Below are 137,474 nucleotides of genomic sequence, written 5' to 3'. Positions count from 1 at the left end.
TCTGGTGGGCTGCCGTCTATGGGGTCGCACAGAGTCGGACACGACTGAAGCGACTTAGCAGCAGTAGCAACTGTCAACTACTCTGCAAAGTTGGAATTTACTATTACCATTATATAAATAATAAATCCTTGGCTCAAAGAGATTCATTCATTTATTTAGCAAATATTTATGGACTGTCCTCTATGTACTTGATAGTATGCCGGGTACCAGGCACCTACATGATCAAACTTGTAATCTAATGAAAACTTGTCTCTAATGTCTAGAGACATTAAATAAGTAAACATACAAACCTACAAAAGCAAATTGTAAAAGGCAGCATAAAGGAAAAGAACTGAGACCCCATAGAAAGACTAACTGAAATGGAACCTAGTGACATTGTGATGGGATATGAAGTGTGAGTAGGGGTTAGCGAAGCGGTGGGAGGGAGAGAAGGCTCTGAGGCAGGCGAAGGGCTGGAGGTCAAGGAGAGCCTGTGTGGCTGGTGTACAGTAATTAGTGATAAGAGACGACAGACAGATATGAGGCAAGAGGCAGGAAGAAGCAAGACCACATAGGGCCTCCTGAACCACAGTGAGGTTTCTAAGTGCAATTAGTTCTAATGCTGTGATGACTTTATTCCTTTTCATTCCATGGGTGAATGTATGCTGTGGTTCCTACCTGACCTATCTCCAGTCCCTCCAAAGCCAATCCATGGTGCACGCTGTTAAGTACGTCTTCCTATAAAAGTAACTCTAGCTTCTTTCAAAAAAATTAAGCAGCTCCTCCCTTTCTACAAGATTCAGTCTGAATTACCTGGCCTGGGTTTTCAGATTCCCTGTACTTTGACCTCTATCCCTAGATGACAGAAACGGCTCTCCACTGTCAATAACAATCCCCAATTACCAACCTAATGAGTTTTTCCCCTTTCTTCATGCTCTCACACTCTGTGCAGGATCTTGTCTCCTCGTTCAATCAGAATAGGGGTTCTTGGGAATTCCCTGGCAGACCAGTGGTTAGGCTTGGTGCTTCCCCTACCTGGTTCGATCCCTGGTTAGGGAACTAAGATTCACAAGCTGTACAGCACAATCAAAAAATAAAGAAAGAAAAGAACAGGGCTTCTTAACCTGCAGTCCACATGCCATAACATTCTGGGGTCCATGAACCTGGATGGAATAAAAAGAGCCACCTTTATGCCATAACATTCAGGGGTCCATGGACCTGGATGGAATAAAGAGCCACCTTTATATTTAAGAACATCTAACTAACTGAAACTTAACTTGATCAATGAAAAGAACAAGTCTTTGTAGTGTCAACAGTACGTGTAATGTTGTCATCAAGAGAGATCACCATCAATTAACATTTCATATCACAGTCTCAAAATGGATATCTCTACAATTATGAGTTGTTAGACTTGAAATAAATCATTTAACTTACTGTATTAGCATTCTATTAGTAAGGGAATACATATTACTAAATCATCACGCAGTTCCTTAAATACTTTGATAACTGCATATTTATGCCCTTACAAATATTATCAGACAAGGTCCAAAGGCTCCACCAAATTGCCCAAGTCCATAGCACAGACAAGCTTAAAAAACTCCTGATTAGTCATACATTCAGTAAACGTGAGGTCCTCACTGGAGCCCTCTCTTGTTCTGGGTTGTTCATATTACGTTGTTCTGCTTTTCTTTGTTTGATGTTCTTCCACTGGTTCCACTTCCTATTCTTGCTGCCTGTGTGAGGATGTAACCCAGATCTCGATGCTTAACCTACAACTAAATTGTCCCATACTTCCTCCCTTACAAATCTCACCTACCTGCATGACAGATTCAAACTATACCTCAAAGGTGACTCCCAAATCTACCTCTACCAATCTTTTTTCCTCAAATCTCAACCTTAGACTTTAAAACACCTGCTTCGCCTAACAACCAGAATACCATACCACTCAGTGGCAGACTTCCTGGGTTCAAATCCCAACTCCAGACACTTATTAAACATGTAACCATGTTTATTTAACATCTCTTGCTTTAGTTGCTTCATTTAAAAAATGGGAGTGATAACAATAGAATCTACTTTATAGGGTTACAAGGATTAGAAGAGTTCATACACATAAAGCACTTTTAGTAGGGTCCGAGACATTTCAACTCAATAAATGTTAGCTACCACCAGCCTCATCTCCTTCTAACACCTGACATTTTTATTTGGTGTTTAAAACAGGTACAGTGATAGCCACCGCAGATATGAAGACAGAATTCCTATTCAATGATATAATTCCGATCAAGCTGTTGCTCAATAACTTTCAGTGGTTCCCTATTAGGTCCAAACTTAACAGCACTGGAATTCATCATGTTGCCTCAAGTAAATGTACCTTCCAGTCTCCTCTGGCTCTACTTCTTGTAACTTATTCTATCTGGCCAGACTGAACGGCAATGCTCTGTGAAAATGACCTGCTCTGTTGTCTTTTCTCACACAATCCCAGTGTCTCAAATGTTCATCTGATAACAATAACTTTGTCTCACTACAAGTACTTCTCCCATACTACACATGGAGCCCCCCAACCACAAACATTACAATCTTACCTAAGTCACATACTTACTTAAACATCAACTTGCTTCAATATTTGCATACTCTGTGAGCACCTCTTATTGGCCAGATCCTGAGCCAGAAGCTGGAAGTTTGCTGCTATTGTTGTTTTTAAGACTATAGCATGGACCTGTTCTCAGGATCAAAATCAAGTAAGGGAGGGAAACGTGGCTCACATAAATGCCCTTCACTGTGAAAGGTGCAATTATAAGAAAAAGAGACACCAAAGGATGAGCAGTCATCTCAATTTGGAAGGCAAGGGTAGGCTTTTTGGATGATGGTATTTGGGCTTACATGGAATGAGCAAAAGCCTATTTCATGTAGTGAGAGCAGTGTGTGTGAAATATAGTGCAAAACAAAATGGCATGTTGGGGAACAGTTCAATATGGCTGGAGTATATATACGGGCCCATGAACAAGTGGCTAGACATGATGCTGGAGAGGTAGGCAGACCTTTCTGGCCAGCACAGGAATTTGAACTTTATCCCACAGGCAATGTGTGAAGGAAATGGCAACCCACTCCAGTATTCTTGCCTGGAAAATCCCATGGACGGAGGAGCCTGGCAGGCTATAGTCCACGGGGTCACAAACAGTCAGACACGACTGAGTGACTTCACTTTCAGGGCTTCCCTGGTGGCTCAGAGGTTAAAGCGTCTGCCTGCAATGCGGGAGACCTGGGTTCGATCCCTGGGCTGGGGAGCTCCCCTGGAGAAGGAAATGGCAACCCACTCCAGTATTCTTGCTTGGAGAATCCCTTGGAAAGAGGAGCCTAGTAGGCTACAGTCCACGGGGTCACAAAGAGTTGGACACGACTGAGCGACTTCACTTTTCACTAACAGCAGCATATGGCTCCAGTTGTATTTTGGAAAGCTCATTCCTGGCAGTGTTGTGGCAGAGGAAGAGAGGAAAATCTAGAGCAGCAATGTCCCAGAGAACTTTCTTCAGTGATGGAAATGCTCTGTAATTTGTCCTGTCCAATACAACAGCTGCAAGCCACACCGGGCTAATGAGAACTTAAAACGTGGCTAGGGCACCTGAGGAACTAAATTTAAAACAGTATTTAGTGTCAAACAGCCACATATGGCTAGTGGCTACCATAATGAACAGTGCAGCTTTAGAGACAAGCAAATCAGTTAGGAAGCTGTTGATACAGCTCAGGTGATTCGACTAGGGCAGAGGGTGAGTCAATAGCTGTATCAGAGGAACAATGATAAGTCAAGGGGATACAAAACTGTGAGAAAAATAAATCAAGAACGGCCCCCAGATTCTAGGTTTTTTGGCTGAATTACTGCTATCAGCCAGGATAATACATTAATAGAAGGAGCAGGTCTAGGCTGCATATAGGTTACACTGTTTTGAACGTGTTGAAGTGTCAGGGCTATCTAAGTGGTAAAATTAAGTACTGAGTTTTGCTCAGTTGAGTTGACTGAACTAAAGATACAGATTTGAGAGGCTGTGAGCCACTGAGTGAGATTACTTAGAAAAGATAAACACAATTAGAAGCAAACTGAGGCAAAATCTGGGCAAACATCAACACAGGTTAAAGAAGAGTCCACAAAGGACACCAAAGGAACAGCAGGACAAGCAGGAAAAGAAACAAGTGAGAAGTAGTCACAGAAATTAAGGGTGCGGAGAATTTCAGGAAGGAAGCCTGATCAAATGTCAAATACTTCAGTGAGGTCAAATAAGGTGAGAGCTGAAAAGTGCTTCCTGATTTTGCCAATTAGAAGGTCCTTGGTGACATTTGCCAAGACAGCGTCAGTAGTGGAAGAAATGGGCTAAAGAATGGGAAATGAGGCAGAGAGAGAAAAATTAACACAATTTCAGGTCTTGACTGGGAAGGGGAGCTGACAAGTACATAAGCGAGACCACAAGGGGATATGGTATTGATTAAGGTTATTTTCTTTCTTTCCTTATTTTTAGGAGGGGAAAAACCTAGAAGGGAGCAGTTTAAAACGCCAATTGGTAGAAAATGGAAAGCTTCAGAGTAACAGATCGGGTTGACAGGTCGAAAGGAAAATACGTGTCTTTAATCCGAAAAGAGGACTTCTAGTACTGATAAAATGGTAAAGAGACATACACGGCCGTTGACAGGTGGGAAACGGAAAGCCATAAGAGTTCTCAGGCAAGTTGGCCTTGCTGCTCCGGTCTGTGGGCGGGGAGTGGGGGTAATGAACTACAGACTGAACCACACTCTGAGGGTCATGGGTGGGGTTACTGCCCAGGAACAAAGCTTTAGGTGCCAACCATCCCTATGTTACCAAATTCGGAAGCCCCTGTGCCTCCTGCACAGTGAGGCTCATCAATCTAAACATCAGAGTTTGGAACAGAGCAAGGTTCATTACAAATTCATACCTGGGTGGCTCATACCCTAAGAATCCCAAAGTTGCTCAAAGCAAAAGGAAGTGATCAGAAGGCTATTAAGTTTTGCAGCATGCAGAGTCCAGACTCCCCCGCCTCCCCCTCGCCCCGCAGCATTCAATAAAGTAAGGAAGTCTAGGTAGACTCAGGCGAATTGAGAGGTTACGGGCCTAAGACAAAGAGGCCGAACACAATGCCCACGTCAACCGCCCACACCTCCGCTCCCCGCCGCAGGCACGACGAGGGTGGTGCCAACACTCCCGCTGTGGAACCACACTGCACCGCGGAGGGACCCCACCCTGCAAACCCTCACAACTCCAGGTCCAGGCCCCATCCTCCTCCACTGACAACAGCTCAGCAGCGCGCGCTCCCGCTGGACTCCGGGCCCGGGCGTCCCAAGCCACCCCTCACACCTGCGGAAAAGGAACCGAGTTGGGCCACCTCAGGACGCCACGCGAGGCCGCCTGCGTGGGGGAGGGGCTGCTGAGGCGGGAGGGCGCGCGCCGCGCCCGCTTCCGCCCCACCTACTGCGCGCGCTCCGAGCCCAGCCGCGGGGGCCACGGCTCACGCCTGCGCACTGCCGCCCTCCCCGCGGCCTCCCACTCTCCTTTCCCCTCCCCCAAGCCGGTCGCACCCTTGCGCCTGCGCAGTGCACGTTCCCGGGCTGCGGCAGCCATGCTGAACCCGTACGGCGCTACTAGTGGGGGGGATAGGGTCGAGGACAGCGGGATAGGCAGCCGAGGATGTGGAGAAGCAGCGGCGTTAGGGTGCTTTGGGTGTGTAGAGAAAGGCCTGGGCCATGCGGCCCCCTTGGCCCCTTGCGCGACCCCCGGGAACCTTCGGAAAAATCGGCCCCCGTGGCACGTGACCCAGATCAGCCAATCTGGGTGACGCTGACGTGGCCGCGCGGTCCCGATGCTCTCCCCACCCCCCAGCTCGGCCGGGAAGGGAGGGGCTGGGGGCTACGCCCCCTCCCCCAACGCAACCTCAGTTTCCGGGGGGGGGTGACACCCCGGATTACATCCTCCCCCCGCACCAAGCCAAGGGGAACAGTGGAGCCCCCCTGGAAGGTTCCGGGATCCAGGTGAGAAGGGGCCCTTGCCGGGCGGGCATGTTGTCATTTAAATGTCTAACCAATGGTGGGGAGTCCGAGAAGGAGATTCTTGGGGTGCAGAGAAGAACCCTGAGGTGGGAGCACTTGTCCTTCAAACAGTTTACAGCCAGTGGGAGCGGGGAGGGGGCGACAGGCGAGGGCCCCTCGGGTGGGGGAGGGGAATGGCCAACCTCTGTTTTCTTACCAATTGGAGGGCAAAGGGGCTTGGGGGCGGTATGACCCCCCCCGATTCCATTCGTCCCTTGGGGGTACAGGAGCCTGGAGCCAGGTGAGAAGGGATCCTTTTGGCGGCCTGAGGGTGGGGTGACCTAGTGGGCTGAGGAGTGGGAGTGGTGACTATAGTTCCTACTTCTAGAGGGGAATGCTGAGAGTTGGCAACCCAGGCTGTGAACTGAGATTGTTCCTAGGCGCCCACTCCCTTTCTCCCCAGAGGCTGTAGAAGGAGCATTTCTGTGCTGCTGTTGTGTCAGCGGTAGGAACCTGGCAGTCATCACATGGCATGGTGGAGGTTACGCTTCGAGTGGGTTATCGAATTTGTGTGCATTCACGTGGACCTGGCCTGCGGAGCCTTCTGAATAAACCTTGTTGCCCCGGAGGGGTCTTAGCTGAGCATGTGTCTATCACCAGCTGGGTAGAGTTTGCAGGCTAGAAGCTTGGGGTCTTCTTTGGATCAGGAACCAGGCCCAACGGGGGTCTCGAGAGAGGTTGAAAATCGTGGCTTGAGACACAGGAGAGTGAGTCTCGGAACCTGGAATGATTTCACAGCTCCCAAAGTTTCAGTTTTCTCCTGGGTGGTGTCTTTTGCCTTCTTCATCCCCTCCCCCATTCCTGAACAGTCTCTCCTTGTGTATTGCGGAGGAGGGAGCGGAAAGGAGGGAAGAGTTACTTTTCCAAATTACTGAGTACCAGTAGCCTCCCGTGTGACTCATTTGGGGGAAGGGACGATTGGGAGGCAGAGGAGAACAGTGATTTTCCGGAATGCAGGGAAATACGCCAGAATGTCTGGCTGCCCTTCTACTTTCTAATAAGGCCCTGTGGTCTCTCGACCTCTTAACTTTTTCTTCCCAGACCGGCCCTCAGATAGGCCTCTGTGCAGACTTGCAAGGCCCCTTGTGGAAGAAGGGCAGATTGGGGAGGCTGGGCCACTAGGGGGAGGGGGAGGGGAGAAGGCCTCTGCGAAAGTTGCTGTGTCATTGCTCTTCTTGCTGCAGCCGCCCGGGCGGGCCCGCTTGTACTTTTGAGGCCGAGGCCTGATCGGAGGGGGGGAGGAGAGGAGAGACTGCCGTCCCTGTGCGTGCTTCCCCCCCACCCCCGCAGGGTTTGCCCGAGTCTGGTGGTCGAGAAGACGAAAGGTTGACGGCCATTTTAGACGCAGTAACCGAGGTTAAGGCTCCAGGGCTGCTACGAAGGAAAGAGGGTAACAGTTCGAGGACTTACGCCCTCACGAAGCCCTGCGGTGGGGGGGGGGGGGGGGGGGGTGGCCGGATCTTATATTCGTTGGCTTTCGTGATTAATTTCCTTATTCAGATACGCATAGACTGTTTTCTTACTTGGTAGCCAGAAAAGGGGACAAGGGGGGGAGGGCCCCCAACTAAAGGCTGGGCGGGGGAAATTCTTTCCCTCTCTTTGAAGGGGACCGGGGAAGTCCAAGCGATGGCTTTAGCGATCCTAACCTTGCGCTGCGACTCTATTCACACGTAGTCTGTAATCTTATTCGGGTTACTAGGTGGTGGGAAAGATTGAGTGGGCTGGGGGGAGGGGGCGAAATTGAGCTCCCAAAATGGCTCCTGCCCCTCCTCGGAGGCGGACGGCCCGGGGGGAGGGGGGAGGGGAGAGGAGGAGGGGGAGGGCTAGTCGGAGCCGCAGCCGCCGCCGCCTCCGCTCGCCCTCCTCCCTGGCGCTGACCGATAGACCAGCCGCTCCGTGGGGAGTACTCCGGACCCTCGTGGGGGGGATGGGGGAGCCCTTCCGCCCCCCCGACGCGAGGACCCTAAGAGAGGGTGCGGGCCCGCCTTCGGAGAGGGGGGAAGGGCGGGCAGCGTGGGGAGAGGTCTGAGCTCGCCAGGAGGGGGAGGGTGCGCACCCTGATTCGCCCCTCGAAGGCCTTGTTTTTTCCGCTCTGAGCCAGACACCGGAGGGAAGTTTGGGGAGGAGGTGGGTTTCATTTTACAGGGTATACGGGTGCTTTTGTTGGAGATTTTGCTCCCACTCAAGGGTTGCCGAGGTTTTGTCGACCAGGTAGATATTTGTATTGGTAACTGAAGGTATCAGAGGGAGGGATTGAAGAGGTGCTTGGGATGCAAGTATTTAGAACGTGGTCTGTTTAGTTGCCTTGGAGAGAAGCCTTTGAGTTCACAGGGTAGATTCTGGGGCGCGTTTTTTATTTCGACTGCTTGGCCTGGGGAAGGAAGAGGAGGATTTGAAGGCTCTGGTAATTCTGCACTTTTGATTGCGAAGCACGGGAACGTTAGGTTCCTTCCTCGCTGTGTTTAGGAGCCCTCGGCCGTGTGCCAGAGTGGCAGGCCGCGGCTTCTAAGATGGCGTCTTCTTCCTCATTTCAGGTTCTTCACTGCGGCGGCCGCCTCAATCCCGAGAACAACCACCGCTGGAGTCCTGTAGCCACACCCCGGCGGGCCGAGCCTGGCTACGCCCACGCGGCCCCCTCCAATCCTGCTGGCCTGGCCAATGGAGGAGCTACGAATGGCACGACCTGCCCAAGCTTGGCAGTCGCCAGTCGCACTGGGCTTGGACGGCTGGAAAGACTTTGTTGGAAGGGGAGGCAGGGAGAGGGTGCTGCACCCCTGCCAACCTCCCTCTTTCCCTGGAGCTGCCGAACCACAGCGCAGCCAATTGGCTCAGAGATGTGGCGGGTTGCCGCTTCCCTGGGGGTCTATGCGGCACTCTTCTGCCTGGTGACTGACGCTTTGGAAATGAGGTTTATGACGTCATCGCTCCCGCTGACCAATAGAAAACGCTCCCGCGGAGAGGTGTTCCTCCCCCTTCGACTCGGCTTCTTCAGGCGCGTGAGCGAGCGAGCGCGCGCGAAGGGGGTGGGGGAAATCGCGAGCACGGTGGCGCGCATGAGCGGCGAGGCTCCTCCCCCTTGCCTATATATAAAGGGCTGGCGCGGGGCTCGGAGGCGCCATTTCGCGCTGGAGTGGAGCAGCCTCTAGAACGAGCTGGAGGATTCTGCGTATCTACACAGAGCCTTCGAGTCGTCTGGGGCCGCCATTACAATCCACGTCCATCCGCTTGGAAATGGCCTTCGTCTCGGCCTATGACCGGCCCCGGCGGACAGTACAGACCCCATAGAAGCCCCCGAAGCTCCCCTTTTTCGGGCCCCGCCCAGTTCTCGGAGTCTGTCCACCCCCTCTACTCCGCCCTCAAGAGGATTTCAAAGATGGAGGCGGCGGCTCCCTAAACCATTTTTCGTGTTCATCCGCCTCCATCCGAGATCGAAACGGGACCTCGTCCGCCCCGGACGGTCCTGGCAGGAAGAGGGGATCCTTGCAGACCAACGGCGGGCAGTATTGGCGACGGTGTCTGGGATCGGGGGCCGTCCTGGGGTTTGAAGAGCCCGTCCCCTTTCGCTCGCCCGCCTCTGCTGAGGCAGCCGCCATTTTCTCGCTGTCCGCCTCCTGCGGAGCGCGCCAAGCTGCTGGGAGTTCTCCGAGGGACAGCGCAGGAGATTGCTTTCGTGCCAGCCCGGCGGGGTGGGTTGTCGCCTGGAGGGCCGAGGGCAGCGGCCCCCGCCCTCCCCCCACTTCCCGGGTTATGCTGGACCGGGAGGTAAGGGGAACCGAGGCCACCCGGACTTTCCGCGGCTGAGGGCAGCGCCGGTTCCCCGTGGTCAAGATGCTGCAAAACGTGACTCCCCACAACAAGTACGTCCCGGCGAGCCGCGTGTGGGAAGGGGGCGTTGGGGGGCTGCGGCGCGCGGGTGTGAAGTGCCGGGTTCGGAGGGAGTGCGGAACCGACTCGGGCGCGTTGCTGTTTCGTGGCGCAACTGTTGGCTGTCGAGGCTCGCGGAGAGGGGTGAGCGGCGGTTTGGGGGCCGTGGTAGCGGCCGCAGATCCTACGTATGGAGGGAGCCGAGGTAGTCAATTTACATGTTACTTTTCCGCTGTGGTCAGATCTTAGCTGAGTCGGGCAGAGCGAGGTGGCGGCGGAATATGCAACGGGGGAGGACTTGGATGGGGCTGCAGGTCCTGAGGGTAGTGGGTCTGGTGTCTAAGCGACCGTTTGTCAGGCCTTCTGGGGCGGGGGTTCGTGGCCACATCTTGTGCTTTACAGGGTTGCCATGGTGATAGAGCTTCGGGGACTGGAAACGGGGATTCCCTGAGTAGGGTACAAGGCCCACTCTTACTCCGGGTTCCTAATGTCGGGGATAGGTCTTTAAATTCTTGATTTTCGGTGAGTGGTTTGGTTTTGTGTTGAGAGGAGTGTGTTGTGTTGCAGAAGATTGAATTTCTTGTCGCGTACGTGTGTGTATATGAGGTAGCATTGAGAGTTTCCTTCAGGGTAGAAAGGTGGAGCTAAGCTCTGGGATGTAAACAATGAGATCTTGGGCCTTGGGTAACACCTGGTCTTGAGGAGCCCCAGAGAACGTAAACTTGATGCACTGTTGGCCTTTGATCTCTAAAGGTGATGCTACAGTGGAACCTGTTAATGGCATCGCAGCTTTTGGCAGAGGTTGGGTAGGGGGAGGTCTGTATCACTTTTATGGGGGAATTTGCTGACCTTGACTGTTCGGACAGCTCTATTTTTTGAGTCCCTTCGACGGAGGAGACTGAATTTGCGAATAGTTAATTCCTGGAGGCTGGTAGCTTGAGGTCTTCCAGGCTGTGAAGTCTGATAAATACTCCTTGTCTGGTTCTTTTTTTTTTTTTTTTTTTTTTGGTATGGATCCGTTAGATTGCTTGCCCGTTGTTTGGAGTTAACTATTCCGAGCTTTGTGGAGAATGCTGATCCCTTCTGCACAGGTGGATTCTTAGGTGTCTGTCTCATCAGCGATTTATGATATTTTCTGTTTTGTTTCTTTTCATCCGTTCCCCTCAGGCTCAACCACCATGGCAACCACCAAGCCCCTAGTGAGGAGGAAGCTTGGGGCTTGAGTTCCTTGGCTCCACCCATTTTGCTTAAGTTCTGTCCCCGTAAGGCTGTGATTCTTAAATGGCTGGGCCCTATGAGAAGCTACTTGGGCTTCTTTTTCACTTTAAAACAGGTGAAAGAAGCCTATCAGATTTTAAGAACTCAGAAGATAGGGCTTCTTTGGGTATAGAAAAGGCGATAAGAGGTACAAGAAAAAAGCTCCACGGATTGTTTGGATACTGGATTCGTTTTCATAATCTTTACCACTGTTTTCACTTGATTCCAAGCCTAGATGTGCTGAGTGCAAATCTGTAAATTGTGGAATTCTATTAAATTCCACCAGATTACCACATCTGATTTTGTTTCCTATCTTCACAGGCTCCCTGGGGAGGGGAATGCAGGGTTACTGGGCCTGGGCCCAGAAGCAGCAGCGCCTGGGAAAAGGATTCGAAAGCCGTCTCTATTGTATGAGGGATTCGAGAGCCCCACAATGGCTTCAGTGCCGGCTTTGCAACTAACCCCTGCCAACCCACCACCTCCCGAGGTGTCCAATCCCAAAAAGCCAGGACGGGTTACCAACCAGTTGCAATATCTGCACAAGGTGGTGATGAAGGCTCTATGGAAACATCAGTTTGCATGGCCCTTCCGGCAACCTGTGGATGCCGTCAAACTGGGTCTGCCGGTGAGTAGAGAGGTTGGAGTGGGGAGGTATGGAAATGAAAAAGAATGCGTGTGCATGGAGGTGGGCTGCCTAGTGTAGGTAGGTGCTGCGGCCCCTAGGGAGTTCCCATTTCTACCCTGTAGGGCAGATAGCCACCAGATTTCTAGATTTTTGGTCCTTTGTGATTGATCCAACCGCTTGCTATCTAGGGTCTCTCCTTGTGCCCTCCATTTGTCCTTCCTTAACTTTTGTGCCCTGGCTCCATTTTACAGATTCCCACCCCAGGTTGGGAGAGGACCACGGTGGCCAAAATTCTTAGCTTCTTCCTTTCCCTCATGCAGCCCATGGATAGCCAGCCCCAGAGGTAATGTCACAGGATGGGAAACTTTTCCAGAGTGGGTGGGAGATGGGTGGTTAGAGCAAGGCGATAGGGGTCTCCTTATGGGTGATCAGAGTCCTGTTCCCATTTTTTTATCCCTATCCCATAGTTTTAATTGGGGCCGCAGTTGAGGAGACTATGTACTCTCCTGACAGACTTGGGTGTGTGTGTGTGTGTGTTGGGGTTGGTAGTTTGCCTGAGAACAGGCATATTTCTTTCTGTGGTCTGACCTACCACTTCTTTCTTTAGGATTATCACAAAATTATAAAGCAGCCTATGGATATGGGTACTATCAAGAGGAGACTCGAAAACAACTACTATTGGGCTGCCTCAGAGTGTATGCAGGATTTCAACACCATGTTCACCAACTGCTACATCTACAACAAGGTGAGTTTTTGTGTGTTATTAGTTAGGGAGAGCGGAGAAGGCAATGACACCCCACTCCAGTACTCTTGCTTGGAAAATCCCATGGACGGAGGAGCCTGGAATGCTGCTGTCCATGGGGTCGCTGAGGGTCGGACACGACTGAGCGACTTCACTTTCACCTTTCACTTTCACGCATTGGAGAAGGAAATGGCAACCCACTCCAGTGTTCTTGCCTGGAGAATCCCAGGGACGGGGGAGCCTGGTGGGCTGCCGTCTGTGGGGTCACACAGAGTAGGACACGACTGAGGTGACTTAGCAGCAGAGTTGGGGAGAGAGTGCATTTCTTAACACTACTTTATCATTGTAAAGTTTAAATCTTTTACTGAAGGTGTTCTCAGTAGTTTGGTATCTAGAAAGTCTGTTTGCAAAGATACCACTGCAAACAGTGATGTGGCTCCAGAGATCCAGGATTAAGAGATGTTTAAATACAACACTGCTGATGGTCTTGTGAATAGTGGCCTTACTTCCCAGAAATCTCGGGAGACTTGAATAGAAGAGGAACTGATCAACTCTGAATCTCTCACTTTTTATCTTTGTTGCATATTGAGGGGCAAAGTTGGAAGAGATAAAAGGGAAATGAGTGGCCCAGTATAGGTAATTTTTAGCACTTTGATGGAGTTGTGTAAGGGAGTAGTGATGATGCCTGGGGTTAGGTATTTCCCAGAGAAAATGGTTTTACCTCTCTCCTTAGCATTTGAACTTTTTGTTTGTGTTTCCTGTAGCCCACTGATGATATTGTCCTGATGGCACAAACGCTGGAAAAGATCTTTCTGCAGAAAGTGGCATCAATGCCACAAGAAGAACAAGAACTTGTGGTTACTATCCCTAAGAATAGCCACAAGAAAGGGGCCAAATTGGCAGGTAGGAAGAGAAGGAGTTTTGCTAATAGAGACCAAAAGATGGGAATGATAATCAGACTAAACTCTTTCTGCTCTCCAGCGCTCCAGGGTAGTATCACCAGTGCCCACCAGGTGCCTGCCGTCTCTTCTGTGTCTCACACTGCCCTGTATACGCCACCACCTGAGATACCTACCACTGTCCTCAACATTCCCCACCCGTCAGTCATCTCTTCTCCTCTTCTCAAGTCCTTGCACTCCGCTGGACCCCCACTCCTTGCTGTCTCTGCAGCTCCCCCAGCACAGCCCCTTGCCAAGGTATACATCTGTGGATTTCTTTGGGGTAATGAGGAAGGAAAAGTCTTAAATGGGGTGAATCCAGAGTAAAAGGCACCTGTCTTTTCTCCACAGAAAAAGGGGGTAAAGCGGAAAGCAGATACTACCACCCCTACACCTACAGCTATCTTGGCTCCTGGGTCCCCAGCTAGCCCTCCAGGGGGTCTGGAGCCTAAGGCAGCACGGCTCCCCCCTGTGCGTAGAGAAAGTGGCCGCCCTATCAAGCCCCCACGCAAAGACTTGCCTGACTCTCAGCAACAACACCAGAGCTCCAAGAAAGGAAAGCTGTCGGAACAGTTAAAACATTGCAATGGCATTTTGAAGGAGTTACTGTCTAAGAAGCATGCTGCCTATGCCTGGCCTTTCTATAAACCAGTGGACGCTTCTGCTCTTGGCCTGCATGACTACCATGACATCATTAAGCACCCCATGGACCTCAGCACTGTCAAGGTACCCACTGCATGGGGCAGATGGGATACTCAGGCAGTGATTGGAACCTAAGGATCAATAAAACAGTCACCTTTTATGGGCGTGCAGCTATCTTGGCGTTTTACTTTTACAAAATAGTGAGGCAGAAGGTCACATACTCTTAATGAGTCCATATTTTCTGGAATTGGAAACAGTGTGGTGGGTTTTACGTTCAGAGCATCACTGCTTGTACTCAGGTCCTATCTACTGGAAGTGTTGCGTTAGGGTAGGGGAGTAAAGGGGTAGCCCAATAGTTGGAGGCCACACACACCTCCACTTTTCACTTAGAAATAATGATTTTTTTTTCCCTAGACATAGATATTTATTCAGCCCACCCAAATTCCTTTGACTTCAAACTTGAGCGCCAGTGTATAGGTCCTTCCCGTCATGCACATCCCACCCCCCACTGTGCTGTCTAGAGGGCTGTTCTTGGCAGTGTCTGGGCCTGGCAGGGAAAGGTGAGTCTCCCTGCCTGTGCAGCTTCTGATGCTGCCTCCTTCTGCAGCGGAAGATGGAGAATCGCGATTACCGGGATGCACAGGAGTTTGCTGCTGACGTGCGGCTTATGTTCTCCAACTGCTATAAGTATAATCCTCCAGACCATGATGTTGTGGCCATGGCGCGAAAGTTACAGGTGAGTGTCAAGGTTGGAGTTTGAAGAATAAATGAAGTTGGGGGAAGGAATTTTGCCATCTGTGCTGCATAGCCTGAACATGAGGCTCCCCAATCTATGCAGTTGTATGTTGGCACTGCCAAATGGCTGGGTATGATCAGGGTATATCGACTAGGCTGGTTTTGAGTCTGCTGTCTCTTTCTAGGATGTATTTGAGTTCCGTTATGCCAAAATGCCAGATGAACCACTGGAACCAGGGCCTTTACCAGTGTCTACTGCTTTGCCCCCTGGCTTGGCCAAGTCATCTTCAGAGTCCTCCAGCGAGGAAAGTAGCAGTGAGAGTTCTTCTGAGGAAGAGGAGGAGGAAGATGAGGACGAGGAGGAGGAGGAAGAAGAAAGTGAGAGCTCTGACTCCGAGGAAGAAAGGGCTCATCGCTTGGCTGAACTACAGGAACAGGTACTTTGTCGCTGTTGAGTTTACTGGGTGAGGTTCATGCTGTCTTTGGCTTAATTTTTTTTTTTTCATTGCTTTATCTATGTATTTTTTTCAATTTGTTTCTCTTTTCTCTCAAGCTTAGAGCAGTACATGAACAACTGGCTGCCTTGTCCCAAGGCCCAATATCCAAGCCCAAGCGAAAGAGAGAGAAAAAAGAGAAAAAGAAGAAACGGAAGGCAGAGAAGCATCGAGGCCGAGCTGGGGCTGATGAAGATGACAAAGGCCCTCGGGCACCCCGCCCGTCTCAGCCCAAGAAGTCCAAGAAGGCGGGTGGCGGTGGGAGCAGTGGCGCTGCTACGCTGGGTCCTCCTGGCTTTGGGCCTTCTGGAGGAGGGGCCACCAAGTGAGTTCTAACAGGGAACGAGGCAGAGATTTCTCCCATTGCTTGCAGTTTTCTCTAAACCTGGGGACAGTGGTGGTGTTTTGTTTTGTTTTGTTTTGTTTTGTTTTTTCTTTTTTATGGCAAGTGTCCAGATGAAATAGACCTTGAAGAATATAGGGTCTTTTGCAGCTGCTCCCTACCCCTCTCTAAGCCAGAGTCTGTACTTTTTTGTATATTCTTTTTTTCTGTAGTCGGGGATGGGTTAGTGCTTTAGGTACAAAAAAAAAATAGACCTGTGCTGACGTACTTGTATTTATTTCTCAAAGCCCAACTGAGATTAATATAAAATATTTGTTGTGTAAAGAAGCTCTGCTCCCCTGAGGAACACGCAAGTGTCTGTGCTATAGCCCATCTCTGACTCACTCATTTGCCTTAATGGAAACAGTTCTTCAGGCAAGAAATCCAGATCACTGGATTAAATAGTGAGAATGTGTTGAGGTAATGTGTTCCCCCAAGTGATAATTTTCTTTTGCTCAGACTTCCCAAAAAGGCCACAAAGACAGCCCCACCTGCCCTGCCTGCTGGCTACGACTCAGAGGAAGAGGAAGAAAGCAGGCCCATGAGTTACGATGAGAAGCGGCAATTGAGCCTGGACATCAACAAGCTACCCGGGGAGAAACTGGGTCGCGTTGTGCACATAATCCAAGCCAGGGAGCCCTCTTTACGTGACTCAAACCCAGAAGAAATTGAGATTGATTTTGAAACACTCAAGCCGTCCACACTTAGAGAGCTTGAACGTTACGTTCTTTCCTGCCTGCGAAAGAAACCTCGGAAGCCGTATAGTGAGTATGAAACGAGATTCCCAAGTTGACTTAGCGAATTCTTGTGTGATTCTGAGGACAATTTAGAGAAGGAGGTGGGGGGTATGCTTGATGCACTTGGAATCATCAGTTCCTGGGATGATGGGTTGCATTAGTTGCTTCCTTAAGTTCAAGAAAGGCATTTGGCAACAACAGGGGACAGGGAAACCGGAGTGCTCCTGGCTATGTTAGTCCTGGTTTGTTTCTTTTCTAGCTATTAAAAAGCCTGTGGGAAAGACAAAGGAGGAACTGGCTTTGGAGAAGAAGCGGGAACTAGAAAAGCGGTTACAAGATGTTAGTGGGCAGCTCAATTCTACCAAAAAGCCCCCCAAGAAAGGTGAGTGTCCCATAAGCCACTGTGAGTTCATTATATCCTGCTCTCTTGGGTCTTCAAAAGTGGAATGTAGGCTTACACATTTTTAAACTTCACCTCTGTTCTTCAGCGAGTGAGAAAACAGAGACATCCTCAGCACAGCAGGTAGCGGTGTCCCGCCTCAGCGCTTCCAGCTCCAGCTCGGATTCCAGCTCCTCCTCTTCATCTTCCTCCTCTTCAGACACCAGTGATTCAGACTCAGGCTAAAGGGCCAGGCCAGATGGGGCAGGAGGCTCCGCAGGACGGGACCCCTAGACCGCCCTGCCCCGCCCGCTCCCTCCTGTGGTGTGGCACTTCTCATCTCACCCCCCCCCCCTCCGTGAGAGAGCTGGCTCTGCAGGGGGGATGCAGGGAAAAGACTAAAGGGGGGACGGGAAAACGGACAAAAGAGGACTGAGCTCCCAGCCCCGCGGAGAGTGCCCTGTAGGCATAGAGCCCCATTCAAAAGGGCTGGGGCAGGCAGGGGTATCGGGTGGGAATGGGCAGAGGCCCGGATACAGGCTTACTGAGGCCACAGCTGCCCTGCTCACTTAGAAAGGCCCTGTTTTGAGATTGTTTGTTCTAATTTATTTTAAGCTAGGTAAGGCTGAAGAGGGGTGGGGCCATGGTCCCTCAGTTTCCATGGGGAGGGAGGAAGGGGGAGCTCTTTTTTTACGTTGACTTTTTTTTTCTACTCAGTTTTCCCTTTTCCTTCTGCTCCATTTGGGGCCCCTGGGGGTTTCAGTCATCTCCCCAATTGGTCCCCTGGATTGTATTTTCTTTTGTCTGTTGATTCTAACTTGTAAATAAAGAAATATTATTCATGTTCTGAGTTCATTACCTTAATGATGGTTGTTTTTGTAGTTGCTTCAAAACAAATGGAATACGCTTAATTTTGAGGAATATTGGGGGGTGGGTGGGAAGAAGGATCATCCTGTTTTAAATAAATCTGTAGGCTGTTGCTGTGATAAAAGTGCATCTGCCCTTTGTAAAGTGAATCCTCCAGAATAACTTAAGGTTCACAATCTGCTCTGATTCAGATGAAGCCAACACCTGGCTCATTTGGCCAAGAGTTTCAAACTCAGGACTTTGAACAGGCTCAGATTTTTCGCTGGTTCTGGATGTGTAGAGTGTCCCCTGAACACTGAAGTTACCAACTAGATGTGAAAGGGATGAGAGCAGCCAGCAATGGGTACTTCCCTTGCACTGGGCATCTGCATTAAGGGGCAGGTGTGCCTATTTTTATAATTTGCTGGTTTGGCTTCAAATTGCATGTTTGCAGAGCTTTGCAAAGTTGCCTAATACAAATGCCAATTTACAGGATTCCAGCAGTCTACCAAATGGAAATCAAAAAAACGCGTTTGCACAAGTCTAGCCCTTTCTCTTGCTAAAGACAAAAGGTCTCTATACTTAAGAACAATGAAACATTTGGGTTCCATCCAGAATTTGGGGCCTTAAACCATACAAAAGCAAGAGCTTTCAGTGTAACAGGTATGGTAGAAAATCTTTAATTTTTTAAGTGAAGACTGGCTTATTCTGTATGTTGCCAGAAACACGTATGGTAGAAATGGTAGTGGTGATTTTGGAAATAGCGAAAGGTTGGGTTCTAGCAGATTCTCAACTCTTGAATCTTTGCTCTCCAGAGCTGCTAAAAGCTAGTAACGTGGAATTATATCTGAAAATTGTTTTGGCCACACCCTGTGGTTTGTGTGATCTTAATTCCCGGGCCAGGGATTGAACCCATGCTGGCAGTGAAAGTACTGAGTCCTAACTGCTGGACCCCCAGGGAATTACCTAAAGTCTTAAACTGAGGCCTGGGCAACAGCTCAAAGAGTAACACAGGCAGGGTTGAGATGGCTTGTTTGTTACAATTTTGCAAGGACCTTAGTTTTTAAATGAGACCCATGAGGGGGCTTTGAGCCAACTTGTGAGGCTGACTCAGTGAGGGAACTCCAACTACATTTAAACTCTTGTCCTGAAAGTTCAGAAGTACTTAATTGGAGTGGGATAGAATTTAAGTCTGGAAGGATAAGTGATTTCAATTAGATGTGTGTCTGTTTGCCTAGCACTATGTCACATTTAAAAGGGAATTGAAGGTTTGAGTTTGGCAAGGAGACCAGTTAGAATCTTAACGTCTGTGGCTGTATCCCCTTCAAGTATTTTTAAATTGTGGTTTGGGAATATAAAGATTTCAACTGTCAGGAGGTAAGTGACTTGACGTGTTCAGTTGCTAAGTTGTGTCTGACTCTGTGACCCAATGGACTGCAGCACGCCAAGCTTCCTTGCCCTTCACCGTCTCCTGCAGTTTTCTCCAACTCATGTCCATTGAGGACATCCAATGATCCCATCCTCTGTCACCCCCTTCTGCCCTCATACTTTCCCAGCATCAGGGTCTTTTCCAATGAGTCAGCTCTTTGCATCAGGTGGCCAAGGTATTAGAGCTTTAGCATCAGTCCTTCCAGTGAATATTCAGGATTGATTTCCTTGCAGTCCAAGGGACTCAGTCTTCTCCAACACCAGTTCAAAAGCATCAGTTCTTTGGCACTCAGCCTTCTTTATGGTCCAACTCTCACAGCTGTACATGACTGTTGGAAAAACCGTAGCTTTGACTATACAGATTTGGTAGCAAAGTGCTGTCTCTGCTTTTTAATACACTGTCTAGGTTGGTCATAGCTTTTCTTCCAAGGAGCAAGCATCTTGTTAATTACCTGGCTGCAGTCAACTGCAGTGATTTTGGAGCCCAAGAAAATCTGCCACTGTTTCTTTTTTTTTCCTATTTGCCATGGCTTCCCTGGTGGCACAGATGGTAAAGAATCTGCCTGCAATGCAGGAGACCCAGGTTCGATCCCTAGAGAGGATTCCTAGGAAGATCCCCTAAAGAAGGAGATGGGAACCCACTCCAGAATTTGCCTGGAAAATCTGATGGGCATAGGGGCCTGGTGGGCTACAGTCCATGGGATCACAAAGAGTCAAACACAGCTGAGTGACTAACATTTGCCTTGAAGTGATGGGACTGGATGCCATGCTCTTAAGTTTTTTGAATGTTGAGTTTTAAGCCAGCTTTTTCACTTCCCTCTATTCACCTTCATCAAGAAGCTCTAGTTCCTCTTCACTTTCTGCCATTAGAATGGTAGCATCTGCATATCTGATATTTCTCCTGGCAATCACGATACCAGCTTGTGCTTCAGCCAGCCAGGCATTTCGCGTGATGTACTCTGCATAGAAGTTAAGTGAGCAGGGTGACAATATACAGCCTTGACGTACTCCTTCCCCGATTTTGAACCAGTCAGTTGTTTGATATCTTGCTCTAACTTGCCTCTTGACCTACATACAGGTTTCTCTGGCGGCAGGTAAGGTCGTCTGGTATTCCCATCCCTTTAAGAATTTTCCGCAGTTTCCACGGTTGTGATCCACACAGTCAAAGGCTTTAGTGTAGTCCGTGAAGCAGAGGTAGGTTTTTTCCTGGTCTTCTCTTGCTTTTTCTATGATCCAACAGATGTTGGCAATCTGATACCTGGTAAGAGAAAGCAGCCTGGCTTATCCCCTTGACTGCAAAACAGGCTGAGACTGGGCGAGAGTGCCTCTGGACCTGGTTTGCACCTCCTACCTTGCCACCTTAAGTAGGCAGCTTACCAGTGTTTGTGGATTTCCTGAGCATAAGTCTGTTGGTAGAGTCCTTGTCTTGGTCCCTGACCTTTGAGGTTGCCATATGGCCCTTCGACTTACTTTTTCCCTTAATCGAATTACTGGTCCAAACCTTAGCTCTACCCCACATCCTGTCTGCTTGAGGCACTGTAATGGTTCCAGGAGTCTGATCCCCATCTTGATTGAAATTACTGCCTTCCAAAGTAACAAGCCACTTCCCTGGTGGCTCAGACAGTAAAGTATCTGCCTACAATGTGGGAGACCCGGGTTCAATCCCTGGGTCGAGAAGATCTCCTGGAGAAGGAAATGGCAACCCACTGCAGTATTCTTGCCTGGAGAATCCCATGGACAGAAGAGCCCTAGGCTATATCCATGGGGTCCCAAAGAGTTGGACACGACTGAGCGACTTCACTTTCACTTTAAAGTAACAAGCACAGTCTCCAGCTCACCCAGGGGAAAAACAACTGTGGGGTCCTAGTGTGGGCGGTGTTCCCGCCCATGCTCTTAATTTCCAGCTCCTGCTATAAGCATCAGTTCCACTGCTTCTGCTTTTATTTTTCCCTGTTTCATGCCATTTACTCATCTTTAATGCTTCCATTTATTCAATCAACACATTTTATTGAGTTCCTTTGATTGTCTTTATTTTTCAACAAACAGCATTACAGCATTACGCATAGATGTTGCCTAACTGTTAAGTCAGGAGGCGTGCGAGTGAGGATACAAGGCCCTTACCTTGTCTTTGAAGCTTTATCATACAGTTAACTTTCATGGTGCAGTTATTGGACTGATCTGCTTCAGGAGGAGGTCATGACTTATGCTTGCAGATGATTCCTTCTAATTGAATCCCAGTGTGTACACCAGTCCAAGCCCTGCCTGCCTTACTCTTACATTCTCTCAGGACTATCCTGACTAAAAAGCCTCACTTCCCTGAGGGGCTCCTAGGATAAGCACCAAAGCTGGTTGGAGTTACTCACTGAGACTTGCCAAGAATAAGGCGGGGGAGGACTCCCTGAGCAATGAGAAAGGGACTCAGAGAGCTGGGAAGGCTGAGCACTAAAGAATTGATGCTCTCGAATTGTTCTGGAGAAGACTCTTGGGGCTTCCCTGGTGGCTTAGATGGTAGAGAATCTGCCTGCAGTGCAGGAGGCCCGAGTCCAATCCCTGGGTCAGGAAGATCCCCTGGAGAAGAGAATGGCAACCCACTCCAGTGTTCTTGTCTGGAGAATTCCGTGGGCAGAGGAGCCTGGTGGGCTACAGTCCATGGGGTCGCAAAGAGGCGGACACGGCTGAAGTGCCAGCACAAAAGACTATTTTGAGGAGTCCCTTGGACAGCAAAGAGATCAAACCAGTCAATCCTAAAGGAAATCCACCCTGAATATTCATTGGAAAAACTGAAGTTTGAAGCTCCAATACTTTGACCACCTGATGCTGGGCAAGATTGAGGGCAGAAGGAGAAGGGGGCGATGGAAAATGAGATGGTGGGATGGCGTCACCAACTCAATGGACACGAGTCTGAGAAAACAGTAGGAGATGGTGAAGGATGGGGCAGCCTGGCATGCTGCAGTCCATGGGGTGGCACAGAGAGAGACACGGCTAAGGGACTGAACAACCGCAACAGAGAGTTGGGAAGAGGGCCAGAAAGGGTGGGTGAAGCTGACCTGATGATGCGGTGACCACCGGCCTCGCCTCTTCCCCTTCCGTAGATCATCACCCTAGTGCCATGTCAGCAGAATCCCACTAGCAAGACAGCTGGTCCTTCTGTCCCCATTCTTCACATGCTGTGAATAGGGACAGGGGTGATATTAGACAACCAGTCCCAGTTTTTAATAAAAATTGTAAGTTGTAGCAGCACCATAGGCAAAGATCTGCAAAGAATGTAGAAGAGAGGGTTCTGATCTGAGAGACTTCTGAGAACTGTTCAGACAGATCTGGAAACTGTCAGGGAGGATGGGAGTGAGTGGTGCCAGCGGAGGAAACAGTGAGGATGGGAGTGCGTGGTGCCAGCGGAGGGAACAGTGATGGGAGTTTCCTGGGTTCCAGAGGTTAGGACTCCACGCTTTCACTGCAGTGGCCTGGGTTCAGTCCCTAGCGGGGGAACTGAAGTCCTGCAAGCCAAGCAGCCAAAAGAAAAGCAAGAAAAGAAACCGTGATGAGAAGTGCCTGAGAACAGGCCGTACTGAGGCAGCAGGAAAGGGTGTGGGCTTCCAGATAAGGTCAGAAAGTCGGGCAGAGCTGGATCAAAGGCTGCCATCAAAGTTTGAATGTTTATCCTGAAGGTTTTCGTAACAACTCTCATTTATCAAGCAATTACAGTGTAACAAGCACTGTGTTAGAAGCAAACTGTAAGCTCACTTGGCCCTCATTCTAGTCCTGTGAGGTAAGCCTTACTTACCTCAACACAGCCAGTGAGTTGGAGGGGGGATTTGAAGCCAGCCCGACTGAGTAATGAACATTTTTCACTTTCACAACCTGGCTAGGAACCGCTACACTGGAATCCCAATGCCACGGGTCAGTGAGGAGCTGGGAGATGCACCTCCTCGGAAGAAATTGTGGTGAGGAGAGTCACACGGGGTTAGCAGGGCAGTGAGAATGGAGGCAGGTCGACACTTAGAAAGCCGTGGCAGAGGTGGGCCCCCGCCTGAGGACAGCGGTTTGGAAGAGAAATGAGCACGAAGAGGCGCAGGTGGGTTAGAAAACTACGCAGGAGTTTTATAGCCGGGACTATTTTCCGAAGGTTCTTATTTGATCTCCACATGCCAAAGGAAGAGTGTGTGTACCCGCACCCCTCAGAGCTCTCCAGCAGTGGAAGCCTGATGGCTCCTTACTGAAGGAAGGCCTCCGGCTGACTGTCAGGTTTGAACACAAGTCCGGGAGGCTTGCCTAAGGAGCAGCAAGGCTACTCTGCAGTCGTGTCTGACTCTTTGCAACCCCGTGGACGCCAGACTTACCTGTCCTTCACTGTCTCCCGGAGTTTGCTCAAACCCATGTCCATTGAGTCGGTGATGCCATCCAACCATCTCATCCTCTGTCATCCCCTTCTCCTCCTGCCTTCAATCTTTCCCATCAGGGTCTTTTCCAGTGAGTCAGCTCGTCCCATCAGGTAGCCAAAGTATTAGAGCTTCAGCTTCAGCATCAGTCCTTCCAATGACTATTTAGGCTTCCCTGGTGGCTCAGATGGAAGAGAATCCACCCGCAGTGCAGGAGACGAGTTCAATCCGTGGGTTGGGAAGATCCCATTCCAGTAGTCACGGCTACCCACTCTAAGTCATGGCTATCCACTCCAGTATTCTTGCCTAGAGAATTCCACAGACAGAAGAGGCCGGAGGGCTGCAGTCCATGGGGTCACAAAGAGTTGGACATGGCTGAGCAACTAACACATCTGGAAAGGATGCTTCAGTTCAGTTCAGTCACTCCGCCGTGTCCAACTCTTTGCGACCCCATGAATCGCAACACACCAGGCCTCCCTGTCCATCACCAACTACCGGAGTTCACTCAAATTCATGTCCATCGAGTCGGGGATACCATCCAGCCATTTCATCCTCTGTCGTCCCCTTCTCCTCCTGCCCCCAATCCCTCCCAGCATCAGGGTCTTTTCCAATGAGTCAACTCTTCACATGAGGTAGCCCAAGTACTGGAGTTTCAGCTTTAGCATCATTCCTTCCAAAGAAATCCCAGGGCTGATCTCCTTCAGAATGGACTGGTTGGATCTCCTTGCAGTCCAAGGGACTCTCAAGAGTCTTCTCCAACACCACAGTTCAAAAGCATCAATTCTTCAGTGCTCAGCTTTCTTCATAGTCCAACTCTCACATCCATACATGAACACTGGAAAAACCATAGCCTTGACTAGACGGACCTTTGTTGGCAAAGTAGTGTCTCTGCTTTTGATATGCCATCTAGGTTGGTCATAACTTTCCTTCCAAGGAGTAAGCGTCTTTTAATTTCATGGCTGCAGTCACCATCTGCAGTGATTTTGGAGCCCCCAAAAATAAAGTCTGACGCTGTTTCTTAACACATGTTGATCTCCGCGGAGGGTCTTTGGCGCCACCTGGTGAGTGTTGCCCATGACGTCCTCCTGACCTCCATGCTACGTACTTGTGTGTCCACCCTTCCGGCTTTTGGTCTTTCTTTCCTGCTAACCTCCTCTACTTCAGCTCTTGAAACATGAGCCTTCACTTTTCTGACCCAGAGACCCTTGTCTCCCTTTACAAGCTCTCAGCCTCCCTGGTTCTTTGACACCCCAGGTTCTTAGCGCTCATCCTCTGTAGTCAGCCCTTCTTGGTCATTTTCTCCAGAGTCCCTGCTTCAGCTTCCACATGTTGTTGTCCATCCTGTTACCTCCCTTTCCCTCTTCTCCTTATTGGCGCAGTATTTCTAAGCAATTTCCTCCATTCCTCTGGAGGCAACTCCCACTCATAAAGTCTATGTCTGTCTAGACCTTGTTCCAGAGTTCCAAGTCTGTTTTTCAACAGCCTCATAGCAATGTCCCGTAGACTCCTAACACTCTACACATATCCAGAAAAGATCCTGTCTTTTCCCCAAATGTGTCTCTGTGAGTTACCCATTTATGTAACAAGCACTTGGTACAGAAGCCCCTCGTTAATGTGCCAGACACTTAAAATCCCTTTAAAATGAAGTCCTGGGGGGTGGGGGGAAGGGATAGATTGAGAGTTTGGGATTGACAGGTACACATATGTTATATTTAAAATAGATAACCGGCCTTCCCTGGTGGTCCAGTGGTTAAGAATCTGTTTTGCAACGCGGGGGACACCGGTTCGATCCCTGGTCCGGAAAGATCCCGCACGCTGAGGGGCAACCAGGCCCGTGCCCCACACCGCCGAGCCTGTGCTCCCTAACAAGACAAACCTCCGCAATGAGAAGTCTGCTCACTATCACTAGGGTAGCCCCCAGTCGCGGCAATGAGAGAAAGCCCACGTGCAGCAACGAAGACCCAGCACAGCCAAAAATAAATAAATATTTAAAAACAGATAAAATAGAGAGCCAGAGATAACCAGCAAGGACCTACCATATACCACGGGGAACTGCTCAATATTCTGTAATAACCTAAGTGGGAAAAGAATCTGAAAAAGAGTAGATACATGTATAAGCGAATCCCTTTGCTGTACACCTCCTGAAAGTAACACAACACTGTAAATCAACTATAGAGTTCAATAAAAAAAATAAATTTAAAAATAAAAATGAAGTCCTCAACTTTACTCAATGTAAAGACCTATATGGGGGAACAGTCTAGAAAAGAGTGGATGCATGTATATGTGTAACTGATTCACTCTGCTGTACAGCAGAAACTAACACAACTAACATCAACTATAAAAACATTCAGTCTTTAAAAAATACATAAATAAAATGAAGTCCTCACAATAATCCCACAAATAGATACGCATCACCCTTTTACAAATGAGGAAACTGAGGCTCAGAGCCACTGAGTAGCAATCCTGCAGCAGGTCAATAGCCCAGTCAGTGTTAGTAACCACCGCACCCCCCGGGACGCTCCAGCCAGACCGAGCCTGGTGAGCGGCCTGCCGCCCCCTGCTCTGCTCAGCCAGCGAGGCCTCCCGAGCTTCCCTCTGTCACTTCTCCCGTTTCGGTGCCCCCTCCAGCGGGACTGTCACAACTCTCTCTTTCCTAGTTCTTTTTTTTTTGTGGCCCCGTGGTTTGCAGGATCTCAGTTCCTGGACCAGGGATGGAATCCCGGCCCTGGGCAGTGAGAGCGCAAGTTCTGGCTGCTGGACCACCAGGGAGTCCCTTCTTTCAGGTCTTCAGTCTCAGCCCTGTTGCCACTGAATGCACCCCGCGTGGGCCCCCACCCGCCCGCACTGTTGCTGCCAGGGAGATCGCTGAGGAAAGAAATCCGGTCTGTTGCTTATTACCTCTAAGGTTTAAACTCCTTTGCAAGGCCTCGCTCCAGCCCTTGCTACATGCAGAAACTTATGTCCCTCATCCACCCTCCTCTGAACCCTGTGCTCAACTCAGCCAAAGAGAGACCTTCCCAGATTCTCCCCAGCTTTTTACTGCCACTGGACCTTGGCACATGCTGTTCTCTCTGCCCAGAAGATGCTCTTTCCACTATCAGCAAATCCTACACAATCTTCAAAAACCGCTCATCACCTCCACTGTGCAGGTAACGCTGCCTGCCCGTCCCCCATGACAAGTCCGCATGCACCTTCCAAGGGGCCCCGCTGAGCTTGCAGCCATGCCCAGGCCCCTCCTTCAGGCACTTCGCACTTGGCAAACCCCGGCAGCAGCGTCAAGCTCTGCGACTCCTCACACAGTGTCTACGTGGTTGCTCTCACCAGCCTTCCAGGGCTCTCCCGGTGAGCAGACGGCCACTTCCTCTTTCACTTCACACCTAGCTTCCTTCCTCCTTAATTTTGTCCCCTTGGACATGTTTCCCACAGCTCCTTTGTGAAGTAGGAACTATGTCTTATTCTTTAGATCTTTAACCTGCCCAGTGCCTGGGGAAAGACTTTAAGCATAAACAAACCGTAGGGAACTTCCCTTGTGGTCCAGTAGCTGAGACTCGGAGCTGCCCATGCAGGGGGCCCGGGTTCGACCCTAGGTTAGGGAGCTGGATCCCACATTCAGCAACTAAGAGTTTGCACTTGGCAACTAAAGATCCCGCATGCTGCAATTAAGACCCGGCACAGTCAAATATATAAATGTTAAACAAATAATAACAGTGATGAGACCACCTTGGTATCCCCATCCATCCCCGTGTCCCCTCATAGATCCCCAAACAGTCTTACCGGCCCTGCCTAGGGCTGGCAGGCGGGGAGCTGATGTCGGGACGGGCTCATCATTAAGGTGGGGTAAAGGTAGGGTAGACAACCCTCCTGGGTTTGCCCAGGGTTGAGGAGTTTTGCTGGACATGGGACTTTTAGCAATAAAACTGAGAAAGTCCTCCAGGCGAATTGGGATGGGTGATCACGTCACGAGTGCGAGACGTGATCATCACTCGGAAGTGAAGGAGACAGAACTGGTAGACACCAGGCTGTACCACTGTCCAGGTTCTGTGCTCGTCCCTTACAGATTCCATCTCATGATGCGCCTCGCATTCGACTCCTGATCGTTAGAGTCTATTACACCCACTTCATAGAAGAGAAAACAGGTTCAGAGAGGCCTACTGACGTGGCCTAAACCACTGGATCCATAGACCATGTCTTTCTGCTAGACATGCTGTCTCCGGGGTCCTTCAACCGCCTCCTTCCCTGGTGCCTGCCCCCTCCCCTCCACAACAGTAGCCTCCCCTGGCGGGGTACCAGGCCGGTCACCCCCAGGGGGCCTCACCTCAACCTAAGATGGCCCAGATAAGACCAGCTTCTTGTCAAAGCAAGAGGAACCCACTGTCCTTGCCAAACTTCCATTATTTGTGTGTCTTTGTATAGCAAGTAAATGTTGATACGCAATAAAATATTTCTCATATGCGTCTGCCAGATGAGGACACTGCTATTCTTGTCCAGTAAGCTAATGTTTGATTAGAAGTTAGAGGAGAAAAGGGATTTATATCTCCAGTAATAAGATTTTTCTGCCAGGTGTTCGTTTGAAAAACCAGTATTACTAAAATGCTATCAGCCGTACTCACAGAATCATTGCTTTTATAATTTCTGAGACTCTGAGAACATAACACTGGCTAGCCACTAATACTTTCTTCTCTTCTGCCTCTGCAATGGGCTTCCCCAGAAAGGCAGGATGTAGAGACACTGAGTTTCTCCCAAAATGATGATTTCCTGTCTTCCTGACTAGACTTTGCTTTTCATCTGTAGTTGCTACAGAAAAAAAGGAGACGGTTTCGTATTTTCTCTCATCCTTTTCTTCTCTTTCTTAAAACCAACCACCAAACAAAACAATGGTTTTTAAGCCTGCTTGTATGTTTCTAAGTAACCCCAGGAAAACGAAAGCTGAAAAGTTACTAACAGGATGATAGTTGTAAGTGGTCAGAAAGCCCTGTATCTCCATCGGAGTGAAACTTCCTGCTCTGTGATGGGAAGTAGGGGTGGCTGTTCTCCTGGGTTCCCGGCCACCACAACCTGTCGTTCTACATTCTTGATTTGCGAGAAAACAAGTGCCGTCCAACACGCCCCACCCTGACACACTCACACACACACACACACACACTCACACACACTCTCACAGTCACACTCTCACACTCACACACACACACACGTCTCTCGATTCTTATACTGGATTCCTTCCTGCACCTTCCTGCACCTTCTGTCTTCCATAAGGAATTCCCCTAACTTGGCCCCTAGTTCCCTGAGGTCTGGTCAGTGACTTGGTGCTGATACTGGCCATGAACCTTTGCTTATATCTCCACTTAAAACTCTGCATCCCATTCCGGATCTGACCCCAACCACAGTGACCCGACCCCCAGACATGCTGTCCTCGAGCCCACCTCCCACCCCTCAGGCTGGTCCCAGGATTAGGCTCTTCCATCACTGCCTTTGGTCTCACAAATAGACCCTGCCAAGCCCCACCATGATTTAAGCCAGGATTCGGCCAGGAAGAAAAATCGAATGAAATAAAGAATGCTGAGCAACCGAGGCAGCAGCGTGGGGTCGAGAAGCAGGTTCAGAGAGCAGCACTGTGAGTGGGAATAGCGGTTCGGCCTTATTTCAGAGCAACGTGGAAAACCCAAGCAGAAAGGGCCTTGTTTCTGCTGAGTCGGGCAAGCTGAAAGAGAAGGAGAAAACCAGGGAAAAGGAATTGACGCTTAACTGAGACATTGCTGTCAACCTTATTGTAGTGATCTCTTTAGTCCACAGAACATCCCTATTCCATATGTTTTAGAGGAAATACTGACTTGATGTGTGTAAGATCATGGAATTGGTGAGACAGGGAAATGCTGATTTCAAAGTTTATATCCTTTTTTCTATGCCCATTGTTTCTGGTTATATTATAGATATAAGCAAAAAAGGAATTCAGAAGTGAAACTTTGAAAAAAAATTCAGATATCGTTAACTCCACCAACCAGAATGGAAGAACAAAGCTGGACATACACACACACGTCTGTCTGGCTATCTGTCTATCTGATACATCTACTGATGTATCAACATTTTTTTAAATGTAGCTCCTGCCCAAGATTCCACCATGCAGTAGAAAATTAATTTTTTTCACCAAGCCCAACTATACTGAGCTTAACAGAAGAAGTAGTAGGAAGTGTGAAGACATGAGAGAAGTCAAACAACTTGGTTCCAACCGCGCAGGTGAGGGAATCCCCAGTGCTGACTTTTGCAGTGTGAAGAGGAGCCAGGCTGAGTGAGAATCACTCACTCTGAGTGCTATTCACCCAGTGATGTCACTGACTAATGTCTGAGTGATGACTGTTCATATCCACCATCCCTCCTAACCATTCCTTCAGGCTTGACTGAGAGACTGGGAGCTTCGTGAAGGAAAAGGGCTCCCAGGGAACAGGCGATAGATGTGAAGGGGTGACGCTGTGGCCAAATGGACAGGGTCCATGAGACGAAGGTGGGGAGGGGTATAGCTCTCCTCCTTTTGACCGTGTAAGAAGTAAAGGGATGACAAAAATATAGACCAGAAAAAGCAAAAACAAACCCCCCAAACCCCTCCAAAATTTAAAAAACAAAAATAAGTATAGGCCGAGAATAAAAATTACATGAACTTTGTAAGATTTTGAAAATTTTGCATAATTTTTCTTCCTATCTTTATTAATCTTCTCTCTTTTCTGGTTGGGGTTGAAAATAAAAATCTCAAACGTGGATAAAACTACAAAATTTCAATCCATCTTGATATTTTCACAGTTGAACGTATTCTTGGTGTTCCTGAGATGCAGTGTGATAGTAACTTTTGACCACAGAGCATTTTTCCAAAGGAGAAAACGAGGAAGCAATTGTAGAGCTCTCATGACAAAACGGAGAGTGTGCTTTGAACCTGAAGGTGAAAAAGTTGCTGGAAGAAATGGTCAAACTTGATGTATGTATTTAGTAACCAGGTAATGGAACCCCAACGAGGCATTACATCTTCCTTCTTTATTTCAATTTTAAAGAAAAAACAATAGATTAAAATTATTTATATGTAAATTACAAAATATCAATTATTATTGTTCAGTCACTAAGTCATGTCCAACTCTTTGCGAGAGGAGTAATTATTCAATAAGTGGCAATATAGTAAATCATGCATTGAGGAATCCAACGATCTCTCCTTTAATTTCCTGATATTTTCAAGAACAGCATGCAAACATATACACACTCACAAACACACACACTTTATGATGCAAATCCCAAATAAGAAAATCCAGAAAAAGCGCAAAGAATACTTGACTACCGTGCATTGGTTTAACAACTATTAAGATTTTCCCATATTTATTGCAACTGTGTGTGTGTGTATCTACATCCACTTCAAAATAAAGACATCATGGCATTTTACCTTTAAATACTTAAAGCTGTCTTGCTACATAACCACAGTAAAGTAATCATGCTGAACAAAGTTGAAAATAATTTCCTAATATCATTGATTATCCAGTCTATTTTTTCATTTATCTCAAAAGTATCTTTATATCTGTTTTCCCCCAAAAGTGTTGCCACCCTCTAAATTTGATTGTAATGCTATGCAGTCTCTCTTAATCCCCCCTCCTCCTTTTTTATATGATTTTTCAAGAGGTCAGGCCAATTGCCTTATAGAATATCTCATATTCTGTGTCTTCCTGGCTTCATTTGAGTTATTCCTGTATCCAGTGTATTTTCTATAAACTAGAACTTTGAGCAAAAGGCTTTATTAGGTTCCGATTAAAGATTTTTCACAGTGATTCTCCATGGCGGTGCTGTGCGCTTTTCCTCTCGTCAAGACGCCTGAGATGACTGTGCTGTTGTCTCGTTACTGCTGAGGCCACGCTAGGCTGGCTGCCGGGGCAGTGCTGCCGCATCTCTCCGCTATGAAGATGGTGAGGTCACGCTAGGCTGGCTGGCGGGGCAGTGGGTGCCACATCTCTCCACTATGAAGATGGTGAGGTCACGCTAGGCTGGCTGGCGGGGCAGTGGGTGCCACATCTCTCCACTATGAAGATGGTGAGGCCACGCTAGGCTGGCTGGCGGGGCAGTGGCTGCCGCATCTCTCCGCTATGAAGATACATTTCCATCCACAGCAAACAAGCCGCAGGCTCGACACTTTGGCGAGATGGGACTTGCCCTTTTCAGGCCTCTGTTTCCTAACATTTAGACACCTTCCCTGAGTCAATTCTCCCATTAGGGTTACAAAATGCTTATTTAATTATTCTATTATTTCCTAGCCGGCCGTCATCTGAAAGGAAGACATGTTCTCATCCAGTGAACTATACAGTTCTTTCTGAAAAAATCAGGAAATCAGCTAGTTTCCTTTAAGTATCACTTATCTTTGTTAGGAGTAGAATATCACCCCCAGTGGTCACAGAAAAGTTCTGTTGTTGTTGCTTACTTTATCTTTATTTTGATTATTATTAAGGACTTGTGCATTTTTATCCATTCAGTGTGCTTACGTTGGTTACAGAAAAAAATTTTTAAATCGTCAAATTGCCCCAAATTTGGCCAGTTGGAGCTCCTTCAAGCTGGCTGCTCTTTTCTTTCATTTTTTATAAATATATTTTTATTTTTTTTTACATATTTATTTTTATTTTGGTTGCACTGGGATTTCATGTGGCGTGCAGCTGAGTTGCCCTGTGGCATGTGGGATCTTAGTTCCCCAACCAGGGATCGAACCTACATCCCCTATGTTGGAAGGCAGATTCTTTACCACTCGACCACCAGAGAAGTTCCTACTCTTTTCTTTGGATGTGATTCCAGTAGTCTTTGAGTACTTTCTTGCTTTCTGAAACAAGCTTGCTTTGCATATTCCCTAATCCAGGCCTGAAATAAGTCACTTCTCTAAGACCCTCCAGTTCCTTTTATTGGGTGACGATATTAAGAAATCACAATCTGCGTTCTAGAAACAACCACCACTCCTGAAGGACCATTGCCTCCAGGTCCTATCACTTGCTAGAGCTAGAAAATATATATACTTGTAAATCATTAGTTTAAATTGGCCATTTCCAGTTAAAATTTAATATTAGTGTTTTAATTTAGCTACTTTTTCCCTTCCTTTTATACATTAAAAATCAGGCTTCCCAAATACATTACATCAGTCATTCCTGCATTGCTTTATCCTATAATATATATAAACATAGTTTCAAAATAATAATACAATATTATTACTAACGATAAAACTACTGACTGACCTTCAATGTTTTTAGTAGTTCTTTTTGTCCTTGGAATATAGTCCACAGCGAATATACAGTATTGTTTTCTAATACGAGTTAAAATAATTCTTGTCTCTCTGGTTCAGTCATTTATGTTTGTTTTAAATTTTAGGGGTTTTTGTTTCATGTTTATAAAAATTATAAAGTACTTACATATTTCCCAAGTCAGTATCCAGTTTTATCCCTGTTGCCTCAAATGCATTCCCTCTCTTCTTCCTTCCCCTCCCCATTTTTAACAATTTCTGGTTTATCCTTTCAGTGTGGTTTTTTGCAAACATCTCCCCTCTTTCTTACCCCAAAGGTAGCACATACTGTATGCCTTCTTTTGTATTGATATCTTGCAGTTTTTCCACTACATACTAGGGATCCCTCCATATCAGCTCAAAGAGACCTTCCCTGTTCTTTTTAACAGCTTTGTGTTTCTCCACTGCACGGATGTACCGTAACTCTTTCATCCAGGACATTCTCACTGGACGTGTTTCCAGTCTTTTCTTATTAGCAAACATGACATGTCGTTTTTGAAAGGCAGAGTACTATAAACTAACAGCTACGTATCTATGTTTGGCATTTCCTTACCCATATTAAAATATGCTTTAGAAGAAAAAGATTACTTACATTGATTTACATTATTAACATCCTTCAGAACATTTGAGTTTCATGGAACAGTTTAGGACAACTCCATGGTAGCTGTGTAGACTCATAGCTCTGACAGATGTAAGTGTTTAGACTACTGCTTGGCACACTGCAAGCGCTCAATACGTGAAAATCTTCCCTGGTGGCTCAGACGGTCAAGAGTCTGCCTGCAATGTGGGAGACCTGGGTTTGATCCCTGGGTTGGGAAGATCCTCTGGAAAAGAAAACAAGTACCCACTTCAGTACTCTCGTCTGGAGAATCCCCACGGACAGAGGAATCTGGCGGGCTTCAGTCCACGGGGTCGCAAAGTTGGACATTACAGCGACTAACAATACATAAGACTAATAGTATTCAGAAAAGCAATAGTATTGGTAACAGCAGAAAGTTTTTAAATGTTTTCCTTGTTTGGGCATGTCATCAAGGAATCTGAGAGCTGAGTGGGCTACATCTTACTCTTTGGTCAGTTATTTGATGAACATGTGTTGAGTAACTGCTGCGTTCTGGGCAGCAGAACTCGTACCTGGAGCCAGAGCATACACTGCCAGCCTGAGGGAAGGAATGAAGCACAACAGGGAGTCAAACCAGGTCTCGGGAGTGGCACTGAGGATCCAGGGGCGAGGCAGAAGAAAGTTTCCAGGGGGCAGAAATGCCAGGGGGTCTTCTCTTGTGAAGAGGAAGTTGACTCAAATTCGGAGCCTCCATTGGAGTTGGAATCAAACCACAAGACACAGTCAAATCACAGAATTAGTGGCAATGGCCAGAGACGAGGGGAAGGGAGAAGAGGGGGGAGGAAGTGGCAGCTCGTCTGCAGGCCTGGCCACTCAGAAGAGGAAAGGAAGCCTGAGAGGAGAGGCTGCATGCTAGGAGAAATGTCTGTCCACAGAGAGAAACAAGTCACGTGATCGAGAAGGGGTAAACAGGTGGCTTATTCAGCAAAGCTCATCAGGGAAGACTCTGAATTTTTACCACAGGACTTATGAATGGATGGCAAGTTGGAAGCATTGATGTTAAGGTCACAGGCAGGAGGATTCTAAGGCAAGAGAGTGTGGCTGTAGCGTCATGAAAAAAAAGAGGTGAGGTTGGAGAACCTTAGCCAGGAAGGAATTGAGAGTCTAAGTGAGAAAGAAAGTCTGAACGAGGGGATCTGCATGAATGGTTGGCAGAAGTGACATCTCTGCAGTAATTTCTAAACACGGTCATTCTGCTAGCTGGATGTAAGAAACAGAAAATGCAAGTGTTCGTCGCTCAGTCGTGTCAGACTCTGCGACCTCATAGACTATAGGCTGCCAGGCTCCTCTGTCCATGGAATTCTCCAGTCAAGAATACTGGAGTGTAGCCATTTCTTTCTCCAGGGATCTTCAAACCTGGGTCTCCTGCATTGCAGGCAGATTCTTTACAGTCTGAGCCACCAGGGAAGTCAAGGTCCAACCCAAAAGACAAGGATGGTAAATCCTGACAAGGATGGTAAAGGGTGTTCCCCGGATGACAGCTGTCTCAGTGAAGACATTAGTTAAGACTGAAGCCAACAGAAGATTCTTGGAGGTGTTTTTTGGGGGGATGGATTTTTGTTTTTCTTTGCCGTGCCTTGCAGGATCTTAGTTCTGGGGACAAGGATTGAACCCGGGGCCCTCATTGGCAAAAGCGTGGATCAGGGGCGGTTCTGGAAGTTTTATCTGACAATAAAATGGACAGAAAACCTGAAACAGCTAGTTGTATTAGTGAAACTTGCGGTTCACTAATGCTAGGTACCAAGAAAACCAAGCAAAGAGAAAGTAAGGCAATTATTTATCCTAGGGAAAACAAAAAGCTGTATAAGAAAGGAAGTTTGGCTGTGAACAGCCTTTACAAATTAATAACATAAACACTGAACACCAACCTGGTGAAAAGTTACAATATAACTATATTAAAGGAAGGGGTGCATGTGTGTGGTGTGAAGATGAAAAAAAAAATTTAAAGTCTTCTTCTTCCATAGCGAGGAGTAAAGAGAAAAGGCCTAAAGCTGAAAAATCAAGATGGAGCTGAACAAATGTGCTATTTACAGACAGAAGGTCAGCACCAACAGAATTAGTTAAAAACATTGGAAAGGACTTCCCAGGTGGTCCAGTGGTTGAGAATCTCCCTTCAGTGTGGGGAACGCAAGTTGGATCCCTGGTTGGGGAACTAATATCCCACATTCCACAAGGCAGTCACTGAGCCCACAGGCCACCACTACTGAGCCTGCACACCACATCTGAGATCCGATGCAGCCAAATAAATAAATAAGTAAAGAAAAAAAATTTTTTTAAGTTGAAAGTTTTCAACTCTGGGCTTCCCTCATAGCTCAGTTGGTAAAGAATCAGCCTGCAATGCAGGAGACCCCGGTTTGATTCCTGGGTTGGGAAGATCCGCTGGAGAAGGGATAGGCTACCCACTCCAGTATTCTTGGGCTTCCCTTGTGGCTCAGCTGGTAAAGAATCCACCTGCAATTCGGGAGACCTGGGTTTGATCCCTGGGTTGGGAAGATCCCCTGGAGAAGGGAACGGCTACCCACTCCAGTATTCTGGCCTGGAGAATTCCTTGGACTGTGTAGTCCATGGGGTCGCAAAGAGTTGGACACGACTGAGTGACTCTCACTTTCACTTATCAACTCTGGGGGCAAGGACAGGATCGGAAGGGAGGCAGTGACTAGATCTTTTTTAAGCAAATCTGGCAGAACTATTGGACTCTCTAAACTATGTGGATAAACTTACTTTGTTAAAAATTAAAATTTTAAGAAAGAAAATCCATCTGAAGAGGAGATGTGGAGGCAGCTGGTGTAGAAGTCTCCTTCAGAGAGAGTGGCTGGGAGGAGCTTGCAGGGTGGGCTGGGGGTTACAGGACAGAGAGGAGGCTTCCTGTTCTCAATATATGAAAGCGATGGTATTTTTATTATGTATGGAGGGGAACCCTGGAAAGGGGGTAGAGTTTGAAAATACAGAAAAGAAGTTGACTATCTACTCTAAAAGAGACTGAAAGAAGTCAGATCAAAAATGCATAACAATATTTTTTTTAAGGGACCCGAAGAGAAAGATTTTGAGACTAGAAGAAAATAATGTGAACGTGAGGCCAAATACATAAACCTAAAAGATTTGGAATTGCTCCATATTCCTTCCAAATTGCTTCTGGTGACTTCTGGGTAATATAGGCATAGTGAAGAAAAGCACAGTTATGGTCAAAAAATGAGGACAAAAAATTCAAGTACAGTTGATTTACTATGTTTCTTTAACTACTGCTGTACAGCTAAGTGCTTCAGCTACACACACACACACACACACACACATTTTTACATATTCTTTTCCACTATAGTTTGTCACAGGATAGGGACTCTTGAGAATCCCTAGAACAGCAAGGAGATCAAACCAGTCCATCCTAAAGGCAATCATTGGAAGGACTGATGCTGAAGCTGAAGCTCCAATACTTTGGCCACATGATGCGAAGAGCTGACTCATTTGAAAAGACCCTGATGCTGGGGAAAATTGAGGGCAGGAGGAAAAGGGGACGACAGAGGATGAGCTGGTTGGATGGCATCACCGACTTAATGGACAAGAGTTTGAGCAAACTCTGGGAGATGGTGATGGATGGGAAAGCCTGGCGTGCTGCAGTCCATGGGGTTGCAAAGAGTCGGACACGACTAAGTGACTGAGCAACAACAAAAATTGAGTATCACTTCTTGTGCCATATATAAAAGCTTACATCTGCTGACCCGAGTCTCCCATTCCATCCTCCCCCAACCACCTGCCCCCTTGGCGGCCACCTGTCTGTTCAAAAGAGGACAATTTTAACAACTTTATTAAACATTAGGACAGAGATCAGGGAAACACTTTTCCAAGGGTGCATCAAGTTAACTTTTAAGTAAAAGATCAACAGAGATGAGGGCGCGATGGAGCCAGACATCTCTCATGGTGTCTTCCAAGACCCTCTTCTTTCTCTGAGGACAACCTGACTCCTCACCTCAGAGGTGGGCGCCAGACATCATGTTTGTGCCGTGGGATCTGATCCCCGTGGGCTGGGGTGGACACTTTCCCTAAGTTTGGGCAATCGTTTGTTTTTTCAAAAACTTTAAATTGTGGCTGAGAGACACGGTCTCCGTGGGTGGCTAGAGCTGAGGTGACATACACACACAAGACCCACGAGATCGGCAGGTCGGCTGAACAGGACAGTCAGTCGACACAGAGAGAACACAGCTGACGCGCTCAGGGACCTAGAGAGCAGGGCGTCTGCGGCCCAGAGAGGGCTGGGCGCTGGGCTCTGCTGGCGCTTCAGCTCTGAGTTCTGCTCCCTGTGCGCCTGACTCAAACCCACCCTTGGGTTCTGGGTACCACTCCGGCATCTTTATTGTAAATACCCTCTCTTGTGTCTGTGATTATTCTAATAGCGTTTCCGTGACTGACGGGCAAACAAAAATCAAGCCTAGGACAGCCCTCCCTCACTCCCACCCAAGTCCTCTTCTGGTCTGTGACTCCCCACCTCACTCTCTCCCAGGAAGCCCACGGAGTCCCCATAATCTCTTGGTTTCTTTCTTTTCCAGGACAAAACGCTCACAATTCCAAACCCTATCTTGCCCCTACATACCTGTATTACACTCAGCTTCTTCTTTATTGGGGGCGGGGGCTGTGTCACCTGGCATGCGAGAGCTTAGTTCCCCAACCAGGGATCAAACCCATATCCCCTGTGTTGGAAGGGCAGAGTCTTAACCACGAGACCACCAGGGAAGTCCCTTGCTCAACTTCTATGCCCTAAACGGCCCACGTTTTCCAGAAAGTCTTCCCAAATCACTCAGACCTCAGGGATCCGCTCTTCTGGCGACCTCCGATGGCACCAGCCAGTCTCCATCCCCAGACCCCAACCTGGGGCCAGAACAACTTCATTAGCACCATCTGGAGCGTGTTAAAAATTACAGAGTCCCTGTCACCACTCTCTCCACCCCAGAGATACTCATTCAGTAGATCTGGGAGTAGCCTGTACTCATCAAAAGGCTCCCAAGTGATTCTTCTGTGTATTCAGTTTGAAAACCACCAGTCTGTACCACTCATTTGGTACCTGATATAATAGCTCAGTTGGTAAAGAATCTGCCTGCAATGCAGGAGACCCTGGTTCGATCCCTGGGTTGGGAAGATCCCCTGAAGAAGGGAAAGGCTGCCCACTCCAGTATTCTGGCCTGGAGAATTCCATGGACTGTATAGTCCCTGGGGTGGCAAAGAGACGGACACAATGGAGCAACTTTCACTTCACTTCATAAACTACTTTGTAGAGCTGGTCATTGCTTTGGGTGTACTTTAAATTTTGTTCACAGTAAACTAAAACCTTCTGCATGCGTGGTGTCACTTCAGTCATGTCCGACTCTTTGTGACCCTGTGGACCACAGCCTGCCAAGCCCCTCTGTCCATGGGATTCTCCAGGCAAGAACACTGAAGTGGGTCGCCATGACCTCTTCCAGGGGATCTTCCGGAGCCAGGAACTGAAACTGCGTCTCTTATGTCTCCTGCATTAGGCAGGCACGTTCTTTATCACTAGCACCACCTGGGAAGCCCTAGGCCACAGATTTAAAGAGGATTCAGAGAGATATCTCCTAGACCTCCCTTCTCACAGATACCTTGAGAAGTAGTAGATCACTACTCTCCACCCTCCTACCTGATGTGATGGACCTCAGACGGAGGATGTGGCCATCCTACCCAAGCCTTGGCCTCTCTTTGTCATGCATGGAATGCTAGCAAATGCAGGAAAAGGAGATGGCATCTAGGTCACAGCTGGATACCATTGGCGTCTTCATGACAGTAAATCTGAGTAAGAGTGAAGTTTCCGTGAATGTTCCCTTGCCTGGTGTCCTTCAGAAATGTCATCGGTTGGGGGAGTTGCAATGAACAGAATACTCTGCATCCCTTTGTGGGCAAATCTGAATTCAGGATATAAATTTCATGACGTCCATGTGAAATGGTCCATTCACAAGTGACACACAAGGGGGCCCACGCTGATGAGTCAAATGAAGCAAGACATAGCTAGATTGGCCCATGAATGAATGCCAGTCCCCAGTAGCATGTCACACTCAATGGCCATCACCAGAAATCCCCTCTTCCAGACCCTAGAGTCCTTTGCATGCATGCTCAGTCCCTTCAGTCATATCCAACTGTTTGGGACCCCACAGACTGTAGCCCACCAGGCTCCTCTGTCCATGGGGTTCTCCAGGCAAGAATACTGAAGTGGGTTGCCATGCCCTTCTCCAGGGGATCTTCCCGATCCAGGGATCAAACCCATATCTCCTGCAGAGCAGGCAGATTCTTTACCCACTGAGCCATCTGGGAGGCACCCTAGTGTCCCTTACACCCTTAGAGAATTGGCTGAGGCCTGGGAAGATGGACACTGTGCAAACATTGTTTAAAATTTTACTGCTGCTGGCCAGGGCTTTGGATAGACCAATAAAGTGTGTGTGTGTGTGTGTGCGTGTGTGTTGGGGCTGGGAAAGGGAACGCGTTGGTTCCCTACAAGTCCCTGCCATGAGTATGGGGGCCAAAAAGGAGGAGACCTATAGGACAAGGGTTGATCCCATTCAAAGTCAGCATGATGAAATTGGTGGAGTCACACTGAGAAGGCAAGGGCCGTAAGAAACTTGCCAGGAAGCTGAATGGCGTCTCACACTTGCTTCTCTCAGAAGGGCCATCACCTAAAGTAGCAAAAACCACATAGTCAAGGTTCAAGCTCACAATTCTGGGTCCTTTCTCTGCCCACCTCCCTCCAACCTGACCCCCTTGCCTCCCCTCTGCTTGTCCCTGCTCCCCTCCCGGAATCTCTCGTCCTCCACCCCCATCCTGTGCAGGTCCCCACCTCCCTCCCCAAGACCCCCGGAGCACCTGGGGGTGCTGGACAGGCATGTGCCCGTAATGATGAGGGTGATGCCCCCGAGGAAGCCCCCTAAGCCAAGGACCAGGCCGAGGGCACAGACCAGAGTCCCTGTGGTGTCAGGCAGCGCGGTAGGCACCTGGGGCTCTGGGAGAGAAAGGGAGGGTCAGGGGGTCCTGCAAAGGGGTTCAGGGTGAAGGATGAATGGGTCTGAGGTGGGTAGCAGGGAGGGGGCTCCGTACCCCAGTGCTGAAAGAGCGGCTGGTCCAGGCCCCAGTGCTCCACCTTGCAGTCATAGAAGTCGTCCGCCAAGGGCACAAAGGTCAAGTAGTGGAACTTCCGGAATGAGTGGTCAGGCTGGGCGTAGAAGCTGCTCTGGGTCACGCCCTGGGTGACAGGATGGCCGTTGCGCAGCCAGGTGATGTTGATGACTGGGGGGAAGATGTTGTCCACGATGCAGATGAGGACGTTGGGCTCGCCCAGCTGCACGCGAGACTTGGGCAGCACGGCCGCTCTGGGGGACACTAGGAAGAAGCAGGCCTTGAATCCCACAGGAGCAGCCTCCAGCTGGGGCCTCGTCAGGGGTGGACTGAGGGGTGCTTCCTGGTATCAGCCTTCTGAGAGCAGTGGATGCTCTGGGCTGGTGACACCAGGGCAGAAGCGGGGAACAGAGGGACAAGAGACTGAAGGGACAGGGAGTGCCCAGGGGGTGCCGTATCTGCCAGGCAGGAGGGGTCATTCCTACAGGAAGAGGCTGTTGAAGGAATCTGAGGAGCTCTAGAACCTCCTGGGAAAGAAAAGGGTTGAGTACAAGTCTCAGATTTTGAGAGTGGGGCCAGGGAGCCAACAGAGGCCTGAGGGGTGGGGCAGAGGCTTCTCTGGACCTCCTCTGCTTGCTGGGGGCCTGGGGGGGGGGCAGGGGAAGGGCCCGGTACCGTTGGGGGCTCTGGTGCCGTTGGAGCGCTCCACCAAGTCCTCCAGATGCGCTTTGATCATTGCGATACTGACCAGCCCGCTCTGCGGGTCAAAGTAGGCGAAGTTGCCAAATTCAGGCAGACGCCACACAGCCTCCCTCTTCTTCAGATCCACAGAGAACAGCTGTTCTCCATCAAAATCATACGTGAACTGACCTGCACCATCATAGGACTGGTAGAAGGCTGGTCCATAGGAGCCCATGTGGTCAGCTGTGTTGGGTGAGTTCAGGGTCAGGGGGAGAAAAGAAAAGGTATCAGCTCTCATCCATCAGGTGTGATGGGTTGAGTCTCTGAGCTATGCCACATCCTGGGTTCTGCGTGGGGGAAGAGCCCTGTTCTGACACTGAGTTGGTCCCTGGAGAGCAGAGGAGTTGCTGAGGGTTGGAAGGGAGAGGATGGAGGGGCTGGCCAGCACAGAGGCAAGGGTTTGGCCCAGCACACTGCGCTGGAAGAAGAGAGACCACCTAAACTCAGGCTTATGACTCTAGAGTTAAATCTTGACTCTGATTGCCGGTCCAGTGGGGTCCTGTGCATGAGACGAGAAGAGTAGGGGTGGGACGAGGAGAAACTAACTGAGGTTAAGAGCACCCGTGGCATGCAAGGATTCTTCAATATATGCAAATCAATCAGCGTGATGCACCATATTAACAAACTGAAAGATAAAAACCATATGATCATCTCAATAGATGCAGAAAAAGCCTTTGACAAAATTCAGCACCCATTTATGATAAAAAAGCTTCAAAAAATGGGCATGGAAGGAACCCACCCCAACATAGTAAAGGCCGTATATGATAAGCCCACAGCAAACATTATTCTCAATGGTGAAAAACTAAAAGCATTGCCTCTAAGATCAGGAACAATGTGAGGGCGTCCACTCTCACCACTATTATTCAACATAGTTTTGGAAGTCCTAGCTACAGCAATTGGAGAAGAAAAAGAAATAAAAGAAATCCAGATAGGAAAAGAAGTAAAACTCTCACTGTTTGCAGATGACATGATACTATACATAGAAAACCCAAAAGAAACTATTAGAGCTAATCAGTGAATTCAGCAAAGTCACGGGATACGAGGTCAATACTCAGAAATCACTTGCATTTCTATATACTAACAGTGAAAAAATCAGAAAGAGAAATTAAGGAATCAATCCCATTCACCACTGCAACAAAAAGAACAAAATATCTAGGAATAAACCTACCTAAGGAGACAAAAGAACTGTATATGGAAAATTATAAGACACTGATGAAAGAAATCAAAGATGCCATAAACAGATGGAGAGATACTCCATGTTCCTGGGTAGGAAGAATCAATATTGTGAAAATGACTATACTGCCAGTTGCAATCTACAGATTAAATCCAATGCCTATCAAATTACCAATGGCATTTTTCACAGAACCAGAACAAAAAGAAATATAAAAATTTGTATACAGACACAAAAGACCCCAAATAGCCAAAGTACTCTTGAGAAAGAAGAATGGAGTTGGTGGAATCAGTCTTTCTGACTTCAGACTATACTACAAAGCTACAGTCATCAAGACAGTATGGTACTGGCACAAAAACAGAAATATCGACCAATGGAACAAGATAGAAAGCCCAGAAATAAACCCACGGACCTATGGGTACCTTATTGACAAAGGAGGCAAGAATATACAATGAGGCAAAGATAGCCTCTTCAATAAGTGGTGCTGGGAAAACTGGACAGCTATATGCAAAAGAATGAAATTAGAACACTTCCTAATGCCATACACAAAGAGAAACTCAAAATAGATTAAAAGCCTAAATGTAAGACCAGAAGCTATAAAACTCTTAGAGGAAAACATAGGCACAACACTTGATGACATAAATCAAAGCAAGATCTTCTATGACCTACCTCCTAGAGTAATGGAAATAAAAATAAACAAGTGGGACCTAATTAAACATAAAAGCTTTCACACAGCAAAGGAAACTACAAACAAGGTGAAAAGACAACCCTCAGAATGGGAGAAAATAATAGCAAGGGAAACAACTGATAATTAATTTCCAAAATACACAAGCAGCTCATACAACTCAATACCAGAAAAACAAACAACCCAATCAAAAAGCGGGAAAATAGACCTAAACAGACATTTCTCCAAAGAAGACATACAGATGGCTAACAAACACATGAAAAGATGCTCAGCATCACTCATTATTGGAGAAATGCAAATCAAAACTACAATGAGATACCACCTCACACCAGTCAGAATGTCCATCCATCAAAAAGTCTACAAACAATAAATGCTGGAGAGGGTGTGGAGAAAAGGGAACGCTCTTGCACTGTTGGTGGGAATGTAAACTGATACAGCCACTATGGAAGACGGTATGGAGATTCCTTAAAAAGCTAGGAATAAAACCACCATATGACCCATCAATCCCACTCCTAGGCATATACCCTGAGGAAACCGAAATTGAAAAGGACACATGTATCCCATTGTTCATTGCAGCACTATTTACAATAGCTAGAACACGGACACGACCTAGATGCCTATGGACAGATGAATGGATAAAGAAGTTGTGGTACGTATACACAATGGAATATTACTCAGACATAAAAAGGAACAGATTTGAGTCAGTTCTAAAGAGGTGGACGAACCTAGAGCCTCTTATACAGAGTGAAGTAAGTCAGAAAGAGAAATATAAATATTGTATGCTGCTGCTAAGTCACTTCAGTCGTGTCCGACTCTGTGTGACCCCATAGACGGCAGCCCACCAGGCTCCCCCATCCCTGGGATTCTCCAGGCAAGAACACTGGAGTGGGTTGCCATTTCCTTCTCCAATGCATGAAAGTGAAAAGTGAAAGTGAAGTCGCTCAGTCGTGTCTGACTGGTAGCGACCCCCTGGACTGCAGCCCACCAGGCTCCTCTGTCCATGGGATTTTCCCAGGCAAGAGTACTGGAGTGGGGTGCCATCGCCTTCTCCCATAAATATTGTATATTGACACATATATATGGAATCTAAAAAGATGGTACTGATAACTTTATTTTCAGGGCAGCAACGGAGAAACAGACATAGAGAGCAGACCTATGGACACGGGGGGAGGGGAGGAGGAAGAGGGTGAGATGCATGGAGAGAGTAACATGGAAACTTAAAATAGCATATGTGAAATACACAGCCAGTGGGAATTTGCTGTATGACTCAGGGAACTCAAACAGGGGCCCCGTGACAATCTAGAAGGGTGGGGTGGGGAGGGAGATGGGGGGGAGTTTTGGAAGGGAGGGGACATGGGTGTACCCATGGCTGATTCTTGTTGATGTATGACAGAAAACCACAAAATTCTGTAAAGCAATTATCCTTCAACTGAGCAACTGAACTGAACTGAATTATCCTTCAATTTTTTAAAAAAAGGCAAAAAAAAAAAAAGAGCATCCATGGAACTGTGGGCACAGAGATGCAGTGTAAGTGGGTGTGAGGAAAAACAGGAGATGGCTGTAGGAGTAAGAATTAAGAAGGGTAGAAAAAGGCAGCCCAAGGTATTGCAGAGAGCAATGGAAAAGGAATTCAAAGTTCAAAGTTCATGTCCCATCTCTTCTGCTCAGAGCATTATGATTAAATGTGTCTTTTGACATGAGTGAGGCTCAGCTTTCTAGAAATTAGGGTTTAGGTGACGGTGGATAAGATGGCTTGATAATCCTATGAAATTAATTGCACAGCAGTCATGAGAAATCACCGTGTGGGCAGCACGATACAGGCCCCAGGAATACAGACAAAACAGCTGTGGGCCCTGCAGACAAGGAGCTCGTGAACAGAGCAGGATAAAGACATAAACAACTCTCTATTGACCTGGTAAAAAATATGGTACTAGAGCTGGAGGTGAATGGGCACATTTCAAACCAGGAAGTTCAACAGAAATCAGGATGCTGGGACTTCCTTTGCAGTCCAGTGGTTAAGACTCCATGCTTCTAGTGCAGGGGAGGCAGGTTTGATCCTTGGGCAGGGAACTAAGATCACACATGCTGTGCATCTTGGCCACAGAATTTTAAAATATAAATTAAAAAAAAGATGGAGTTCCTTGGTTGTACAGTGGATAAAAATCCACCTGCCAATGCAGGGGACACGGGTTTGATCCCTGGTCTGGGGAAATTCCACGTGCCATGGAGCAGCTAAGCCCGTGCACTGCAGCGACCGAGCCCTGGCCCCCTCGAGCCTGTGCTCCGCAACAAGGGGAGCCGAGGCACTGCGACTAGAGAGCAGCCTGGCTTGCTGCAGCTCGAGAAAGCCTATGCACAGCAGTGAAGACCCAGAGCAACCAAAAGTAGATAAATACATAAAAGTTGTTTTAAGAAATCAGGATGCTGGGCAGCAAGATGGAGGTTTGGGTCTCAGAGAGTGGGGAAGGGGACTTTCTTGGTGGTTCAGTGATCAAGACTTCACCTTTCAGTGCAGGGGTTACAAGTTCGATCCCTGGCCAGGGGGTAGCTAAGATCCTACAATGCCACCCGTCCAAAAAACCAAAACATAAAACAGTAGCAATGTTGTAACAAATTCAATGAAGACTTTAAAAGTGGTCCACAGTTAAAAAAAAAAAAATCTAAAAAACGAAAGGAAGGAGGGAGGAACAGGAGGCACCAGAACATGGCTGGTGTGGCCAGGCTGAGCCTGTATTTTAGGTCCAGGACAGACCTGATCGAGGTGAGAGGGATGGGGAGTCTCTTGGCAACGGAAGTTGCCGTAAACCAGCGGAGAGGAACCGCTCACACTCTGTATCATCGCAAGGGTAACCCCACGCCCGAAATCTCCTCTCCTCGCCCAGCGCCCTCAGCACTCACCCTTGATGGCCCCAACTTCCTGGAGGCTCAGGAGGGTCATCAAGGTGTGCAGTCCCAGGACCAGCCTCCCCCTGAGGACCATTGCCCTCTGGTGCTTTAACCAAATAAGTCCCGCTTGATGTCGGAGGTAAAGGAAGAAGGTGGAGGTAAAGAGGAAGCAAACAAATTCTGGGGCGGGGGTGGGGAGCCCCCTGCTGTGTTCAGCCAATCAGAGAAATTCTCTCAGGTGGGGTAGCTGTTGCTGGGGGAAGATGCGAAGGAAAGCGCCTAGATGAGAAGATGGAAGAGGTCAGAGGGCCCACGTGCCCCAGGGAGGCTTGTCTACAGGAAAGTCAGGAGGGGTGGGAGGGCCTTAGACCCAGGGTTCCTACATCTTCCAAGGGGGACCCTTTGAAGGCAGAGAAAAGGCCATCTAAGCGCAAATCCTCTCTGATCCGTGGGGTAGGGGCTCCTACTTATCTTGGAAGTCTTTGTGGACCAATTTGGAGTTGAAAAATAGAATAAATATGGGGGTTCCTTGGCGGTCCAGTGGTTAGGACTCCAAACTCCCACTGTAGGGGACGTGGGTCCAATCCCTGGCAGGGGAACTAAGATCCCACAAGATCTTTTTTTCCAGCATAGCCAAGAAAAAAAAAATTACATAGAAATTTTAAAAGGGAAATGCTGGATCAGTTCAGTTCAGTCTCTCAGTCGTGTCCGACTCTTTGCGACCTCATGAATTGCAGCACGCCAGGCCTCCCTGTCCATCACCAACTCCCATAGTTCACCCAATCCCACATCCATCGAGTCGGTGATGCCATCCAGCCATCTCATCCTCTGTCATCCCCTTTTTCTCCTGCCCCCAATCCCTGCCAGCATCAGAGTCTTTTCCAATGAGTCAACTCTTCATATGAGGTGGCCAAGTACTGGAGTTTCAGCTTTAGCATCATTCCTTCCAAAGAACACCCAGGGCTGATCTCCTTTAGAATGGACTGGTTGGATCTCCTTGCAGTCCAAGGGACTCTCAAGAGTCTTCTCCAACACCACAATTCAAAAGCATCAATTCTTCGGCACTCAGCTTTCTTCACAGTCCAACTCTCACATCCATACATGACTACTGGAAAAACCATAGCCTTGACTAGACGGACCTTTGTTGGCAAAGTAATGTCTCTGCTTTTGAATATGCTATCTAGGTTGGTCATAACCTTCCTTCCAAGGAGTAAGCATCTTTTAATTTCATGGTTGCAGTCACCATCTGCAGTGATTTTGGAGCCCAAAAAAATAAAGTCTGACACTTGTTGGATACACAGTAGCAAAAAATATTTAGAGGCTTTAAATCATGTTTAAAATTATTATTTTATTTCATTATATGAGGGAAAATGTATCATTGTTAGAGATGTTTAAAGTACAAAAGAACTCCAGCGGGCTGTTCTGAGGAGGGCAGAGAGCGCTGGGTGGCCTCCATGAGTTCGTCCAGGTCCCCCGTGCCCCATCTCAGACTGAAGGTTGACCTGTATGGACCAAATCACCCTTATTTTTGGCTTCTAATTGGGCTCAGCCAATGGGAGGCATGGGGTGCCCATGTGGCACATTGGCAAAGAATCCGCCTGCCAGTGCAGAAGATGCAAGAGACCCGGGTTGGATCCCTGGGTGGGGAAGATCCCCTGGGGAAGGAAATGGCAACACACTCCGGTATCCTTGTCTGGAAAATTCCATGGACAGAGGAGCCTGGCAGGCTATAATCCACGGGGTTGCAAAGAGTCAGACACAACTGATCATACATACACACACACAATGGGAGGCATTGGCAGAATTTAGTCTAATGTAAAACATACGTAAAGTTAATTCTCTGTCCTGGTAAACAGAAGTCTAACCAAATATCTGAAGGCAATGTGTCAAAAATGATGAAAGAAATCATTTTCAACTTGGAAGGGATCTGAGAAATCATCAGTTTCCAAACCTGACCACACAGGAGAATCAGCCGTGGAGTGTGTTAAAAATACAAATTCTTGGGTTCCATCCTGACCTGAGTTAAAGTAGCCTTTCCACAGGTGGGGCCAGGGGACCTGTGTGTTTAGCGTGCTCCCTAGGTGATTCTTGGGCAACAGGTCTATGGACTGCTTTCTGGCACAAACAAATGCCTGCTCTTGTGTTCTTTTCTGCACCGAGTGGAGTAGATAGAGACTTCTGACTTCAAGCTAACCAAATTATGAGTACTGATGGATTTTGGTGGCACAGTTTATGGGGAACCCTAGCCTTGGTTCTTTTTGTTTCCATTCCCCAGGATCTAGACGAATGCCTAGCGCAGAGTGGCCAACAGACATTTTTGTGAGAACAGTGGTCCTGCCCTACCTTTCTCCTTTGAAGAGTTAGAACCTTGAGACAGTGAGATGATAGACTGTCAAACCCAGGAATGCTTATGATAAAGAATGCTGCTTCTTTATTTTACAGCAATTAGGTGTTGAATGCTTTTTATTTCTAAGTATATGAAAATTGACAAGCCTAAGAGTTTGGTTGTTGTTGTTATTTTCTAACTTAATGACTTTATAATCCAAGAATCTTGCCACTCTGATACATCTTAGAAATTTACTGAAACTTGCTTTATGGCTTGCAATGTAGTCGCTTTTGGTCAGCGCTCCACACGCGCTCTACTTGTTGGGTGAAGAATTTTGTAAATGTTATTGGACCAAGAGTGTTGATTTTGTTGTTCTAATCTATCGTATCTTTCCTTATCTGGGGGCTGATCTGTTAATAACTAAGAGTGGTGTATTTAAATCTCTAACTGTGGCTGTAGATTTTTCTATGTGTTTCTATTTGGGGAATCATTTCTGCCCTGTTTATGTTTAGACTATTAAATGCTTACTTTTGGGAATTATCGTGTTCTCAGTGAATTGAGCTGTTTCCCAATATGTACTGGCAACCTTTCTGTCTTAAAGTCTTCCCTGCCTGATACTGATACGCTACACAGCTTTCTTTTTGTCAGCATTTGTTTGATATATCTCTTTCTATCCTTCAGTTTTTACCCTTTCCGATGTAGCTGTCCTAAATATTGTATAGGTTTTGGGTTTTCCAGTCTGACAGTCTCTGTCTTCTAATTGGTAATTCAATTCATATATTATTAGTCAAAGTGAGCAAACTTACTTTTGTGACAGAAAAGCACAGAAACTTCCGTGGTTTGACAAAATATGGGTTTATTTTTAACCCATGTGCTTGCTGTTCAAGGCAGGCGAGACATTCTGTACCTATGAAATTGAAAGTGTAGTCGCTCAGTTGTGTCCAGCTCTTTCCAACCCCATGGACTGTAGCCTGCCAGGCTCCTCTGTCCGTGGAATTCTCCAGGCAAGAATACTGGAGTGGATTGCTATTCCCTTCTCCAGGGGATCTTCCAGACCCAGGAATCGAACCTGGGTCTCCTGCATTGCAGGCAGATTGTTTACTGTCTGAGCCCCAAGGGAAGCCCTCTTATCTACAGCGTTTCTTAAAAAGTGCCTCATGAACCCAGGCTGGCTTCCTCTTGCGTCTCACTGTTGAAAAGCCCTTTGCTTCCAGCTTTGCAGACAGGAGAGGGCCTCAGGAAGGCGCATCTGCTCGTGTGGCTCTGGTCCAGAAACCCCACGCCATGTCTGCTCACATTCCATTGGCGTGAATTAGACCATGACCCTGCCAGGGTGCGAGGGGAAATGAAATGCAGTTCAGCCGTGTGTTCAGGAAAATATAATGGTTTGGTGAACACAGGCCACCATTGCCCCATTTCAGCCATACTTATTGTGATTATTGCTGTATTTGGACTTGTTTCTAATACTGTATTTAATTCAATATTCTAGTTTTTCCTTTTTTAGTCTTCATCATCTTTTTAAATTAATTTTATTGAAGTAGAGTTGATTTACAATGTTGCATTCATTTCTGCTGTAAAGCAAAGTGAATCAGTTACACATGTGCATATATTCACTCCTTTTAGATTCTTTTCCCATATAGGTCATTACAGAGTATTGAATAGAGCTCCCTGTGCTATAGACTGGGGCCTTATTAGTTATATATTTTGTGTATAGTAGTGTGTGTATATCAGTCTCAATTTCCTGATTTATCCTCTCTCTCTCTCCCTTGGTATCTGTAAGTTTGTTTTCTACATCTGTGACTCGACTTCTGCTTTATAAATAAGTTCTTTCGTACCATTTTTTTAAGATTCCACATATAAGCAATATCACATGATGTTTGCCTTTGTCTAACTTACTTTACTCAGTATGATAATCTCTAGATCCATCCATGTTGCAGCAAATGGCATAATTTCATTTTTTATGGCTGAGTATTATTCCATTATGTACACACACACACACACACACACACACACATCACATCTTTATCCATTTACCCCTTGGTGGACATTTAAGTTGCTTCCATGCCCTTGCTGTTGTAAACAGTGTGGCGATGAGCATCGGGGCACATACATTCCATCTTTTTTTTTAAGTGTTCTCTATACCTCCGCCTTCTTCCCTCTAACCAGGTAAGCACCTTAGCATACTTTCAAATACATTCAAATACTTCTCCTTCGCCAAGATTTCTGATCAGCCTTACTTCCCATACCTTTTTGGCACCTCCTAACATTTTATCTCGGAGAAGGCAATGGCACCCCACTCCAGTACTCTTGCCTGGAAAATCCCATGGATGGAGGAGCCTGGAAGGCTGCAGTCCATGGGGTCGCTGAGGGTCGGACACGACTGAGCGACTTAGCAGCAGCAGCATACTTACATAAAATCTTTAAAAATATTTTTTTTTTAAAGAAAAACTGCCCAAAAGTGGAATATCCAGAGTGAGTTCCTGGGACTGAGACAGAGCAGCGTGGACGCCATGCACAGACCCTTGGACAAGGGCCCCACCCTGCAGTGCAGAGCTGAGAGGAAGGGCGGGGGAGGGGAGCCCCTGGGAGGCGTGGGCTCTGGCGTCACAGAAGGGGCGGGCTCTCGGCCCCATCGCCACGCCCCAGTAGGTCCCAGGCTGCTTGAACCCAGAAGGCGTCACAGGGCGGTGGGGGAGACCAGCAGGAGAAAGGGCCAGACTTCCTGCTCATTAAACACAGAAGGAACACCGGGTTCCTGACTCTTGCTACAGTCTTTTGTTGTTGTTTTGGAGTTACGGGAGGAAACTAGGAAACATATTGAAAGAATGAATCAAGCTACTTCTCTTCTTCTCTTTTTCTAATGAGGATTATCAGACTGAGAGATCAAAAGAAGGCTGTTGGCTGATAATATTCTAATACCAAGATCGTATTTGGCAGGATGATACATCCTTTTGAGCAAAATGGGGAAATGTCAATTTAGGTAGCTTCATAACAGGTTCAAGATTTCTGTTCAAAGAATATTACTTACCAGCGTAGACGTTTCTGGCAAAAGTGTTATAGAGTGTTACAGGGTGCCAGCTTTGACCCTCTCCTGTTCCTCTCTGCTCTCTATTATGTCTGACAAGATCTTTCTTGGGAAATTTGAATGTTTTGTTCTGTTTTTCCAACTCTTTCCCTCATCTTCTGCCTTCAAGTAGCTCATTGGATGATATATTTATCTTTCGCATCTAAATGTCAATTTGGCTTAAAAATAGTGAGTCGCTGTAATCTACACCTGTAACTTATATAATCATGTGCATCAACTATACTTCAACTTAATTTTTTTTTTAGGTAAAAGTCAGTTTGGCAAGAAAATCACTTAACATGTGCTTTATCTGTCTCCTCTGTCATAACAAGATTCTTTCCCACACTCCTAGTCCAAGCTAAAGTGAATGTCGCCCCTCCAAGCTGGAGACCCTGCAGGAACACAATCTGCTCGTCTAACACGTGACCGATTTCTATCTGGGCCACGTTCAAGCCCACTGGTCCCTGAATGGTCAGCAGGAAACAGCTGGGATTGTGTCCACCCGCCTGATCCATCACGGGGCCTGGGCCGCCCAGCTCCTAGTGATGCTGAGAATGGCCCATCAGCAGGAAGGGGTCTATACTTGCCAGTGCAGCACCCCAACCTGGACAGAGTGTCACCTTGGGGTGCAGTGAGTTGCTCCCTGACGACCCTGTGGACTCCAAGCTCTGGGGTCCACTCACCATGTGTTGAGGTCACACCACGCCGTGTTTCCTCTCCTCAACCCCCTGACTGTGGTCTGGGCTGGCAGATTCATGCTGGATCTGGAGATTCTAGCATGCGTTTATCCCTGCCCTGAGAGAGCCAGAGACTCTGTCCTTGTTAGAAAACCTCAGAAAAGTATCCCCTTCGTGCCAGGCCCTCGGGCATGGGGATCGGCCTCTGCCCTCAGTCTCCCTTCAGCCCCTGAAGCTGGGGGTACCGTCTGGCATTGCTTCCTGTGAAGTCTCCACTCCGAGATTCAGAACTTTGGGGTGATTGCCACATTTTAAAGTTAATGTTTATAGGACTGTAGTTGATTTACAATGTTGTGTTTATCTCTGCTGTACAGCAAAGTGAATCAGTCAAACACATACATATATCCACTCTTTTTTAGATTATTTTCCCATATAGGTAGGTCACGACAGAATATTGAGAAGAATTCCTTGTGCTATACGTCCTTAACCTAGTTCAGTTCAGTTCAGTTGCTCAGTGGTGTCCGACTCTTTGCAACCCCATGAACCACAGCACGCCAGGCCTCCCTGTCCATCACCAGCTCCCAGAGTCCACCCAAACCCATATCCATTGAGTCAGTGATGCCATCTAACCATCTCATCCTCTGTCGTCCCCTTCTCCTCCTGCCCTCAGCCTTTCCCAGCATCAGGGTCTTTTCAAATGAGTCAGCTCTTCACATCAGGTGGCCAAAGTATTGGAGTTTCAGGCTCAACATCAGTTCCTCCAATGAACACCCAGGACTGATCTCCCTTAGGATGGACTGGTTGGAACTCCTTGCAGTCCAAGGGACTCTCAAGAGTCTTCTCCAACACCACAGTTCAAAAGCATCAATTCTTCGGCACTCAGCTTGCTTTATAGTCCAACTCTCACATCCATATATGACTACTGGAAAAACCATAGCCTTGACTAGATGGACCTTTGTTGGCAAAGTAATGTCTCTGCTTTTTAATATACTGTCTAGATTGGTCATAACTTTCCTTCCACGGAGCAAGTGTCTTTGAATTTCATGGCTGCAATCACCATCTGCAGTGATTTTGGAGCCCAAGAAAATAAAGTCTGCCACTCTTTCCACTGTTTCCCCATCTATTTCCCACGAAGTGATGGGACCAAATGCCATGATCTTAGTTTTCTGAATGTTGAGCTTTAAGCCAACTTTTTCACTCTCCTCTTTCACTTTCATCAAGAGGCTCTTTAGTTCTTCTTCGCTTTCTGCCATAAGGTGGTGTCATCTGCATATCTGAGGTTATTGATATTTCTCCAGGCAATCTTGATTCCAGCTTGTGCTTCCTCCAGCCCAGCGTTTCTCATGATGTACTCCACATATGAGTTAAATAAGCAGGGTGACAATATACAGCCTTGACATACTCCTTTTCCTGTTTGGAACCAGGCTGTTATTCCATGTCCTCCTGACCTGTATACAGGTTTCTCAAGAGGCAGGTCATGTGGTTTGGTGTTCCCATCTCTTGAAGAATGTTCCACAGTTTATTATGATCCACACAGTCAAAGGCTTTGGCATGGTCAATAAAGCAGAAATAGATGTTTTTCTGGAACTCTCTTGCTTTCTCAATGATCCAGGGGATGTTCTCAGAGATCCAGTGGATCTCTGGTTCCTCTGCCTTTTCTAAAACCAGCTTGAACATCTGGAAGTTCACAGTTCACATATTGCTGAAGCCTGGCTTGGAGAATTTTGAGCATTACTTTACTAGCGTGTGAGATGAGTGCAATTGTGTGGTAGTTTGAGCATTCTTTGGCATTGCCTTTCTTTGGGATTGGAATGAAAACTGATCTTTTCCAGTCCTGTGGCCACTGCTGAGTTTTCCAAATTTGCTGACATATTTAGTGTAGCACTTTCACAGGATCATCTTTTAGGATTTGAAATAGCTCAACTGGAATTCCATCACCTCCACTAGCTTTGTTCGTAGTGATGCTTCCTAAGGCCCACTTGACTTCACATTCCAGGATGTCTGGCTCTAGGTGAGTGTGAGTGATCATACCTTTGTGATTATCTGGGTCATGAAGATCTTTTTTGTACAGTTCTTCTGTGTATTCTTGCCACCTCTTCTTAATATCTTCTGCTTCTGTTAGGTCCATATCATTTCTGTCCTTTATTGAGCCCATCTTTGCATGAAATGTTCCCTTGGTATCTCTAATTTTCTTGAAGAAATTTCTAGTCTTTCCCATGTTATTGTTTTCCTCTATTTCTTTGCATTGATTGCTGAGGAAGGCTTTCTTATCTCTCCTTGCTATTCTTTGGAACTCTGCATTCAAATGGGTGTATCTTTCCTTTTCTCCTTTGCTTTTCGCTTCTCTTCTTTTCACAGCTATTTGTAAGGCCTCCTCAGACAACCATTTTGCTTTTTTGCATTTCTTTTTCTTGGGGATGGTCTTGCTCCCTGTCTCCTGTACAGTGTCACGAACCTCTATCCATAGTTCATCAGGCACTCTGTCTATCAGATCTAGTCCCTTAAATCTATTTCTCACTTCCACTGTATAGTCATAAGTGATTTGATTTAGGTCATAGCTGAATGGTCTAGTGGTTTTCCCCACTTTCTTCAATTTAAGTCTGAATTTGGCAATAAGGATTTCATGATCTGAGCCACAGTCTGCTCGTGGTCTTGTTTTTGCTGACTGTATAAAGCTTCTCCATCTTTGGCTGCAAAGGATATAGTCAATCTGATTTTGGTGTTGACCATCTGGTGATATCCATATGTAGAATCTTCTCTTAACCTAGACAGCATATTAAAAAGCAGACACTACTTTGCAGACAAAGGTCTGTCTAGTCAAAGCTATGGTTTTTCCATGTCATGTATGGATGTAAGAGATAGACCATAAAGAAGGCTGAGCACTGAAGAATTGATGCTTTTGAACTTTGGTGTTGAAGAAGACTCTTGAGAGTCCCTTGGACTGCAAGGAGATCAAACCAGTCAATCCTAGAGGAAGTCAACACTGAATACTCATTGGGAGGACTGATGCTGAAGCTTCAATATTTTGGCCACCTGATGCGAAGTGCCAACTCAAAAAAGACCCTATTGCTGGGAAAGATTGAAGGCGGGAGGAGAAGGGGACGACAGAGGATGAGATGGTTGGGTGGCATCACTGACTCAATGGACATGGGTTTGAGTAAACTCCGGGAGATAGTGAAGGACAGGGAAGCCTGGTGAGCTGCAGTTCTTGGGGTCACAGAGAGACGGACACGACTGAGCGACTGAACAACAACAGTGTGTTTATGTCAATTCCAATCTTCCAACTTAGCCCTCCTCCTGTCCTTTCCCTCTTGGTAACCACAAGTTTGTTCTCTATATCTGTGACTTTATAACTACTTCGTAATCATATTTTTTAATCTAAGTTTAAAAATCATTCTGCTGTTGCCTTAGAGTCCTGAACATTCCACCCTCTGCTTATGTTGCTGTTGTTCAGTCGCTCAGTCGTGTCCGACTCTTTGCGACCCCATGGACTGCAGTACGCCAGGCCTCCCTGTTCATCACCAACTCCTGGAGCTTGCTCAAACTCATGTCCATTGAGTCAGTGATGCCGTCCAGCCATCTCATTCTCTGTCATCCCCTTCTCCTCCTGCCCCCAATCTTTCCCATCATCACGGTCCTTTCTACTGAGTCAGCTCTTCTCAACAGGTGGCCAAAGGATTGGAGCTTCAGCTTCAGCATCAGTCCTTCTAATGAATATTCAGGGTTGATTTCCTTTAGGATGGACTGATTTGATCTCCTTGCTCTCCAAGGGACTCTCAAGAGTCTTCTCTAGCACCACAGTTCAAAAGCATCAATTCTTCAGCATTCTGACTTTCTGTTTGACCAAGAATTCCTTCTAATGTGCTATCATCAGAGCACAGTCATAAAGTTGTGAGTCAACTCAGGATTTTAAGCATCAAATCAGGTTTGAAATTTGCCCTCTTGGGGGTAGAAAATTATCACAAGGAAACATGGAAGATAAATTATTAAATGCTTCTTTTCCTTTCCCTTTTTTATTGGGCAACTATAGGAAATTAAACCTGTGGATGAGGGAAGGAAAGATTGGGAATTTGGGATTCGCAGATGTAAAGTATTACATACAGGATGGATAAAAAGCAAAGTCTTACCTTACAGCACAAGGGAACTATATTCAACATCCTATGATACAGCATGATGGAAAAGATAGTTTAAAAAAGAATGTCTCTATGTGTATAATTAAGTCACTGTGCTGTATAGCAGAAATTGATACAATATCGTAAATCAAGTATACTGCAATTAAAATAAAATTTTAAAAATAAATAAACATAAAACTTAAAAAAAGACAAAACTGTGGGATACTTGTAATTTTTATGAGAAATAGTCTAAGATTTTTGAGAGAAAAGGCAAAATTATCCATTGCCAAGAATCTGATTTTACATGGTCTTTAGAGAATATTCAATGGCCTACCATCGCCCCCTAGTGGCCAATGGTGGAATTTAAACTTGGAACAAGAAACCAAGGGATTTGTCCACAATTTGTTGGAGTAATCCTACATTCACAATGGAAAGGTTAGACATATAAAAGTTAGAATAAATATAACCAAATGTAGAGGCTTTGGCAGCACCAGCACTTCTGTGGTTTGGCGGTGCCTTTGACAGCCCCCATGGAAATATGCTAATCATTGCTCTTTCCAATATTTATACTTTTTTAATCAATTTTTTTTTTTTTGGCAGCATGATATGTGGGAATCTTAGTTTCCTGACCAGGGATTGAACCTGCACTCCCTGCATTTGGATGCATGGAGTCTTAACTACTAGATCGCCAGGGAAGTCTCTATTTATATTTTTAAATAATTGCATATAAAGAAACATGCCAACAGAAGCCAACCCTTCAAAATCAACTTTGGAAAGAAGAAGGTCTATGTAAGCAGAGTCCTCGTATCCATAAAGCGAATGGAATCGTCAGCAGCACCGCCCAGTAGAGCTTTCCTGATGGGAGTGTTTGCATCTGAGCTGCCCGGTAGGGTCCTGCCAGCCACAAGTACTCGTGAGTACTGAAAATGCCAGTGGCTGGTGCGACAAGTGGGTTCAATTTTTCATTTAATTCTAAATTAGTCAAATTTAATTATTATAGCCACATGTGACTAGTGACTACCATATTGGACGGGCAGAATTGAGTTTACAATCATTCTCTAAAAAAAATATAGGCCCTCTTGGAATTCCCTGGTGTCCCAGTGGTTAGGACTTGGCACTTTCGCTGCTGAGGCTGTGTCTTCAACCCCCAGTCAGGGAACTAAGATCCCACATGGCACAGCCAAAAAATATAAATAAAACAAACAAATAAATTAAGGCCTTCTCTTGTAGCCTTTAATGGAGGCAAGACCATCTGTAAGATAAGTTGCTACAAAACTGAAAAATGAAAAAGAATTTGAGTAAGCCAGGGAAGGTAAAGATAAAGTCTTCTCTGGTCATTGGATCATTAGATATGGGGAGAGCAAAATCTCAAAAACCTAAGAAGCCCACTAACAACTTAATATGTTTACAAAAGAGATGAAGGAACAGTCCTGTTCTGGCAGATACAGAAGCTACAGCCATAGAAGGAATCTTGGCAAACCCTCATGTAGTTGGAAAATGCTGGGAATGAAGCCAAAGGGAATTACCAAGACAAAAAGCTCACAAACTTTGAGAACACAGCACATACGGGAAGGGGGCATCTCCACACACCTCCTCTGAGTCACCTTCTGAGTCTAAAGAACTTCGCCCTGAAGATCAAGCCAGACCCTCTCCCAGGACACACAAATGACTCCAGTGTCCTTCCCTCCGGATCTGTGTGTAACAGGGTTAGTTCTGTCTGGAAACACTGCTGCTGCTGCTAAGTCGCTTCAGTCGTGTCCGACTCTGTGCGACCCCATAGACAGCAGCCCACCAGGCTCCCCCATCCCTGGGATTCTCCAGGCAAGAACACTGGAGTGGGTTGCTATTTCCTTCTCCAAAGCATGAAAGTGAAAAGTGAAAGTGAAGTTGCTCAGTCGTCTCCAACTCCTAGCAACCCGATGGACTGCAGCCTACCAGGCTCCTCTGTCCATGGGATTTTCCAGGCAAGAGTACTGGAGTGGGTTGCCATTGCCTTCTCCGCTGGAAACACTACACTCTATTAATAAACGCTGGGAAAAGGACAATATTGCAAAATTCTAGGAACTTTCAGATACACGATCAACAGCAACTTTTAATTAGGAAACCTAATCTAATAAGAGGGCTATTTTGGTGGTTGGGGCGTCTGAAGGAGAAAGAATCTAAAGGGATAGGTTGTGATGACATCCAATGGGGTTACAGAGAGACAAAATGTTTCTATGGTGATTTCACCTGTCCCTGCATATGTTCTTTGAATTTATTACTGCAATTTTGAAAAATAGAAAAGCTTCCACTTTGAACCCTTGGAATTCCACGTTCCCACAAAAACATGTCAATAAGAAATAGGGCCAGGTCTTTAGAAGAGTATGCAAAAAACAATTATGACAAAATAGTTGGAGAAACTTGAAGTAATCCATCCCACCAACACACTCTCTCTTTTTTTTTTTTTTTTTTTTGCCATACCTTAAGATCCCCCGCCGCCACCCCCGGCCCATGTGGGATCTTAATTCCTCATTCCCTGATGAGGGATCGAACCACGCCCCCTGCACTGGAATGTGGAGTCTTAACCACTGAACTCCCAGGAAAGTCCCAAACAGAACTCTTAAACATCTCATTTTGTTCAGTCAAAAGACAGGTGAATCTTGGAAGTTAATTGTGAATTACAGCAATATTAAGAATAACAGCTAATTCTTTTAAAAATTTTTATTGAAATACAGTTGATTTACAACGTTGCGTTAGTTTCATGGGGCTTCCCTGATAGTTCAGTTGGTAAAGAATCTGCCTGCAATGCAGGAGACCCTGGTTCGATTCCTGGGTCGGGAAGATCTGCTGGAGAAGCGATAGGCTACCCACTCCAGTATTCTTGGGCTTCCCTTGTGGCTCAGCTGGTAAAGAATCTGCCTGCAATGCAGGAGACTTGGGTTTGATCCCTGGGTTGGGAAGATCCCCTGGAGAAGGGAAAGGCTACCCACTCCAGTTTTCTGTCCTGGAGAACTCCATGGACTGTATCGTCTATGTGGTTGCGAAGAGTTAGTTTCAGGTTTACAATGAAGTAAGTCAGTTATACATACATATATATCCATTCTTTTCTCTTTTCAGATTCTTTTCCCATGCAGCCTATTTCAGAGTCTTGAGTAAAGTTCCCTGTACTATACAATACGTTCTTATTAGTCATCTATTTTATTACAGTAGCATGTATATGTCAATCCCAATCACCCAATTTATCCTTCTCCAGCAATCAATTCAGTTCGGTCGTGTCCAACTCTTTGTGACCCCATGGACTGCAGCACGCCAGGCCTCCCTGTCCATCACCAACTCCCAGAGTCCACCCAAACCCATGTCCATTGAGTTGGTGATGCCATCTAACCATCTCATCCTCTGTCGTCCCCTTCTCCTCCCGCCTTCAATCTTTCACATCATCAGGGTCCTTTCAAATGAGTCAGTTCTTTGCATCAGGTGGCCAAAGTATTGGAGTTTCAGCTTCAACATCAGTCCCTCCAATGAATATTCAGAACTGATTTCCTTTAGAATGGACTGGTTGGATCTCCTTGCTGTCCAAGGGAATCTCAAGAGTCTTCTTCAACACCACAGTTCAAAAGCATCAATTCGGCACTCAGCTTTCTTTATAGTCCAACTCTCACATCCATACATGACTACTGGAAAAACCATAGCCTTGACTAGACAGACCTTTGTTGGCAAAGTAATGTCTCTGCTTTTGAATATGCTGTCTAGGTTGGTCATAACTTTTCTTCCAAGGAATAAACGTCTTTCAGTTTCATGGCTGCAGTCACCATCTGCAGTGATTTTGGAGCCCAAGAAAATAAAGTCTGCCACTCTTTCCACTGTTTCCCCATCTATTTCCCATGAAGTGATGGGACCAAATGCCATGATCTTAGTTTTCTGAATGTTGAGCTTTAAGCCAACTTTTTCACTCTCCTCTCTCACTTTCATCAAGAGGCTCTTTAGTTCTTCTTTGCTTTCTGCCATAAGGTGATGTCATCTGCATATCTGAGGTTATTGATATTTCTCCAGGCAATCTTGATTTCAGCTTGTGCTTCCTCCAGCCCAGCGTTTCTCATGATGTACTCTGCATATGAGTTAAGTAAGCAGGGTGACAATATACAGCCTTGACGTACTCCTTTTCCTATTTGGAACCAGGCTATTGTTCCATGTCCAGTTCTAACTGTTGCTTCCTGACCTGCAAACAGATTTCTCAAGAGGCAGGTCAGTGGTCTGGTATCAGGACCCAGAGACTCCACAGAGACTGAGCCAGAACTGTGTTTGAGCATCTCCTGTGGAGGTACGGGTCAGCAGTGGCCTGCCGCAGGGGCAGGGGCTCTGGGAGCAGCAGACCTGGGTATGGCATAAGCCCTCTTGGAGGAGGTCGCCATTAACCCCACCATAGACCTGCCAGAATTTACACAGGACTAGGAAATAGACTCTTGGAGGGTACAAACAGAAATTTGTGTGCACCAGGACCCAGGAGAAAGGAGCAGTGATCCCACAGGATACTGACCCAGACTTTTCTGTGAGTGTCTCCAGCAATAGCTAATTCTTAATATTGTTGTTTAGTTGCTAAGTTGTGTCTGACTCTTTTGTGACCCCATGGACTGTAGCCGGCCAGGCTCCTCTGTCCATGGGATTCTCCAGGCAAGAATACTGGAGTGGATTGCCATGCCCTCCTCCAGGGGATCTTCCCTTTCCCAGGGATCTTCTGCACTGGCAGGCAGATTCTTTGCCATTGAGCCACCTGGGAAGCCCAATTATTAATATTACTCAGTGATAAGAAAAAAAAGAAGGAATTGTTGGACAACAAGGTCCTACTTTATAGCACATGGAACTATATTTAATATCCTGGAATAAACTATAATGGAAGAGAATATAAAAATAATGTATATATATATATATAAAATAACTGAGTTACTGTGCTGTACTGTAGAAATTAACACAACACTGTAAACCAACTATACTTCAATTTTTAAATGCTTAGAAAGTACAAAAAAATTTTTTATTAAAAAATAAAAAAAGAGTGAAATATTGCCATTTGCAGAAAGATGGATGGACTTAGAGAATATTATACCTAGTGAATATTATACCTAGTGATGTCAGAGAAAGACACATACTATATGATAACACTTCTATGTGGAATCTAAAAATAATATAGACGAATCTATATGCAAAACAGACCCACAGACATAAAAACAAATTTATGGTTCCCAGAGGGGAGGGGGAGGGAGGGACAAATTAGGAGAAGGGAATTAATAGATACAAACTACTATTCATAAAGTAGATAAGCAAGAAGGATTTACTGTATAGCACATGGAGTTATATTCAATATCTTGTAATAATCTATAATACAATTTAACCTGAAAAATACATATATAACGGAATCACTTTGTTATACACTTGAAACAAACACAATATTACAAATCAACTATCTCATTTTTTAAAAGAATAATAGCAAATTCTCTTTTTTAAATAGGTAATTGTTAAATCATGCTTATTAAATGCCAGGGACTATTCTAAGTTCTTTTTAAAACATATTTATTTTATTCATATATTTGGCTCTGCCAGGTCTTAGTCGCAGCATGCATGCTCGGTTCCTCTGTCGTGTCCGACTCTTTCCAACCCCATGGACTGTACACAGCCCACCAGGCTCCTCTGTCCATGGGATTTTCCAGGCAAGAATACTGGAGTGGGTTGCCATTTCCTCTTCCAAGGGATCTTCCCAATAGCATGCAGGATCTTCAGCTGCAGCATATGGGGTCTAGTTCCCTGACTAGGGCTCGAACCCAGGCCCCATTTATTGGGAATTTGAAATCTTAGCCTGGACCACCAGGGAAGTCCCTAAGTACTTTTCATATATTTTACTCATCTAATTATTTAAAAGTAAATAAAATGTGGTTAGCACTATACCTGGTGTTATTTCCTTAGTGAAAGATCTCTCTCAGTCAACCCTTGATTAGCATGTAGGCACTCATCTGGCTGATACTCTTCTCGAAACCAATGAACTATGCCCAGCACCAGCCACAGCAAACCACATTCACGATAGGACCGCAGGAGATATTTTCACCCTGAGGCTCAATCCAATAAGCAGAAGTTAAAGAGATGACCTAAATCCAGTGCAAGGATTAAAACTGTTCATTAAATTTACGACCCATTAACCAGGGGTGACTTGAAAACAATTATGTCTGTGAGGACCTTTATGGGGGTGGTAGACATAGCCTTTATTTTGATAGAGGTGACGATTACACAATGAATATGCTTGTCAAAACTCACAGGACAGGATAGTTAAAAAGCATGAAATGGTTATATGTAAATGATATTTCAGTAAACCTGGTTTTTTTTTAACTGCAACCCAAAACTCTGTCTTCCCCTATTGATTTTATTATGAAAAGAGAATGCACCATAAAACCACAAAATCTTCAGTAAATTTTGGGGGAAGAAAATTTTGCCTAAGATCAGGCCCTTGAAATTCCCTACCCCCAAAAAGAAGAGCAGAAATTAATTGGCCTGTTTGAATTCTGAAGTCTGAATCTCCCACATCTGTATTAAACTGGGATCTCTTCATCATATTACTAAAAATGGATCCAAATTCATGTGGATTTTTTAAAAATTAATTTATCTATTTGAATTGGAGGCTAATTACAGTACTGTAGTGGTTTTTGCCATGCATTGACATGAATCATCCATGGGTCTACATGTGTCCCCCCATCCCGAAACCCCCTCCCACCTCCCTCCCCATCCCATCCCTCTGGGTTGCCCCAGAGCACCGGCTTTGAGTGTCCTGCTTCGTGCATCGAACTTGCACTGGTCATCCATTTCACATATGGTAACAGACATGTTTCAGTGCTGATATGGATCTTTAAACAGTAAGATGCCTTAGGGCTATGCTGTCTGATATGGTAGCCTCTAGCTACATGCAGCCATTGAGATTAATTAAAATTTAATAAAACTAAAAATGAAATTCTTTAGGTGCACTAACCTGTTCTTTCAAGTGCTTGATAGCCACATGCGGCTAGTGGCCACCGTACTGGATTGCAGAGATGTAGAATATATCTGTCATCACAGAAGGATCTACTGGATAGCACTGCTTAACAGCCAAACAGGTATATAGACCACTGGAGTTTACGGACTGGGTACTGAACACATAACTGTATGGCACGGGTCTCTGAAAATTCTGTTTGGCTGACATTTCTGATTAAAATCATCTTGAGGACTTCCCTGGTAGTACGTTGTCAGCCTACCTATGCAGGGGACACGGGTTCGATCCCTACTCCAGGAAGATCCCGCATGCCACAGGGCACCTACTGAGCCTGTGCTCTAAAGCAACGAAGGCCCAGCACAGCCAGAAATAAACATAAATAAATTAAAAATAAATAAAATCATCTTGAGATGATACATATTATAGCTATTCCACCAGTACTCCAACAAAGTCAATGACCTTCTCGGACACTCAGAGGCAAGCACACCAGTAGAGATAACTCATGGCAGAGTCACAGAGAAAGTGTCACACGCTGTAGGTGCCTATAACAGCCTGCAGAACTGTAAGCAATCCCTAGAAGGAGGTTTGCCAGGAAAACAGGATGAATAGCCTATTTATATTTAAATTTCTGCTTAATGCATTGCTTAAAGCTGTTGGTTTTTAGACCACCACTCATGGGTAGGTTACATTGGAACCCCCTCCCATGGAGGCAAAAATAAACTATTAAACAGTTGATTTTTAAGGAAGTTGCGGGACCGCTTTTTTTAAATTCTTTTTTTTAAACTAGATTTTATGAGCGTATAGTTGTTTTACAATGTTGTGCTAGTCTCTACAACGTGAAACAGCTATACGTATACATATAACACCTATTTTTGGATTTCCTTCCCATTTAGGTCACCACAGAGCACTGAGGAGAGTTCCCTGTGGTCCACAGGAGGTTCTCAATACTTCCCTATTTTATCCATAGTGTCAATAGTATACATATGTCCATCCCAGTCTCCCAGTTCGTCCCACCCCTCCCTTTTCCCCCTTAGTGTCCATATGTTTGTTCTCTCTGTCTGTATCTCTATTTCTCTTTTGCAAAGAAGATCATCTATACCATTTTTCTAGATTCTACATAGATGTGTTAACTGTGGGACTGCTTCATTGGTAAAAGTAGCCACCTCACAGTCCTCCCTTTCTAGATTTTCTCAAGAAATTATTTAGAGACAGGGCATGCAGAGAATTGTCCCCCCATATCTTTAAACCTACAATTCCCTGATAGAAATTTCCATGTTATTTGGGCTCATAGACTCGGAGAACGAGTCCTAGTTTTCCATCCTCCTTCCCATTACCTGTGGCCACGTGTGAGTTCTGGCCAATGCATTGTAAGCAGAACTGCGTTTGCAGTTTCTAGAAGGTGGTCTTGGATCCTTCTTTCTGCTTCCTCTTTCCTGCTGATGGAAGGCAAACATGAAAGCTGGAACTCCAGCAGTCATATTGGACCTGAGAGGTAAGAACCACGTTGAGGCTACTGCAACAAGATGGGAAAAGTCTGAATCTCTGGCGCAGTTAAACACCATATCAGCTCCAGGCTTCAACACAAGAGAGAAATGAAAGTTTGTCTTAGTGAAATCACAATTGTTCTCAGGGTTTTCTGCTTCTCACAGCTCAGTCAATCCGAACCAATATATACAGCATCTCTGGTTCACAATGAAAACAACAAGAGTAACTCATGGAAATATAAAATGGAGCTCTCGATGTATGTATCACCCTCAGTCATCAGATACAGTCCCAAGGCAGAACCCTGACGAACGTCTCTCTCTGCAGCTTATCTGTGCGGTAATCACACCTCACTTGGTGCCTTGTCAGCAAGACACCCTCCACAGTGCTTGTCAGTAAAGAGCAAGGGAGGGTCTGTGAGCCCTGAAACCGCGGCTGACGGGATGGAGAATGAATCAGATGCTGCTGTGTGGGTCTGTGCGCATCTATTGAGCTTGGTGCCATCTCAAAGGATTTGAGAAAGGACCTGGTGTAGATTTCTTTGTGGTTAATTCATCAATAAGACCATTCAGCAACTGTTATGCTTTCCAGTATTCCATGTTGCATCCTCATCTGCCAGGTAGGAGACTTAGTATCTTCAAAGCATTTGCAATAGCCATAAAATCAATCTTTAAAAACACAACAGGTGGAACTGGTTATTTCCACCACTAAGTGGTGTCAGGCTTTCTAAGGCAGCTTTTCTTTCATTCAGCTATTTGTTTTGGCAGTGGGGGGTCTTTGTTACTGCCCATGGGCTTCCTCTGTTGCAGCGAGCCAGGGCTACTGTCTCATGCGGTGTGGGGTCTTTTCTTGCGGAGCACCAGCTCTCGGTGCAGGGCTTCAGTAGCTGCACACTGGGCTCAGTAGTTGTGGGGCATGGGCTTAGCTGCTCCACAGCATATGGGATCTTCCTGGACCAGAGATCGAATTGGTGTCCCTTGCATTGGAAGGCAGATTCTTAACTCTGGACCACCAGGGAAGCGCTAATGCAGCTTTTCTTTTTTGCCCAACGTCATGTTTGACGGTGATATTAACAAAAGCACAACAGCTATAACCAAAACATGTGTTATACTCTAGCCAAAGAAATTCACCCAGTGATGCCATCTCTCGCTGACTTGATGACCAAGCAGAAGCGGAGATAGGGAGTCCACAGCCTTCTGGGATATGTAGTGCTCCCAAGTACAGTTATCTAAGTGGTCCAAATTTTACAAAGAACAAAGATTGTTCTTTGACCATAAGCCCCTGGTAGCTCAGTTAGTAAAGAGTCTGCCTGCAATGAAGGAGACCCCAGTTCAATTCCTGGGTCGGGAAGATCCCCTGGAGAAGGGATAGGCTACCCACTCCAGTGTTCTTGGGCTTCCCTGCAGATCAGCTGGTAGTAAAGAATCTGCCTGCAATGTGTGAGACCTGGGTTCGATCCCTGGGTTGGGAAGATCCCCTGGAGAAGGGAAAGGCTGCCCACTCCAGTATTCTGGCCTGGAGAATTCCATGGACTGTATAGTCCATGGGGTCACAGAGTTGGACACGACTGAGCGACTTTCACTTTCACAGATGCCACAAATATCAGCTTAAGGCTAAGAAGCAGTCCAAAGTGTGGCAAACTACAGGACCCATCCCCAGCATTCATACTATATAGTCTTACTGACTTCCCTACTCCAAGTCCCCGCTTCCTAAGCCTGCCAACCTGCTGTTGGCTGTGTGCCTGTGTCTGGAACCCTCACACCCTCCTCCAACCTGGGGGATGAGGGGAGTTGCCTGCAGACAACTCCATCAAAGCACGTACTGTTCCAAATGCCATCAGTAACTCCCTCTTCCTTATTAGGTTCAAGTTAAACCCTTTTGAGAGGCAGCCAAGACATTTCAGAACCCAGGCCCTCCTACAAGAATTTAGGTTCTGACTCAACCAAACCCAAATTCACTCCCCAGGTTTCTGTTTCCCCGTATATATCTCCTCATCACCCCATCTAGAAGCCTCCACTGCCCACCAGCCACTGAAGGTGCCGCCCCCACCCACATGTCCAGATGCCGGAACACTTGCCCCACCCATGCCCAGCCCCACCCCGAAACTTCCACCTCTGAGCCCTGCCCTTGAACTCCCCTCATCCTTCCTTAGAGCCAGGCCCCAGCTTGCTGCAGGGGAACGAGAATCCCCACCGCAAGCAGAGAACTGTGGCCCTGGCGTCCTCGCCTGCAGCTTGGCACGGAATCGCTCATAAAACTGTTATACGGGGTTGCTTGGCATACTAGTTAAAATAGGCTTTTGTGGATTGGCCTGGGGACCTAACCGCCGTGTATAAATGTTATTGGAGTAAATACATGGCTTTGTTTCCTCGGAGAAAAGCCCTCTGAGCTCAGAGCATCTGACCAAAAGTGACCTTTGGGGACACTCCCCTTTGTGCTCCGAGGGCGACCTCTGCGGTTTGGCTCCAGCTGCAGAGAAGGCTCTGGAGAAACCTCGGCTCTGGCCCAGGCTTGGCTGAGAGTGGGTGCGGGCGGGCACCTTGGGGAGTGTTTATTTAGGTCTAATCGTCTCTTCAGCCGAGGCCTGGGGTTCGGCGGGGTGGGGAGAGAAGGGTGTCTGAAGCCGTTGAGAAGGAGACGAGAGCGTGGGTGATCCCAGAAACCACATCCATCGCCTGACCCCAAACAGACGACGTTCAAGGGCTTCCGCCCTTGTACTGTGGGAGTGAGAGCTCAGCTGGTGACTCCGGAGGGGCGGCGGGCAGGGGTGTTTTGGGGGCTCGGAATCGCTGCGCTTGCGCGCGGGGGCGCCCTGGGCGCTGGCACCAGGGGGCAGCAGAAGCAGAGACGCGCGCCTCCCGGGCGCCCGCGCCGAAAGGGGTCTACACCTGAGCCCGGTTTTCCCGCGCGCCCGCCGCCGCGGCGACGCTGGGCTTCTGCATGGCGGGGCGCCCTGGGGCTGAGACCGAGCCAGCTCCGGCACTGCAGGGTTTCAGGGATCCGGGGTCTGTCCTTGGGGGCGGGGACGCGGTCCAGGCGGCGTCGTCGGGGATCCCCGGGAGGAGGAGCGAGGGCGCTGCCTCGCGGAACTCCGGCTCGGGGGTGCAAGGCAGCCCCTCTCCCGCCGGCTCCCTGGGGTCTGCGGACTGGAAGCCAAGACGCACACACATGTGCAGACGCTCGTACACGCGTGCCCCTCCCGCGCCTGCAGCCGGACATCGGGCGAGGAAAGTGGCCTCGCGACCCGGAGGTCCCGGAAGAAGCGTTCGTCTCCTGCCCAGACGGGATGCGCAGCCCGGGAGCCGCCAGGGATGCCCAGCGATGCGGCCAGCCCTGAGCAGAGGGAACACCTGGCCCGGAAGGCTCGGAGCTGCTGAACAAGCCCCGGGATGGTGGGGGTAGGGCGCCGGCGCTGGGGGGCGGCCCGGAGGCGGAGGAGACTCCAGCCGAGCCCTGTGCGTCTTGCCACGGCAGGAAGCCTGGAGGAACGTGAACGCTGATACCCACGAGCCTGGGGAGCCCCGGCCGCAGCCCGGGCTATTAATGACGGGGCAGGCAAGCCTGCACCAAAGGCAGGGGCAGAAAACGCCATCGTGAAAGTCAGCCTCGGTCTCCTCATTCGCAAGGAGCTCAGACCAGGCATCTAAAGCCCCTTCCAGCCTCAAGGGCCCTAAAGGTCTGGAAGGGGTGTCAGTTAAAACCAGGGAGGGTCAGGTGCCCTCACCCTGAACCGCTCAGACGCCAGGGTCACACAGAACCCTGGGCTCCCACCTGATGTCGCTGGGGGGGTCTGTTATCAACTCTCTCTGCATCCTAGCACCTCAACAGGACAAGTCCTCCAGGAAACGGATTAAGCCATCCATTTCTGATAACAGCTCAGCCAGGAGTAAGGGGCGTGGTGGGAGGGGGGTCCGGTGAGAATTGAAATAACAACACAAGCAGCAGGCACATACACCCCAGGAGGAGACAATCACATTTTTTAACCACCAGTCAGAGTGGACGCAGATCATAGTGCTGGACAAGGTCCTGGGAGTCCCTTCCATCCAGATCGCATGATAACTGAAGGATCAGGGAGGGTGGGGGCATCCAGGGCAAGGATGGGGTTGGCCAGGATGTCGGTGGGATACTCAAGGGACTCAGGGCCACCGTGGTTTCCCAACTAATGTGTTAGAATCTCAATATTTCAAGCGTCTGCTGACCACTGGCCCTGCACACACCCCTCACTATTCCACATCTCCCCTGGGGTAGTAGCCGGGTCCCCAAGTAACAGGCGTTCCTGCAAGACCCCAGACTGGGAGAAAGACAGCAGGCAGGCAGGTCAGGGAGCCAGACACCCAGTAGGTAGAGATGAGCGAGCCCCACCTGGGCAGAGAGAGGCAGAGCCCTGAGACAAAGGAGACCGTGTATTCCAGCGTTCACAGTGGGTGCTGTGGGTGGGTGTGAGGGAGGTGGGGGTCGGCCCCGAGCCCCCCACAGTCACTGAGGAAAGCCCTGAGGCGAGGAGGAGGGTGCTGGGGCTCGCCCTTGCAGAGCCCCGTCTCCAAAGTCCGCTGATTTTTGTTGGCATTTCTCTCTTTATCTTTTTTGTCATTTTGTTTTCCACGCTTTAAATAATTAATATAATTACTTTTAAATACAAAATACACAGTGTCCTTTCTCTTCTCTTCCACGTGTTTGGGGTGACTGGGAGGTAAATTTTAAATAAGGGTCTCGGCTGTCGAGCAGGGCCCAGGCTCCGGGGGGGAGGGCCGCGAGGCCCGGGGCACCCCTCCCCTGCTTTGCCCCTGATGGGGGACTCTCAGTGCCCTGGCTGGAGGCCCCCAGATGGCGAGAAGCCCTCCTGCGAGGTGGCACAGTCCCACGCTGTGGGACTCCAGGTGGGCCTGGCGTCGGCGGACAGGGTCAGATGGAGGAAAAGGTCCTAGCCCATGAAGCAGACAGGCCCCAGCAGCACCCCGCCCCGCCTCGGAGGGGCCCCCAGTTCTGAGAAGGAGGCGTCCAGCACCGGCAGCTGCTCCAGCACAGGTGTGCGAACCTCCAGCACCGTCTGGCCTTGCTGGGTCTTGAGGAGGGGGAGAGACACAAGAGCAAGAGGAGTGAGCGTGGGAAAGGCACGCGGGAGCCTGGGCCACCCAACCGCAGGCCCAGGCCCCTGCTCCTTTGAGCGCCGTGATCCCCTCATCTGCGTCACGAGTTCAAACTGTGATACATTTCCTTTCTAAAGTTTCTTCCAGAGAGTCAGGACTGGGAAAGCTGGGAAAGTTGGTTGTGTGTGTGTGTGTGTACACATGTGCGTACACTCTTGAGCCAATCTGGACAGCTGTGGGTTTGTTTTTGAGATTATCCGTCTGTAGTGGTTGTGTGAGCTCGTGTGACTCCACAGGGATGTGTGTACCTGTGTTTGCGGCTGTGTGTGATGACAGCCAACATGATTCCGCACGTGTGTGTACCTGTGTGACCCTCTCCAGGCAACTCTGGAGACGCGTGTACAGATTGGGGGTGTCCTCCCTGGGGAGTGAGCAGTGTTAACAGCCCCGTGTGTGCAAAGGGGAACCCATGTAAATATGCTTACGAGCCTGCATACCGGGCTTTGAGTGAACCCGTCCTCCACTGCCCAGCCTTCCTGCCCTTCCCGACACCAGAAGCAGGCTTCCTCCTGCTCAGCCCAGCGCCCCTGCCCGTGGGTCTTCCTGCATCCTCCAGCCTGAGTCCAGGCCTGCCCCCACCCAGCTCTCCCTGGTGCCCACCTGGCAGCCGTCCCGGATCTCCTTGACGTAGGGGCTGGTCTCCGGGCTCAGCTCGTCCTCGTTGGCCCCCCGGAGCTTCAGGGGGCTGTCCTGGGCCTCCCCAGAGCATGGGTAGGAGACGTTCTGGCGGGCTGAGACGCTGAGCAGGCGCAGGAAGGTGAGCTGCACCACGCCCACTGGGGCGCCCTCGGAGTCCACGTAGGAAAACTGGGGGAGAGCGGGGCTGCGGTCACAGGCAGGGCCGGGGCCAGGGTCACGAGAGCGGAGTGAACGGGGAAGGGCCAGGGGAGAAATAGGGGGCAGGGGTCAGAGGGCAAACTTTTGCTGCAGGTGGTCAGGGTCAGGAGACGAAGTTAGCAGCAGGAGACTGCCGAGAAGGAACAGAAGCATCAGCCAGCTCCACGGGGTCAAAGGCCAGGGGACGTCAGAAATCCGGGAGCCTCTAGGCCCAGAGGGGGACTGTACAGGGTCAGGGCGGCCAGGGGCCAGCTCTCACCTGAGTGACATCGTCCCTGGGTGTCACACAGGTTTCCCCTCCAGCCGTAAAGTTGCAGAAAACCCGGAAGGCATCCCGAGCACATCCCTGGTTGGGGTCGACCCAGTACTCTCCTGTCAAGTGAGGGGGGCGGTCAGGGCGCCTGGGCCTTGTACCCAAGAGGCTCTCTGTCCCACACGTCCATCTGCGGCTCCCACCAGCCACCCCCACCCGCCCTGTCCCCCAGGCATAGCCTGCCTCACTTCAGTCTCCCTCGTCACTTTATGCCCCTTCCCGCCGCTGTCACCCCTCCCCCAGGCAGCACCCCAGGCTGGCGGCTGGAGTTGGTAGGAGCGCTGACACCCGCACCCTGGTACAATGTGTGGTCATAGGCTTGCACACGCATCTGTGTGTGTGAATGCCAGCATGTTGTCCACGGGTGTATGTTTATCTGTTCCTGTAGACACTGGGCAGACGGTGAGCTGACGACCCTGGGAGGACCGTGTGTGTGTGTGTGTGTGTGTGTGTGTGTGTGGCGCGCACACGCTTGAGCACTCAGTCGTGTCTGACTCTGTGCGACCCCGTGGACTGTAGCCTGCCAGGTTCCTCTGTCTGTGGAATTTTCCAGGCGAGAATACTGGAGTGGGCTGCCATTTCCCACTACAAGGGATCCTCCCAACCCAGGAATTGAACCTGCATCTGTTGCGTCTCCTGAATTGGCAGGCAGATTCTCTATCACTACCGCCTGGGCAGCTCTTTAAAAACCCTTTCTAACAGTAGCCCACGACCGAAGGAGCTATTTTGCGTGTGTGTGATCAGTCACTCAGTCCTGTCCTGCTCTTTCCCTTCCTTGGACTGCAGCCCGCCAGGCTCCTCTGTCCGTGGGATTCTTCAGGCAAGAATACTGGAGTGGGCTGCCGTTTCTTCCTCCAGGGGATCTTCTGACCCAGGGATCAAACCTGTGTCTCCTGTATCTCCTGCCTTACAGGCAGGTTCTTTACCCACTGAGCCATCACACCAGTTGCTAAATATTGAAATGCTTCTGATCTGGTTGGTAAGAGCTGCCGCCCCAAGCTGGCCCCCCACCTCATCCCCACCCCGACAGCTTCCCCGGGCCTCCCCGACAGCTTCCCCAGGCCTCCCCGACATCCATCCTCCTTGTTCACATCGGTGCTGTGGTTCACAAGCTGAGCTCCTGAGGCTGGCACTGACCGTCGGGCAGCTCTGGGTGGCAGAGCTTCAGGTCCTGGCAGGTGCGAGCAGGGCTGTCCTGGGTCCCCATGGGCCGCCTCATTTGCTCGATCTCCTCCCGCAGGGAGTCCAGGGAGCCAAAGATCTCCTCCAGACCCCCAGGACTGCCCGGGGCACCCCCAGTCGGCACAGCTTCATCTTCCTGCATCAGGCGGCTTCCGTCCACCGAGCGCCGCGTCTTCTTGGGCATCTGGATGGGCAGGGGCTGGATCACCTCTCCCGGGGGGCCCTGGGTGAGAGATGAGGTCAAGGTGAGGGAGACGTGGAGAAACACCCAGAGAGGGGCCAACAGAAACGCGGGCCCTGCCTCGTGACTCACCGGGTGTCCTGGAGGGCCCTGGACGCCCTTCTCTCCCTTAGGTCCGGCCGGGCCCTGCCAAAGGAGGCAATGAGGTCATGGAGGGGTCAAGAGGTCAAGTAGGCGATTAATGTTACAGAGGATGAAATCGGTCAAGGGCTGGGGATGAGGGGATGGGTGAGATGTTTGTCCTGGAGAGACAGTGTCAAGTTCAGCTGTGTGTGTGTGTTGGGGTGGGGGGCGGTCAGAGCTGCTGGGGGTCACTCACTGTGGCTCCTTTGGCTCCTTTGGGGCCAGCAGGTCCCTGTGAAATGAGGCACAAGAAAGAGACGGTCACCTCAGGGGAGGGTCAGGACATGGAGAACTGCAGAGGCGAGGTCACGAGTCCACAGGACCCTGAGGCCACCCAGGAGGGGCAGGCGGGGGAGACAAGGGGACACCCGGGAGGCGCTGGAAGGACAGGTTGGAAACTCTGCAGGTGCAGGAACATATGGGGGACATGGGGGCCTCTGCATGTTAGGCTGGCGGTTGCCATGGAAACCAGGGGGGATTATGGGGGCCGCAGGGTTTAGAGGATTGAGGGGAGGAACAGATGGGATACTCACAGGGAGGCCGGGGGGCCCTCCAGGACCAATGGGGCCAGATGCTCCCGGAATGCCCTAGAAGGGGGGGCCTGGTTCGAGTGCGTCCTCCTCCCCGCCCCGTTGCCCACCCCCACCCCGCCCGCAGCACGCCCCCTGAATCCCCACCCTCCATCTGCCCAGACCTCCCAGCACCACGCCCTGCGCTCACCGTCTCTCCCTTTTGGCCAGTGGAGCCCTGAGGACCAGGAAGCCCGCGATCACCCTTCTCCCCCTGCTCCCCAGGGGGGCCGATGAGTCCGATGAGACCTGGGTGACCCTGGAAAAGCGGACAGGTGGTGAGGGGGAGCCACAGAAGACCCATGATGGGGAGAAGGAGGACCACAGGGGTTGGAGTCCAGAGGGCAGGAGGGACTCAGGTGGGGCTGCAGGAAGCCCGGGGCTGCCACAGCCCTGACTGAGGAGGGGCCCCCCGAGAACATGGGGTCCCCTGAGGCTTCAGGGAGGAGGCTGAGACCCCTGGCTGCACGTGGTCACTCACCTTCTCGCCCTTGGCCCCAGCGTCGCCCCGGAGGCCAGGCAGCCCTGGGGGTCCCTGTGAGGAGACAGGAAGTCACTCTCTCCTGTGGGAGGTGGGACCACCACGCCAACTTCCTCCAAGGCTTGGACGTCCACTGCCCCAGGGGCCCCACCCCACCCCACCCCATCCACAGTCACTCACCACAGGGCCTGGAGGCCCAGCCTGGCCTGTGGCCCCGGGACGGCCTTGCTGACCCTGCAGATTTGAAGGGACCGCAGGCATCAGGAGACGTGTCCCCGGCACCACACCCCTCCCATCTCGGCCGAACCTCTGCATCATGACATACCACTGAGCCAGGGAGACCTCTCAGGCCGTCAGGACCAGGCTTTCCTGCTGGGCCTGCAGGACCCACAGGGCCTGTCTTCCCTGGGGCGCCCACAGCGCCAGGATCCCCCTGAAACACACCAAAGGGTGAGGACGAAAGGCAGAGGACCGTGTGGTAGGGGCAGCAGATCCAAGGTGGGTGGGGAGAGACAGAGGGGAGGGGCCTAGCCCCCGAGACCCCTGGGGTAGGGAGGACAGGGAACCCCGCCTGGAGGAGGGGGCATGGGGGAGGCGTCTGGGGGCTGGAGGTGAGGACTGGGAGAGGCGGGGCGGTGCAGTGGGCGTCCCAGCATCCAGGAGGCTCTCCCCACCTTGGCGCCCTTCTCTCCTTGTCGCCCTTCAGGACCAGGCGTCCCTGCAGGCCCCTGCAGGTGGAGGAGGGGAGGGGGTGCAGGCGGCCATGAGCAGCCAGGCTCACCTCCCACCCGAGCATCCTCCTGGTACACACACACACACCTGTGCGCACACACACCTGCACGCACACACATACACACACCTGCACGCACACACACACAATCACAGAGGCTGACTCATCTTCCTCCCCAAAGCAGTCCTCCTGGTACACACACAGACCCCTGCGCACACACAGACACAATCACAGAGGCTCACTCACAGGTGTGAGAGCTGCTACAATGGTACCAGCTATCAAAATACTGAGAAGTCCTGTGCGTTAGGAGAAGAGCCTCCTGCCCACATACCACCCGTAAACAAAGGGTTCATCCCCTGCCAGCCCTTTTCTTCCTAGCCTCCAGACCAAGGATTAAACTTGTGCCCACTGCCCCCCCGCAGTGGGATCAAAGAGCCGCAACCACTGGACCACCAGGAAATCTCCTCCCACGTCTACTCTGATTGGTTGGTACACACACCACCACCCCTGGCAAGATCAGACAGGACATACAGGAGCAAAGATACCCAAATCTGCACAGCACACTCGCAAACACATGTGATCACACACACACACCTCCCCCAAGGACGACCGGGACACCAGGCCTCTCCCCATCCTGCCCCCCATCACCCCTGCGGCCATCCAGCCTCCCCCAGGACTGCCCGCAAGGTCTGCCTCTCTTACCCTCTTTCCAAGTGGTCCAGGAGGTCCATTCTCCCCCGTAGGACCGGGGGACCCCTGTGGGGGGAGGGAGAGTGGTGGTGAGGGAGCCCTCAGGTGTGGGCACAGCAGAGGGGATTGGGCCTGCGGGTGGGGGGTCACGGGTACTCACAGGCTGTCCTGGCTCCCCGTCCTCTCCACGGTCACCCTTGGCACCATCCTGGCCCTGCAGAGACACAGCACTGTCAGAGGGGGCCCCAGGCCTGGCTGACCTCACCCCCAAACCTGCCGAGCTTCCCATTCTTCCGTCTGCCCTCCCCACACCCCCAGTTCCGACCCACCACACAGAGTGCCTCCAAAGCAGACCACCCTCTTCACCCATCCCTCCCCCTGGGTAAGACTCACCCGAGGGCCAACTTCTCCAGGAGGGCCAGGGTCACCAGGAAAACCAACAGGACCCTGATCCGGAGGGAATCCAAGGGTCAGGGTCACAGCTCCTCCTAAGCCCACCCAGCGCCAACACGACCCCCATGGGTACGGGGCTCACGCTCCCTCTCTACAGGCAGTGCCCACACGCACCGCCCTAGGAAGAGGGCCTCCAGTAGCCCTTCTCCCCACCTCATGCACAGCCTGCCCTCCAAGGCTTTCAGGTCAAATTTGATTTTCTCTCTGGATCCTAAACTCCATAATCCCTCCCAGGAGACCCCGTTCCCCACCACAAGTCCCCCACAGTCTCGCCCCCCGACTCCAAGATCCTCACACACATTCCCAGGTCTCCATGCACAGGGCCCTCCTCCAAGCCCCCTTCCCAAACTCACAGGGTTCCCTTTGGGACCGTCGTCGCCGGTGGGGCCCTTAGGCCCCGGTGGTCCTGCCTCTCCCGCCTGCCCAGTCTCTCCTTTCTCCCCGCGCTCCCCACGTGGACCCTGAAGGATGGGCGGAGGTTACAGATGGTCCCAAAGGAGGAAGATGCAGCCCCCACTTCCAAGACGCCTTCAGCCTCCCCTTCGTCCCCCTCCACCAGCTAACATCAGGGTACACACAGAAGTCGAGCCCACAGGGGGAGTCTGGGCCCCTCTTCCTTTCGAGGAAAGGGGGGCGGAGCCCACTCAGATCCAGGGACCAGGCCCCCTGAGAATGGCTGGGAGCTGCAGCTCCAGGAGGTCACAGAAAAGGTGGGGGTGGGAATGAGGGGGTGGAGGGACTTGGGGAGCCAGGCCCCAGAGCAACCACTCACCTTGACCCCTGGCTCGCCCTGGACTCCCGGAGATCCTGACTCTCCTGGCTCCCCCTGCAAGGAGATGGGGGTCAAGAACCTTCATTCCCTGCCCCCTCCAAAATCCTGATATTCCCAGTCTTTCTCTCTCTTTTTTCGGTCACACTGCACAGTTCCTCGGACGACTGAGCACAGGCCACGGCAGTGGAAGCACTGACTCCAAGCACGGGGCCACCGGGGTCCCCCGCCCCATCACTCTCCTTTGAGGCCCCCACCGAAACTGGCGGAAACTCACCCCTCAGACCATCCATGCACCCTTTCCCAGTACCTTCTCTCCAGGGGGACCCAAGTTCCCAACACCTCCTGGGGGGCCTTGTGGACCCTGAAAGAGAACCAGAAATAAAGGGGAGGGGGTGCCCCGTGGGCACAGAGCCTGGACGACTGCCTGAGGTCACCGCTGTGAGACGGCAGGCCCAGCGGCGTCTCGGCATCTGTGATGAGGCCAGAGATTACAGTCTAGGGGAAGGGAGGCAGGGCACTTGCCACACCGGGGCCAGAGGACTCACATCTGCTCCGTTGGGTCCAGCTGGGCCTCGAGGTCCTGGGGGGCCAGGTGGTCCCTGGAGAGAAGCAGACGCCCAGAGACGGGCCAGGAGGTGAGAGAAGGTGAGCCAAGAATGCCCGGAGCGGCGGGGCCAGGGGAGCGGGCGGGGAGGGAGGCAGTCAGGCCAGGGTGGGGTGGGCACTGGAAGTAGGGGGGACTAGCAGGTGAGGCTGGAGTCAGGAGGGGTTCACCCCGTCAAGGGGGCCGCACTCACCATCGGGCCCACATCTCCTGTTTCTCCCTTCTCCCCCGAGGGGCCTGGCAAGCCCTGCGCAGGTGTACACAACGCGGACCCAGGTGACCAACACACCTGGAGCACACCCTCCCCCGGCCCCTCTCCCCAGATCCCAGCCCCTGCCCCCACCCCCCAGCCCTCCTTCCTGAGCAGGGGCTGGCGAGGGTCTGGGGCAGACACCAGCCCCGCTGTGACCCCCACCTCGCAGCCCCTGCCTCCTCTCTCCAGCTCACCTGCAGACCAATGGGTCCCGGGGGCCCATTGAATCCTCTTGTTCCTTCGTCACCTTTGGCTCCGAAGTGTCCCTGGGGACCCCGAGCTCCAGGCTCCCCATCTGCCCCCTGAGGTCGGGGAGGGCAGGGACGAGGACTCAGAGATGGTCCTGGGTCTGGGGTTTTCTAGCCCCGCCCAGAACCGGGCAGCAGGCCTGGAGCCCCCTACCCCCACCCCCAACTCCGAGGGCAAAATTGGGGCACTGGTCACTCACCGCAGCGCCAGGCTGCCCTACAGGCCCGATGGGTCCGGGGGGCCCAGGGGGGCCCTGGGGGAGAAAGAAGAGTCAGAGACACCAAGACAAGGGGTGGGGCCAGGAGGGGCTGAGGTTCAGGGGCAGCAGAGAGAAGTCAGAGGGATGAACACTCACGTGCTCCCCCTTGTTGCCTTTGGCGCCCTTCTGGCCAGGGTCTCCCACCTCGCCCTAGGGGAATGTGGGGGGACGTTAGAGGAAGCAGCGGGCAGGAGGGCAGAAGGAGCCGCGGGCCCTGGGGCTGCCCAGCCCAGCGAGCTCAGGCGCAGAAGCTCATTCCGGGGCCTGGGGTTCTCTCACCTTGTCTCCATCCTCTCCCGCCACGCCCGGGGGCCCGGCAGGGCCAGGTAGCCCCACGGGACCCTGCACCCCATCGCGGCCGGTCGGACCGATGGGGCCCTTCTCGCCCTGTGGGAGAGGAAGGCAGGCGTCGTGACCCACAGACGCTGTCACCCTGGAGGCCCCTTGAGACCCAGCAGCTCCCAGGCCCCCCACAGCGCCTCCCAGGGACCCCGCACTCACCGGGACCCCTTTCTCTCCCGCTGCTCCAGGTGGACCCTGCGGTCCCGGGCGCCCTGGGGGGCCAATGGGTCCCCCAGATCCTGCCGAACCTCGCTCACCAGGGGATCCCTGCAACAGAGGCAAGCGTCAGACCCGCTAAAGGGGAGACCACAGCCCCCGACACCAGAGCATGCCCAGCCACAGTTCCCAGGAGAAAGGCCCAGCATCAGAGGCCTTATTCCCCCAGCCTCCCTCTGCCGGGTCCCGCAGCCCTACCCGAATCCAGATGCTGCCCCGCACCCTTCCTCCCACCGCCCCCCAGGGGCCCCAGACTCACCGCAGGGCCTGGGGGACCAGCCGGGCCTTCATTCCCCTTCAGACCAGGCCCGCCCTGTGAGCCAGAGATTGGGGATAACAGACGTGAGATGGAAGAGGGGGACCTCACAGGCCCGGAGCTTAGGAGACACGCGGGGAAGGGTGGGGGCTGGGACGTGGGCGCAGGGTGACGCTGGGGAGCCAGGAGGTGCGGGGCCTCTTCACGGGCATCTGGGTCGGGGTCACACTCACAGCAGTGCCAGGGAGGCCTCTCTCTCCCGGAAAGCCCCTCAGACCAGCGGGACCATCCTTCCCCGGGGCCCCAGGGGGTCCGGGATCGCCCTAAAAGGAAACGAAGGTGATGAACCACTGCCAGCCTCCCCAGCTGGGCAGAGCGACCTCTGCCCCCTCAAACCCCCAACGGGCTGTCCCTTTAGGCACCCGAACCCCGTTCTCCCAAGTGCCCCCTCCCGGGCCCTCTGCTGACCTTTGTGCCTTCTTTTCCAGCTGTTCCAGTCAGTCCCTGCTCTCCAGGGGGGCCGGGGGGGCCTGGGTGACCTCGCTCCCCCATGGGCCCGGTTTCCCCTGCGGCTCCCTGGGAAAGAGGCAAACAGACTCGTCTCACCCCCGTCCCCGTCTCACTCCGGTCACCTCGCGGTACCCCCCAGGACCCCTTCCTGTCTGCCCCAGGGCTCTCCTAGGCCTCCACGCTGGTCTCCCTTCCCCTGTGTGGGGTAGCCACACCACCCGGTGTCCCTGTCGGGGACCTTCCTCCACTCCAAGACGCAAGAAGAGGAGAACTGGTCCAGGAAACAGATGGAAATCTGAGATCTCTGCTCCAAACCCAGCCCCCACCATGCACCCCAGTCCCGGGGCCCCACAGGCAAAGGAGGGTCGGGGGCCCTGGATCAGGAGAAGGGAGAAGAGAGACAGCCATTCCAACCCCCAGGGTCTAGGATGCTTTGTCTCTGCGGGGAGGGGTGGGGGGCAAGCGTACCTGGGGTCCCACCACTCCTGGGGGGCCAGGGGGGCCAGTCTTCCCTTGGAAGCCCTGAGAGAGAAAGAGAGGAGAGGGGGGTCGGAACACACAGTCTGGCATGGACACGGCATGGACCCCAGGCTCCCGGGTCACCACCGAGTCCTTGGCTGCGGTATGAGCAGCATTGGGATAGGGGCCACTCCAGGAGACCCTTCCTTGGGGGCCTTCCAGACAGGACGGGGGGCGGGGGTGGGGTCTGCGGGCGCCGGAGCACCACTCACCACTTCTCCTCTCTGGCCTGGGTGTCCCGGCAGCCCGTCCTTCCCAGGGGGACCCTGGAAGGGGTTCAGAGGTCAGGTGAGCTCTAGACCGGGCAGGGGGTGAGGAGGAGGGACACTCAGAGCCAAGGCAGGTCAGAGGGCAGCTTACCGGAGGTCCTTTGGGGCCAGGAAATCCGTTGGGGCCCTGAGGCCCAGGGAGACCCTAGAGACAGAGCTGGTTGAGCCAGGAGAATGGGGAGCGGGCTGGGCAGGGGACCCGCCCCGTGGAGAGGGAGCTGGCGCCACTGGCCCCTGGACAGCGCCGGGGTGCAGGGGACTCGACCACACTCACCCTCTCTCCAGGAGGCCCATGGGGGCCGTCTCCACCTGAGGTTCCCTGTGGGGGAGATGGTCAGAGAGGAAGAGAGGCTGACTTCTAGCCAACCCCAAGGTCAGAGGAGGGGACACAGCTGGGCGCCAGGGCAGAGGGGAGATGGAGCCCTGCTGAGACCACCAACCTTGGCTCCAGACTTCCCGGTGGCACCTCGAGGTCCCCGCTGACCACGTGGACCCTAGAGAGAGGACAAGGGAGTTGTCAGAAAGACCCCCAAAGCACCCCCTTGGGCTCGTGAGCCGCACACCTCTTCCGCTGCACTCACCGTGGGGCCGCGCTCTCCTCGAGGCCCTGATTTCCCTGACAGGCCCTGGTGGTGGCAAAGTGAAGACAATGCATCAGCTCTGAGCCCCCCAGAGCCACCCCTCCCCCCACAGCCCCCCCTTCCCCAGCTTACCCGGGCTCCCTTCTCTCCACTGGCTCCAGGAAAACCCGGAAATCCCAGCGACCCCTGGTGAGGATGGAAAAGGGGGAAAACTGAGAAGTCGAGAAGAGGGTAGGCTGGGGAAAGGCCAAGGCGGGTCAGGAGAGGTGACGGAGGCAGGGGGTGGGAGACCCAGGCTCTGCCAATAGCTTGGTGGCCTTAGACAAGCCCTGGTGCTTTCTGAGCCTCTGTTTCCCCATCTGTAGAATGGGCGTGGACTAAATTCTGTCTAGGGTCCCCCCACTGCTCTGTCCATCTGTGCTTCCTGCAGTTAGAGGTCAGGGAAGGAAAAGGAGGAGGGGCACAGTGGGGCATCGAGTCACCTTGGGGCCCTGGCGTCCGGGGTAGCCAGGCAGACCAGGAACACCCAGCTTGCCCTGTGGACAGACAGAGGGCCATCAGGAACAAGTGGGGCCACGGATCCCACTCCATCCTGGAGACCCTGCCCCCAAACAGCAAACATCTAGCCTGCCCCCAACCCCCACCGTCCTCATCCCCCACCAACCCCACCCCAGGCTGCCTGGCTTTTGTAATCTCTCCTTCCTGAGAGTGGATTTTCCCCAAACTCCAGGGCTGGAATCTCGTCTCCCCTGTATCTTAAAATCAGCAGCTCACGCCCTGCAGGCGCTGGGATCCCCTGCCTGCCCAGCACCTCTGCTCCCTCCTCCCCAGCACACACAACTGCTCCTCCAAGACCAGCCCCTTTGCAGCCCCCGCCCCACCTTGCTGCAGGCTCAGCTCTGCAGCCCCCACCTCCAGCCCCCCACGCCCTGCCCCCTGAGGCCTCAGGACCCGTCTTGCCAAGGAGTGGATGTGGGGAGCAGGGATCCGGCCGCCTGACTCCTGGGGCTCCAACCCTGGTTCTACCCTGCACTGGCTGCGACGAACAAGCCCCCAAACCTCCTGGTGCTTCAGGACCGTAGAAGTCCCCACCCCGCGGGGCCGACAGGACACGTTAGCCAGGTTAACCGTGAAGATGTCAGAGCTCACCGCCTCTCCAACTCTTTTCCTTCTCGGAGTACCTACTGGTCTGAGTCTGCACACACTTTCCCTCTGCCTGGCACCCCCAGGAACCCTGTGACAGCCTCTCTGCGTGTCTCCACGAATGTGTTGTGAACTCTTTATAACGGGGACTTTCCTAGCTTCCTATGTAGCCCTTCTCAACCCGTCAGTGTCTAGGGGGTGCCAGACACAGAGAGGAGCATAATTAATGTACAGTCATCTTTGACTTTCTGACTTCAGCCATTGGCATCCCTGCACCCACTCTGACCCCAGCACCCCAGGCCTCACCCCCTCCACATCCTAGAGCGCATAGACATTGACCCACTCTCCCCCATCACCTTCTCGCCCATGAGCCCCGGGGGCCCAGGGTCCCCTGTGGGTCCAGTGCGCCCCTTCGGCCCCTCAGGACCATCCTCGCCCCTGGAACCGGGGACTCCGACCTCGCCCTGGGGGAGAGGGTTAGAGAAGTGAGAGATCGGGACTCGGGGTGGGAGCTGAGCCCCGAGATGGGGGGCAGGCCCTGGTGAGGCTGGTGGGGTCGGTGGGGGTCCCTGAAGTTCCTGCAAGACGAGGAGCCCCAAGGGGCAGGGTGAGGGCGGTGACCAGCCAGCCGGTGGTGGGTCACAGAGCACAGGGCTGGGTCCTGCTTGGATCGGGCTCCAAAGGGAGGTCAGATCCTCGAGGGAGCCTGGAGATAGGCCATCCAGGGGTGTCAGGGGGAGGCTGGTAATTGGGGCTCAAAGGGGAGGGTCACCAGCGCTTGGAGTTGGGGGCAATGAGGAGGTCTCTACTCACCCTGTCGCCTTTCACACCCATGTCCCCTTTGAAGCCAGGAAAGCCATCCTCGCCCTGAGAAATATGGGGCGAGAGGACATCACGGATGATGGAAGGAGGGGTAGACAGAGGTGGGCAGGAGAAGGGGCGAAGGGTGGTGAGGGGAGCTGGGGCTGAGGGGCATTGCTCACCTTTTCACCCTTGTGACCCTTCAGACCCCGAATTCCATCCACGCCCTGGAATTGGAGGGGGGAGAGACGGAGTGGTCAGGAGGGGTGGCGAGGCTGGCAGGACCAAGCTCTGGGGCCCAGCTGGCCGCCCTGACCTCAGCCTTCCTCTCCCAGCTGGCTGGTCTCTTACCTTGATGCCCCGAGGTCCTGGGTACCCCAGAGGACCCTGAGGTCCGGATGGACCCTGCAAGAGGACAGAGAGGTGTCAATAAAGGGTCTCAGGGGGTCACTGAGGGCGCCCAGGGGTGGGAGAAAGGGAATTGACCAATTGGAGTCTGGAGAGGGTTGCAGGGGGTGGACTGTTAGAGCCACGTGAAGATACGAGGAGATCCCAAGGACTGGGATGCCCGGGTCTGGGTGGCGACCCCGCCAGGGGATGTGAGGGGCCATGGAAGAGCTTACCTGGTTTCCTTTGGTTCCGGGAGGGCCTTCCTTGCCCGGGTGACCCTGGGGGTAGGGGAAGGAGAGCATGACCACTGGTCCCTGTCACTTCCTGCATCCCTCTCTACACTTCTTGGACCCAAATGCCCCCAGGACCTAATGAAGCTGACTGACCATTGGCGGCATCGCCAGTGACTTCCCAGGACAAGGGACACTCTGCAAGGATACTCACTGAGGTGCTTGCAAGTCACTCCCTGGGGTGGAGGGTCAAGGGGGATTTGCATGAAGAGGTGGGGGCACTCACCGGGGGTCCATCTGAGCCGGGCATGCCAGGCAGCCCTGGTTTCCCTCGAGGACCCTGCCGGGAGATGAGGACACTCAGTCACAGCCAGACATTTGGGGGCTCCCTGCAACCCGCCTCAGCACACCCACTGTCCCCCAGATCCCTTAGTCACTTACCTTCTCTCCATGAGGGCCAATGGCACCCTGGGGCCCGGGGAGACCCTAGACACCGGAGAGAGACATTACAGGGGCCCCCAGGGGTGGGCCCCGCTTTCTCCCCCAGCCAGCACCCTCAGTTCAGAGCACAAGCAGCAAAAACTTGAGACCCTTCATTTCCAGTCCCCACGCAGGGTCTGACCCACTGTGGGAGCCCAGGGGGGGCCCCTCAGGTTGGGGGGGGCAGACAGGACCACTCACCTGGGTCCCGGGGGTGCCCTGCTGTCCCGGAGGTCCTGGTTCTCCCTGGGGTCCCTGGAAACAGGCAGCCAGGCAGGGGTCAGAAGGAAATGGTGACAGAACAAACCGGGCAGGGGAGCTGAGTCCCAGGAGGAACAGACGAGGGGGCAAGTGCCGGAAGCAGGAGGGGGTCAGAGGGGCAAAGGGAGGAGACCTTGGCAGAGACTCGGAGGGTGGAGGGTCGGGCGGGGTCTCCACACCCATCACTTACCAAGCTGCCTTTGGGACCGTGGGGGCCATCCATGCCTCGGACTCCCTGAAACATGAGAGGGGCTTGAGTCCGGGACGGACCTGTGGTTTCCCACGCCAGGCCATCCCCACCGGATGGGGCAGGCGCGCGGCAGCCGCCCTCCAGTTCATCCCGAACCTAAGCAATCATGGCCGCCCGGATCCACAGGGCATGGGGCTCTGGTCTGTGGGTTTGTTTTGTTTTGTTTTGTTTCTCTTGAGGACCTTTTTTTTTTGCTATGCCCAAAGTGTTTGATGCATTAGAGGATACGGCCCCGCGTGGGCACCTGCGGGTGCAGGCTCAAGGGGCAGTGGGGGCGGGGCGGGGAGGCATTCAGGGAAGGTGGAGAGGGCGGGGTCAGAGTTAGGGACAGTCACTCACTGGGGGTCCAGGAATCCCAGGAGGGCCTTTGGGGCCAAGGAGACCTCGAGGTCCCTGCATTCAGGTGAGGGGAAGACAGGACCACGTAGGTGAGAGAGCGCATCCCTTTCACGCCCACGCCTCTCCTCTGGGGTCCGAGCCACACTTCCTGCCCCCCGACACTCACCGACTCCCCAGGCAGCCCCCGAGGCCCGATCTCTCCGTCGTCTCCCTGGAGGAGGACATGTGAAGCAGCCTCGCCTTCCAGAACCCCCCACCCCCAGCCCCAGCCTCCACCCCGGACCCCCCCTACCCCCGGCCCCCACCCCACCCACCCACGCAGGCTGCAACACTTACCCTCTCTCCATCCTCACCAGGGGGCCCAGGAAGGCCCTGGGCACCAGTATCACCCTGAAAAATGGGCCACCAGGTAAGAGGGGTACAGAGCCCCCAACACAGACAGCCGCAGACCATCTTCAGGGTCCAAGGAAGTTCCTCCTGTCAGCTCCTGCTGGGACCGCCAGCCTCCTGCCCTGGCCTTGAGATCCCTCCCTCCCTTCCCCTGCAGGGAAGATCCACCCCCATCACAGCACCCTGCGGCCCCCATACTCACTCTGTGTCCCTTCTCCCCAGGCAGCCCCGGGAGGCCGTCAAATCCTCGGTCACCCTAAGGAGGAGAGGGGCAGCCCAGGTGAGGTGCCCACCCCTTTCCCATCATGTCCTGAGCGGGGCGGGGCTATCCCCAGGAAACAGAGGAGCTCAGGAGTTCCGGTTGGGCACCAGAGAGGGGCCCAAGCCTGTTACCTTCACTCCAGGTTCCCCAGGCATCCCTCGGGCTCCGTCAGCACCCGCTCGGCCCTGGGGGTGCAGGGGAGGTGTCAGAGCAAGCAGGGGCCCAGCCCTCCACCCCCGGCACCCTGTTTCCATCTCCCACCCCAGTCACTCACCCTTCGCCCCGCCTTGCCAGGAGGGCCCATGAGGCCCTGAGGTCCTCTGGGGCCCTAGGAGGGAGAAACAGGGGCAGGGTTAGTGGGCACAGGTCGGGGGGGCGCATCACTGAACTGGGGACCAGGTCGGGGGAGGCTGTCACCTGAGGTCCCAGGTCTCCAGACTCTCCTTTCATGCCAGGGCTCCCGGGTTGTCCCTGTGAGGAGAGAGGGGGGCTTGCTGAAGGACACGCCCATCGGTGGCCACAGAGCCCTCCCCCAATGCACCAAAATATCTCTCAAATTGGTCCTTTTCCAGGACTGTCCATACCCCCACACGTGGATAAAGGATCCCCTATCACAACACCCCACGCACTCACCAGGGGCCCAGGGCGGCCTGTGTATCCCATGGGGCCAGGGGGTCCTCGGAGGGCCATCTAGGGGGGGCAGAGGAGACGGCAGAGCTGAGCACAGGCAGCAGGAGCACCCCAGACTCCGGGTCACCTCCCAGATTTACCCTTCTTCCCTGACCTTCATTCTGCTGCCCTGATCGTCCTCAACCTCCCTGTCAGCCCCCAGTCCAACCCAGACCTCTCCCTGCCCTACAGTCACACCGACCTACCTTTCCAACCCCTCCTAGTGCCTTCCTCCACCTACCACACCCCTCCCACACCCCCCCAAGACCCCCAGCCCTACTCACCCGCGCCTGCTGCAGAATCGCCTGGGCCTGGGCCTCCTGGGCCGCCACCACGGGGCCCTTGTCACCCCCACCACTGCCGAACCGGAACTGTGGGGCAAGGAGAAGAAGAAAGTCTAGATTCTTCCAGGAAATCCACGAGACCCCGAAACCAGAGGGATCATCCAGCACGTGGGCCCCCATCTCCCAGGTTCCAGATACCCTAAGCCCTCCTCCAGTGTCTCCCCCGGGCTCTGGGTCATCACTCAGAGGTTTTCAGAAATTCAGCTCCTGTCTGCCTCCTTCCCTCTCAGCCTCTTCCTCCTAGATTCCCTGAAATCTAGGATTTTCTGCCCGATTCTAGATGCTCCATGTTTGGTTCTAGATCATTAATGAGGCCTTAGACCCTCCACCCCGATGATCACATTCTTTGGGTGGATCGTCCCGAGAGACTCCTCCTAGGTTTTCCTCCCCTTCTGGTTCCCTGCCCTCCCCTCAGCCTGTTCCACAAAGCCCAGAAGACCACTCACGGGGAGCATGAGGGATGTTCCGGGAGGGCCAGGGGCGCCGTCTGATCCAGGGAGCCCTGCTCGGCCCGGGGGGCCCTGGAGAAAGACGGAGTGACAGCATGTTGTTAGGCCCCTGGCATCATCTTGAAGTCCTCCTCAATGGAACAGATGCAGACTTCCCTAGATCTCCCCACACCCAATGGAGAAACATGTCATGGAGAAAATCGACAGTGAGACACCAGACTGCTCCCCTCTCCAACCACATGCTGCCTTCTTTTCTGGGTGCTGAGGGCACAGCAGCCCCTCCATCAGTAATCAACCAGCTGATGAGAAGTCACCGAAAATGGTACCCCCCTGGATACCAGCGGCTCCTTTGTAGTCCTCCCCGCCCCCGCAGGATGCTCTCATACCCTCTCGCCTGGGTCTCCAACTGGGCCTGGGTTGCCTTGGATACCAGGGGGACCAGGAAATCCCTGAAGAACACAAGAAGAGGGGGTCAGATGTGGGCGGTCAGATGGAAGAGGGGTATGTGGCTGGGGGTGGTCTCCGCAGAAGAAATCTGGGGTTCTGGGAAGCTCTGATTGGAAGGATGCTCCAAGTTCTAAGAAGGAGGCCTGGGCCAATGCTGGGAAGGCACAGGTGAGCAGGTAGGAAACTTCTGCAAAAAGAATGGAGGCTGGGGGGTCACAGCTAGAACTCACCGCAGGGCCTTCTGGACCAGGGGGCCCCTCCACTAGCATGCCCTGCGGAGCCAAAGGTTAAAAGTCAGAGGCTATAGGGCTAGCACCCCGCCTCCTTCCCTTCTTCCCACTGCCCTCTGCTCAGTGACCAGAGTGACTTACAGGTTCCAGCACCGCAGGCTCCCCCTTCTCTCCCTTCAGCCCCCGGGGGCCACGGGCAGCCTGAGGGAGACACACATGTAACCCCCAGTGGGGCCCGTGAGCAGCCCCCACCGGGACTGCCCCCACCCTGGTGCAGTCACAGGTCCTCCAGAGAGCTCCCTGATCTAACCCCTCAAACTCCCTGGTCCTCCTCCAACACTCCCTCTTCACAGACCTCCCAGGTCTGCCAAGGGATATCTCGGGGTTCCCCACCCCCCAATTCCCTGCCCCACCTCAGCAAACACACCCTCCCCAGACCTCTCTCAGGAAGGTCCCCAGACAGTTCCTGGGACACCAGTCCCCCAGTCTTCCCAGACCCTCTCCTGGAGGACTGCACCTTATCCCCCACACTTCCTTAGGACCTTAAGAAACCATCAACTTCCTCACTTTTAACCCAACTCGCCAAGTAAGATTCTAAGATTTTGGATAGATTTTTACTTGGGTTTGGGGGAGGTCATGCATCCATATGAAAATCTGACGTAATCTATAGTGTCTTTCTCCAGAAAAGAAAAAGAGTATGCCCTTATGCACAGAATTTTACTTAGAGTTTCAAGGGGTTCACAAGTTTAAAACTCCCCAGAGATTAGACATTCATACTCTAAGTATATTTGGAGAGCAGTCCCCACTGATACCTCCAACTTGGAACTTATAACTGGATTTTGAAAAAATACAACTCGGGCTCAGTTACTCAAGCCCCGGCATTGAGCCCCTCTGCTCCTTTCAGCGTCGCTCCCAGCATGGAAGCTACACCCTTCCTCTAACCCTCATTTAAACTTCAAGCCTACCAGTAGCCTCTCTTCCACACTTCCAGTCAAATGCCCACCCCCAGCTCTGGGGCCACAACCAAGATAGGGACAGGGAGAATGGGAGGTATTTATTCACCATGTCCCCCGACTCTCTCAACAAAGATCTTCAAAATGCCCCCCTCTACCTCCATCCTGACTGAACAGTAACGATCATTTTCCAAACTCTCCCATGTCCCAGATCAATCCTAAGTTTCCAGCATAAGGGAAAGGCAGCAGAGGGTCAAGGGTGGCAATATTAGAGCACGGAGGGTGGAATGAGGCAGCAGGGTTGGGGAGCTCTGGGGAGAGAGCTCTGACCGCAAGGCAGGCAAAAGATGAAGTGAGCACAGGAAATACCCCACTGACAGGGAGTGGCTGAAGACACAGGGCACAATTAAGGGAGACAGAACAAAGGGACAAACTCTTGGAAGCAAGAATGATACCAGGGCCAAGAAAAATCAAACACGGCCAAGATGGTTAGAAAATGAACCAGATAAACAGGAAGTGGTGGGACAGACAGGAAGCAGCCAAGGAAAGAGGATCCAGGAAGTGGACCTTCAAAACAATATGGCTGCCACAACCAAGAAAGAAAAGAAATTCACAAAACAGACAGAAAGTGACTCTGGGAAATGGATTATGACAAAGAAAGACAATTCTTCCAGCAAACACACATCTTCCAGAAAACATACACACAGCAAGTGGCCATATAAATATCTAGACCCACAATGGAAACTTTATGATTTGGATGATAGGAGACACATACGAAGTGACTTATTATCAAAGGATAAAACAGCATGAAAAACTAGAGCAAAAACACAAAGAATAAGTCCCCTCCAGTCCAATTTGACACAGTCACCCAAATGGATGTCATGACTGGGAGCAGAGGGGACAGACAGGAAGTGGCCTGTAGCTTAGAAAACGTGACAGAGAAAGTTAGATTGTTTGGCAGCAACATGGATAAGAAATGGTTTTGATCAAGAAGAAATGATGGAGACAGATTGAAAATGGACATACGACAGGGGCTTATGACCGAAAGCCTATGAAATCCAGGTTGATGGAGATAGGAAGGGACCAAGAAAGACAGGAAGTGGCCATAGGATTGAAAAAAAAAAAACAAATGCTTCAGACAGAAGGAACCATAAGGAGCCACAGAGTAAGACATTTGACAAGGGAAGGCAGGGAGTAATCTTTTCAAGCAATAGATACAATCCACGTGAGCAAAAAATGGTAAATCACCGGTGGGAAGTAGCTCTCAGAAGACAGACAACAACCAAAGACAACAGGAAGCGATTCCCGCTGGAGGTCAAGAGTGAAAGAGGAGCTTCTCAGACTTACGGCTCCCGAGCGGGCTGTCTCGGCAGACAGGGCAGGGCCAAGCTCCGTCTCCTCGTGGTAATCGTCCCCATAGGCATACGTGTAATCGTAGGGCCCCGCTGGGGGCTCTGTGCCACCCTCCCCATACTCCTCTGTCAGGAACCTGTCGGCTGTGGGGGGGACCTGGAGATCTGTCTGCTCCTTCCCGGGGGTGGGGAGGGAGAGGGGTAGACGGGGGCGTTAGGGCTAAGAGGAGGTCTCCCCTGGACCCCAGGGTGTGACGACTTCCAGCCCAAGGGGTACTGAGGGTGATGGGGGCCATTTTCCTCCCAAGAAGAGCAAGGGGAGCCATTGTAGAGAAGGGGGATGGCCATCAAAGGCCCCCAACGAGGAGAGAGGTCCAGAAACTGGGTGTGGTTGGAAGAAATGAGGGGTAACGAGAAGGGTGGCCGGAGGGCTGGACACAGAGTGGATAGTCCATGGACATAACGATGGAAGAAGGGGTCCAAGGAATGACCAAAGAAATTGGTGGAAAGACAAAAAGTGACAGGGTTGGACAGAAAATGGCTCCTGGGAACAGAAATGTGACAGAAGTACAACCATTGACATCCACACGGAAGGGGATGACCCTAGAGCCAAAGAATAATGGCAGGAGACATGGACACTGGAGAAAAATGGCTGTCCTGAAAGACAAGCAGATCCAAAGATCTGGAGTAACCAGGAGACAGAGCATCGTGAACAAGGTGACAAAGAGCCCTCCGGCCAGAAGAGGGGCTGGTTCATCAAGACGATTTAGGGCAAGGGGAGCAGGTCACAGACACCCACCACCCCTAGCTGGGGTGAGGGTGGGGATGGAGTTACCTCCTCAGGGGGTGGCAAAGGGCTTGACTCCAGGATTCCTTCCTCTTCACCCAGGGTGGGGTCCTACCCCCAAGGGGAAGGGAGGGGAGAGGAGCAGAGGGCAGGAAGGAGGAAAGAGGTTAGCGGCAAGGGAGGCCAAGCAGCAGCCCGTCCTGGCCCGTCCTGAGGGCAGCATCTGTCTGTGCTGGGGGGTGGGGGCAATCTCAGATCTTGCAGCCCCTTTGGAGGGGGTACAGTTTAGGGAGAGTGAATCTCTGAGGTCAGAGAGGTTCGGGGGCAGAGATCTGGATGCCCCGGCTCTACCTGCCAGTAACCGCTGCCTCTGGTCCTGGGGGGGCCCCGGGCAGTGGGGGGAGCTGCCTGCTGAGCTGGGTGCCAGGAGAGGGGAGGCTGGCCCCGGGCTGGGCTGGAACCTCCACTTCGAGAAGGCCTCTGGCCTGGTGAGGGGGATGCCTGCCGGGCTGCTGACCTCTTGGCAGGAGGGGCAGGCTTTCGGGGAGGGGTCCGACGCCCCCTGGGGGGAGGGGGAGCCCTGTGGTTGGGGCTTGGAGGTCGCTGCAGTGGAGAGACACGGGAGGGGCAGTGAGCACACGCCCTTAATTTAGATACAAGGTGGCTCTCCCCAAAGTGGGAAGGGGAGGACCGTGTCTTAGATGTGTGCAAGGGGTTGGTGGGGAGAACAGGGCAAGGGAAGGGGTCCCTCAAGTTTACCTGATAATCAGGGGTGGTGCCCGTAGTCATCACATCATAATAGGGGGGCTCGTAGTCATAGTAGAGAGACTCAGTGGACTGGGGTTGGGGGAGGGGCGGTGGGAACAGGTGGGGGAGGGGGAGGGGGGAAGAGGAGGTGGATGGGAGTTGGGGATGATGGAGGGATAGGAGTCAGGAGAGAGATGGGGGTGAGGAGGGGGGTGGGGAGGAGGATGGGAAGGGGGGTGGGAAGGGGGGTGAGTCCCGAATGTGGGATAGAAGCAGACATGATTAAGAGATTGAGTCTCCAACCTTCAGACCACTGACCCCAGATCACACTTGTCACTCTAGCTGTCAGGACTCCACCCCACTCAGAGCCTCCCTGCCCTTCCCCCCACCCCCACCAACAGCCCCCGATCCTGCCCCTCCTGGGGCAAGCAGGGGCCAGAGACAGGGCCCTGCCCGCTAGCTTGCACAGGCCTCTACCTCCTACTCCTTCTCCACATCTCTTCCTGGGTCTCCCCAGTTCAGCCTCTCCTGTCTCTGTCTCTCCCTCCTCGGCTCTCCCAACCTCTGCCCACATCCCCCAATTCTCACCCCCACCCTCCATGGCCTCCCAATCTCTTAATTCAAGGAAGAGATAGAAAACCCAAGGACACAGTTCCAGGAAGACTAGCAGAGGAGGAGACACAAGCAGGGGACACAGTGCCCAGCCACAAATTCTTCATAATGACTTTTTATTTTTAAATGAAAATAAAAAGGTTGATGAATGAGGACTGGGAGGAGGGCAGGGTGATGGGAATAGAGGGCATGGTTGGGGAGGGGGTACTGGGGGGGAGAACAGGATCCCAACATTGGACGGGGGCTCTGGGCCATTGGAGGAATTCCCCTGAGGCACTGTGGTGGCGGCTTCCCTCCCCGGGGCGTGCTGCAGTTTGGGGTGCACCCAGCTCCCTCACCTGTGCCTGGGGTTCCTGGTTTTGTGGCCTGTGAAGTCTTGGTGGTTGCTGCTTCGGAGATCTCTGCATTCTGTGAGATGGCTGTCTCTGAGGTCTCTCCCTCCAACCCCCCTCGCACTCCAGCTCCTTCTGGTCACAGGATTCGTAGGCAGCTTGCACTCCCGGGATGATGGAAAGCTCCTGAATATCACCCTGCAAAGAGGAAGGGACAGGAATGGAGGCAGGCGGAGAGGGCTTCAGAGAGACGCAGCATAGAGCCTGGGACATGGGTCAGAGGTTAGACTACACGATGGAGACGGCCAGCACCAGCCCGCCCACGTGCATGGTTTCTTTCCAGGTCTCAAAGGACCTTCTCTTTCATAATCCCATTGAACCTTCACAACAACTAGACAGCTGGACAAGGATCAGAGTCAGCAGGACAAGGATCTTCATGCTCATTTTCCAAGCACAGTGCATTCATAAAAGTTCCAAGGGATGATGACTGGCCCAAGGTCACGCCAAGTGGTAGAATCAGGACTAGACTTCAAGCCTTCCACCCTAAGTTCAGCTCTTGGCCTATACCCTGCCCATGTGATCATGTATGAGCCTGTTTACAGGGGCTTCTGGAGACCTAAGGTTGGAGACCCAACCTTAGTTGCTTTGACCTTCCAATGCAGTGATGATAAGAATTCTCTGGACCTCTGGAAATGGGAGGAAGCCAATTCTGATTTCCATTGGCATCTACTTGTGCCCACATGTGGTACTGAGCAAACCCTGTACGGGGGTGGGTTATAGCTTGGGAATACTGTCTCAACTCCAGAGCAGAACTTGGGATGATAGAGATCTGATGATATTCTTCGGCGTTCCCCTTGGCTCTGAGCCGGCAGGTATTCAGAAAACATTGACTGGCTGGGTGGGCGCATGGACGGATGGACGGGTAGGTGGATAGATGGCTGGGTGGGTGAATGGGGGCTCAGACACTTGACTGAATGAGAGGGTGGATGGATGATGAGTGAGTGAATGTATGCGTGGGTGGACTGATACAGAGGAAAATGAGAGGCACAGAGTAGATAGAAATGGAAGTAGATGGAAGAAGTGAAGAAACAGCTGGATGGAGAGTCGGGGGATGAAGAGATGGGTGGGTAAACGGGATGCCTGCATGTATCCTTCCATGCACGTGCAGATAGGGTGGATGAGCAGATGGATGAATGAGTAGATGGATGCATGACTTAAGATGGATGGATGGATGGAAGGACAGATGAATAGATGGGTGGTTTCAAGGAAGGAGTGGCTAAGCAGGGGAAGAATAGGCAGGTGGGAGAATACAAGCCCAAATGCTTGAGTCGGTGGGTGAGTATGTAAATGAACAGATGGGTGGATGGATGGGTGGATGGATCAGTTGAGGGGGTGGATGGATGGGTAGACTAATGAAAACTGCCTGACGGAATAAATGACTATGGACAATCCTGCCATATAAACGGGCACTTAATTCTTCTACAAAAAAAAAAAAGAAAAAGTAGTCCTGAAGAGAGGAAGTAGAAATAGACATTGATGAAAGGAAAAGTAAAGGGTCAAGACACAGGAAGATGGAGTACTGAGATCAGGAGGGGAGTGAGCACAGATACAGGACCAGCATCCTCTCTCTAGTTGCTGCAGTTACCTCAAAGACTTCCTCATCCAGGATCCGAGCACCGAAGATGATCACACCCCGGGTGTCCAGTACTGGACGGGCGCTGCGGGGGAGGGGTCGAGTGACTCGCTTCTTGCAGTCAATTACGAGGGTGACAGACTTGCCCTTCACAGCCACAGCCACACGGTGCCACCTGGTCAGGGGAGCGGGGAGAGGTTCCAGTGACTGACTGAAGGGGGGACAGTCACGAGGGCTGGGCAGCTGCTGATGAAAAGGCTGACAAGCCAATGATAACACAGTCTCGGTCGCAGTAGCTACCATTTACTGAGTGCTTACAACACCCCAGGCACCATGCAATCACTTTCTCATTTGATTTTCATAATTCTACTATCGCTCTTTTTCAGACATAGAAACCAAGTCTCAAAAAAGTCAAGCAGGTATGTATGGCTGAGTCCCTTTGCTATCTACCTGAAACTATCACAACATTGTTAATTGGCTATACTCCAATATAAAATCAAAAGTTTTTTTTAATAAAAATAAATAAAAGAAAAAAAAAACAAACACCCGAGTAACTTGCCCAAGGTACAAGGTAGTCCTACGCACCAGGATTTAATCTCTGAAGCCCAAACTCTGGGCTAGAAGAGACTTGACTAAAGTTTGGGCAGTGGGTAAGCAAGTGGTGGCCCAAAGGGATTTCCTAGATTAGGGGGGGAAATTGAAGGCAGGAGGAGAAGTGGATGACAGAGGATGAGATGGTTGGATGGCATCACCGACTCAATGGACATGAGTTTGAGCAAGCTCCAGGAGATGGTGAAGGACAGGGAAGCCTGGCGTGCTGCAGTCAAGGGGTCACAAAGAGTCAGACACGACTTAGCTACTGAACAACAACAAGGATTAGGGGGTGGGCATTCTGGGGGCAGGAACCAGAGGGGAGCTCCTAAGAGACAGGCCGGACAGGCCAGAGGAGCGCACTGACTTACTTGCCATCCGCCAGGCTGAGGCCTCGGAAGACAGGCTGAGCCGGCGGTTGCGGCCGCCCAGTCTGGTCCTCGTACAGGAAGCGGACAGGTCGGCCGAGCTCCAGGCCCAGCTGCCGGACACCCTGGGCACTGTAGAGGGTCAGGAGGGGCGCCTGGAGGCCCGGGCGCGCCCGGACCGCAGTCAGCAGAGAGAAATCTTTGGGAAAGCCTCCTGGGACACAGACACACAGCGGGAAGGAGAGGCAAGGTGAGCCATCAACCCCTTCCCCTCTGATCCCACCCCCCATGGCCTCGCCCGCAGTTCTCCCTGCTTCGGCAGGTCACCCCTACCTGGAAAGAGCTGACGGGTGGGTGCGCTGAGCTGGGCGGGTCGGGACACTCGGTAGGCCACATCAGCTGGACAGATACCTCTCGCCCTCCGGACACCGTCAGGGAGGGCGGGGAACCTTAGGGCCCGAAGCACATCCACGGGGGCTGCGCCTGGGAGAGTTCATGAGGGTCAGGGGGAGGCGCGCACTCCCAGGGGGGCACGCACAGGGGACTTTGGGGGTCTAGAGATCAGGTTCCTGGGGCTCAAACTCCCTGCAGGATATAAGTCACCTCGCCCTTCCACGCTTCTGAACAGAGCATCCATGGATGGGAAACCAAGTCACCTGGAAAAAGGCAGGGCTGGGCCTGCACTCAGCTCCATGCCCACCACCACCCCTCCTCCCAGCCTCGGCCTCCCTCACGCTCTCCCTGTCTCCATCTCTCAGCCTATGAATCTCTATTCTGTCTTTCTTTTTTTTTTAAAGAAAGCCCGAGTAACTATTTTAATCAGTTTATTATTTACTTTCTGCCTGTGCCGCTTGGCATATAGGACCCTATTTGCCCAGCGGGGATCAAACCCATGCCCCATTAACCACGGGACCACCAGGGAAGTCTCTCTATTCATCTCTCTCCTCCAACTCTCCACCTGCCTCCCCTTCACATGCTCTGTCAGTCTCCATATCTGTTGGTCTCTCTCCCTGGCTCTTCCATCTTCCTCCGCTTCCCTCGCCCTCTACCCATCTTTTCCTTTCTCTGGCTCTTCCTTCCTCTCCGTCTCTGGGTCTCTGGCCTCTGGCCAGTGTCTCCAGCATAAACAACATCTGGGCAAGCCATCATCCTGGGCACGGGAGGGGCTGGGGGCCACCAGGGAGGGGGTAGACAGGCAGCTCTATGGAGAGGGGGCGTCAAGCTGCTGCAGGCCCCGTGTTTGGGGGAGGCGGGGGCCACTCTGACCACGCAGAGAAAGGAGATACAAGAAGGAGCCAGCCGCGGAGCCTGTGCCCCTGGCTGGGGAGATGGGCTGGGGTGGGGGGGCGCACGGGGAGCCTGAAGCTGCCACGCAGAGCCGGAGTAGATCCAGGGCCCAGAGCCACACATCTGCAGATCCCATCAGAGTCCTCTGCCCAAAACCCGGGCAAGCTCCCCACACCTGGAACTTCGACCCTGCCCCACCACCCCCGCCACCTGTAGCCCCAAAGATTCTAGAGCCAGGCCACCAGCCCTGTCCGCCTAGAACTCGGCTTCCAAGGGCTCAAACTCCCCAGGAAACAGAGGTCGCCTCTTTCTCCCTCACTCCCCCAAACACACGCTGCTCACACCATCAGTTCCAGATTGGAAGAAAACCAAAGAAAGTTCCAGCAAAACTTTCAGAGAAGTGTGGGGCAGGGCAGGGGCCAGAGAGATCAGGAGCGCAGAGCTGGGTGGGGTGGGTGAGGTGGGGCGGGCAGGCAGAGAAAAGGCCCTTTGAGTCCAGAAGCCGGGAAACCACGGCCTTGCCCCCTCCCACCTCCCTGCCCTAGCCTGGCCCCCGCGTGTGGCAGCTCCGCAAACATCAACACACAAGGGCCGCTTTGAGAGACGAAGGGTAAGTAAGACAGAGACACAGAGACTCACAGAGACCCCAGGCCAAGGAGACCTCAGGGGCCCCCACCCTCTACCAAACCCCAGGAGAGTCCAGCTCAACCCTATAGACGGCCTAGCCACAGGTCTGCCCACCCGGCTTCCTACTTCAAGTCACATAGGGGCCCCCCTGGCTCTGGCCTCAGTCTGCCCCAGTCTCCCTACTGGTGACCCCATCACCCCCACCACTCTGCCCAGTTCTGATGAATTCCACACTAACCCACTTCCCTCCAGAGTCCCACCTCTACCCACTCAGCCCCCAAATAAGAGAGAGTCATCTCAGCCACCTCTCTGCCTCTACTTTAAAGGATCCCTTTTCTCTCTAAAAAAGACTCCTAGGGTCTACAGACATCCCGTACTTCAATTTTCTGACCCTGAGCTCCTCCTGTCTTGAAAGTTCTTCCTTCCGAAATCTAATCTAAATCCTTGATGCTGCTTTTCTGACCAGAAGAAATAAATAGTCAAGTTATATGCCAATCAGTCTCCAGGGTTTGGAGTGGGGGGCTTACTCCAGCTTGCCTAGTACCCAGGTACTCTCAGCCTCCTCCTCTCCGACGTCAAACCCCCTTTCCCCAGAGCCAGGACTTCTGGATACCGGGGAAAAGAAGGAAAAGGTTGGGATTGTGGAGGCCAGGGTCCCAGGGGAGCCCGGCTGGGCAGAGGGGGAGGGGCAGGGCAGGAATGCAGAGCGTTGGCTCCCGCCTCAGACACCTGATCCTGGCCTGTCCAGCGGCCGTCCTGTTGGCAGTCAGCCCCACGGCTCCCCAGAGCCAGCCGCGTGGCAGGATCGAGGGCACGGAGGGGGAAGGGGATCCTGTCGGGGGAACCAGTGAGACAAACAGTCCAGGTACCCCTTCTTTCTCTACCTACCGGGCTCTGCTCCTATCCAAGGATGCTCACCCTCTCACCCCACAGATGTGGACAGGAAGAAGACAGACGTGCACCTCCCATCCATCAACACTTGCATCTGCCCCTGACTCCAGCACCTGGCTGGACCACACTGGCCCTGCTGGAGGACCCCAGCATCCAGCCCCACTCACGTGACCCTCCACCATTCAGCCTTACCTGCCCTCCCCTGGTCACTTCAGAGAGGAAAACAAATCTCCATTCTGGCTCCAAGGGACCCAGGTGTCCTGCCCTCCAGCCTGGACCCTTGACGGCCCCAAATCCCATTCTCAGACCCAGAAGCGTCCCCCCCCCTCCCCCGTCCCTACATATCCGCTGTCCCCTGTCCCGAGGACATGCGGACCTCCAGCCTGATTCCGATGACCCAGGCGTTGGGACTCCGCTTACCTGCCCAGGCGGGGGTGGTGCTCAGCCCCAGCAGCAGCAGCACCAGCAGCGGGAGGTGATGGCAGCCGGTGCACCGCTCCATGGCTGGCACCGGAACGCCCGGTCCCGGGGACCAGGGGACGCCGGTGGCGCTGGGTACCCCGAGACTGCAAGAGAGTCAGCACGCCGGGCTCCTGGGGAAGTCGGAGGCTGCCGGGTGGCGACGGCTTTCAGGGACCCAGCTCCATGCAGTGGGGCGCCGTCGGGGCTCCGGCGCTGTTCCCTCCTCGGTGGCCGCCGCTCCTGTGTGTCCCCGGCCACCCTAGCGGCCCAGAGCCCCCAGCTCGCTCCCGCCCCCGGCCCAGCCCCCGCCTCCAACCGCCCGCCCACAGCCACCGAGGGAAACCCCACCCCCTATCTCCACCTGGTTGGGGGGGGGCGCGAACGGGAACCCTCCCCCGCAGCCCTCGGGCTGCTCTCCTCTGCTTCTCGCAGGGACTCAGTGGCCTGTACCTTAGGATGCTCTTTTCGGGGAACCCCAATATCTCTTCCCCAGTCTACTCTGGGGGGACCCAGAGGTTCAGTCACAAGACCCCTCCCCCGATCCTCCCCCTTGGAGACCCAGAGCCCCCTTTCAGCAGAGTCCGGGGCGGGATGTAGCGGGAGGGGAGAGACGGGCCCGGGGGTCGCTACCTCCCCTCACCCCATCTGGTCTCCATAATTATTTCCCCTCGGCCCGGCCCGCCCGCTGTAATTACAGAGCCTGCCCGGAGCTGGGTATTTATAGACACCGCTATAGATAGCGACTGGGGACCTGCAACCCGACGGCCGCGGGCAGCGTGGGGGGCGGGGGCGTCGAGACGGGGCGGGGGTGCGCTAGAGGGGAGGCCCGAGACTGGACAGACGCACATACAGGCTGATCGGGTCCCAGGGGATGGAGGGGAGGGCACCACGTAAGGGCGTCCTGGAGCCCAGGTGGAGAGGCATCCAGTCGGGGAGGGGGGCGGCGGGGGGCGGCCACACGGGTTGGCAGAGTCCGGGTATTGGGGTCACTCGGGGACGAGGCCGCCTCCAGGCGGGCAACGCCGGAGGAGGCCGCGGCGCTCTACGCCCAGGGCGCCCCCACGGGCGGGCACGGCGCCGGGTCTGCCCGGAGCCCGTGGCGCGGCCGGAGGGCTGCCCGGAGCGAGCCGAGGCGCCGCCGCCCGCTGGCGCTGGGAGGGCGCCGGGGAACAAGGAGCCTTTGAGAGCCGGCCGCCCTCCTCCACAGCCGCCCCGCCCCGGCCGGCGCACCCTCGGCCCCCTCCCTCGCCACAAAGCGCGCCTTGTGTCCCCCCCGCGCCCGCCTCCCAGCCCCAGGGAACTACGGCGGCTGCCGCGGCGTCCAGGGAGCACGCCCCACCGGATACCCTCCCACCCGCGGCCAGGGACGGCGTTCCTCCCCACCCCCAAGACAGTCATCTCGGTCCAGAAAACAGCGATTTTAATTTGAAAGCGATTTTATGTGAGTGAAAGACAGGGGAAGGGAACCCCGGAGAGAAGAGCCGGGCAGAAGTCATGCAGCCCCAGCACCCCACCTCCGCAGGCCGGCCATCTCCCTTCAATCAGGCCAGGACACTCAGTGTCCCAGGCTCTGTGGGGTGAGCCCGGGGCTGCAGGGGGAGCTGAAACGGGAAAGGCCTGAGGACTACTCACCACCCCGGCCCTGCCCTCAGCCCAGGCCCCTTCCCCAAGACAGACAGAAGAGCCGCAGAGAACCCAGAGCACCCCGGGCCCTGCCTTTCCCAGACACCACCTCCACCACTGGCATCTCTTAGTCAACCTGGGGAAGTACAGTACTTCTTTGAGTCTAACTGCAAGTCTCTGTCCTCGAGGAAATTAAAAATAGCAGATGGGTTCCCACCACCCCTTCACCACCACCACCTTTTTCAGTCTGACTGCTGGAGGTGGGGAAGTGTGAGACAGGACTCTGGCCAGGAGACAGTGACGGGGTCCCCTCCTTCCAGAGAAGCCCCCATCTGCCAGGCTGGGTCAGAGGAAGGCCTGTCAGAGCTTGCCTCCCATGTCCATCAGTTTGGGGGGCCTGCCCCCCAACGTCCATCTCTGCGGGAGTTCTCTTTCCGTTCTTCGGATGGGGATGCCGAGTGAGGCAAGACAAGAAGCAAGGACCTGGGAGCAAGGCCAGGGCTTTGTGCTGGGGGAGGAGAGCCCACTCCAGGCTGGAGTTCTGAAAGCCCCCCAGACCATGGCAGAACCAAACTCGGAGACTCGAGGCCGCCGCAGGGAGAGGCCCACCAGGTCTGGGTCCCTCTGACTTGGGACCTCAAGCAAACCCTTGCAGGGTTTAGGGACACCCCCTGGAGGCCTCAGTTCTGCCCTGTGCTCCTCCTTCCCATCAAGATTCTAGGAACACAGTCCCTCCCCACTCGGCCCCAAGGCCCAGAGTCCCTCGCCGCTGTGCCCTCCCCCAGCATGAGGAACAACACATCTGTGAGTGGGCTCAGGCCAGCTGGTGGGGAGCCTCAAGCATCTCCATGAGGAAGGTGTCGATGGGGGTGTCGCCGATGAGCTTGAAGAAAAACAGATGCTCTAGACACTTAAGGCCTATGGACCTGAGAGCAGGAAGACGCAGCAGCAGCTTGGCAAACCTGAGGGCATGGGAGATGCTGAGTAAGAGCTGGGGCCACGCGGACCCTGAACACGCCCCAGTGGCACCCCCACCCCGGTGCGGGCCCGGGGCCCTCAGCGCCATCTCACCGGCCCTGTTGCTCAGGGTACTTCTGTTTGCAGTAGGTCTCCAGGGACGCATATACTTTTTCTCGCAGGACCTCGACCTCGCTGGGGTTGGAGAGGCCCTTGGCATCTGGGATGGCAGGAAGAGAGGAGGAAGAGGAAGGAGGACCAATCAAACCAGGACAAATGCGGAGACATGGCCCACACGATGTTCCTTCTGGGCCCCACCTACACACCCTTCACCAAATGCCTGGGCAGGGAAGCGGGGCACAAAGGGTCTGGGGGATGGGATTGGAAAGGGGATGTTTTTCAACGAATGTGGGTTCCTCTTGGTCAGCTGGGAGATTTCTAGGTTGAGGGGGGCAGCTGGGTAACTGAGGAGTCTCCGAAGAAGAGGCGGCTGCAAGGCTGCCTGGGTCTTGAGGAACAGGGGCAGCCCTCCTCTTACCTGGATTGAACAGAATGATTGCCCGCAGGCAGCCAAGTTCTGTCTTGTCCATCCTCATGTCCCGCATTTTGGACACTAGCTCTGTCAGCACCCTGGAGAGGGACCTGCAGGTCACTCAAAGGTCACAGCTCAGCCAGCCTTGGACACGGACCAGCCTATAGCCCCGCCCCCTCGACCACCAGGCCAGCCCAGCTGAGGGTCACTGACCTATCGAAGATGGCTCCCACGCCTGCGGAATGGGCCGAGTTGCGGTGCACATGGAGACCTGTGGCGAGGAGGATGCCGTCTCGGACATCGATGGATCGGTGAGAGAAGGAGGCGATGAGCAGCTCGTTCCACCCTGAGGGGGCGGGGGGTGGGGGGGGGTGCCACAAGGGTCAGGGGCCAGGGATGAGGCCACGGGATGGAGAGCACATTGAGGGAAGGGGAGAAGAGGGGGTGAGGTCAACGAGACTGGCTCCCTGAAAATGCAAGGTAAGGTCTCTGGGGTCCCTGAAGGTCAGGAGGTCCAAGAGGGGTCCAAAGACAAGAGGTCTGAGGGGTCCAAGGTCACTGACCTGCCCGTAGCAATATGACCTGGTCATCCAGAGGCAAGGAGGAAAAGTGAGGGATCCTCTTCGCCCACTCAACAAGCGTGAAGAGCTGTTTGTCAGCTGCCTGGCAGATGTTGGTCACAGGGTCATTTGGCTGCAGGGATGAGGGCTCAGAGTTACAGGAGGTTTGAAGCACACTGGGAAACCCCCCACCATAAACCCTTTGGACAATTCCCTGGTGGCTCAGTTGATAAAGAATCCACCTGCAAAGCAGGAGACCCAGGTTCAGTGCCTGGGTGAGGAAGATCCTCTGGAGAAGGAAATGACAACCCACTTCAGTACTCTTGCTTGGAAAATCCCATGGACAGAGGAGCCCGGGGGGCTACAGTCCATGGGGTCGCAAAGTCGGACACAACTTAGCGACTAAACCAGCACCTTATCTCTTCAAGCCCCATCTGAACCCACTCCTGCTCTTCTGGCATTCAGGAAGACAACTGTTAATTTGGGACTTGCCTGTGGCTGTTTCGGGAGTGAGGACAGAGGATGCTACCATGCCCACCTCAGATGTGAGAGACCATGTCTGGGGGCACTTCCAGCCCCTGGCAGTGTGAAGTGGTGGTGAGGGGAAGGGATGGGAGCAGGAGATAGCACAGACCTAGCCCGCGGCCCGCCCCCCCCCCCCCCCCCCCCCCCCCCCCCCCCGGCAGGAAGGAGCGCACTCACGCTGCTGCCGCTGCCCCCGGTCCCCCCGGGACCCTCCACGCCCTGGTCACTCTTCTGCTCCACAGCAAGCTCCGCCTCCAGGATCCTGTCCACAGGCATCTCCTCGGGGGCTCCCCCAGCACCCTCCCCATCCCCGTCTTTGTCCTTCCCCCGCTGACGCTCCTCCTGTACAGCTAAGGGGGAGGGGGAAGGAGAAGAGAAAAATGGAGAGTCAGTAGCCAGCCGTGAGGAGATTCCAAAGTGTCCTTAGGGCCATATCAGGGTCTCCTGGCCTAACTCAGAAGATATTTATAGAAATTGGGGAAGTCACTTGAAACCACGGCATATTTGTGGCAGTCTAGACACAGGAGTTATGAAAGAACAGATGACTACTCCAAGAAGTAAAAGAGGTGGACAGAGAAATTAGCAGAAAGCTAACATTTAAACAGAAGGCCTTCTACATACTAAAAAACATGCCAAGCGTGCTTTAACATTCACTCCAGTATTTATAACCACCCTGTGAGCTCTTGACCCCATTTTTAAAGATACCGATTTTGACGCAATTCATTAAAACAGTTTGTCCAAGTTCACACGATACATGGCACATCATACATGTAAACCTAAGTGTTCCTAACTGCAAATCTGGTGTTCTTCCGACTCAACCAAGTGGCAGGAGAAGGCGCACTGGGCTTGCGTCTTCAGGGACATGGGTTCTGATCCCAGACCTGTCACTCTTTTGTTGCATGACCTTGGGAAAGCCAGGCTTCAAGCTCATCTTCTCTAAAATGAGACAGGTGACCAACATAAACTCCCTAAAGCATCTCTCTCAGGATTTCAGAATCAGACTTAAGATAAAACAGAGAGAAAAAAGAGGGAAAGATGTTTTGGGAGTCTTTTAGTAAAGGCTGCAGTTTAAGAGAGCACAGTCCCAGAGTTTGGAGAAGCCAACACAGATACCACGGAGACAGAGGCCAGAGTGGAAGGTGGGCTCAAAGAGAAGAAAAGCTAATCCGGTTAGAGAGGGGGAGCTAGAGAAACCATCCTGGAGAAGGAAGTGATCCTAGCACCAGCCTGGGGTGAGGGGGTGGGTGGTGGTCAGAGGTTCAGGCCAGAGTGGCAGAACCATTAAGAAGGAAACTCAAGGGATCAGATCAGGGTACCAGGGAGGAGAGCGAATGTGCATGGGAGAGATGAATGAAACAGCGCCCTCTGGAGGAGAGAGAGGGGCCCCGCCTTCCGGAGAGGGCGGACCCGGAAGTGCTCCCTCCCCCTCCTCCCACAGGGCACAAGGGGAGACCTGGGGCAGGCCCTTACCCTCCCTCTTCATGCCAGTAGCCAGGCACTTCTGGTAGCGGCAGTACTGACAGCGGTTCCGCTGGCGCTTGTCCACCGTGCAGTCCTTGTTGTCCCGGCACGAGTAGGTCAGGTCCTTACGGATGGTGCGCTTGAAGAAGCCTTTGCAGCCCTCGCAGCTGTAAACCCCATAGTGTTTGCCTGTGAGACGAGAGGAGGGACAGTGAGACTGCACGCACACCCTGGGCCGCTAGGGCTCCTGTCCACCTCCTCATGCCCACCCTACCCCCAGCAAGCTTACCGAACCAGGACGTGAGGGATGATACAGTTCCATTCTTCTCAGGGTTCAAAAACCCTAGCCCAGTCCCCTTCCCCCTCTGACCAACCCCCACCCCAAATCTAAGCTGGAGGTTCCTCAATTCTCATCACGCCTCTCCCAGTTCACTAGCTCAAACAAAACCTCACGAGCCCCTGGGAATCCCCCAGATGATGGTACATGGTACACACACTCTCTTCCTCCCTGCTAGTCCTCTGAGCCCCATACCTGAGCTTCGGTCCCCGCAGATTGCACATAGCCGTTTGCCAGCCCCAGGGCCACCTGGAGGGGGTGGACAGTGCAGGCCCCGGACCCCTAAGACTGGTGGCTTCACATCTTCAGGGGGGCCAGACCCACCCCCAGGGAGCGACACTGTTGAGTTAATCTGGGATGGGGGAAATAGGGAAGTCACAGGGAGACTCATTGGGAAGGATAATCTCTCAGAGGGGACGGACATCATTCTCTACCACCTAGGCAGGGCCCTGCACCGCACGTTACAAAGAACACTACACTGCCGTGCCTGGGAAGGGCCACCCCTGGAGCACAACCCTGAAGAGATGAGACATAACGGTCCCCTGAAACTGTGCAACACAGCGGCCCCAAAAGACTTTTATCTCAGAAGGGCAGATGGGACCAAAAAGGCAAAAAAATCACTGATAGACAAAAGGGACATCAAGAATAGCAGGTTCTTTTATAGTACTGGGGAGGAGGCGTGCACTGAAAGCTCAGTGGCACCTCAGGAAGGGCCAGGGGTTTCACAAGGACCACAAGCCTGCCAAGACTAGAAGTTCAGTGCACCAGGGAAGTTCATACAAGGATCTAGGGTCAGGAAGAAAACAAGGAAACGAAAGTGGAGAGGCAGTTAAGTGGGTCACGACCTCTCACCTGGGGACTGCTGACAGGCCCGGAGAATCCTGGGGGAGCTGGAGGGGGCAGGCCGGGGGACCCCATGGAAGAGCTGATAACCGGGAAGGGGGAGCCCAGTGGTGGGGGTGGCATCGAGGGTGGTGGTGGAGCCCCAGAACCTCCAAGGGACGCAGCTGCTGAAGGGGGCAAGGGTGGTCCTGGAGGAGAAGGGGGAGCGGCCCCCTGGGGAAGGGGATTTGGGGAGGAACTGTCTGGGCTCCGGGAGTCTGGGGGGTGAGGGAGGGTACACACAGGCACAGACACACAGAGACAGGAGAGACAAAAAGAGAAAATGAGTCTTGGATCACCCAACGGGAGACTTCATTCTCTCTCTCTGATTTCCCCACCGCGCCCCCATCTCACCCCTTCCCAAGTCCAGAGACAGCTTACTGCCAAACAAGGGCTGAACCCCTAATCGTGGTGGGAGGAGAGGGCTGACAAACGAGAGGAGGAGAGCTGAGGGGAGGCAAGCTCTAAGTAATGAATTTGGCCACCCCAGGCAGGACGCGTCTCGTGTGGGTGGGGCAGCACGTGGGGGGAACCCGCCAGCCTCTGCACTCCCAGCTCGCCGCCCGAACGTGCAGGGGAGAGAGACCCCGCCGAGGGCGCGGAACTCGCCTCCCAACGTCCAGGGTCCTCAGGCTCGAGGACTGGGGCCCTGCGCCGGGGACCGCGGGGGAGCCGGGCCTCCGGCGGCCGCCACTGGGAGAGCGGAAGCGCCCCCTGGCCGCCCCGCCCCGGGGGCAGGGCACTGCGGCCCCCGGGAGGAGGGGACGCGTGTTTACAAACAAGGGGGCGGGGGCGCCCGGGAGAGCGCCCGGGAGGGGGAAGGGGCCGCTGGCGTCGGGGTCTCGGCGCCCGGGCCCGTCTGCGGGCTCACTCACCCCGCCCGCTGTCGCCCATCCCGTCCCGTCCAGCCTCCCCCGGCTCCGGCTCCGGGGCCTGCTGTCCTCCGGCCGCCGCCGCCGCCGCCGCCGCCGCGGGATCCAGCCAGGGCCGCCGCCGCCGCCACCGGGACGCGACCCCACAATGCATTTCTTTTCGCACCCCCACCGGCCCACACTGCCCTGCGGCATGCCGCTGGGGGAGGAAGGGCGGGCGCGCAGCCCAAGACATGACTCCCGGCTGAGTGTAGGGACGCCGAGTGGCACCAGGGATTCCCGAGGACCGCTCGGGGGGACGAGCCGAGCACGAGGAAGCCCCAGAGAAAACGACTCTGGCTTCAACCAGGTCAAACTAAGCGCTTCGCCCGGCCCTGTACCAAAATGACAGCGCCAGTGTGGCAGCCATCTTGGTATAGACGGGAAGTCTTCGCGCTAGTTCCCGCCCCCTCGTCTAGTTGGAAACGGAGGAGGCGGTCTTCTCCCGCCTGTTAGCCAGTCTCGCCCGGCATCCCCTCAAATAACCTCCACGTCCGCGCATGCGCGCCAGGGCTGGCCCGCATCCCCGCAGCCCGGAGTGCGGCCATATTGGTAAAGGTACTAGGACCGAGGTAGAACGGGACTTCCCAGTTCTCGCGGGAGCTAGGGGCGGGACTGCCACGTCCGAGCAAACCGGGAAAGGAGAGGATCCCGGAGCCGGTGAGAATTCCCTGCTTTTCTCTACTGTCCTTTCCAGGCCCTTTTCCTCACCTTGCGGGTCATAGAGACGAGAGCCCAGAGAGTCCATAAAGTGGAGGATCGAAGCCTAGAGCGGAGCCCCGGGGGCCCTGTATCAGGGAAGGGGTTCGGGGATAAAGAGAGTCTTGGGAACAATGTGGGTGGGGACAGAACGGAATGGGGGAGCGGCCCATAGAAGTGGACGGTGGGCGCGGACGGAGTAAAGCGGACCCCGCATGGGTGTAGAAGTGAGGGCCAAGTGGAGTCACTCTCTCTGTCCCTCTGGTCAGCGTGATGGCCAGAGGCCTGGGGGCCCCCCGCTGGGTGGCCGTGGGACTGCTGACCTGGGCGGCCTTGGGGCTGCTAGTGGCCGGACACGGGGGTCATGGAGACCTGTACGAAGACCTGCACGAGGACTTCCACGGCCACAGCCACAGGCACTCACATGAGGATTTCCACCACGGACACAGCCATGCCCATGGCCACGGCCACACTCATGAGAGCATCTGGCATGGGCATACCCACGGTCACGACCACGGACATTTACACGAGGATTTGCACCATGGACATAGTCACGGCCACTCCCGTGAGAGCCTCCACCATCGAGGACACGGACATGACCATGAGCACAGCCATGGAGGCTCTGGGGAGTCTGGGGCTCCAGGCGTCAAGCAGGACCTGGACACTGTCACTCTCTGGGCCTATGTGAGTCCCCTGGGGATGGGGCAGAGGGAGGCTAATGCTGTATTGTTGGGAAACCCCACACCTCTTAACCCCTGACTCTCCCTCACCAGGCACTGGGGGCCACAGTGCTGATCTCTGCAGCTCCATTTTTTGTCCTCTTTCTTATCCCTGTGGAGTCAAATTCCCCTCGCCACCGCTCTCTGCTCCAGATCTTGCTGAGTTTTGCTTCTGGTGGGCTCTTGGGAGATGCTTTCCTGCACCTCATCCCTCATGCTTTGGGTAAGTGATCTTTCGCTTCTACCCTAAATCTTAATGAATTTTAGTCTTTGGGCAAGACTGTTCTTTCCCCTTTGTGACCCCTGAACTTCCATTGTTTCTGCAAATACACACCCCTTGCTTGGTTCCCTCACCTGGCCTTTTCTCCCTCTTCTTCCAGAACCTCATTCTCACCACCCTCCAGAGCAGCCAGGACATGGACATTCCCACAGTGGTGAGGAAGGGGTGGGTAGGGACATGGGTTGGGGTGCTGGAGAAGGTCTATCTCTCCTGTTCTTCTCCTATGCTTGAGGAGGAAGAGTCCGACATCCACATCTCCCTTAATGTTTCAATGCATCTATTCCCAGGCCAGGGCCCCATTCTCTCTGTGGGACTGTGGGTCCTCAGTGGAATTGTCGCCTTTCTTGTGGTGGAGAAATTTGTGAGACATGTAAAAGGAGGACATGGACACAGTCACGGACATGGACATGCTCATGGTCACACACATGGAAGTCATGAACATGGAAGACAGGGTGAGCCCAGGAACAGTCTTTCTGAAAGCCACATTGCCTACCTTTGGATCTCATTTTAAGGTTCTGAAGTGGGAGACTACCCTTGTGAGGATACATTGGCAGATCTTTGTTCTCCGCTTACACCAATTCCTTTCTTCACGTACAGAGCGTTCTTCGAAGGAGAAACAGAGCTCAGAGGAAGAAGAAAAGGAGGCAGGGGCGTTGAGGAAGAGGAGAGCGGGGAGTACAAGGCCCAAAGATGGGCCAGTGAGACCTCAGAATGCTGAAGAGGAGAAAGCAGGGTCAGGTGAGAGCCAGGGTTCCATAGGCTTGGGCAAGAGACATAGTTGTGGATTGCTGGAAATAGTGCTGTGGGTGATGGCAGGTGTCTGGGAAATACTGGAGCTGGATATGAAGTGGTTTCTTGGGGAGATGTGATAATGGCTGATCATGACTGGGACTAGGGGTGATGAATGCCTCTAACTGTTTCATCTTCCTTTTCTCCTGTAAAAGACCTGCGTGTATCAGGGTACCTGAACTTGGCTGCAGACCTGGCACACAACTTCACGGATGGTCTAGCCATTGGTGCTTCATTTCGAGGGGGCCGGGGGCTGGGGATCCTGACCACAATGACTGTTCTGCTACATGAGGTGCCCCATGAAGTCGGAGACTTTGCCATCTTGGTCCAGTCTGGCTGCAGCAAAAAGCAGGTTGGTGATGGTGTACACCAAACATGGTTGCCTCAAGCCCTTTACCCTCTCTCACCTAGCCCCAACCCAGACTGCCACTCATGAGTTCCAAACAAATTGTACTACGGGCATACTTTGTTTTATTGTGTTTCTGTATTGCACTTAGCAGATACTGCATTTTTTACAAATTTGTAGCAACCCTCTGTTGAGCAAGCCTTTTGATACTTTTCTTCCAACACTGTTTACTTCACATCTGTGTCACAGTTTTGTAGTTCTTGCAACATTTCAAACATTTTCATTATTGTTTGTTACGTTGGTCTGTGATCTTTGATGTTGCTGCTGCTGCTGCTGCTAAGTGGCTTCAGTCGTGTCTGACTCTTTGCGACCCCATAGATGGCAGCCCACCAGGCTCCCCCATCCCTGGGATTCTCCAGGCAAGAATACTGGAGTGGGTTGCCATCTCCTTCTCCAATGCATGAAAGTGAAAAGTGAAAGTGAAAAGTGAAAATGAAGTCGCTCAGTCGTGTCTGACTCTTTGCGACCCCATGGACTGCAGCCTATCAGGCTCCTCCGTCCATGGGATTTTCCAGGCAAGTACTGGAGTGGAGTGCCATTGCCTTCTTCCAACTTGCTGAAGGCTTAGGTGATGGAGAAGGCAATGGCACCCCACTCCAGTACTCTTGCCTGGAAAATCCCATGGACGGAGGAGCCTGGTGGGCTGCAGTCCATGGGATCTCGAAGAGTCTGACACGACTGAGCGACTTCACTTTCTCTTTTCACTTTCATGCATTGGAGAAGGAAATGGCAACCCACTCCAGTGTTCTTGCCTGGAGAATCCCAGGGACGGGGGAGCCTGGTGGGCTGCCGTCTGTGGGGTCGCACAGAGTTGGACACGACTGAAGCGACTTAGCAGCAGCAGCAGCCTTTTTTAATCGGTAGAGTATTTTTTAATTAAGCTCTTACATTGTAGGTATAATGCTACTGCACACTTACAGGATAGTGTAAATATAACTTATACGCACTGGGAAACTAAAAAATTCATGTGACTTGCTTTATTGTGATGGTCTCACAGTATCTCTGAGGTATGCCTGTATTGGCGACAGAGGATCCTCTAGTAGTGAAAAGGAAGAAGTTACGTTTGTCTTGCAGTTCAGTAGTTCTTGAACCGTGATGCAGAAACCATCTGAATAGTATAGGGGTCTTTCACACCGTGCCCCCTACCCTGACCTGTTGAGTCAGAAGGTCTGTGGAAAAGGAACTCTTTGTTATAAGATCTTTCAGAAAGTCTCTATTCTAGCCCCGCCTCTTTTTGCTTTACTCTTTAGTTTCCAAGGACACGCACCCTATTCATGTACACCTAGACCATTCCAGCCATGTCTAAACCACTGATAACCTTCAGACGTTGATGAGTGCCTCTCTCTCTTTTCTGCCCACCAGGCGATGCGTCTACAACTACTGACGGCAGTAGGGGCACTGGCAGGCACAGCCTGTGCCCTTCTAACTGAAGGAGGGGCAGTGGGCAGTGAAGTTGCAGGTGGCGCAGGTCCTGGCTGGATTCTGCCCTTCACTGCTGGTGGCTTTATCTATGTAGCAACGGTGTCGGTGTTGCCTGAGCTGTTGAGGGAGGCATCACCATTGCAGTCACTTCTGGAGGTGCTAGGGCTGCTAGGGGGAGTTGTCATGATGGTGTTGATTGCCCACCTCGAGTGAGAGATGGGGTAAACCAGCCGCAAACCTCTAGCCTCTAAGCCCTCCAGGTCAGGGGTCTGTGGAGGCTGGGGGTCCTGGCCTGGGACATCTACCAAAGGAGAGAGTTGTATCCTAGGGAAATGGTGACTTTGGCTTGAGGGCTGTCAAGATCTGGCATACAGGGGCTGCAGGGGTGAGGATGACGCCCAGAGGGACCATAGTGTTGGGCACGTGCTGACCATGTTGTTGGGTTTGAGGACTAAAGCCAGAAGGCTGAGAGAGGAGTCATGGCAGCCTGCCCCACGTCCCCCATCCCACCTGTTCACAGAGGACCAAGCTGCCAGACACAGACTTCTCCAGGGCCCACCTCCCTCTCTCCCGCCTGTTGGTGGAGGCTCCAGGGAAGACCAGAGCCCTCGAAAAAGGGAGTAGCAGAAGTCGGGGATAAACGTCAATCGTGTGACCTGATTTGGGAGTGATTGGGGGGTGGGGCGGGGACGGCTAGTTGCTAATCTCACGGCCTGATTTTTTTTTTTTGTTTCTATTCTTTTATATTACTTTGAATAGAGGAGTGGTGGGGACCGGAAATAAAGCCCTCGGACCTTTCGTTCCACGCGCAATCTTTTGTCTTTTTCGGGGGGTTGGGGGCCCCCTTCCCTCGGCTCCCCAGCAGCGGCGCCTGGCTACGCCCCCGCGGCGGGGAGCCGGCCCCGCCCGTGGCCGCCGGCGGGGATTCGATTGGCTCGGCTCCGCGCTAGCCGCGCCCCCTCTGTGCTCGGAGGGGCCCAACGTGGAGCCCCGCCTGGCTGCTGGCCGTCATGGCGTCTCCGCTCCGATTGCGCTCCGCGCTGGCCCTGGTTACAGGTGGGGGTCTCCTCTACCGGGCGGGTTGGGGCGCCACAGTAACGTCCGGGGCTCGCCGTCCGGCCGCGCAGTCGCCCTGATCTCCGGCCCGGGTCTTACTACCTCTGCGCCCCGCTGACCTCTAACCCCGCGCCCGCTTGTCCTCTCCCGTCCCAGGTGCGGGCGGCGGCCTTGGCCGCGCCATCAGCGTGCGCCTCGCCGCCGAGGGGGCCGCCGTAGCCGCTTGCGACCTGGACGGGGCAGCAGCGCGGGAGACGGTGCGGCTGCTGGGAGGGCCGGGGACCGAGGAGGGGGCGCCCCGCGGAGCCCACGCCGCCTTCCAGGCTGATGTGTCCGAGGCAGGGGCCGCTAGGCGCCTGCTGGAGCAAGTGCAGGTGAAAGGGCGTCTGCCCTCGCCCTTTTAAAGCCCTATGGCGTTGCCTCCACGGCCCTCGGCTCTACACGGTTTCTCGGTGTGTAACCCCCGACCCCCTCCTCCACAGGCCTGCTTTTCTCGCCCGCCGTCTGTCGTTGTGTCCTGTGCGGGCATCACCAGGGATGAATTTCTACTCCACATGTCTGAGGACAACTGGGACAAAGTCATAGCTGTCAACCTCAAGGTGGTGGTGACCTCTGAACTGGTGACTTCTGGGTCCTCTAGCCTGGGGAGAGAGTTGGAGGACCGTCACCCCAACTGATCCTTCCTGCCTTGTGACTTTCCCTCTCCACCCCCAGGGCATCTTTCTAGTCACTCAGGCTGCAGCCCAAGCCCTCGTGTCCAGCGGCTGTCCTGGCTCCATCATCAACATCAGTAGCATCATAGGCAAGGTCAGGCTGAGCTGGGAGGAGGTGAGCCAGTCAAGTGGGCACAGAGAGGAGAGCCCCTCCTTGTGACCCCTGACTCATCCCACATCTCCGGCACACCCATAGGTGGGGAACATGGGACAGACGAACTATGCAGCATCCAAGGCTGGAGTGATTGGGCTGACCCAGTCTGCAGCCCGGGAACTTGGACGGTTGGTCAGACGCCTGGGGGCATGTGAAAAGTCAGAGGAAGGGGTCAGTGTTCAGTCCTTTCTGGAGTCAGCAGACACTCTCCTTTCCACAGACACGGGATCCGCTGTAACAGTGTCCTCCCAGGATTCATTAGAACACCCATGACCCAGAAAGTGCCGCAGAAAGTGCTGGACAAGGTAGGAGACTGTGGGTGGAGGACAGAACCATTCAGAGACCAGCCTCTCTGGGCTTCAGAGAGAGGATGCTGGGCCCAGTGCAAGGCAAACAGCAGATAGTCAACAACTGCACAGGGAATGAAGACCGCCCCTCGCCCCCCCAAAAAATCACACCTTTTCCTACAGAAAACCCACAAAAGAAACTTTCACTCACATATGAGTGTTTCCTTACAGGTGACTGGAATGATCCCAATGGCACATATGGGGAACCCTGAGGGTGAGCACTGAATGAAAAGCACTGAATGAAGATACCAAAGTCTGTGGTATCTGAGGGGGTCTCACCAAGATTGGTAGTGGGGGCAGGTAGGGAGGATTCTGGTGGGAGGTGACAGCTACTTTGGGTCTGAGTGAGGATTCTGCCCACTCTCCTCCACTCCCATAGATGTGGCAGATGTCATCGCATTCTTGGCATCTGAAGACAGTGGATACATCACAGGGGCATCAGTGGAAGTCACTGGTATGAGGCCATCGTGGGGAGGAAGAGGGCAGAGAAGTCGAACCCAGACGATAGGAGAAAGCTAATGAGAGGAGTCTGGCGCCACCGAGGGAAGGGCAGGGCAGGAGTTCCCAGAGGCCAGGGACAGAAGTGGGCGCCTCCCCTGCAGCCAGCTTGTCTCCACCTACACATCTGTCCAAATGTTTCTGCCCTCCCAGGAGGTCTTTTCATGTAACTGCCTCAAGGACCCTGGACTCTGCTCACCCCCCCACTGCTCTGCTGGCCTCCTGCTGATGAGGACTCGGAGTTCCCAGGCTACAAAAGGGGTGGCTGTGTATGGCTCAGGAATGCTGAATATGGGAGGCAGGGGTGCTTGTGACCCTAATAAATTCCAAAACCTCTTCCCTGCCACCTCCGGTTCTTCTTGTGTCCAAGTCCTCAGACCCTTCCCCACCTCCCCCTCCTTTCCCTTTTGCGAAGGATTGTTCCCTTTCACTGCCTGGTCTCCCAGGGCAACCCCCGCCGCCGGGTGTGAGAGGCGAGAGTGTGTGTCCCTGTGTGTGCGTGACACTCTGGGTCTTTTGGAGGGAGGGGTCTCTGCCCCACCCCCTGCCACTGATCCTGTAGCCCTAGTCCCTTCCCCCCAATTCCCTGGGTCCTTACAGTCCCCAAGGGTGATTTGTTCACGGTCCCATCCTGGTGTCCAGTCTAGCCTTGAGAGGGGGTCTTGGAACAGGTGGCCCTCCCCCACCCCTCTCCTTTCTCTGAGTCCCCCCTCCCCTTTCTCCCCACCTTACAATAGCTGCAGCCGGCCAGGGGTCGGATGGGGGGATTAGGGGAGGGGGCCAGGATTAGGGGAGTGGGCCAGCCGATGAAAGGGGCTGGAGGAGAGCAGAAGGAAGGGAGGGGGCTGGGAGGAGGAGGAGGAAAGGGAGGGGGTCCGCGCTAATCGACTCTGGAGCCCACATAAGGACTGGCCACGGACTGAAGGAGAGGACAGGGAAGTAGGGGGAACCGGGGGAGGGGGTGAGGGGACCCACTGTGGCCTTGCCCCAGACACAGGCCACCCCCTGGCAGTTGCAGACCAAGTCCTGGAACCCCAGTTCAGGCTGGAGGAGACGGGACGCCCATCACGATCTTTTCCCCCCACCCCGCCCCCCGTACCCCTCTCATCCCCTGCCCTCAATGGGGATCGGTCTGCCCCTTCCTCTTCTCTTCCTTCCCCGACCCTTCCTTTACTGGGAAGTCCTGGAGGAGGCTTATGCCCGCTTCCCGCTCCGGGCATTCGGCCCCAGGCGGGCCCCCCGCCCCCGCCACGACACGCACACACCCGGTCCCCGAGAGGGGCCCCACCTCGTGCGGGTGCGTGTGTGTCCCTGCTTCCGCGTGGTGCCTCCATCCCCCCGTACCTCCAGGGCGCCTCCCTCCCCCGCCCCGGGCCGCGGCTCCTGATTGTCCAAACGCAATTCTCGAGTCTCTAGCTCTGGCCGAGAGTTGAGTCTGGACGTCCCGAGCCGTCGCCCCCAAACCTCGAGGGGGAGAGCGGGTCGGAGGGTGTAGGAAGAGCCAAGGCGGAGGGCGGCGCAGGTCCCCTGGGTGGGGAGGGGATCCCGGGTACGTCGGGACTCGGCCGTGTTCACGGGGCCAGAGGACGGCAGCGGCAGAGACTCCTCTGCGGCTTTCCCCGCCTCCGCCCGGGGATCCCGGGCTGGGACTGCGGAGAAGCCGTGCGGGGGAAGCGGGCACGCAGGCCCCCAGAGCCGCCGGGGGGAGGCGGCCCCTCTCCCCACGCCCGCCGTCCCCTCCCAGGGGTTCAGCGACACCGGGCCCCGCCCTGCGGAGCGGAGGCCTCCACGGGGGCTTCGGGGAGGGGACGGCGCCAGCCCGGGGACAGGAGCGCGGTGCCCGCGCGGCGCGGGCCCCGGGGGCGGGGAACCGGCGTCCACGGCGCTGCCACCCGCGCGCGCCTCCGGGTGACGTCCCCGCCGCTGGGCGGGGGGGCGCGGGCGGGCGGAAGTGACGCAGGGCCCAGCGCCCGGGCCATGGCGGCGGCGGTGGCGGGGGACCGGCGTCCACGGCGCTGCCACCCGCGCGCGCCTCCGGGTGACGTCCCCGCCGCCGGGGGGGGCGCGGGCGGGCGGAAGTGACGCAGGGCCCAGCGCCCGGGCCATGGCGGCGGCGGTGGCGGCGGCGCCAGCTGCTGTCTGAGTGGCGGCTGGGGACCGGACGGCCTCGGCCGGGGAGCCCGGCCCCGGGAGCGGCGCTGCGGCAGCTGGGGCGCCGACGGCTGGACCTGGGTGAGGGGCCGCGAGGGGGCGCGGTGCGGGGAGCCCTCGAGGGCGGGGTCCGCGCGAGGGCCGGGCCCCCTGACACCCTTCCCCCATCCGCCAGCCCACCTCTCCGGCGCGGCGGCGGGGCAGCCCTGGTGGGGTCACCATGACGACGCCGGCGAACGCCCAGAACGCCAGCAAAACGTGGGAACTGAGCCTGTATGAGCTCCACCGTACCCCGCAGGTGACAGGGGTTCTCCAACTGCAACTTACTGCCTTTCACTAGACTGCTCCATCCGCAGACCCCCTTCTCACAGCCTCTTTCCCACTTTTGGCCCCTTTCTGCCCAGCTTCTCACTCCCTGCCCTGCTTTGGAATCACTTTTCACATTTAGCTCGTTTAATCCTCAAAACTGACGTGCCAGAGAGGTAGAGCCAAATATTATTTTCTTCGCTTGAAAGATAGTAAACAGGCTGAAATTAACTTCCCTGGTCTTCAGTTCCGCATAAGTCAGTGCATTTACGACTCCCCTTGGGAGTTCATTGAAAATGGAATTCTGGGCCGGATCTCACACACACCACCCCTCCACCCCCCGCCACTAACAGTAATGGGATGGGACCCCAGACTCTGCGTTTTTAGCATGCACCATAGGGGATTCTGATATAGGTAGTAGCAGGACCGCACTGGAAGAGATTCTGTTGACTAAGTCTTTCCTAGAAGGAAAATCTGTGCCGTGCCCATCTCCAGGCCTATCGCCAAACCTCAGATGATCCTATTTCAAAGCATCTACTTTTAGGATTTCTCTCTTCCTCAAGTAGCCAAATGGGATCCCCAGATTCTGCTATCTCACTGTATTTCTCAAGACTCCAGTTTCATGAACCACTTGTTTCTAAGATCCTTTTTCCCTCTTTCCACCACCACCTTTCCACTCATTGCCGTCCCCAGGAAGCCATCATGGATGGCACCGAGATTGCGGTTTCCCCCCGGTCACTGCACTCAGAGCTCATGTGCCCCATCTGCCTGGACATGCTGAAGAATACCATGACAACCAAGGAGTGCCTCCACCGGTTCTGCTCTGACTGCATCGTCACGGCCCTGCGTAGCGGGTAACAGGAGGGACGTGTTTGAGGTTGGGGGCAGGGGGAGAGAGTGGGGCCTCCGTCCCCTGTGACTAAAGGCTCAGGGCCGCCTTTCTCCCACCCCAGGAATAAGGAGTGCCCTACCTGCCGAAAGAAGCTGGTATCCAAGCGGTCTCTGCGGCCAGACCCCAACTTCGATGCTCTGATCTCTAAGATCTACCCCAGCCGGGAGGAGTACGAGGCCCACCAAGACCGGGTGCTCATCCGCCTCAGCCGCCTGCACAACCAGCAGGCGCTGAGCTCCAGCATCGAGGAGGGGCTGCGCATGCAGGCCATGCACAGGTTTGGGGGCCACAGGGAGGTGGATGCGGGGCGATGGGACGGAGCCACGGGTCAGACACCTGGGGGTCTCTGCTTCTAGGCCTCAGCATCGTGAGCGCCGACCACCATCTAACTGTCATGCCTGGAGGTCGTGGATGTGAACCAGAGCTTTTTCGTTGGCAACTAGCACTACTATTTTTTTTTTCTTAATACTTACTTATTTGGCTGCAGAGGGTCTTAGTTATAGCATCCTGGAATCTAGTTCCCTGACTAGGGATCAGCCCAGGTCCCCTGCAGTGGGAGTGCAGAGTCCTAGCCGCTGGACCACCAGAGAAGTCCCTGGCACTGTTGTTCTTAATTCCTCACCTTCTAACTTTCTAGAAGTTACTGCAGTAGAGTGATTTTTGAGCATAAGCTTTGGGTTCACACTGCCGGGAATTAAATCACCTCCTAGGGCAGCATCGCTCAGTCTTTAATGTGTATTTGAATTACCTGAGAGTTTTGTTTAAAATGTAAATTCTAATTCTGTAGGCCAGGAGTTGGGCCTAGATTCTGTTTCTCCAAGCCTGAGCTACTGAGTCTTGGACCACACTTTGAGAGGCAAAGGGACTATGATCTCAGACTAATTATTTAACTTCTCTAAGCCTCAGTTTCATCAACCATTAAAAAAATGGTATAATTACCTGTGTCTGTAGGATTTGTATAATTTGAGGCAATCAATGCAAACACTTAGCAACGTGCTTGGCACATAATTAGTATGGAATAAATATTAGGAATCATCGTTAAGATTGCCCTGGTTTCTTAACTCTCTGAAGTTTAAAATATAAAGCCCTTATCCTTGGTGCTTTCTAATCTCAACCACTTGCTCCCACAGGGCCCAGCGTGTGAGGCGGCCAATGCCCGGGTCAGATCAGACCACTACGATGAGTGGGGGCGAAGGAGAGCCCGGGGAGGGAGAGGGGGATGGAGAGGACGTGAGCTCAGACTCGGCCCCGGACTCTGCCCCAGGCCCTGCTCCCAAGCGACCCCGCGGAGGGGGCGCAGGGGGCAGCAGTGTAGGGACAGGGGTGGGTGGCACTGGTGGGGTGGGTGGGGGCGCCGGCTCCGAAGACTCGGGTGACCGGGGAGGAACCCTGGGAGGGGGGACCCTGGGCCCCCCAAGCCCTCCCGGGGCTCCCAGCCCCCCAGAGCCAGGCGGAGAAATCGAGCTCGTGTTCCGGCCGCACCCCCTGCTCGTGGAGAAGGGAGAATACTGCCAGACTAGGTGAGAGCCTCGTCCTCCCCAGACCACTGAGAGACCAAGGGTCATGGCCTCCATCACAAGTGGCCCTCGCCCAGACCCAGAAAGAGTCCCCAGCCCAGAGGCCCTGTGTGCATCTCCCACTTGGCTGCTCCATTTGAGGCATCTGTGCCCTCAGTCTGCCCCCTTTCCTACTGCAGGTATGTGAAAACCACTGGGAATGCCACAGTGGACCATCTCTCCAAGTACTTGGCCCTGCGCATTGCTCTCGAGCGGAGGCAGCAGCAAGAGGCAGGGGAGCCGGGAGGGCCTGGAGGGGGCACCTCTGACCCCACCGCGGGACCTGACGGGGGCGGTGGGGAGGGTGGGGGTGCCGGAGGAGCCGACGGCCCTGAGGAGCCTGCCTTGCCCAGTCTGGAGGGCGTCAGCGAAAAGCAGTACACCATCTACATCGCTCCCGGGGGCGGGGCGTTCACGGTGAGCGCCCCTGAGTGTCGGGGGGGAGGGGGGCGGGGTGCGCAGCCGCAGACCCGACCCCCTCACCGATCTGCCCTCTTCTCTGCATCCCTGTCTCCTTTCTGTGTCCATCCTTCCCCATCATCCGGGTCCTCGCTTTGCCCCGTTTATTGTTTCTTTGTCTTTCCTCTCCCTTTGGTCCTTTTCGTCTCATCTCACTTTTCTGCTCCCCCTTCCACCGCCTCTGTAGACACTGAATGGCTCACTGACCCTGGAGCTGGTGAATGAGAAGTTCTGGAAGGTGTCCCGACCACTGGAGCTCTGCTACGCCCCTACCAAGGATCCAAAGTGACCCCACAAGGGACGGCCAGAGAATGGGGGCCAGGGGGTGTCCCAGAGTCCTGGCCCACCCCTTGCCTGGCTTCTTTGTCCCCCAGAGCCCCCCAGCCTGACCAGCCAGCAAGAGGACACAAACAGGACAAGTGGCTTTTATACAAAGTGTCTATATCAGATTCTTCTATATTGTACAGAGTGGGGCTTGGCCCCATCTGCTGCCTTTTCTATTGCCCTCAACCTCCCGTCCACAAGATGCTGGGGAGAGTGAAAAGCCCTCCCCTCCGTGCCCTCCTACCAACAACAACAAATTTGCTTTTTTTCCTCTTTGAAACCTGCGGTTCTGTGTCTCTTTATCAGGGGTGTACTAGAAGGAGATGGAAACAACGACTGGGGAGAGAACCCTAGAAATCATGTAGAATCAGTCTTGGAAATGGGGAGGAGATGTCAAAGGCTATTCATGGTGTGTAGGGCCCATTTTCCTGAATCTTCAAATCAGCAAATACGTAGGAAAATAGAAACGATCTGTGAAGCTGGAAGAGTGGAGAGGTGTGAAGTCAGTTCCCAAGCTTGCCCCTGTGACCTGAGTGCCCAGGCTGGGATCAGGGGTGTCAGTACCACAGGAAAAGTATCTTAAGAGAGGAAGGTATGTCTGTAGACATGGCGGGCCTTGATGTTTGGAAGGGGGATGATTCCTTGACCGTGCCAGAGAAGCTGGTTCTAAAGCTGGAGAGAAAAGGCACGGAGGTGGGGAGGGCTGCGACCCCGCCTCCTACCCAGGATTGTAGTTCCACACCGTCTCAGAGGCGGCTGAGAGCAGAAGGCTGGGGGTGTTTGGTGAAGCGCTCGCTGCCCGCCCACCTCGAGAGCGGGGCTGCATCTGGGCAGTGTGGCGCCGGGCTGCGGAGGGGTCCTTCTCCAGGAGGGACCAAAGCTGCCCCCGGCTGCGCTTCGGCCTCTCTGACCCTCACACTTCCTGTTTCTGTCGCCATATGCGCCCCCAGCTCCTGCGGCTGGCTCAGCCTCGGCCCTCCTAGCGGAGGGGTCAGCCTGGGGGTCTGACCTGCTGTCCCAAAGGGCACCCCACTGCACGCTTAGCATTTCCCGCTGGCGCCCTCTCGTGCCCACCACCCTCTGTGCAGCGGACACGGGGAGCAGCCCTGGTGGCCGGGCGCCCACCCCTGAAACCGCTCACCCTGCAGAAATGGACAACACCGGCTTCCTCCTCTCGGGAGGAGCCCCTTCTCCCCTTTCCTGGAGCCTCCATCCTGGATCCCTTTCTCTCCTACTTCAGGCATCCTGGGGGGAGACGCCCGCGGGATGTGAGGGCGACAGGAAGGTAGGCATCTCTCCTGGGGTTTCAAAGGAGAGAAACCGATGGGGAGGAGTCGAGGGAGTACCTAGTTGGGAGCCTAAGAAGAAGAATCTGGAATGAAGCCGGCTTGTTTTTGCTTCCAGGGGCTGCCTGGAGCGACCGCCCCCCGCCCTCCCCCGCTCCCCCAGCCAGCCCGCCAGCCTGCTCCCCGCCCTCTTGCTTCACCCTGGAGCTGCAGCGGGCCGCCCGGTCTCTTCCCTCCTCAGGCCCCAGGCCGCACCGCCCCACCCTCGCCCTCTGCCTCTCGCCCGCCCTGCTGCCCTGCTGCCGTGTTCCTTCGCCCTCCCCCGCCCCCGAGCCGCTCAACTTCACAGGCCTGCCTTCTCTGTGATGACTCCATGTGAGTGCTGGGCAGAGCTGTCGCCCCAGGGACATCTTCCTTGCCCACAACAAAGAAAAAGTGACTCCCAGCCCTGACCCCACACCTCTCTTCCCCAGTGTGGGCGGAAGAGGGTGCAGGAGGCGCCAGTTCCATCCCTCCCAACCCCTGGGTTAGTGCCCCAAGTCCTTCGGCCTCTGCCAGTTTGACCCGCACCTGTGGGTGAGGCGGAGTGAGCACCAAGTATACAAAAGGGAGCTTGACTTTTGTTGAAGGACAAGATACAGAGGAAAGGAGGCGAATAACAGATTGTGGTGCAGATCGCTGACGGCTACTTACAAACCATGCAACTTTGCTTCAGAAATGGCCTTGTGAGGCGGGACCCGCATGTGTACAAGGAGGGACACTCCTTGTCCAGTCTGATGTGCACGGGGTGTGTGTTGGGGGATGCAGAACCCCTGTGGTAGATTGCTCTGGTCCTTAGAGGATGAATGACAAGTGGTCCCTGCAGGAGGGGTCCCAGACGTGGTGCAGAGTGATTAAGAAGAGCTGGAAACTGGAGGGTGGTTAAGGAGAGCTTCACAGAGAAAGTGCCTCCAGGGAGGGGACCTGGAGGGAACAGAGGAGTGAGGGGAGCCTCTCTCTCCCCTCTTCTTCCTCTCATTTTATCGTTTCCAGGCTTCTTGTTCCCCAGACCATAGCAGATTATGTGTCTACGTGCAGAAGCTGAGCCCCCGAGCCCAGGGCTGCAGGAGACCCCTGCCTAGCTGAGGCCTAACCCTGAGGCCTCTGTTGTTGCCTGGCTGCCGCCCAAACCCTGGCAAACTCCTCACAGGAACCCGGGGCTCCTTGGGGAGAAGGCAGGAGTCACTGAGGCCCTTGGCCACCCACTTGGCGGGGGGTGGAGCTCAGCCTGCCTGTACCACCTCTGTCCCTCTGCCCACCCCCACAAGCAGCTGCTCTCACCTTCACCCCCCTCCCCCACAGGCAGGGCGGTGGGGGGCCCAGGCAGAGGAGGAGGAGGCAGGACAGACACCCGGCCCCCCATCTGCTGTCACCCCCCAGCTGACCCTGCCCCACCACAAGGCCCTGTCCAGCCTGGCCTGCGGACCTCCTCTTCACTTGCCCCCAGCCCTCCCAGCACTGCCTGGTGCATGTGAGTGAGCAGCCCTTTCCCTGCCCCCTCCCACAGAGGACAGGCCCTACCGCTCACTCCGGCCTCCACAGCTGTGGCTTCGCTCCAAACACCCTTCTGCCTTGGCGACCATCCACGCCCAGTGGGAAGGACAGAGGAGGGCCCTGGGGACAGACCCCCCCCCCTCCAACAGAGTGAGAGCGACTGCCTCCTCGTGGGGGGCATGATGCAGCACACTCCCCACTGCACCCTATTCTGGCCAGAGCCACCACATCAGGCAACTGATTTGGAACTGCAGCGGCCCGGTCCACCTCACTTCTAGTTCACAATCTAATCCCCTGGGAAAAGTTTTTCTTAGGAAGGAATCTGTACTTTCAATCTTTTGTCCTCCATCTGAGAAGCTTAACCAGGCTGCCTAGGACCTGCTGTCATCTGAGATGGATTCAATTCCCTGTGATTTTTTTTTGAAAGCATAACTTTATAGAGACAACTGAATCCCCAGAGATCTCCATGACAACACCCACCATCAAAATCCTTGTCGCCAAAAAAATCCCAACCAGCCCCATCACTCCCCTCAGAGGCTGCTGGGTGCTTCTTCCCCCAGAGCTAAAGCTCCACCCAGCACCCCATCGGACGAGGCCATCTCCCTGTGCCCGCTCCTGGCCCCACAGTCCATGTCAGGGTTTTTTCTATGAGCTTCTCCACACTTCTTGCTAAGAATAAAGCCCAGACGAAAGCTGCTCTTTCCAGCAGCACCAGGGGCTTCTTACTGAAAGGTGAAAACGCACATATCCAGAGGAGGAAGGAGCCAAGGGAGGTTGGAGGACAAAGTGGGAGGTTCTGGATGTGGAAAAAGTAGAACAGGGCTGTGTAGAAGACAGGCAAGAGACCCCTGGCCAAGGCAAGCACTTCCTGGCATTTGTACTTCTTCCACAAGACTGCTCACTTATTGTCTTGTTCATGTGCTAGGAAACTGGTTTTGAACAAGAATCAGCAAGGAGTCCCAGGAGCATCCCTCAGGATGGGCACCCTTGGGCCCAGCCTAGCCCTGAGAAGGGCACCCATCATCACTAACTTTTTTTTTTTTTAAGATTTATTTATTTATTTTTGGCTGCGCTGGGTCTTCGTTGCTGCGCTTGGGTGTTCTCTGGTTGCCGCGATCAAGGGCTACTCCAGCGGCAGTGCACACTGAGCTGGCTTCTCGTTTCCAGGCACAGGCTCTAGGCTCCAGGGCGTCAGTAGCTGTGGCTTCAGTAGTCGAGGCTCTAAAGCGCTGGATCAGTAGTTGTGGCACATGGGCTTAGTTACTCCGAGGTATGTGGGATCTTCTCGGACCAGGGATTGAACCTGTGTCCCCTGAATTAGCAGGTGGACTCTTAACCACTAGACCACCCGGGAAGCTGTGTCATCACTGACCCTTGTAAAAGTTTCTGCTGGGGGAGTTACCCCTTGGGCGGCACCTTCAATAAATGTATTCTTACTGTTCATATTCTAGGATAAGGTAGACCTTCATTCTTGTATTAACTTCCTCTTTATAAAGAATACTCTTTAGAACTTGGCAGATTTCTCCCAGTGATGTATCAGAGAAGCTGGTTATTGCCACACATAAGAAGGGATTACAGCTTCCTGGTGGTCCAGTGGCTAGGATTCGGCGCTTTCACCACCGCGGCCCGGGTTCGATTCCTGGTCAGGGAAAACTTTCTTGGAGAAGGAAATGGCAACCCACTCCAGTACTTTTGCCTGGAAAATCCCATGGACGGAGGAGCCTGGTAGGCTACAGTCTATGGGGTCACAAAGAGTTGGACACGACTGAGCGACTTCACGTCACTTCAAGAAGAGATTAAAAAAGCCTTAGCAGTGAAAGGATCACTTGAGAGGCTGCTGGTCAGTTTCACCATTTCAGGAATTATGTGTTGAGTCCACCACATGTCACAACCTGGGTACCACGTGTCTAGGACCTGGGTACCACAGACAGGTGTGTGATGTGGCCCCTGCCTTCAAAGGATTTGATCTCAGGGGTTCATACTGTCTCAGTATTGAATCTAGGATCAAGTCCTATCGGGGGTAGCCATTATAATATCTCTCAAGTCTGTTCACTCTTCTCCATCCCTCCCCCTCCCTGATCCATCCGCCACCTGGACCGTCTGGCTCTTCTTTGAATCACGGAGATCGTTGGAGAGGCTGGGAAAGGCCTTCAATAAACAAGCAGAGGGCTGTGTGAGACAGACCTTTCTGAAATGCAAATCTGATGGTTTGGGGCACCTTGCTGAAGCACAGTCAATGGTTTCCCACTGACCGTAGGTTAAAGACCCAAGTCATTAACCTGGCCGCTAAGGCTCTGGAAGGTCTGCCCCGCCGGCCTCCGCTCAACCCGCCTTCACTTCTTAGCGCTTCACTCTGCCGCGTCCTCCTTTCTCCCGCTGCCTGGACCCTCTGCCTGAAAGTCTCCTTCCATTTCTCTTTTAAGTTAGCTCCTGTTCCTTCTTAAGTCTCCGCTCCTTTACCTTTACCATAACCTCAGGGAAGGTACCCAGACCCTCCTTTCGGGTCAAATTCCCCTCTTCGGAGCGCCCAAGCCGAGGCGCGCTCCTCCAAGGCGCTGGGCGAGGTCGCAGGTCTACATTTGGGGGGGATTATTTGACTGGAGTCTGGCTCCCCTGGAACGTAAGCTCCCTGAGGGCAGGAGCCGTGACTGCGCCTGCTCCTTCTCAGCATTCCTGGGACCCGGAACTGGACACTTTGTGAATACTGAGTTGAAATGCCGGTTGGAAGGGTGCATGCGTGCCTGAATCTGGGGCAGGGGCTTGCGTATTTCAGGATCTCAGAATGGACTGAGGCAGTGATTGTCCAACAGCTGCAGCTCAGAAGTCTCATTTCCCCAACACCGTTCCTTCCTGCATGTTTCCTGGCATCATCCATCTCCACCCTAGTGTCCCCGTTCCAGCCTTCTCCACCTTGCCCGTGAGATCCCTTCCTCCTTTGACTTAAAAAAAAAAAAAAAAAAAAAAAATATTATTATTGGAGTATGATTGCTTTAGTGTTGTGTTAGTTTCTGCTGTGCAACAAAGTGAATCGGCTGTGTTTGTGTGTGTGTATGCTCACTCAGTCGTAGCCGCTCTGCAATCCCATGGGCTGTATGTATACATATATCCACGCCCTCTTCAGCCTCTCTCCCACCCCACCACCGCTTTGACTTTCTAATGCTCCTTCCTGGTTTTGCCTGGTTGGCTTCAGTATAATGTGGCAACAGGAGAGGATTCAGAACCAGAAATCTGGGTTCAATAACTAGGTAAAAGTATTAGTGATGTGACCTTCAGCTGACTTTTAAACCACTTTGAACCCTAGCTTTCTTATCTGTAAAATGGAAACATCAAAATCAAGCAAGATGGAGAAACTGGAAAATCTGAAAGCACCATCACCTAGAAATACTAGATTAAAAGTAAAAAAAAAAAAATAAATAAATAAATGTATGACTGAGTTCTCAAAGGGAAAGTAAAATCCTTGGTCCAAAAACAAAGAGGAAACTCAAAACCAGACAATGAGCTGCGTGTAGCTACAGTTCCAAGGAGGGGGCAGGGAAGGAACTGGCTCTGTTAACTGAGGGCTGTTCATCAGCCCCCCAGGGACAGATGAGATCTTGATCCTGAAGAGGTAGGGAAATTAGATAAAAGGCAGCCAAAGTTGACCCAAGAAGAAATAGAAAGCCTAACAGATCTATAAATCCTAATAAATTGAATGGGAAATTTTATGTATGCACACACACACAAACACACACACACACACACACACACACACACACACTACCCAAATGGTTTGTGTAAGTATTATTCTGCTAACTCTTGAAGGAACTGTGTATTTATTTACATAGACTGTCTTAGATAATGGAAAAAGAGGACCAACTGAACTTATAGGAGTGAAAATCCTATAAAATATATAAAATATTGCTAAATAAAATATTAGCATACTGAGTCCAGCGGAGTTTATGCAAGTACATGTGTATATGCATGTGTGTATATGTGACTAAGCAGTGTTTATTCCAGGAGTACAAGGATGGTCTGCTTAAAAATCTGTTAATGATATTTACAATATTGACTTATTAAAAGGAAAAAATATGATTATCTCAATAGGTACAGAGAATGCACGGGAAAATGTTTAATACTATTGATTTTAAAAATAAATCTAGCTAACTAGGAATAGAAAATAACTTCCAACATTAATACACAGATCCTAGTTTTTACTGTTCGTACTCAGCTTGTGCTGGCGAGATGGGGGGTCTGAACTGACACAATAAGAAAAAAAAGAAGCCGTCACTGTACACAGATGATTGCCTATTTACAAAGAAAACTTATGAGAACCCTCAAACAAAAACTAGCACATCGCTTTCTGGAGGCAAGATGAATAGTCAAACACCAATATGCCTATACAACAGCAATAAACAGAAGATTGTGTTTTAAGAAAATATCATTTGTAATAGCAATAAAATTTATGATACTTAGGAATAAACATAACAAGATATGTGCATGATCTTTATGAACAAAATTATAAAACTCTTTTGGAGAACATGAAACTAAGACCCCCCAAAAAAGAAAAGAAAAGTACACCATGCTCATGAAGAGGAAACTTCAATATAAAATTGATCATTTTCCTCAGGTCTGTAAATCTAGTACAGTTCTATTTGTACTAGATAAATATTTTATTTAACAAGCTGTTCTTAAAATTTTTGTAGAAGGGTAAATGGCCAAAAAAGAGTCAAAACAAATTTGAAGTGGAAGAATACTTGAGTGTTTGCCTCACCGTATATCACAGTTTTAAAACTAGAGTGATTTTTGTTAATATATTTGTTTATTTATTTGACTGCACTGGGTCTTAGCTGTGGGATGCAGGAACTTTTAGTTGTGGGATGTGGGATCTATTTCCTGACCAGGGATCGAACCTGGGCCTCCTGTATTGGGTGCATAGTGTCTTACCCCTGGACCACTAGGGAAGTCCCATAACTCTGGTATGATTTAGAGTAGTGTCGTCCTGGCATATGGACAAATTAGACCTTCAAAGATATGAGGACTTAGTACATGACAAAACTGACATGTGGAAAAGGATGGACTATTTCTTAACTTGTCTAGGGTTAATTGCCTATCCTAATAAAAAACAAAATAGGTTCCTGCATTACAACACATCCAAAAATAAATATCAGATAACTTAACAATATGTGAAAAATGAAACTTGAAATTCTTTGAAGAAAATACAAGAGAATATATTGACTATATCAGCATAGGGCAGGATTTCTTAAATAAGACCAAAATGCAAAGATGGATACATAAGCTACTTTAAAAAAATTTTAAACTTCGATGAGACAAGAAACAGCATAACAAATAAAAAGACAAGCCACAGACTTATAGACTATTTACAATCTATATGACCAGAGAAGGATGAGTATTCAGGATTTATAAAGAACTCTTGCAGGGAATTCCCTAACAGTCCAGCGGTGAGGAACCTCCACTTTATCCGCCATGGGCCTGGATTCGATCCCTGATTGGGGAACTAAGATCCTTGCAAGCCACACGATGTGGTAAAAAATAAAGCTGAAAGAATTCCTTCATACCAAGCAAAATCAATGAAAGGGGAATTAAAAAGAAAAAGAAAAAACCCTTGTCGATCAACAAGAAAAGAACAAGACCGGGAGAAATGAGCAAAAGCTGTGACTAGGCAGATCACCAAAGAGGAAGACCAGATGGCCAATAAACATGAAAAGACACTCAACGTCCTTAACCCAAACTGTCTACTTCACTGTAGCAATAACATTAAAATAACTCTGATAACAACAATTGTTGACAAAAATGTGGGGTAATAGGAACTCAGCCATTTTGGAGGGAAGCGTGAACAACTATAACAGATTTGAAGGGAGATTTGGCAACACTTCAGGCTGTAAATACACATACCCTAAAACCCAGCGACCTGGCTTCTAGATGTATTCCTTAGGAAAACATTTCTCCATATGCACAAGGAAGCAAGGGCAAGAATGGGCATGGCAGTATCATTTTTTTGTCCAGAAAATGTGGAAACAATCTAATCTATCCTTAAGATAAAGGAATGCATAAATAAAGTGCAGTTTATTCTTACAATGCACTGCTACACAACAGTTAAAATAAGTGAATTATAGCTATGTTTACCAATATTTGAGTAAAGGAGAGTTGCAAAAGTGGATGTTACAATTTATTTTATAATAAAGTGGATGTTGTATGATATTTATGAATTTAAAAATACACAAACAGGGACTTCTCTGTTGGTCCAGCTGCTAAGACTCCATGCTTCCACTGTAGGGGGCCCGGGTTCGATCCCTGGTTAGGGAACTAGATCCCACATGCTGCAACCAAGCATTCGCATAGCACAGCTAAAGACCCCAAGTGCTGCAACTAAGGCCCAGCACAGCCAAATAAATAACATATACCAACAATGATACATGTTTTAAAAAGCATATTTTTAATGTTTTATTTATTTACTTCGGAGAAGGCAATGGCACCCCACTCCAGTACTCTTGCCTGGAAAATCCCATGGACAGAGGAGCCTGGTGGGCTGCAGTCCATGGGGTCGCTAGGAGTCAGACACGACTGAGCGACTTCACTTTCACTTTTCGCTTTCATGCATTGGAGAAGGAAATGACAACCCCCTCCAGTGTTCTTGCCTGGAGAGTCCCGGGGATGGCGGAGCCGGGTGGGCTGCTGTCTCTGGGGTCGCACAGAGTCGGACACGACTGAAGTGACTTAGCAGCATTTATTTACTTATCGGTGAGTTCTAAACTTGATTTACTCAGGGGAGAGTTTTGAGCTCCCTTCCAGATCTAAAAAAAAAATTTTTTTTACCATTTTAACTTTTTATTTTATTGGAGTATAGCTGTTTAACAATGTGATAGTTTCAGGTGGACAGTGAAGGGGCACTGCATATACACGTATCCATTCTCCCCCAAACTTGCAACAAACATATTTGTTAAAGTACAAAATATGCATGGGAATAATTTCTAATGACTTCAGAATGATAATTACCACCCAGGAATGAGAGAAATGGGATGCATTTTGGCTGTAACTATAATGCTTTTAAAAATTATTTTGAAAGAATAAGATAGAGAGGAACAGAGGCAATGGGAAAATGAGGGTTTGCTTAATTGGGTTGCTGATTAAATTCTCCCCACCCTCCAGAAGTGTGTGCTTCGGAATCTAGCAGAGGCTCAACCTCAGCCTTTCACAGGCTTCAAGTGTAGTCATCTTTTGTTTCCAGGATATAGAGCAAGAGATTGCAAAAGCATTTCCCTGGGGCTAGAAGAGTGTTAATAATGAGCAGATGTTCGGGGTTTCAGGGTGTGCTGTGCCAGAACTGAGGGCCGGATCCCAAGTGACAGAGGTGCCCAGGTTTGTCTCATAAATGCTGTTTGTGATAGAGGAGGTCCTCTGAAGTCTGTGAACCAGGGCAGGACATCTGTGGTCCAGATCTGAGGATGACACTGTTTGTGATCATATTCATATTCACTTCAATTCACTTTCACATATTCACTTTTGAATATGCTAAGTTTCTGGGACCTTTGAGACATGCACGTAGGTATGTCAGGTAGGAAATCAGATCCACAAGTCTGGAGACCAGAGGAAAGACATACATTTGAGAGTGATCAGCTGATAGCAACTGAAACCAAGGATAAGTCGTGATGGATCCCCTGGAGGGAGAATGTAGCATGAGAAGAGGAGGGGTCCAGGGCACACGAGCCTTGAGCATCTCCAGGATGGCCAGATAGAGCAAGATGAGGACACAAAGGTGCAAGGAGCAGCCAGGGGGAGAGGAGAAACACAGGAGAGCCCTCAGTCCTGAACACCAAGGAAAGACCAGACTGTGCTTCAGTAAAGAAATGGCCCAAAGTGTTGAATACTGGTGAGAGGTCAAGTAGAAGACAACTGAAAAATGGATTTAATGAGGTTCACAGAAAATGCACTTGCATGACTTGGGAGGGCAGACACCAGCCAAAGTGTGTTAAGGAAAGAGTGGGCATGAGGCACTAGAGAGAGAATTTCCACCCAGCTTTTCATTAAAAATTTTAAACATGTTCAGTTCAATCGCTCAGTCATGTCTGACTCTGCGACTCCATGGACTGCAGCATGCCAGGCCTCCCTGTCCATCACCAGCTCCCGGAGCTTGCTCAGACTCATGTCCATTGAGTCGGTGATGCCATCCCACCATCTCATCCTCTGCCGTCCCCTTCTCCTGCCTTCAGTCTTTCCTGGCCTCAGAGTCTTTTCCAATTAAACATGTGGAAATGTTGAAACTATAGTACAATGATCAGTTGTGAATTCACCACTGCACTTAATGTAACAACTGTTATCATTTATACATACATGTGTGTGCGTGCTCATTCGCTTTAGTCGTGTCCGACCCTTTGCAACCTTATGGACTGTAGCCCACCAGGCTCCTCTGTCCATGGGATTCTCCAGGCAAGAATACTGGAGTGGGTTGCCATGCCCTCCTCCAGGGGATCTTCCCGACCCAGGGGCTGAACCCGAGTCTCCGGTGTCTCCTGTAATGCAGGCAGATTCTTTACCGAAGATTCTTTACAGAATATACTTAGTATACTTTAGTATATTCTGTAAAGAATATACTAAAAAAAAAAACCCAACCCAAATTTATTTTATATATGTCTTTTTCAAGTCAGGATCTGATCAAGGTATACACGCTATAAATGTGAGGCTGAATGATGTACCAGGAACAGTCAGAGGAGGAGGAGATGAGGTGGAGGAGGGTTTGGCTTTGGGGGTTTTACTTTGGGAGGAAGAGGTTGAAGATTCAGGAGGGGGAGTGGGGTTAATCAGGAAGATGAGAGGCAGTCACAGGGAGAGACCGGCTTTGAGCAGGAGGAGTCCAATGCCTCTGCTCCTGGGGTTCTCAAAGTGGGGTCCCCAGTCAGTAGCATCGAGCATCACCTGGAAACTAGTCACAAATGAAAATTCTAGCCCCACCCACCCAACACTGAATAGGAAACGTGGTTTTTTTCCCTTCTTTTTTCTTTTCTACATTATGAAAGTATGATAACACATTTACAGGAGACTTGGAAAATACAGAACAAAGTTACATATGGTTCCAATATATATTACAATTATTTTTTAGGTAGATAAATTAAGAATTTCTAGTTGGCGTTTCAATATCAAACTCTCAAAAACTAATAGAATGAATAGACAGAGAAGTAGAAGGATACAGTAGACCTGAAAAGCACTATGATCCAATTGAACATACTTAAGATGTATATGATTTTCACACAACAGCAGGATACATATTCTATTCAAGTTTCCATAGACTATAAAACAAGAGACACTGGAACATGTCCAGGGACATAAAATAAGGTGCAAAATTTCGTGGTCTAAAGATATTGAAATCATACAGCCTGTTCTCTTAACACTGTGGAATTACGTTAGAAATCAATATCAAAAGATATTTGAAAGTAACTCACATATTTTCAAGAGCAGTCCAAGAGAGATCTTTGACATAGCCATCAAAAGACTAAAGTTAAAAGACAGAAAAACACAGAAGGTGACTACAGAGAAGAAATCATTTAAATGAAAAATGAATGTCAAAATGAGAAATTAATATCAAAGATACTTTAAACATCCTATATATTTGGAAATTAAATGTTTACTTTTAAGTGATGGATGTATCTAAGAAGCTGTAATGGGGAAAATTAGAAAATACTCATAACAATAAAAATGAGAACAGAATTTCACAGAATTTGCTGCATGCTGTTGAAGCTGCTCAGTGCAATTAATACAATGTGGAATCTTGACTAGGGCATGAAAACAAATTACAGGCACCACTGTAAAATTTTGTGAAATTTGAGCAAAATCTGTTGTACTTATACTGTATCACACGTTCACTTCCTGTTTTTTTGTTTGTTTTTAATTTTAAACAACATCATTGTTGTTGTTCAGTTGCTCAGTCATGTCTGACTCTTTGTGACCCCATGGACTGCAGCACGCCAGGTTTCCCTGTCCATCACCATCTCCTGGAGTTTACTCAAATTCATGTCCATTGAATCAGTCATGCTATCTAACCATCACATCCTCTGCCACCCTCCTCCTTTGCCTTCAATCTTCCCCAGCATCAGGGTCTTTTCCAATGAGTTGGCTCTTTGCATCAGGTGGCCAAAGTATTGGAGCTTCTCAATTAATCCTTCGAATGAATATTCAGGGTTGATTTCCTTTAGGATTGACTAGTTTGATCTTCTTGCTGTCCAAGGGACTCTCGGGAGTCTTCTCCAGCACTACAATTCAAAAGCATCAATTCTTTAGTGCTCAGCCTTCTTTATGGTCCAACTCTCACATCTGTATATGACTACTGGAAAAACCACAGCTTTGACTATATGAACTTTTGTTGGCAAAGAGATGTCTCTGCTTTTTAATATGCTGTCCAGGTATGTCATAGCTTTTTTTCCAAGGAGCAAGCATCCTTTAATTTCACGGTGGCATTCCCATCCACAGTGATTTTGGAGCCCAAGAAAATAAAATCTGTAACGGCTTCCACTTTTTTCCACTTCTATTTGCCATGAAGTAATGGGACTGGATGCCATGATCCTAGTTGTTCCCACATTGAGTTTTAAGTCAGCTTTTTCACTCTCCTTTTTCACTGTCATCTTTTGACTTTTTAGTTCCTCTTCACTTTCTGCCATTACAGTGGTATCATGAGGTTGTTGATATTTCTCTCCCAGCAATCTTGATTCCGGTTTGTGCTTCATCCAGTCGGGCATTTCACATGATGTACTCTGGATATAAGTTAAATAAACAAAGTGACGATATACAGCCTTGTCTTTTTCCTTTCCCAATTTTGAACTAGTCAGTTGTTCCATGTAAGGTCCATGTATTGTTTCTTGAACTGCATACAGGTTTTTCAGGAGACATGTAAGGTGATCTGATATTCCCATCTCTTTAAGAATTTTCCATAGTTTGTTGTGATCCACACAGTCAAGGGTTTAGTGTAGTCAATAAAACAGAAGTAGATGTCTTTCTGGAATTCCCTTGCTTCCTCTCTGATCCAACAAACGTTGACAATTTGATCTCTGGTTCCTTTGCCTTTTCTCAAACCTGCTTGTAAGTTCTCTGTTCATGTACTGCTAAAGCCTAGTTTGAAGAATTTTGAGCATAAACTTGCTCGTATGCAAAATGAGTGCAATTGTATGGTAGCTTGAACATTCTTTGGTATTGCCCTTCTTTGGGATTTGAGTGAAAACTGACCTTCTCCAGTCCTGTGGGCACTGCTGAGTTTTCCAAATTTGCTGACATATTTAGTGCAGCACTTTAACAGCATCATCCTTTAGGATTTTAAAAAGCTCAACTGGAATTCTATCACCTTCACTAGCTTTGTTTGTACTGATGCTTCCTAAGGCCCACTTGACTTCACACTTCAGGATTACTGGCTATAGGTGAGTGATCACACCATTGTGATTATCTTGGTCATGAAGACCTTTTTTGTACAGTTCTTCTGTGTATTCTTGCCATCTCTTCTTAATATCTTCTGCTTCTGTTAGGTCCTTACCATTTCTGTCCTTTATTGTGCCCATCTTTGCATGAAATGTTCCCTTGGTATATCTAATTTTTTTGAAGAGATCTCTAGTCTTTCCCATTCTATTGTTTTCCTCTATTTCTATGCATTGTTCATTTAAGAAACCCTTCTTATCTCTCCTTGCTATTCTTTAGAACTCTGCATTTAAATGGGTATATCTTTCCTTTTCTCCTTTGCTTTTCACTTCTCTTCTTTTCACAGCTATTTGTAAGGCCACCTCAGACAGCCATTTTGCTTTTTTGCATTTCTTTTTCTTGGAGGTGGTCTTGCTCCCTGTCTCCTGTACAATGTCACAAACCTCCGTCCATAGTTCATTAGTCACTCTGTCTATCATATCTAGGCCCTTAAATCTATTTCTAACTTCCACTGTATAATCATAAGGGATTTGATTTAGGTCATAGCTGAATGGTCTAGTGGTTTTCCCCACTTTCTTCAATTTAAGTCTGAATTTGGCAATAAGGAGTTCATGATCTGAGCCACAGTCAGCTCCCAGTCTTGTTTTTGCTGACTGTATAGAGCTTCTCCATCTTTGGCTGCAAAGAATATAATCAATCTGATTTTGGTGTTGGCCATCTGGTGATGTCCATGTGTAGAATTTTCTCTTGTGTTGTTGGAAGAGGGTGTTTGCTATGACCAGTGTGTTCTCTTGGCAAAACTCTATTAGCCTTTGCCCTACCTCATTCTGTACTCCAAGGCCAAATTTGGCTGTTACTCCAGGTGTTTCTTGACTTCCTACCTTTGCATTCCAGTCCCCTATAATGAAAAAGACATCTTTTTTGGGTGTTAGTTCTAAAAGGTCTTGTAGGTCTTCATAGAACTGTCCAACTTCAGCTTCTTCAGCGTTACTGGTTGGGGCATAGGCTTGGATTACTGTGATATTGAATGGTTTGCCTTGGAAACTAACAGAGATCATTCTGTCATTTTTGAGATTGCATCCAAGTACTGCATTTCAGACTCTTTTGTTGACCATGATGGTTACTCCATTTCTTCTAATGGATTCCTGCCCACAGTAGTAGATATAATGATCATCTGAGTTAAATTCAACCATTCCAGTCTATTTTAGTTCGCTGATTCCTAGAATGTCGACATTCACACTTGCCATCCCCTGTTTGACCACTTCCAATTTGCCTTGATTCATGGACCTATCTTTCCAGGTTCCTATGCAATATTGCTCTTTACAGCATCAGATCTTGCTTCTATCACCAGTCACATCCACAACTGTGTGTTGTTTTTGCTTTGGCTCCATCCCTTCATTCTTTCTGGAGTTATTTCTCCACTGATCTCCAGTAGCATATTGGGCACCTACCGACCTGGGGAGTTCATCTTTCAGTATCCTATCTTTTTGCTTTTTCATACTGTTCATGGGGTTCTCAAGGCAAGAATACTGAAGTGGTTTGCCATTCCCATCTCCAGTGGACCACATTCTGTCAGACCTCTCCACCATGACCCACCCGTCTTGGGTGGCCCCATGGGCATGGCTTAGTTTCATTGAGTTAGACAAGGCTGTGGTCCATGTGGTCCATATTATTACAATGATAAAAGATGCTGATCAGTTTTCACAATCAATAGCCAGACCAAAAAAAAAAAAAAAAGATAGTTATAACTATCAGGTTGTAGCTTGTAGCTATCAAGTTGATAGTTGTAACTAGTTGATATTTATAACTATCAAGTTAATGGGAACATGATTAACCTAACAATATAAAATAATTATGTACAGTTTGGGAGATTAGGTAACGTGTTAAGTAGAAGTGCATACATGCACATGTTTTCATCCAGTCTATGTCTTTGGTTGGTGCATTTAATCCATTTACATTTAAGGTAGTTATTGATGTGTATGATTCTATTATCATTTTCCTAATTGTTTTGGGTTTATTTTTTGTTGGTCTTTTTCTTCTCTTGTACTTCCTGCCTAGAGAAATTCCTTTAGCATTTGTTGGAAAGCTGGTTTGGTGATGCTGAATTCTCTGAACTTTTTCTTGTCTGTGAAGCTTTTGATTTCTCTGCCAAATCTGAACAAGAGTCTTGCTGGGTAGAGTATTCTTGGTTGTAGATTCTTCTTTTTCATCACTTTAAATATATCATGTCATTGACTTCTGGCTGGTAGAGTTTCTGTTGAGAAATCAGCTGATAACCTTAAAGGAGTTCCCGTGTATGTTATTTGTGATTTTCCCTTGTTGCTTTTAATATTTTACCTGAGTCTTTAATTTTTGTCAGTTTGATTCCTGTCTGTCCCAGTGTATTCCTCCTTGGGTTTATCCTGCCTGGGACTCTGTGCTTTCTGGACTTGGTTAACTATTTCCTTTCCCATGTTAGGGAAGTTTTCAGCTATTATCTCTTTAAATATTTTCTCAGGTCCTTTCTCTCTCTCTTCTCCTTCTGGGACCCCTGCAGTGTGAATGTTGGTGCATTTCATGTTGTCTCAGTGGTCTCTTAAGCTGTTTTCATTTTTTTTTTTTTCATTCTCTTTTCTATATTCTGTTTTGCAGCAGTGATTTCTACCATTCTGTCTTCCAGGTCACTTATCCATTCTTCTGCTTTAGTTATTCTGTGATTGATTCTTTCTAGTGTATTGTTCATCTCTGTTTCTTTGCTCTTTAGTTCTTCTGGCTCTTTGAAAAGTGAAAGTGAAAGTTGCTCAGTGAGTATCTGACTCTTTGCGTGGGCGGGTCATGGGCGGGTCATGGGAGGGTGGTGGGGGGGTCCTGGGCAGGTGGTGGGAGGATCGTGGGCGGGTCATGTGTGCATGAGCGTGTGTACACAAATGTGTGCTAGGTGGCCAGAAAAATATCCAGGAAAAAGAAACCACAGAAGCTGCAGAATGGGGAGAATATCCTGGGTTTGCTTCTCCTGGGTTTGAATCTCCTGGGTTGCTTCCAGCCGCAACCCGTGAACAACCAGGAGATTCTCCCCTCAACGCGAGATGAGGCCCTTTTCCAGAGCAGTGTCTCAAGAGAAACCCCATGTTCCCTCTTGAAATGCGAAAGGGTACTTGACACCCTTGATGCAACTCAGGAAGGTCCCCGAGATACCCGTCCCCACTAGAGAGGAACCCTGAGTTTCACGCCACAACTCAAGAAGAGCCCCGTTTTCCCCCTCCTCTAATTGAGATGAGGGTCGATTCCCCTGCATCGTCGGGAAAGGAATCCCTACGTTGCCGTGGGCCCTCAGGAGGAGGCCAGTCTCCCCTTGAAACTCAAGCGCATCCCCAGGAGTCGTGCCTCAATTCGAAAAGACCCCGATTTCCCCATCCACTCCAGATAAGCCTGATTCCCCTGCACGGACTTGACTGGAACCCAGAAGATAGACTCAAAACATGAAGGGAGGGGTGACAGCCCCATGGAACCTCGAGAAAAAGCCCCAGCACCCTGTGTCCACTCGACAGGAAGCCTGACACCTCTTTTACACCTCGAGAGGGAAGCTGAATTCCATGTCTCCACACAAGACGAAGCCTGACTCCCCTGTTGAAACTCCATAGGAACCCCGAGATCCATGTCAGAACTGAAGAGGAACCCTGAGGTTCCGGCCTCAACTCGAGATGAGGCCCTATGCCCCTGCACCGACTGCAGAGGACTCCCAAGAGGCCCCTCGCAACTCGAATGGAGACTTGACTATCCTGAGGCAATACGAGCGGGTTTGAGGTCCCCGTCGCAACTCGAGAGGAACCCCAAGTTTCCTGCTGCGACTCGAGAAACCCCAGGAGATTCTCCCCTCAACGCGAGATGAGGCCCCTTTCCGCTGCAGCATCTCAAGAGAAATCTCACCTTTCGTCTTGAGCCTCGGAAGGGTACTTGACACCCTTTAGGCAACTCAAGAAGTTCCCCGACATACCCGTTCTCCACTCGAGAGGAACACCGAGTTTCCCACCACAACTCAAGAAATAATAATATAATAATAATTATTATTATTATATAATTATAACTATTATGAATAATAACATATATATTATATTATTATTATTATTTATTATCTGCTTGCTAATCATTTTGTTCTGTTCATAGGACCAGGAATTCCATGTGTTCTCTCATTTTTTCATTTTCATTCATTCTCTCATATTTTGCAGCATTTGAAGTGGTGTCTCTTGAACCACGTCCTTGATTGGATGGCCATGTTCCTCCTCAGGGATCCTGAAATTCCCTCATGTAATGGTTAGCACTCTGGATTCTGAATCCAGGAAATATGTTTCAACATGCCCTCCAGGCAATTTTGATGCACCAGGTTGGAGCACCGTCACTCTTTTCTGAAGGAAGAGGGAAAGACGAGCACAGGTCCTTGTGAATTTGGTGACAGGTGGTCGAAGGAGTCCACCTCTAATGGCTTCAGCTTTCTCTGTGGTGTAAAAGCAAGATCACCACATGAATATGAGGTGAGAGACAGAGAGGCACCTCATAGGCCCCAGGTTCAGGGAGTTTAAAGTGGTCAATGACCAGCCTGGTGTGGCTGGGTCACTAGGCAATGCCTCGTAGGGACCACGAATGAGGAGTGGTGACCATTTCCTGGCTGGAGACTTCCTCCGTTTCTTGACTTGCAGAGTAAAATCTTGGAGAAAAGAGATCATTAGGCTCACCCAGGGTTGAGATTTTTGCCTTAGAAGTATGAAGGATGAAAATACACTAGTGCGAGGGAGTTCAGGATACTGGCAAAAGAGTTGATGAAATGAAGAAGCACAGAGGTGAAGCTGCATAATGCAGGGCTGATGCAAGAAGGAACGCTCCGTTGACCTGGAGGTCCTAGGAGACTGAAAAATCGTCATGAGAGGAGCAGAGACGGATGGGAGGAAGGATAGACGGGAGCTGAGTGATTCTGGAAGAGCTGCTTCAGATGACAAGGGCCAGGGCGTGACAGTGTGAAGCGGTGGCTGAGCTGAAGTGGAGACAGTCCAGGTCATGAAGTCACCAACGTGCTGAGGAGCTAGGTGGGGAATGGGTCCTCTCCTCGGATGATGAGATGGAAAGAGGCAGTCTGCTGAGTGCCAGTGGCCCCCTGAGTGAGGCAGTGAGGCAGAC

At 51.5% G+C, this 137,474-nt stretch overlaps 7 protein-coding genes across 28 annotated transcripts; 4 read left to right on the top strand and 3 right to left on the bottom strand.

Moving 5' to 3' along the window:
- Positions 1-5,814: 5,814 nt before the first annotated feature.
- BRD2 (bromodomain containing 2) lies at positions 5,815-17,708 on the top strand. 7 transcript variants are annotated; one of them, XM_044931657.2, is made up of 13 exons: positions 5,815-6,006; positions 8,598-9,920; positions 11,506-11,809; positions 12,417-12,554; positions 13,316-13,454; positions 13,533-13,747; positions 13,841-14,215; positions 14,739-14,867; positions 15,052-15,303; positions 15,420-15,685; positions 16,202-16,506; positions 16,739-16,861; positions 16,968-17,708. In XM_044931657.2, the coding sequence occupies exons 2-13, from the start codon at positions 9,892-9,894 to the stop codon at positions 17,102-17,104; spliced, it is 2,412 nt and encodes an 803-aa protein (XP_044787592.1). In that variant the 5' UTR covers positions 5,815-6,006; positions 8,598-9,891; the 3' UTR covers positions 17,105-17,708. The 7 variants fall into 7 exon arrangements, with proteins under 7 accessions (XP_044787592.1, XP_025127710.1, XP_025127707.1 ...); XM_025271922.3 differs by lacking the exon at positions 5,815-6,006 and adding an exon at positions 7,269-7,453 and having other exon boundaries at positions 8,598-9,917; XM_025271920.3 differs by lacking the exon at positions 5,815-6,006 and adding an exon at positions 7,270-7,453.
- A 19,477-nt stretch (positions 17,709-37,185) lies between these two features.
- On the bottom strand, positions 37,186-46,167 carry LOC102394631 (HLA class II histocompatibility antigen, DO alpha chain). 3 transcript variants are annotated; one of them, XM_006050298.3, is made up of 5 exons: positions 46,004-46,162; positions 41,184-41,432; positions 40,491-40,772; positions 40,260-40,395; positions 39,930-40,072 (listed from the first exon to the last, which is right to left on the bottom strand). In XM_006050298.3, the coding sequence occupies exons 1-5, from the start codon at positions 46,083-46,085 to the stop codon at positions 40,069-40,071; spliced, it is 753 nt and encodes a 250-aa protein (XP_006050360.2). In that variant the 5' UTR covers positions 46,086-46,162; the 3' UTR covers positions 39,930-40,068. The 3 variants fall into 3 exon arrangements, with proteins under 3 accessions (XP_006050361.2, XP_006050359.2, XP_006050360.2); XM_006050299.3 differs by lacking the exon at positions 40,260-40,395 and having other exon boundaries at positions 37,186-40,072; positions 40,491-40,679; positions 46,004-46,167; XM_006050297.3 differs by lacking the exon at positions 40,260-40,395 and having other exon boundaries at positions 37,186-40,072; positions 46,004-46,165.
- A 22,850-nt stretch (positions 46,168-69,017) lies between these two features.
- Positions 69,018-97,892, bottom strand: COL11A2 (collagen type XI alpha 2 chain). 5 transcript variants are annotated; one of them, XM_006050301.3, is made up of 66 exons: positions 97,516-97,892; positions 94,624-94,773; positions 94,294-94,504; positions 93,344-93,506; positions 91,705-91,896; positions 90,767-90,844; positions 90,056-90,118; positions 89,216-89,395; positions 87,057-87,116; positions 86,916-86,957; positions 86,625-86,687; positions 86,236-86,310; positions 85,730-85,816; positions 85,410-85,466; positions 85,194-85,247; positions 85,051-85,104; positions 84,908-84,961; positions 84,717-84,770; positions 84,461-84,514; positions 84,291-84,335; positions 84,125-84,178; positions 83,726-83,770; positions 83,476-83,529; positions 83,236-83,280; positions 83,081-83,134; positions 82,798-82,842; positions 82,526-82,579; positions 82,357-82,401; positions 82,187-82,240; positions 81,730-81,837; positions 80,713-80,766; positions 80,363-80,416; positions 80,231-80,275; positions 80,090-80,143; positions 79,924-79,968; positions 79,741-79,794; positions 79,593-79,646; positions 79,330-79,383; positions 78,820-78,927; positions 78,585-78,674; positions 78,355-78,408; positions 78,039-78,146; positions 77,817-77,924; positions 77,634-77,687; positions 77,478-77,531; positions 77,224-77,331; positions 76,970-77,023; positions 76,718-76,771; positions 76,480-76,533; positions 76,173-76,226; positions 75,754-75,861; positions 75,341-75,394; positions 75,108-75,161; positions 74,960-75,013; positions 74,202-74,255; positions 73,853-73,960; positions 73,708-73,761; positions 73,528-73,581; positions 73,198-73,305; positions 73,011-73,064; positions 72,674-72,709; positions 72,427-72,480; positions 72,069-72,336; positions 70,878-70,990; positions 70,382-70,588; positions 69,018-69,696 (listed from the first exon to the last, which is right to left on the bottom strand). In XM_006050301.3, the coding sequence occupies exons 1-66, from the start codon at positions 97,595-97,597 to the stop codon at positions 69,556-69,558; spliced, it is 5,211 nt and encodes a 1,736-aa protein (XP_006050363.1). In that variant the 5' UTR covers positions 97,598-97,892; the 3' UTR covers positions 69,018-69,555. The 5 variants fall into 5 exon arrangements, with proteins under 5 accessions (XP_006050363.1, XP_044787544.1, XP_044787551.1 ...); XM_044931609.1 differs by lacking the exons at positions 89,216-89,395; positions 90,056-90,118 and adding an exon at positions 90,359-90,610; XM_044931616.1 differs by lacking the exons at positions 89,216-89,395; positions 90,056-90,118; positions 90,767-90,844 and adding an exon at positions 90,359-90,610 and having other exon boundaries at positions 97,516-97,891.
- Positions 97,893-98,960: 1,068 nt separating this feature from the next.
- Positions 98,961-105,738, bottom strand: RXRB (retinoid X receptor beta). Of its 2 annotated transcripts, none has more exons than XM_025271856.2 (10): positions 105,310-105,738; positions 104,405-104,652; positions 103,748-103,904; positions 103,225-103,404; positions 101,932-102,104; positions 101,233-101,362; positions 100,883-101,015; positions 100,676-100,779; positions 100,252-100,357; positions 98,961-100,142 (listed from the first exon to the last, which is right to left on the bottom strand). In XM_025271856.2, the coding sequence occupies exons 1-10, from the start codon at positions 105,539-105,541 to the stop codon at positions 99,995-99,997; spliced, it is 1,611 nt and encodes a 536-aa protein (XP_025127641.1). In that variant the 5' UTR covers positions 105,542-105,738; the 3' UTR covers positions 98,961-99,994. The 2 variants fall into 2 exon arrangements, with proteins under 2 accessions (XP_025127641.1, XP_025127647.1); XM_025271862.2 differs by having other exon boundaries at positions 100,676-100,767.
- Positions 105,739-105,847: 109 nt separating this feature from the next.
- Positions 105,848-110,458, top strand: SLC39A7 (solute carrier family 39 member 7). Of its 3 annotated transcripts, XM_006050308.3 has the most exons (8): positions 105,848-106,005; positions 106,314-106,728; positions 106,818-106,986; positions 107,144-107,197; positions 107,331-107,495; positions 107,641-107,781; positions 107,988-108,184; positions 109,601-110,458. In XM_006050308.3, exons 2-8 carry the CDS (start codon positions 106,318-106,320, stop codon positions 109,871-109,873), a joined length of 1,410 nt encoding a protein of 469 aa, XP_006050370.1. In that variant the 5' UTR covers positions 105,848-106,005; positions 106,314-106,317; the 3' UTR covers positions 109,874-110,458. The 3 variants fall into 3 exon arrangements, with proteins under 3 accessions (XP_006050370.1, XP_025127662.1, XP_025127667.1); XM_025271877.2 differs by lacking the exon at positions 105,848-106,005 and having other exon boundaries at positions 106,012-106,728; XM_025271882.1 differs by lacking the exon at positions 105,848-106,005 and having other exon boundaries at positions 106,409-106,460; positions 106,834-106,986.
- A 67-nt stretch (positions 110,459-110,525) lies between these two features.
- On the top strand, positions 110,526-113,230 carry HSD17B8 (hydroxysteroid 17-beta dehydrogenase 8). Of its 7 annotated transcripts, none has more exons than XM_006050306.3 (9): positions 110,526-110,716; positions 110,873-111,090; positions 111,199-111,315; positions 111,431-111,523; positions 111,626-111,711; positions 111,804-111,888; positions 112,102-112,144; positions 112,310-112,384; positions 112,582-112,774. In XM_006050306.3, the coding sequence occupies exons 1-9, from the start codon at positions 110,671-110,673 to the stop codon at positions 112,596-112,598; spliced, it is 780 nt and encodes a 259-aa protein (XP_006050368.1). In that variant the 5' UTR covers positions 110,526-110,670; the 3' UTR covers positions 112,599-112,774. The 7 variants fall into 7 exon arrangements, with proteins under 7 accessions (XP_006050368.1, XP_006050367.1, XP_044787495.1 ...); XM_006050305.3 differs by having other exon boundaries at positions 111,431-111,544; XM_044931560.1 differs by lacking the exon at positions 112,102-112,144 and having other exon boundaries at positions 112,582-113,230.
- A 1,280-nt stretch (positions 113,231-114,510) lies between these two features.
- On the top strand, positions 114,511-118,396 carry RING1 (ring finger protein 1). Its single transcript, XM_006050304.3, has 7 exons — positions 114,511-114,660; positions 114,755-114,877; positions 115,579-115,739; positions 115,839-116,054; positions 116,908-117,297; positions 117,474-117,750; positions 117,980-118,396. The coding sequence occupies exons 2-7, from the start codon at positions 114,800-114,802 to the stop codon at positions 118,079-118,081; spliced, it is 1,224 nt and encodes a 407-aa protein (XP_006050366.1). The 5' UTR covers positions 114,511-114,660; positions 114,755-114,799; the 3' UTR covers positions 118,082-118,396.
- Positions 118,397-137,474: the final 19,078 nt, after the last annotated feature.

Source organism: Bubalus bubalis, chromosome 2 (genome assembly GCF_019923935.1).
Source record: "Bubalus bubalis isolate 160015118507 breed Murrah chromosome 2, NDDB_SH_1, whole genome shotgun sequence".
Taxonomy (NCBI): domain Eukaryota; kingdom Metazoa; phylum Chordata; class Mammalia; order Artiodactyla; family Bovidae; genus Bubalus; species Bubalus bubalis.
The sequence above is the reverse complement of the archived record's forward strand: the minus strand, read 5'-3'. Positions and strand labels throughout refer to the sequence as shown.

Bases quoted from the DNA above. Each gene is read 5' to 3' on its own strand.
- RING1 (XM_006050304.3), top strand. From the start codon at position 114,800: ATGACGACGCCGGCGAACGCCCAGAACGCCAGCAAAACGTGGGAACTG. The intron at 114,878-115,578 runs GTGACAGGGGTT...TGCCGTCCCCAG, and splicing joins AGCTCCACCGTACCCCGCAG to GAAGCCATCATGGATGGCAC. The intron at 115,740-115,838 runs GTAACAGGAGGG...CTCCCACCCCAG, and splicing joins GTCACGGCCCTGCGTAGCGG to GAATAAGGAGTGCCCTACCT.
- COL11A2 (XM_044931609.1), bottom strand. From the start codon at position 97,597: ATGGAGCGGTGCACCGGCTGCCATCACCTCCCGCTGCTGGTGCTGCTG. The intron at 87,117-90,358 runs GTAGAGCCGGGG...TGTCTCCCTCAG, and splicing joins GAGGCAGCGGTTACTGGCAG to GCTGCCCGTGGCCCCCGGGG. The intron at 85,467-85,729 runs GTGAGTAGGGCT...TGCCCCCCCTAG, and splicing joins CGATTCTGCAGCAGGCGCGG to ATGGCCCTCCGAGGACCCCC.
- LOC102394631 (XM_006050297.3), bottom strand. From the start codon at position 46,085: ATGGTCCTCAGGGGGAGGCTGGTCCTGGGACTGCACACCTTGATGACC. The intron at 41,433-46,003 runs GTGAGTGCTGAG...CACCCAACACAG, and splicing joins GGAAGTTGGGGCCATCAAGG to CTGACCACATGGGCTCCTAT. The intron at 40,073-40,490 runs GTACGGAGCCCC...TTGCTACTTTAG, and splicing joins GCCGCTCTTTCAGCACTGGG to GTGATGGCCCTTCTGAGAGA.
- RXRB (XM_025271856.2), bottom strand. From the start codon at position 105,541: ATGTCTTGGGCTGCGCGCCCGCCCTTCCTCCCCCAGCGGCATGCCGCA. The intron at 102,105-103,224 runs GTAAGGGCCTGC...CCTCCCCCTTAG, and splicing joins TACTGGCATGAAGAGGGAGG to CTGTACAGGAGGAGCGTCAG. The intron at 100,143-100,251 runs GTGAGATGGCGC...CCATGCCCTCAG, and splicing joins TACCCTGAGCAACAGGGCCG to GTTTGCCAAGCTGCTGCTGC.
- HSD17B8 (XM_044931551.1), top strand. From the start codon at position 110,671: ATGGCGTCTCCGCTCCGATTGCGCTCCGCGCTGGCCCTGGTTACAG. The intron at 111,712-111,803 runs GTTGGTCAGACG...TCCTTTCCACAG, and splicing joins GCAGCCCGGGAACTTGGACG to ACACGGGATCCGCTGTAACA. The intron at 112,385-112,581 runs GTATGAGGCCAT...CTGCCCTCCCAG, and splicing joins GGCATCAGTGGAAGTCACTG to GAGGTCTTTTCATGTAACTG.
- BRD2 (XM_044931657.2), top strand. From the start codon at position 9,892: ATGCTGCAAAACGTGACTCCCCACAACAA. The intron at 13,455-13,532 runs GTAGGAAGAGAA...TCTGCTCTCCAG, and splicing joins GAAAGGGGCCAAATTGGCAG to CGCTCCAGGGTAGTATCACC. The intron at 16,507-16,738 runs GTGAGTATGAAA...TTTCTTTTCTAG, and splicing joins GAAACCTCGGAAGCCGTATA to CTATTAAAAAGCCTGTGGGA.
- SLC39A7 (XM_006050308.3), top strand. From the start codon at position 106,318: ATGGCCAGAGGCCTGGGGGCCCCCCGCTGGGTGGCCGTGGGACTGCTG. The intron at 107,496-107,640 runs GTGAGCCCAGGA...CTTCACGTACAG, and splicing joins TCATGAACATGGAAGACAGG to AGCGTTCTTCGAAGGAGAAA. The intron at 107,782-107,987 runs GTGAGAGCCAGG...CTCCTGTAAAAG, and splicing joins AGAGGAGAAAGCAGGGTCAG to ACCTGCGTGTATCAGGGTAC.